Source organism: Dendrobates tinctorius, unplaced genomic scaffold (genome assembly GCF_039654945.1).
Source record: "Dendrobates tinctorius isolate UK_male_01 unplaced genomic scaffold, ASM3965494v1 ptg000032l, whole genome shotgun sequence".
Lineage (NCBI taxonomy): Eukaryota > Metazoa > Chordata > Amphibia > Anura > Dendrobatidae > Dendrobates > Dendrobates tinctorius.
Window position 1 is genome coordinate 38,142,304 of NW_027361700.1, and position 144,179 is coordinate 38,286,482.

General features: G+C 45.1%; 1 protein-coding gene across 1 annotated transcript; it reads right to left on the reverse strand.

The window, feature by feature from the left end:
- Nucleotides 1-10,822: 10,822 nt before the first annotated feature.
- PPP1R9B (protein phosphatase 1 regulatory subunit 9B) lies at nt 10,823-83,710 on the reverse strand. The gene is made up of 10 exons (XM_073572788.1): nt 82,270-83,710; nt 46,323-46,455; nt 26,579-26,699; nt 26,361-26,465; nt 20,346-20,481; nt 20,102-20,257; nt 19,958-20,011; nt 18,896-19,125; nt 18,620-18,716; nt 10,823-12,536 (listed from the first exon to the last, which is right to left on the reverse strand). The coding sequence occupies exons 1-10, from the start codon at nt 83,410-83,412 to the stop codon at nt 12,483-12,485; spliced, it is 2,229 nt and encodes a 742-aa protein (XP_073428889.1). The 5' UTR covers nt 83,413-83,710; the 3' UTR covers nt 10,823-12,482.
- Between the last annotated feature and the right edge of the window lie 60,469 nt (nt 83,711-144,179).

Consider the following 144,179-nt stretch of genomic DNA (forward strand, 5'->3'; position numbering starts at 1 on the left):
ACACAAAGTGATAGAAAACTGACCTAAGGGTCATAAAACCCTTTGGAAGACAAGTAATTATAAAGCACTTCTGTCCTGAGGGAGACTTACAAGGGAGTAAGCCAGCCCTTTATGTATTCTTGACCACTAGTAAAGTAGTGTTTATATTGGAAAATAAGTTACCAACCCAGCAAGTTCACACTGTCTGTAATATGGCCCTTTATTGCAAATAGTAGACCCAGGCTGACTACTTATGTTTTTGATACTGTTCCTTAAGGTCAAATGTAACATGTAAGGACTCTTAGCTTTGCGCCACATGGGCATAATTCTACTTATTTATTATTATTTATTTATTAATTTTGTTAGCTACTTCGATTCCGACTGTGATAGAGACAGAACTTGTGAGTATAGAGTAAATTGATGCACAACAATGGTGCCATATTTCCTGAGTTAGACAAATGAGTGGAAGAATGACCAACAGGGCAGATTCGGAATGTAACCTACACCGTGAATCTGCACTAAACTGCTGTTACTATTGGACTTACTGGAGTAAGTGCTTTGTGCCCTGGATATTGCAAGTGCTGGAATGACATTCAATTTTAAAGCATGATCTTGGGATTAACGCCTTGGATGGGAGACTGACCTGAGAGATTTACTATGTGAGCTTACTAAGTTGTACAAGTGTCTACTGTATTACAATGGTAACTTTTCCTGTTACTGTTGTGTAACTGCCAAGCTCTGTGCCACAATACTGTGTGTAACTGCAAAGCTTTGTGCCACAATATTGTGTGTAACTGCAAAGGTCTGTGCCACAATCCTGTGTGTAACTGTAATAACGTGCAGGAGGAATATATGTCACCACAGAGCAGGCAGACCAACAGTAAAAGGGGAGGTTTATTTACAGGAAGTAATACTGGTAAAGCATACAGTATAACAGAGAAAATGCTGTATAAGGTTATATCAGAAACTGGAAAAATATCAGAGATGCAAAACAACAGAAAGTTATTCTCTTATGGGAAAGAAACTTATCAGTTCCTGGAGGTCTTGATTGCAGAGATCTCTCTTCTCCCACGTAGGCACCGAGGCACAAGTGGTGCTTGTTGTCCTCTGTCTCTGGGGTCCTAGGAATAGTCCCACTGGCGTATGGGGGGTTAACGTGGGAGCCCAAGGGGTATGTGGATGGTGGTATCCCCCTGTACTCAAGGTCCTTCCCTCTGCTGCGGCAGCAGCATTCTCTCACCAGGGTCAGGGGCTCTGCCTGGGACAGTCTCTCTTGGCAGGTCAGTGTCACGTTATGGTATGTCCCTTGGTCACAGGGAAGTCTCTCAGGGTAAGGCAGGGTCTCACTGCAGGGGTGCGTCTTGTCAAGGCTCGCAGTCTGTCGGTGTGACAAAGTCTCTGCCAGGAGGGGAGCGACCAGCCCTCCAAGTGGTGCAGTGACAGGCTTCACGCACTCAGTCTCGTGCTCAGTGCTCACCGCCTGTGTCTGCGGTCCCTCAGTGTTCAGTCGCTGCACCCGTCTCGTCTCCTCTCCTGTGTCAGCGTCCTCTCTGCTCCCATCCCTGCGCTGCTCTGTTGAAAGCGCGCGCAATTCTCCCGCTCTCAGTCCTGCCCTCTTCCTGTTCCTGGTTCTAGTACAGTTCCCTAAAGCATCCCCCGGGGAACCTAATGCCCTGCTCGATGGTTCCGGGCACAGACCTAGGAAGGCAACTCCCCCTCGGCTCCTTTGGTGCTTCACCCCCTTACATTCCCCCTCTCTGTGAGCTCGCCATTCCACGGGCAAGAGTTTCTGGAGTTTTTGCTGACAATCGTCCAGACCTCGTACAATTTGCTGCCAGATGAATTCGTCCTGATTGTAGCGTCTGTGGGGCACACCTGCCGTTGATCGTTCAGAACGTCTCAGATCAGTGGAGGTTGTGGAATCAGCCACCGGAAAATTGGAAGTTGGAGCCTCATCAGTTACTTCCGTCATTTCAGGCACCAGGCCAGTTTCCGGATCTCCCTGAAGGAGTAGAGGGTCTCCGTCTTCTTTGTCCTCAGGAACGAACACGGGTTCAGCCACCGGGGGCGCCGGTACAGATGGCACCACTGGAGGATCTTTAGACAAACAGGGACGCAGCATATTACGATGTACAGTAATGTACGAATGGGGAGTTCTTCACCTGTTTCAGGCTGAACTTCGTAGACGGGTCCCCGCCTACCGAGCCATATACGGGCTCTTCTCCCACCGACACAATTTGCTGTTAGGGCGCTTCTCTCTGACTAAGAGTCGATCCCCTGGTCGTAGGGCTGTCCCCTTCTGGGGAGGGACCTGCGGGTGTTCCAATCCTCAGAGCCGGTTCTGCACTAACCGTTGAATGGTCCGTAGCCGGCGACGATGTTCTCGAACCCAGGAGTACACCCCCGTCCGCGGGTAGTCCTCCTCGGGCTCTAACGCCACTTCAGTCAGTCCCTTCCCAGGTCGGCCGAAGAACAGGGAATAGGGCATGAACCCTGTGGTACTGTGTTGATGGTTATTGTATGCCCACACCAATTCGGGGACGGACTCAGTCCAGCGTGCTTTCTGATCTTCTTCAAGTGTCCTCAGCATCTGGATCAGAGTGCGGTTGAATCTCTCACAAGCTCTGTTCCCCTGTGGATGGTAAGGGGTGGTCTGAGACTTATCGATTTTGTACAAGTGATGCAACTCCTCCATCACCTTTCCCAGGAAGCAGGCTCCTTGTTCCGAATAAATTCACTTGGGACACCCGTACACTTGAATGAAATGTTTACAGATAGCATAGGCCGCAGATTCGGCAATCTGGTCCCGAGTAGGTGTGACCACAGCCCTGGTGTGCTAGGCCAATCGTCAAGTAGTCTATGGCCAGTAACTCCATGGGTGCAGAGGACCTCACTGTTTCTGTAGGGGCTCGTTGTTTCGGCTGCTTAACTAGTTCACAATTTTGGCATTGCTGACATACTTTCTTCACGACGGTCCTCATGTGGGGATGATAGAACAACCGTTGCAGCCACTGAAATGTTTTTTTCGTCCCGAAGTGTGCTCCCTTCTCGTGTGCTTCCTTAGCCACCTGTTCTACCAGGGACAAGGGGATGATCGTTTGCCAAACGAAGCTCAGTTCAGATTGTAGGTACACTTTCCTGTACAAGATTCCATCCCGTAACTGTAGCCGCTCCCACTGGCGCAACTTTTTCAACATCTCAGGGGGCATGGCTGCCCGCTCACTCTGGCCGGGCATCTGTTCGGTTATGAGTCACCGCCTCAGCTGGGCTATCTCTCGATCTTCTTGCTGTATCCAGACCCACTCATCACGGGGTTGTTCCAACAAATTCTCGGGTGTACTTCCTTGAGCTGTCTCCCGCGTCGCTGCTACCGTCCTGGCAGTCCCTCCAAATTCTGGAACCTCTATAGCCTCCAACTCTTCATCCCGGCTGGGCACTGGCGGGCCGTAATCTACTCGAGAAAGGGGTATTCTCCACTCCTCTCCTGTAGCAGGCTCCTGTACCGGAATTTTGCCATTCGTGCTACCCAACGTTGTTCTAAGGCCCCTAGCTTTGCTGTTTCAAGGTGGGCCGACTGATTGTTATCCGTACGCACATGGACTTCCGAGCCGGCCAAATACTCTGCAAACTTTTCAGTCATCGCCCACACCAGCGCCAGCAACTCCAGCTTGAATGAGCTGTAATTTTCCGGATTTCTTTCTGAATCATGTAAGGAGCGACTGGCGTATGCGATGACACGCTCCTTCCAGTTCTGCATCTGTGAGAGTACTGCCCTGAGTCCTTGTAGACTTCCATCAGTGTGCAAGACGAACGGCTGCGTGAAATCAGCGTAGGCCAACACCGGGGCCTCAGTCAGAGCCTTCTTCAGGGCCTGGAATGCCTTCTCCTGTTGCTCTCCCCAGTGTACGCTCCTGTTCTTCGCACATGAGGGTACTCCTTTCAGCAATTCCAGGAGGGGGTTTGCGATGCAGGTAAAATCCTTCACAAAGTGCCGGAAGTATCCTGTGAGTCCCAGGAACGCTTGTACATCCTTCATGGTTTTTGGGGTCGGCTACTCCTGCACCGCAGCGATCTTCTCCTGTGAGGGCTTCACTCCCTCGGCGGAGACCACATGCCCCAGATAGTCAATTTGTGTTCGTAAGGGGTGGCACTTCTGGGGTTTCACCTTCAAACCAAATTTTTGTAGCCGACTCAGAACTTGCTCCAGTCTCCGGAGATGTTCTTCAACGGTGGGAGCAAAGATGATTATATCGTCCAAGTAAATCAGGGTGGCTTCAAAGTTCAGGTCCCCCAGACACCGCTCCATGAGACGCTGAAATGTTCCCGGGGCATTGGCCAGCCCGAAGGGCATGCGGTCGAACTCAAATAGTCCCATCGGTAGAATGAAGTCCGTCTTGGCTCGGTCTGTTCAGACATGGGTACTTGCCAGTACCCGCTGGCCTGGTCCAGTGTGGAAAAATATTGGGCGTTTCCCAGTGCTGACAGGGACTCCTCTATCCGTGGTAGTGGATATGAATCTCGCACAGTGCAAGCGTTGAGCCGACGGTAATCCACACAGAAGCGTAGAGTTTCATCTTTTTTCCGCACCAAGACGATGGGGGCAGCCCACGGGCTCTGGCTCTCACGGATAACTCCCTTCTTCAGCATCTGTGACAGCATTCCCTTAACCTCCTGATACCCCCACAAATGTATCTGGCGATATCTCTCCCGTATCGGTGCCGCGTCCCCAGTGGGTATCTCATGGGTAATGGCCGTCGTGCGCCCAAAATCATCGTCATCCTTTGCGAACACCTCCTGGTACTTCCCCAGCAAGGCCTCCACCTGGGGAACCTGATGAGAGGACATTTCTGAGAGTTCTGCCCGCATTTGCTCTAGTATCCGTCGGCCTTCTTGTAACACCCGGGGATCTGGGGCGACCTCCGCTTTCACCGTCACCAACCATGGGTCTTCCGTTTTTGCAGTCAACTGCACTGTTTCGGAGGGCACCAGCTCGTCTGGTACACCTAGAATGTGGGGCAATTCTGCTCTGGGAGCCAGGGTCACATCAGTTTCTCCAAAGTTCACACAGCGCACGAGGACGGTGCCGTTTCGCAAAATGGCGAGGGTCCGTGCGACTAGGATCCCTGACGGCAATTGGTCGGCTGGGCTAGGTTCCACCTGCACCTCCGCTCCTTCTACACTGTGTTCCAAATTATTATGCAAATTGGATTTAAATGTCATAAAGATGTAATTTTTTGTTTATCAAATAAACTCATAGATGGTATTGTGTATCAGGGCTCTTTGGATCACTGAAATCAATCTCAAATGCCTGTGATAATTAGTTTACCAGGTGAGCTCAATTAAAGGAAAGCTACTTAAGAATGATGTTCCACATTATTAAGCAGGGCACAGGTTTCAAAGAATTTAGGAAATAAAAAGGATCTCTCTGCTGCTGAAAAGCATCAAATAGTGCAATGCCTTGGTCAAGAGATGAAAACATTAGATATTTCCCAAAAACTTAAACGTGATCATTGTACTGTTAAGAGATTTGTGGTTGATTCTGAGCACAGACATGTTTGTGCTGATAAAGGTAGAATGCGTAAGGTTTCTGCCAGGCAAGTTCATTGGATTAAGAGAGTGGCTGCTAAAAAGCCATTACAAACCAGCAAACAGATATTTAAAGCTGCTGGTGCCTCTGGAGTCCCTCGAACCTCAAGGTGTAGGATCCTTCAAAGGCTTGCTGTGGTGCATAAATCTACTATTCGGCCACCCCTAAACAGTGTTCACAAGCAGAAATGGTTGCAGTGGGCCCAGACATATATGAAGACTAATTTTCAAACAGTCTTGTTTACTGATGAGTGTCGAGCAACCGAGTATGGTCCAGATGGATGGAGTAGTGGATGGTTGGTGGATGGCCACTATGTCCCAACAAGGCTGCGACGTCAGCAAGGAGGTGGAGGAGTCATGTTTTGGGCCGGAATCATGGGGAAACAGCTGGTAGGGCCCTTTATGGTTCCTGAAGTTGTGAAAATGACCTCTGCAAAGTATATAGAGTTTCTGACTGACAGCTGTCTTCCATGGTATAAAAAGCAGAAACGTGCCTTCAGGAGCAAAATCATCTTCATGCATGACAACGCACCATCTCATGCTGCAAAGAATACCTCTGAGTCATTGACTGCTATGGGCATAAAAGGAGATAAACTCATGGTGTGGCCACCATCTTCCCCTGACATCTACCCTATAGAGAGCCTTTGGAGTATCATCAAGCAAAAGATCTATGAGGGTGGGAGGCAGTTCACATCAAAACAGCAACTCTGGGAGGCTATTCTGACTTCATGCAAAGAAACACAAGCAGAAACTCTTCAAAAACTGACATGTTCAATGGATGCAAGAATCGTGAAGGTGATATCAAAGAAGGGTTCCTATGTTAACATGTAACTTGGCCTGTTAAGCTATTTAACTCCAAAATATCCTTTTTGTTCAGTGAATGTGACCACCTAATGCTGCAAATACCACAAATGAGCATTTTCAGTTCTTTAAAACATATCAAATGTTTAGAAATTCTACTGTGCCTAATAATTTGGAATAGTGGAATTTGAGTTTTTATTCATTTTGGAGATTATACTGTTATTATTGGGAGGTTTCTTCAACAAAATTTGATGTATACTCTAACCGTGGATGACTTTTATTAGACTGACTGTCATTTGTACCGACTATTTAGGAAAATCAGAGAAAAATATCATTTGCATAATAATTTGGAACACAGTGTAGTCGTACTCCTGCTCGCTCCGGCAGGGAAAGCACAGTCTGTCCAGGGGGTAGCACTCGGTTCACAGAAGCAGGGATGATGACTTTGCCTAGTTTTTTTCCGCCGCTGCAGATTTCCCGGACCCGTGCTGCCTGGATCAGTTGTTGAAAGACCTTCTTCTGTGGGGTCTGGTCACTCCACTGTCGTAAGAATTGATCTGGGGTCTCGTTGAGTAGTAGGCTTCCGAGGTCTTTAAGCACGTTCATGCCCAGGGTTGCAGTATGATCCCGAGCGGCTTCTCCATCTACCAATACTACTCCTTTTCTCCCCGCATCCTTTCCACAGACTTCTATGTTCAGCTACACCACCCCTGAGACCGGGATGGGTAGGTGATTGGCCACCGTAAGTTTAATGACTGGGCCCCACTCAGGCCGCAGCGCCTCTGTGAAGTGTCTATGAAAAATTTTTTCGGGCATCGTGGTCACTTGTGAACCGGTGTCTACCAGGCATCGCACAGCTCTCCCGTTGATTTCCGTCCAGACCCAGGGGCATATGGAAACAAGGCTGGTGGGACTATTTTCACTCCTCCTCTGTTCTTCTCGCTCCAGGCGGTGTCCCTCGCGCTCAGAGCCCCCTAGTTTAACGGGAGCCGCGGGGATGGTCGGCTCCGCTGGGGGCACCACCGGGCAATATGACCGGGCTCTCCACAAGTATAGCATGTGAGAGGGCATCTTCTCGGGGTAGCTGTAGCTTCTCTTCGGGGAACAGCTTCTCTTCCCCGCATCCGTGGTTCGGGCCCCTCTGCCTGGGTTCTCCTGGAAGTCGCCATTTCTTCTTGAAACTGACTGATCTCCATCCTCAGGTCTTCCACCCATCGGGGGACTTTGTCTTCAGTGCTAGTTGGCTCCCCGCTCCGCACCTTTCCCACCGAACCTGTCACATCCTGCTCTTGCTCGCGCGTGCGCGCCTCTCTACCTACTTCTGAAAAGGTCATGCCTGGCTTAATCCGCAGGCACTCTCGCATAGCCTGCTTCATCATTCCGTCACGTAACCCCGTCACCATCTGGTCTCTGAGCACCACGTCTACTGACCCTACACCTACCCCGTCCTTTCTTTTGATAGCAGTGTGAAGCTCTTGTAGGGTGTTCATAAACTGGGTCACGGTCTCCCCCTCTCTTTGCACCCGATGGAACAGTCGCATCCATAGTTTCCCTACGTCAGTGGGGTCCCCATGTGTCTCCTCTAGGATATGTAACACTTTCTGCAAAGTATTTCTTTCTAGGGGGGGTCTATGCATGACAGAGTCCCGTGCCTCCCCCTCTAGGGCCATCAAGGCTATTTCTGCCTCTAGTGCTGGTGCCAAGGGGTGCATCCGCAGTAACCCCTGAATTCTCTCTGTCCAGTTCCATAACATCACATTGTTCCCCATAAACCTCAGCAGATTATTCAACATGGCTCCCAAGGAGATGCTAGTTTTGGGGCCTTCCCTGACTGCTTGGTCTGCTCTGTCCGCGTTTTCGTGTGACATCCTGCCGACTACGCCAAGTGTAATAACGTGCAGCAGGATTATATGTCACCACGGAGCAGGCAGACCAACAGTAAAAGGGGAGGTTTATTTACAGGGAGTAATACTGGTAAAACATACAGTATAACAGAGAAAATGCTGTAAAAGGTTATATCAGAAACTGGAAAAATAACAGAGGTGCAAAACAGCAGAAAGTTACTAGTATGGGGAAGAAACTTATCAGTTCCTGGAGGTCTTGAGTGCAGAGATCACTCTTCTCCCACGTAGGCACCGAGGCACAAGCTGCACCCGTCTCCTCTCCTGTGTCAGCGTCCTCTCTGCTCCTGTCCCTGCGCTGCTCTGCTGAAAGCGCACACAATTCTCCTGCTCTCAGTCCTGCCCTCTTCCTGTTCCTGGTTCTAGTACAGTTCCCTAAAACATCCCCCGGGGAACCTAATGCCCTGCTTGATGGTTCTGGGCACGGAGCTAGGAAGGCAACTCCCCCTTGGCTCCTTCGGTGCTTTACCCCCTTACATAACCTTAAGCTCTGTGCCACAATCCTGTGTTACCAAAAAGCTCTGTGCCACAATAATGTGTGTAACTGCAAAGATCTGTGCCACAATACTGTGTGTAACCACAAAGCTCTGTGCCACAATACTGTGCATTACTGCAAAGGTCTGTGCCACAATCCTGTGTGTAGCCACAAAGCTTTGTGCCACAATACTGTGTGTAACCGCAAAGCTCTGTGCCACAATACTGTGTGTAACCGCAAAGATCTGTGCCACAATACTGTGTGTAACCACAAAGCTCTGTACCACAATACTGTGTAACTGCAAAGCTCTTTGCTGCAATATTGTGTGTAACTGCAAAGGTCAGTGCCACAATCCTGTGTGTAACCACAAAGCTCTGTGCCACAATCTTGTGTGTAACCACAAAGCTCTGTGCCACAGTACTGTGTGTAGCCTCCAAGCTTTGTGCCACAATACATTGTTGAATATTCAAGCTCTATGCCACTATAGTGTGTAGAACATCCAAACTGTATGCCACAATAGTGTGTGTAACTGGAAAGCTTTTTTGCCATAATACTGTGTGTTACCTCCAAACTCCATGCCACAATACTGTGTAACTGCAAAGCTTTGAGCCACAATACTGTGTGTAACAGTAAAGCTCTGTGCCTTCATACTGTGTGTAACCACAAAGCTCTCTGCCACAGTACTATGTGTAACCGCAAGCCTATGTGCCATAATACTGTATGTAACCCCCAAGTTTTGTGCCACAATATTGTGTGGAACCTCCAAGCTCTATGCCACTATAATGTGTGTAACTGAAAAGCTCTGTGCCACAATACTATGTGTAACCGCAGAGTTCTGAGACACAATACTATGTGTAACCGCAGAGCTCTGAGCCACGATACTGTGTGCAACCTGCCAAGAGCTATGCTACAATACTGTGCATAAGCTCTGTTCCATAATATTGTGTGTAACTCCAAGATCTGTGCCTCAATACTGTCAGTAACCACTAAGCTCTCTGCCACAATACTATGTTAATTGCCAAGCTCTGTGCTACACTACTGTGTCTGTAACCTCCAGGATCTGTGACACAATATTGTGTGTAACCATGAAACTGTGCCAAAATACTGTGTGTAACTGTCAAGCTCTGTGCCTCACCTCTAGTGTGTAACCACCAAGATCCTTGCCATAATAATTTGTGTAACCTCCAAGCATGTATCCTCACTGAGACGGTAACTACTATGTTAGTTACTTTATAAGGAGTGAAACCTGCTAAATATATGGAAGCTGCTGAAACCTGCTAACTCTATGGAATACCATCTTAAGGATCATACGTAACACTCCCAAAACTGACCCTCTTACCGTGGGTGTGTTTGAATTTCCCATGAGACCGCCTCTTCCTTTTGTTCATACTAGAAAGTTATTTTAAGTTTCTGGGATTCAATTCAAAATCTGTCTCTTGTCCCTATTTACCATGAGTGATCCATAATATCACTCTCACTATACGTGGCAGATGGGCCACTTTGGTTCCCAGGGCCCAGGTGCAACTGCTACCACGGTACCCCCTACAAGAACCATAGTCTACTGTTTATATTGTACTAGAAATAGGCCCAATGCTATCGCATCGGGAGTGCGGTGTTCCCCACGCAGGCATGGTAACAGCCGCGTGGTTACCGCGCATGCGCGGGTAGAGCGCACAGTTGTGGCTGTTACTGCGCATGCACTGCAATAGTGGTGACGTAATGTCACTTGCGCAGGTGCAGTTCTGCGCAAGTGACATACACGTCACCGCTATTCCCGTGCATGCGTAGTAACGACGCGGCTGCGTGGGAATAGCGGAGACGTATATATGTCACTTGCGCAGGCACAACTGACTGCCGCGGTGCCTTATGGGATTCGGGGACAGCGGTCAACTGGAGATTATATATATAGATGTCACTAAAACCAAAGGTGGCGGCAAAAGACAATCCATATTTTTTTAGCCCAAAATGGAAGCAGCCATCCTAAATTAGTATACGATGGTATAAAATAGCTGTGCGGCATAAGGGCAGAGTGAGGTTTAGTTTTTTTCTCCAAACCTTTATAAATAACAACAAAATGAGAATTATTTGAGACTGTTTAATGTCAAATTTCCTTTTTGTTTTGTTTTTTTAATCCGATCCATAATCCCCCAAACACTTCCATTTCCTTCGTCCCACAATGATTTCACTGTTGTATATACACATCCTTCCATTCTTGTATCAGGTACAGACCAATAAATAGACAGATAGTAATTTGGCACGGTATCACTCAACCTCCTTACTCACTCACTCCTCCTAGTGGCAGTCCTTCTCACCCCATGCATCCATTATTCAAAATATACAAATATCCCCTTCTCTACAAGGACAGTGCCAGTCTTAATGGCGAATGCCAACCCAATGCCATCAGACTCTTCCTTTTGAACGTTCTCATTGACTGTAACAGGAAGGGTTAACCAGTTACAAACATGGCTGCCGGCAGCTTCCTTGCCATGAAATAGTGGCTTTTCGTTACCAGAAGTGCATGTTATCTGCATGTGCCGTTACTGATTCGGTGATTCCCGGCAGAGATTGACTCACAGTTATAGAAAGCTATATACAGCTGGGATGTGACAAGCTGGCACGCCCGGGTATACACATGTACACTGCATATACATCTGTATGCACACACAACACGCATACACACCTCTCACTGTTACTCCTCTGTGCAATGCACAATCCAGTCGTGCACACACCTCCTGGCATGGGAATTGGGTGCCATTGAAAAATAAGAGTTTGTGGGTACTTCTTAGGAAATACATGTATAGATTGTAATATGCAAAAATCTAAGAAGTACGACCATAGGGCAAAGCAAGACTAATGCATTCATCCTGGCATACTGACCTTACCCCTTGCATACTATGCACACGCGAATTGGGTGCATGCTCTACCTCTTGGACGGTTAATCCGCTATCCAACATACGATCATCTATAAGTAGCTAATATCTGCAAAGTGAAAGATTCGTCCATTCGATGGGCTGAACCAACCTACTAAGAATGAAGTATGAGACCCCCTTAGATCTCATGCCTCCATGATATTAGTAGGTATGTTGGTTCTAACACAAAAATGGCATCTTACAAAGAGGATAGGAGTCACGCTTACACACACTTGCCTTAGTCACGCTTGGAAAGAGCGGTCAGGAGGTCACAGATTGTAACTAAAAGTTGGAGGGCGGGTAATGGCGTGTGGTACACACTGTTCTTGAGATACCAAGGGCAGGTAATAGACAGAGACCACCAGCACTAACACAGCACAGAGACACGCAAAATCCAGGTAGAGAGGCTGTAGTCACTGCTTAGGCCACTAGGGGGCCGAAGACCCCAGTCATTGCAATGCTCACATTAAGATATAGCCATTGGGTGCAACAAAATAAAATATCTTGCGAAGTTGCACAGCCCACATACTGTCACTTGAGGCCTGATGTCCACATAAATACATGGTCGATATGAAGACACAGGCCATGGCGCTGTAGTCACAACACATCCGGCTGGTATCCATTGTTGCCCAGTTATATATCAAGAAACAACGACAATCACTTGTCAACATCCCAGTGAAGAGTACTCCAATCCCCCCGGTTGGGGTTGTAGATAGAGATATGAGAAGGGGACAATTGGCTGTAGTTCTATCACTGGGGGTAGAAACTGCAGAAGTGGACAAGTGGCGGCCACTTCCTGCCCAACATTGCTCATCCTTCGTAATATCCAAACTAAGTAGGAGTGGAACACTGGAGGGTGGAAAGCTTCTTCTCTAATTCGGAGACCTGAGTTAAGAAAAAGGAGAGAAATTACTTGAGGCATTAAAGGGTTATTCTCAAGTTCTTTAATGGTTCAAAATTGCAAATTGGTTGTAAAAGAAGAAACTTTTGCAATTTACTTATTATTAAAAATTCTCTCTGTTCTGAAGAATTTAGAAATGTTACATTTTATTTCCTGCTGCAGTCTATCAGTGGTGGCCAGTCTCCTAGCAGAGGAGCATAGTCCTTAACGTGCACCGTTTTCGGGTGGATACTCAGACATAATAGACTGCGTCTGGGTGTCCATCTCCAGTAGGCATACACGGCTGAAAATGATGCATGGCAGCGCATGTTCACTTTGTCATTATAGTCTATGGCCCCGTCAGCATGCACCCGAATTTTGTGAAGGGTTCGGACATAAGCCTCAATAGAGCCACCGAAAGGGTCCCTGTGTGAAAGCACCCTAAGAAAATTTAAAAAAATGGTAGAGATGCAGGAAGATAACTAACCACTACGCTGAATATGACTTCTACCCAGCAGGGCTGTGGAGTCGGAGTCGTGGAGTCGGAGTCGGTGCTCATTTTGGTGGAGTCGGAGTCGGTATAAAATGGACCGACTCCGACTCCTAAAATGTATAAAAAATTGGGTACAATAGTTCAATGCAGAATGTGCTGAATATTTTTTCATAGGAATTTGGGAAAGTTATGAAATGTCCTATAAATGGCTGTTCTATTCCTGATCTAAGGCTACATTCACACACAGCGTTTTTCCTGCGTATTTTGAGGATACGTTTTTCAGCTGCAAAAGCAGACCAGCTTTTTAAAAAAACGCATCACCGCATTTTTGAGCTCATAGCTAATGTTTTCAATAGCAAAAGCAGATTAGAAAAACGCCACACAAACTGACATGCTCATTCTTTGTGAGGATCCATTTTTGAGCCCAAAAACGGATTCTCACAAAACAATGTGTCTGAATGTCATATCTTGAGACCCATTGACATTGCTGGGATGCCCAGAGTCACTGCATTTTACTGCAAAAAACGGATCTGCAAATACGCTGTGTGTGAAACATGGCTGTAGCCAGCGAGGGGCAGGGGGGGCCGCTGCCCCCCCTAGAAGCAGGGGCACGCACCTATCAAAACTCACTTGTATGCTGCAGTGCTCCCGTCCTGCACCGGCTCCAGACTGCAGGAGGCAATCTCCCCTCCTCTGTCCTGTCTTCTGCTGTCTTCACCAGAGAGAGGAGGGGGAGGGGTGCCTGCCCTGCACAGTGAAAGTACTACTGCTCATCGCTGTCACAGGAAGGTAACTAATGCTAATATTGTAGGGGATTATGTGCTCTCTGTAAAAGGAAGATCTTAAAAAGACTCTCAAAAGACGCTTCATGTTTCTTAAAATGGATGCCTGCACACGTCACAGAGTGGACTATTTTGCCATCAATGTTCGATATGTTTGTGACAACCAAGCAATTGTTACCAAGACATTGGCAGTAAAAGATACTAAAGCTCATCACAGCAGCCAGTTTCTCCAGGCCTTAGTGGAAAAAGTTCTGCAAGATTACGAACGCAAAAAAGAACAGATTCTTGCTATTGTAACGGACAATGCTTCAAGCATGATAAGTACAATTACACTGATGCATGAGTGTAATGAACAACAGCTAGAAGAAAATTTAGGATTCAGTGTGTTTGAGATGGAAGGTCACAGTGCTGTTCATGTAACTGAGGAACAAACAGATATTACTACAGAAGAACAGCAAAATTATACTGTAGAAATAGATGATCTTGTTGAAGCCGCTTCAAAACACTTTCCTATTCATCACATGCATTGTGTTGTACACACGCTGCAGCTGGCAATAAGAGATAGTCTGCAAGAGGGACATGCTGGAAATCTGATTGGAAAAGTGAGGAAATTGGTTATTGCCGCCAGAACCCCTAAAATTGATTCCATCTTGAAGAGACGTGCCGGGAAAGGGGCAATTGTGGATCAAGCCACTCGGTGGGGCAGCACTTATTTAATGATTGAGCGATTGCTTGAACTAAAACCGTTTCTTATAGATATGGCGAACTCTCAGGTAACCCTAAATGAAGGTCAATGGACACAGGTGGCTGAATTGAAGGAATTGCTTAACCACCCATTTACTGTGACTAAAAAATTACAAGCTGAGGATTTAACTCCTGGCATTTTCATAAGGGAGTTGAAGAACTTGCTATTTTGCCTGTCCCAATGAGGAGGTTTAATCGCAGATGGCATTTCTGCTTCAATGAAACGGAGAGAGACAGCTATTGAAAAATAAAATTTTTCTGGCAGCTGGTTATGTGGACCCAAGTCATTGTATACTGCTTGATGATCAACAGCTTACTAAAGGAAAAGAAGCTGTGACTGAGGTAGCAGTTAGGATGAGTGGCCTACAGGAGGACTGCCAGGCGCAAAAGGACTTTGGTCCTGACAGTGCTACTGCTGCCTTATCTTCATCCTCATAAGATGAGGAGTTTGACTTTGACAAGTATTTGGATGACATGGAGCAGGCAAAGCGTTGCCGCAAGGAAAAAGATTTCACTCCATCTCCTATAACAAGCAGATTGACCATATTTCAGCAAAATGTTTCACTTGCTCTCAAAGAAATAGAAAAATTCAACCGTTCATCAAAACTGACTGTGCATGAGGCAATTCCTTTATACCCGGAAATTGTTAGAGATGTTGCCCATGTGGTTACGGCTTTGCCTCCAACCCAAGTTACTGTAGAGAGGTTGTTCTCTAGCCTTAAAATTATTAGGTCAGATTTGAGGTCATCTATGAAGGAGGATCTGATGAAGGAAATTCTATTTCTTAGAACAAATTCATAGACTGCGCAAATGTTATTTAGTATGTTGTGTTTTTCATAGTGTTATATATATACCGTATATACTCGTGTATAAGGTGAGATTTTCAGCCCATTTTTTTGGGCTGAAAGTCCCCTTCTCGTCTTATACACGAGTCATATACCTGAGGGTCGGTGGGGGAGGGGGAGCGGGGGTGTGAGAGATAATACTGACCCCCCAACGCAGTTTCTGCAGCCCCCCCAGCTTCTCCACTGTCTCCCTTCCTGCCTTCAGCGGTCACGTGGTACCGCTCATCAAACTCATGAATATGCGCATATTCATTAGTATAATGAGCGGTATGGGTGAGTATAGCGATATTCACCTGTCCCCCGCTCCATCGCTGCTCACGTCTGCTACTTCCTGTGTCCGGGACGTTTAGCCAGCAGGGGGCACGGTGACGTGGTTAGTGCACACCGTGCCCTCTGCTGGCTGAACAGTCACTGACAGAGGATGCGCAGACAGTGGTGAGCAGCGATGGACCAAGGGAAAGGCGAATATCTCAGGTGCCGGGTCCTGAGCAGGAGAGGTGAGTATGGCATTTTTTTTGCAGCAGCAGCATATGGGGGAATATTCTATGGAGCAGCATATGGGGGCATATTCTATGGAGCAGCATATGGGGGGGCATATTCTATGGAGCAGCATATGGGGGCATATTCTATGGGGCAGCATATGGGTTCATATTCTATGGAGCAGCATATGGGGGGGCATATTCTATGGAGCAGCATATGGGGGCAGCATATGGGGGCATATTCTATGGAGCAGCATATGGGGGCATAATCTAGAGCATTTTATAGGGCATAATCTATGGAGCATCATTTGGGTCATAATCTATGCAGCATCTAATGGAGCATCTTATGGGGGCATAATCTATGGAGCATCTTATGGGGGAATAATCCATGGAGCATCTTATGGGGGAATAATCTATGGAGCATCTTATGGGGCATATTATTCTATGGAGCATCTTATGGGGGCATTATTAACCTTTGTGAAGCATTACATGGGGTGTATTTTGCATGGAGCATCTTATGGGGCCCATTATGAACTGTATGGAGCATTATATGGGGCTCCTGATTCAAATTGTTGGTAGTCTTCAGACTTCATAATGCCATGCACACGGTCAAGCAGTCCAGTGCCAGAGGCAGCAAAGCAACCCCAAAACATCAGGGAACCTCCACCATGTTTGACTGTAGGGACCGTGTTCTTTTCTTTGAATGCCTCTTTTTTTCTCCTGTAAACTCTATGTTGATGCCTTTGCCCAAAAAGCTCTACTTTTGTCTCATCTGACCAGAGAACATTCTTCCAAAACGTTTTAGGCTTTGTCAGGTAAGTTTTGGCAAACTCCAGCCTGGCTTTTTTATGCCTCGGGGTAAGAAGTGGGGTCTTCCTGGGTCTCCTACCATAAAGTCCCTTTTCATTCAGACGCTGACGGATAGTACGGGTTGACACTGTTGTACCCTCGGCCTGCAGGGCAGCTTGAACTTGTTTGGATGTTAGTCGAGGTTCTTTATCCAACATCCGCACAATCTTGCGTTGAAATCTCTTGTCAATTTTTCTTTTCCGTCCACATCTAGGGAGGTTAGCCACAGTGCCATGGGCTCTAAACTTCTTGATGACACCGCACGATAGACACAGGAACATTCAGGTCTTTGGAGATGGACCTGTAGCCTTGAGATTGCTCATGCTTCCTCACAATTTGGTTTCTCAAGTCCTCAGACAGTTCTTTGGTCTTCTTTCTTTTCTCCATGCTCAATGTGGTACACACAAGGACACAGGACAGAGGTTAAGTCAACTTTAATCCATGTCAACTGGCTGCAAGTGTGATTTAGTTATTGCCAACACCTGTTAGGTGCCACAGGTAAATTACAGGTGCTGTTAATTACACAAATTAGAGAAGCATCACATGATTTTTAGAACAGTGCCAATACTTTTGTCCACCCTCTTTTTTATGTTTGGTGTGGAATTATATCCAATTTGGCTTTAGGACAATTCTTTTTGTGTTTTTTCATTTAAGACAAATTAAATGAAGATAATAATACCAAAGAATTTGTGTTTGCAATCATTTTCAGGAAGAAACTGAGTATTATCTGACAGAATTGCAGGGGTGTCAATACTTTTGGCCACAACTGTATGTGGGAGTCGGAGTCGTGGAGTCGGTGTAAGGGAAATTGAGGAGTCGGAGTCGCAGGTTTGGCTTACTGACTCCACAGCCCTGCTACCCAGTATAACTATGCTTGATTTTGGAGAGGCCCCTTCCTTGCCTATTACTGTAACGCAGCAATATACCTAAAATGTGTTGCTGTATGTTGGTCAGGTCTTGGCTTGTAAATGTTCTGCTCTCGGGTACCTGCTGGCCAGGGCTACATGGTGACCGTCGCACAACACAAGATTGCATTAAATGGAAAAAAGAGAGGACCTATGTTAAAAAAGACTTTGCAATAGGACAAAAATTAACAAATAAAATATATTGAGTAGACAATATTATGGTATAAACATTGGTAAGTGACTAATTAACCCAGAGCAAATATAGCAGGGAACCCTGGATACGCTGCACACATGACGGGTAATACTTAAATTGTTACATTCTCCTTTTTGTACTTTCTACTTTCTTGTTGTTACAATGAGCTCCATTGGGTGGAATTAGTGGTCAGCATGTGTTCGTTTTCCAGACTACATATAGCATGCATTTCTGACTCTTGGGAACTATATGCATGCTAAGACCACTGGGAACCATAATTTGAAAGCCTAACCAAATTAATGATTTATATTACTTACAGTCTGGATATTTTGTCACTTTTATACCCTCTGTGTGCACGTGAACTACCATGTTCCTTGCTATATTTGCTTTGGGTTAATTAATCACTTACCAATGTTTATACTATAATATTGTCTACTCAATATATATTATTTGTTAATTTTTGTCCTATTGCAATTTCTGTCTTTTTTTAACTTTTTTTTTTCAATAAAATTTATACCTTTTTAAATAAGTAGCATAGACTCAGGTCCCCTCTTTTTTCCATTTAATTGATAGAGTCGTTGCTTTGCAATGCTATCTGCATATGGGGTGCAACTGTACAGTATGCACCATAATTATGAAAATTATGACTATTTGGAGATTATTTGTGCAATAAGATTGTATTAGTTGCATTACTACATAGTGGTAATGAATGCAGTGATTTCCAGCAGAAAGTCAGCCCCGCTAGATTTCTAGTGAACATGAGTAGGCTTTACAATAGATATAAATGTCAAGAAGAACCTTTTCCTGTAGTTTCTGGATCTCTGCCGCATGTGTAGTCTCCACTTCTTCCACTGTTTGCTTTTGCATCTCTTCTTTCTTTAAGAAGTCCAGTTCCCTTTAAGAGAAAAATAGGAGAAATATCTTCTGGTGATGTTCGTCTTTGCTCATATGTAGAGTCACGTTTCATTCAGAGATAAAACTTGAGGTTCATCTCAAAGATTATTTAGACTCAGAATACTAAAAGTTCAATCTAAGATTAGCTCAACCTAAATTAGCTGTGAAGACTTTGCTTACTTTTGCTGGTACTCCTTGATTAACCTTTTGGCTTTACTGTACTTGCGCTCTAGTCCCTGGTGTTGGGCTTGGGTCTCCTTAAGATGCTCGTCCACCGCCTGACACAAGCTCTGAGCCTCCATCCAGTAACCCTGTAGCTTTTCTACACGATCCCTGTTCTCCTGGACACTCTGTTGTAGCTGAACTTTCTCCATCCGCCAACGAGAACGTTCTTGTTCCAGTCCTGCCAACTACAGATAGGGAAACAAATATGTAAGAAATTATGCAAGCCTTCATGTGTAACCTGGCCTAAGACAACTCTATTTTTAAGAATTAGGGTATGTTTCCTTGTAGCGTATGTTTTCAGGATTTGCTGCAGATTGAACGCTGCGTACAGCCGCAGCGTTCAATCCACAGCGTCCAGATGTTACAGCATAGTGGAGGGGATTTTATGAAATCCAGTCTCCACTATGCATGCAGGGACGCCGGTGACACACCCGAAATTATGGACGTGCGGCGCGTCTTTCCAGACCACAGCATGTCTATTTATCTTGCGGAGACGCTCTGTCTCCGCAAGATAAATAACCCAGTCTATGGATAGGATTGCATGTGTTCAATGAACACATGCATTATCACTGCACGTACAACAGGGGGCAGCGATATGGGCGGAGTGGTGTTTCCGCTGCGTCCAAAGCGCTGCAAGTACGCAGCGTGGAAACATACCCTTAGTCTATCTTAGAGTGAATGGTCCAGATTCTCAATCCATTTGAGGGACTAGACCATGTAAAAGTGTCAATGTCACAGATGTAGTGCTTTTATGGGACAATTTTGGGAAGGGCCCTTACAACTTTCCTATGAGAGGGATCTCCACCTCAGTATGGGAGGGATGATAATATTAGCAAACAAGGTGAAGATTTGGATGGTGTGCCTTTGTTCTTAAATGGTCCTTAGAGTACAGTAAAGAATTAAAGGTCACCTGCTAGTTGACTGATGGATTCTAATGTTAGCATTAATGAGGGTGTCTTGGACTTCATCTCCTTAACCAATGAGTTGGTGGCCAACTAAGTAACACTTCTGTCTCACCTTCCTCTTGAGCTGTTGAATCTCGGCTTCTGTTACAGCATGCTTTATCTGCAACTGAATACAAAAAAGCCAAAGACATAACTCACTAGGAGAACAAGCACAGTAGATATAATGGGCATATTTGTATGACCTATGTGATTTTACCTCTTTGAATTTGTGCACTAGTTTCTCAGGATCCATCTCTACTGGAGACAAGGCATCTTCTCCTTCAGGTAGTTCAAAAACTTCGATTGCGAGATCACCTCCTGGAAACATTGGGCTCATGTCTTCATCTTCCTCATCTGTAGCATATTCTCCTGTCTAAAAAAGAAGGAAAGCAAATCAGTCCTAGGTAGTAGCAATCACTGATTGGCAATAGATAGTGATATGATCTGAGAGCTTCACTCACTTCCTCGTCATCCTCATTACACTGATTGTAACGTTGTTCCATGTTCTCCCTTTGCCATCTCTCTTGTTCCAGCGTCTGTTGAATGAGTTGGGCAACCTCACTCTGCTCCCCAGGTTTTTCCCGACCAATTAAGAACCTGAGGAAGACCAAGACCATGAGACACATATAGGAATAGTAATGATGAATTACCATAATAACCAAGTAGTATTAATTATTTTTATTAATTTGTAAAATGCAAAGTGAATGAACAAAATACAGATCTAATTCAAATCAATATTTGGTGTGACCGCCCTATGCCTTTGAAACCACATTCATTTTTCTAGGTACTTTTGCTCAGATTTTTTTAGGAACTCAGCAGGGGTTTTTCAAACATCTTTTAGAACTAACCACAGATCTTCTGTGGATGTAGGCCTAGGTAAATCTTTCTGTATCTTTCTGTAATCGCTTACAGACTGGATGATGTTTAGATCAGGGCTATAGGGGACCATATCACTTCCTTCTTGTTCTTATTTACGCTGACGATATCTCGTAATAATATTCGTTGTATGTTTGGGGTCATCGTTCTGCTGCATAATAAATTTGGAGCCAATCAGACACTTCACTGATGATATTGCATGATGTATCTACCTGTATTTCTCAGCATTGAGGACTGTAGATGCAGTGGTTCGCCAAGGAAACTTAGATGAGCAGATGAAAGACATATCATGCTTACTTCCGCGTGAAATCGAAAGATATCCAACAGTGCCGTTGATTCACAACTGGCAGCAACCAGTGGGATTCAGCTACACCCATTAACTTTTTGATGATGCCTGACCAGAAGTGATCTTCATGTTAGAATTGCAGTCAAAACTATTCCTTCAATATGAAAATAAGGCCAAGTGTTAGAATCTGCTCAGTTTGTGACTATCCGCCATTTTCTTGTAGTGTTCTGGCTGCTGGTCTTTTTCCCCTGGTGCTGGGTTTGCCTTTGATCAGGTGATTAATCTGCTCCTGTCTCCCATTCCTTGCTGGACAACAGTGGTAATCTGCTTGAAGTCTTGCTTGGAGCCTTGCTTTGCTTTCTGTGTGTTTAATTAGTGCAGTTCTGGGACCTCTGGCTCTGCTAGCCTTAGGCTATGTGCACACATAGCGGAACTCACTGCGAGAATTCCGGAATTCCATTCCGTGGGAAAATTGCATTTCAAATTCCCGTGATTTTCCCGTGGAAAAACTAGCGATTTGCAAGCGTAATTAGCTTGCAGAATGCTAGCGTTTCCCAAGTGATCTGTAGCATCGCTTGGAGAACTGATTGTTTGACGAACGTGACCAACCTGTCATAGTGTTTAACAAGTGTGACCAACTTTTTACTACTGATGCTGCCTATGCAGCATCAGTAGTAAAAGATAAAATGTAAAAAAGAATAAAAAAAATAAAAAATATTGCTATTCTCACCTTCCGGCGTCCCGCGCAGCCTTCCCGCCTCTCTCCACGCTCCTGGTCCCAGTAATCCTTTGCGCGAATGACCGCGAGAAGTCGTGCTCCCTCGAGATCGCGATGTCATCGCGGTCATTCTCGCAAAGAATTACTGGGACCGGGAGCGTGGAGAGAGGCGGGAAGGCTGCGCGGGACACCGGAAGGTGAGAATAACAATATTTTTTATTTTAATTCTATTTTTTACAGAGATATGGTACCCAAAGCCCGGAGGACAGTCTCCTCTCCTCCGGACCGTGGGTACCATCCGCAAATGTTCTGCTTACTTTTCGCATGGTGGGCACAGCCACACGCGGAAAGTAAGCAGAACAATGCATTCCTATGTGGGCGGAATCGCCGCGATTCCGCTAAATTAATGAGCATGCTGTTTTGTTTTTTTACCGCAAAGCGATTCCATCGCGCAAAAAACTGCAGCATTAGCACAGCATTGCGGAATCCCATAGGATTGCATGGGATGCTTATTTTTCACGTTTTCGCGGCAAAATCGAGCGTTTAAAACCACCGCGCGCCACTAAAACGCGAAAAAACCGCGACGTGTGAACTCAGCCCTAGTTTCTGATTTCAGTTTGTTTCTGCAGCCTTCTTTGAGTTTTCTGTTAGGGTGTGTGCACACGCTGCGGAATGCTCTGCGGACTAGTCCGCGCGGATTTAGTAAAATCCGCAGGTAAATCCGCAGGTCAGAAGACCAGCGGTTTATCTGCGGATTACCCTGCGGTTTTGCCCTGCGGTTTATCATCTCTACAATGGAGCAGATAGCAAACTGCAGCGGAATCCGCAGAAAGAATTGACATGTCATATCTTATTGCGGACTGAAAACCGCAGCAAAACCGCGCGGAAAAATCTGCACCGTCTGCACTGCGGTTTTCGTTTTCCATAGGTTATAATGCTACTGTACAACGCAGCAAAAACTGCTGCGGTTCTGCAGGGCCAAAACCGCTGCGGATCCACAGCAGAATCCGCAGCGTGTGTGCACACACCCTTAGGAGGTGACCTGTTTTTGTACCCAGTCCTTATCTCTTTCAGGGACCCCCTTTCCCCTATCTATAGGTCTTCGCTTGAGATTAGCCTAGGATCGTCGGTGGGTCTATTCACAAGGAATGGGTCGCCCACTCCATTGTAGGGCATCATCCTAGTCGCAGTGCAGGGTCAGTTTTTCCCCTCCTACCCTAATCCTGTGCTGCAGAACCGTAACACCAAGTAACTCAACTATGCACGAAACATAGGAACTGGGGTGCAGAAAACTGGCAGCAGTAGCAGCAGCTGCTCTGGACTGACAAGACAAAAATGCAAAATATATGGCTGTAACAGAAGACAGTTTGCAGAAGGACTGGAGAGTGGTACAATGAGTGTCTGCAGGCAACAGTGAAGCATGGATCCTTGCAGGTTTGGGGCTGCAATTGAACAAATGCGGGTGTCGATTTTGTCAGGATTAATGGTGTTCTCACTGCTGGGAAATACAGCAGATATTTATCCATCATACAATATCATCAGTGAGGTGTCTGACTCCAAACTTATTGTGCAGTAGGACAATGAGCCAAAACATACAGCAAATGTCATTAAGAACTATCTAGAGTAAGGAAGAGCAAAGAGTTGTTGAAGTGATGATATGGCCACCATAATGCCCTGATCTCAACATCATCAAGTCTGTTTAGGATTACATGAAGAGACAGAAGGATTTGCACATGTCTATATATACGCAGAAGATCTGTGCTGAGTTCTCCAAGATGTTTGGAAAACCTCCTTTAAAAACCTGTGTGCGAGTGTACAGTTGTGGCCAAAAGTATTGACACCCCTGCAATTTTGTCAGATAATACTCAGTTTCTTCCTGAAAATGATTGCAATCACAAATTCTTTGGTATTATTATCTTCATTTAATTTGTCTTAAATGAAAAAACAAAAAAAGAATGAAGCAAAAAGCAAAACATTTATCATTTCACACAACTCCAAAAATGGGCCAGACAAAAGTATTGGCACCCTCAGCCTAATACTTGGTTGCACAACCTTTAGCCAAAATAACTGCGACCAACCGCTTCCGGCAACCATCAATGAGTTTCTTACAATGCTCTGCTGGAATTTTAGACCATTCTTCTTTGGCAAACTGCTCCAGGTCCCTGATATTAGAAGGGTGCCTGTTATGAATGGGTCACCGAGGAGAAAAAAACAAAACAAGCTAAGTCACAGAAAACCAGAGAGGTTGGTAAATATGCAGATTGCAGATCCCTGATCCTAACCACACAACTAGCAGCAGCCGTGGAGCGTACCTACGATGGTCCTAGATGCTTCGTCACGGCCGGAGGACTAAATAAGCCTGAAGCAAGAAAAGGGGAAAACTAACTGCCCCAGAGCAGACCCCAAAGGAAAGACAGCCCCCACACATGTATTGATGGTGAAACAAGATGAAAGCACAAACACAGGCAGGAAAATAGGCTGAGCAAATGATGGGGCCCAAACTAACTAGAAAGGATAGGAAAGGAAAGACACTGTCTGCAATCTGCAAAAAACCCTACAAAAATAAAGTCCAACACTTCTGATAGCAAAATAAACCGTGAAGTCACTAGACTTCTCCCACTATATCAGCACTCTGAAATATTCTGAGACAGAGCAAAAAGAAGCCAATCTAATAAGGGACAAAAAGCAAATACAGATAAATAAGAGTGGAAATTTAGCGCAGCCCCTGCCGGGGCTGGCTGACCACACGAATAACTGAATAGACCAACAAAATCAAGTGTGAATATTAGCAGAAAAAAAACTTAGCTTTAGATGACTGGAACAGAGCTGAAAACCAAGACCTGACAAGCCAGAAGGAATCACCAGCACCAGAATAGAGTGTCGGCTGTCTTAAATCCAGTCTGAGATTCCTGAGGTCCAATCGTCAGCCTCATTATCAAGTGGCAGATCTCTACTGATTAAATCAGCCTCACTACCTCCTGTTACCATCAGAGGGAGCCTGGAAGGAGAACTCACAACTGGTGGACCAGAAAATGAACTCACAACAGGTGCCTTCTCCAAACTGCCATTTTTAGATCTCTCCACAGGTGTTCTATGGGATTCAGGTCTGGACTCATTGCTGGCCACCTTAGAAGTCTCCAGTGCTTTCTCTCAAACCATTTTCTAGTGCTTTTTGAAGTGTGTTTTGGGTCATTGTCCTGCTGGAAGACCCATGACCTCTGAGGGAGACCCAGCGTTCTCACACTGGGCCCTACATTATGCTGCAAAATTTGTTGGTAGTCTTCAGACTTCATAATACCATGCACACGGTCAAGCAGTCCAGTGCCAGAGGCAGCAAAGCAACCCCAAAACATCAGGGAACCTCCGCCATGTTTGACTGTAGGGACCGTGTTTTTTTCTTTGAATGCCTCTTTTTTCTCCTGTAAACTCTATGTTGATGCCTTTGCCCAAAAAGCTCTACTTTTGTCTCATCTGACCAGAGAACATTCTTCCAAAACGTTTTAGGCTTTTTCAGGTAAGTTTTGGCAAACTGCAGCCTGGCTTTTTTATGTCTCAGGGTAAAAAGTGGGGTCTTCCTGGGTCTCCTACCATACAGTCCCTTTTCATTCAGATGCCAACGGATAGTACGTGTTGACACTGTTGTACCCCCCGGACAGCAGGGCAGCTTGAACTTGTTTGGATGTTAGTCGAGGTTCTTTATCCAACATCCGCACAATCTTGCGTTGAAATCTCTTGTCAATTTTTCTTTTCCGTCCACATCTAGGGAGGTTAGCCACAGTGCCACGGGCTTTAAACTTCTTGATGAGACTGCGCATGGTAGACACAGGAACATTCAGGTCTTTGGAGATGGACTTGTAGCCTTGAGATTGCTCATGCTTCCTCACAATTTGGTTTCTCAAGTCCTCAGACAGTTCTTTAGTCTTCTTTCTTTTCTCCATGCTCAATGTGGTACACACAAGGACACAGGACAGAGGTTGAGTCAACTTTAATCCATGTCAGCTGGCTGCAAGTGTGATTTAGTTATTGCCAACACCTGTTAGGTGCCACAGGTAAGTTACAGGTGCTGTTAATTACACAAATTAGAGAAGCATCACATGATTTTTCGAACAGTGCCAATACTTTTGTCCACCCTCTTTTTTTATGTTTGGTGTGAAATTATATACAATTTGGCTTTAGGACAATTCTTTTTGTGTTTTTTCATTTAAGACAAATTAAATGAAGATAATAATACCAAAGAATTTGTGTTTGCAATAATTTTCAGGAAGAAACTGAGTATTATCTGGCAAAATTGCAGGGGTGTCAATACTTTTGGCCACAACTGTATATAGAAGAGTTATAGGAGAATTAATGGTTTGATACTATTTTGAAGGCAAAGAACGGTAACACCAAAGTTTTGATTTAGATTTATCTTTGATTCACTCACTTTGCATTTGAAAAATTGATAAAAAAAATCAACTATCAACCCTGCTATTTTTGCTGTTTTTGACAACATTCTTACTTTGCAGCAATTTTTTTTTTATTATTAATGGAATGGAGGTTGGTAGATGAGGCCTGAGATGCAAAGTTTGATTAGCACTGACACAGAGCATATCTTACCTCACACGTCCCTTGGTATTCCTCAGAACAGAAGCTGCAAAGGACTGTGTAACTCCAACTAAACTTGTCCCATCAACTTCTACTAAAAGGTCATTCACCTGGATCCTGTTGATGAAAATTTAGGGATTTTTTCATACAAAATGTCTCCTATCAACAAGAAAAATGGGCACATTACTTTCTAGATGACAGGACTATAGCAAGGAGATCCAAGACAATACCTTCCATCGCGGTGGGCTGCTCCGCCTTCAGTCACAGTCTTGACAAATATTCCAAGCTTTTCGAGACCCATGTCTGCTCCAGCCCCCATCCCAATAATACTGATTCCAAGACCCTCAGAGTCTGTAAAGGAAGATAAGACGAATAAGTTCAATGCAGCTACATCAGCACGACCAAGGGCTCCTTACCTAAAATTGAGCATTTCTATCCCTTTCAAATGTTTGGGCAGATCTGAGTGGAGCTTGCATAGTTTGGTGACATCAGATTACATAATGGATTTTACATTCATTCTACTAGGATCACCAAAGATTAGGCGATCACTGCACTTGGCAATCTCTGGTGCTCCCATATATGGTAGTGCAAATGATCAACCTCAGCTCCATTCAGACCGGACTCGACTTGGCCACGGTGGTCAGATCCCCAGCGATTTGAAAGTTGTTCCCTATCCCACGGATATAGGATAACTCTTAAACTTGAGAACACCCCTTTAATTCAGACATAAAATAGTTATTTCTTGTTATACTGTATTTAGTTCTTTCATTAGCAACTCATCTTCTGTCATCTCGATTACTGATTGCGCAAAGTGCAGCAGTTGAGTTGAGTTTGTCATCAGCTGCTGTGGTCTGCATAGGCAGCAACTGAGATGACAAAGTTCAGTTCATTATATTGAACAATGTAGTTTAAAAATTTTGTGCTACTATAGTATTTGGCGTCAGGGGCAACTATCCCTGTGGTCCCCCCCTCATACTATGCCACTGGTTCAAGCCAATAAAGATTGGTACAGTAGGTAAAAATGTTAGCTCAATACTCTCCTGTACAGATTTTGTACCTCGCTCATATTTAGATGGTAGTTAGGCATGTACCCCATAATTTACAGGCCCAATTTCAAAAGGTTTGAAGAAAAAAAAAAATCAAGACCAAAAGTTAAAGGTTGACTGTGGGTGAAGTACCGTAATTGGATGTTTGATTTACTTTAGTTCCTGATTGTCTTATTCATCTACTATATAATCTTCTAATTCTGTTTGTCTGTTTGTAATGGAAATCCCGCGTCGCTGATTGGTCGCGACCAATCAGTGACAGGTGCAGTCCGACCGCGAATTGTCGCGGAATTCGAACGACGCACGCCGCTGCTACCGTCGGTTGCCGCGGGTCATCTGCTGCACGGATTTGCCGCAATCAGCAATATTGGTGAGGAATTTAAAGGGGATCTGTCACCTCATTTTTACCCCATAAGCTGGGGCACCGCCATCAGGGGCTTATCTACAGCATTCTGTAATGCTGTAGATAAGCCCCCGATGAAACCTGAAAAATAAGAACAACATGTTAGATTATACTCACCGGGGGGCAGGGGCGGGTGCGGTGGGTGTCGCGGTCCGGCGCCTCCCATCTTCATACGATGATGTCCTCTTCCTTGCTTCTCCCTCGGCTCCTGCGCACGTGTACTTTATCTGCCCTGCTGAGGGCAGTGTAAAGAACTGCAGTACCGCAGACGCCGGGAAAGGTCAGAGAGGTTCAGCGCCTGCGCACTGCAGTACTCTGCTCTGCCCTCAACAGGGCAGATAAAGTACGCGTGCGAAGGAGCCGAGGGAGAAGCAAGGATGAGGACGTCATCGTATGAAGATGGGAGGCGCCGGACGGGATGGCGACACCCATTGGACCGGATCGAACGCCGGGGTGAGTATAATCTAACTATTTTTTCTTATCTTTCAGGTTACATCGGGGGCTTATGTACAGCATTACAGAATGCTGTAGATAAGCCCCTGATGGCTGTGGCTGCAGCTGGTAGGCCAAAAATGGGGTGACAGATCCCATTTAAATTCTGCGCCAATATCGCTGATTGCGGCAAATATTCTAGAATACCCGATGCGTTAGAATCGGGCCACCATCTAGTATATCTATAAATCCCTATAGATATCTTTGAACCAAAAACATACCGTAAGTAAGCAAACAGCACCCCCTAAATCTGCAGGTAATATGTTAGAGTTATAAAGTATATACACCATATATCTCCAGATATCCCCTTTACATGTTTCTATTTCTGTCCTGATGGGTTTTTTTATATATATCTAATCAGTATGTGTAGGTTAGTGCCGTAGGATAGGGAGAGGTGTCCACAGTCCCGTTCTCACTTTCCCCATGCAGCCCTCTTACTCATCCCTGGGAGCATCGTGTCACCGTCAGCACATGCTATCCGTTGTCTCAACGCCGACACATAATGGAGGTTTGCTCACATTCATTATAGCTCCGATTCATTGACTTTTAGTAGAAGGAATGATGCATATAGAAGAGAGTGACTAATCTTACAAGCTGCATGGCAGGTCTTGTGTCAGTTATTTAGGTGGTTCTCACCTTGGAGATATGGGAGATGACACACTGATCGTGGAGGCATCAATTGTTCTTGACTGACATTGAAAAATATTACATTCAGACTTTCCTTGATAAGGCTGGTAACAGGGAACAATAGATTGTACTCAGCTGCATAGCATGATTTTAGGTTTAAGGTGGCCACGCATATAAGATGGTTGTCAACTCAATGGGGTAATTTAAAGCTTGTGGGTCCCAATGTAAAATCTCCAATGCAGCCATCGATTATCATCGTTTTTTTACTAGTATTCAGGGGCAAAATGACCGCAGTTGCAGAAGCCACAACTGCACTAGGGTCCGCGTGGGTGGAAGCTCGCCAACGCCAGCAGAAACTTCAACTGGATGTGTGTCCTTGGACCCGTTGGGTCCGTGAGCAGCAATACAAACAGCCGGCCAATCAGAAGCCAGCAGCTGACACTAGTGTGCACGTGACTGGGGGCGAATGGCAGTGATGTCATGCGCTCTCGTCGTTGCATGCTGAAGTCAGCTGCCGGCTTCAGAAGAGGACGTTGCATGGTGGGGGAGCGGAGGAAAGTGATTCTTTTTTTAAATCAGTGAGCACACTGTGGGCATACTACTACATGGATGAGTACGGGCTGCGTACTATACTATATGGAGGACTATGGGCAGTGCATTATTTATTGAGGACTGGACTACTGAGGGTGCATTATATTAAGTGGAGGACTTTGGTGTGCATTATACTATATGAAATACTATGGGGTGCATTATACTATACAGTATGGAGGACTATGGGGATGCATTATACTATACAAAGGACTACGGAAGGTGCATTATACTGTATGGAGGACTATGGGGGTGCATTATACTATATGGAGGGCTATGGGGGTGCATTATATTTTAGAGAGGTCTATGGGCTGTGTGTAATACTATATGGAGGACTATGAAGAGTGCATTATACTTCCTCTATAGGGTACCATGACTTTTATATACGCCTCTGTTAAGTATATTGGTTTATTCTTTTCTATACATTAAAGAACAGCAGCAGAACAAGGGACATATGCCACATAGGGCACCGAATAAGGGACATATACCAGGATGGGGTATATATATCAGGCTGAGGCACAGAATAAGGGACATATACCAGGACAGGGGATACATATCAGGATGGGGCCCAGAACAAGGGACATATACCAGAATGGGGGATATATATACCAGGATGAGGACCAAACATACCAGGATGGAGCATAGAGTTTGCTAAAAAACACATGAAGGACTCCCAGACTATGAGAAATAAGATTCTCTGGTCTGATGAGATGAAGATAGAACTTTTTGGTGATAATTCTAAGCGGTATGTGTGGAGAAAACCAGGCACTGCTCATCAACTGCCAGTATAATCCCAAAAGTGAAACATGGTGGTGGCAGCATCATGCTATGGGGATGTTTTTCAGCTGCAGGGACAGGACGACTGGTTGCAATTGAAGGAAACATGAATGCGGACAAGTACAGAGATATCCTGGATGAAAACCTCTTCCACAGTGCTCTGGACCTCAGACTTGGCCGAAGGCTCACCTTCCAACAAGACACTGACCCTAAGCACACAGCTAAAATACCAAAGGAGTGGCTTCAGAACAACTCTGTGACCATTCTTGACTGGCCCAGCCAGAGCTCTGACGTAAACCCAGTTGAGCAACCTCAAGGAAATGAAGAGGATCTGTAAGGAAAAATGGTAGAGGATCCCCAAATCCACGTGTGAAAAACTTGTTGCATCATTCCCAAGAAGACTCATGGCTGTACTAGCTCAAAAGGGTGCTTCTACTAATTACTGAGCAAAGGGTCTGAATACTTATGACCATGTGATATTTCAGTTTTTCTTTTTTAATACATTTGCAAAAATTTCTACATTTCTGTTTTTTTTCTGTCAAGATGGGGTGCAGCGTGTACATTAATGAGAAAAAAAATGAACTTTTTTTAATTTACCAAATGGCTGCAATGAAACAAAGAGTGAAAAAAATTAAATGGGTCTGAATACTTTCTGTACCCACTGTGTGTGTGTATATATATATGTATATATATATATGATGTACAAGGTAATGTAAGGGTTTCCAGCCTCATACACCTTCAGCACCGTTCATCTCTGGAAAGAACGAAAGAGCAGACAAAATATAAGTGTCCTACAATATATAAAGATGGAATTGGGTAGCATGACCACCATGCTCCAGCTTTTGGCCACTTTACTTTAACAAATATTTTGCGGACATTTACTAATATACAACATATAAGTATTATTACCCAGGATTAGTGATGAGCGAGTGTGCTCGTTACTCGAGTTATCCGAGCATGCTCGAGTCTCATCCAAGTACTGATGGTGCTCGGATGCGATGCTCGGATCCCTGCCCCGCACATTGAGTGGCTTTAATACAGCCAATAAATATGGCTACAGCTTAAACGTGTACGGCAGGCAATCCCTGCATCTTTCTTTAAGCCACTCAACATGCGGGGCAAGGATTTGAGTATCGCACATCGCATCCGAGCACCAGCAATACTCGGTTGAGACTCGAGCATGCTCAGATAACTCAAGCAACGAGCACACTCGCTCATCACTAGTTGCTACCTCATAAGGGGGAACAATGTGAAACAATAAAAATATATATTATCACAACTATGCTTTTGGCTGCCTAACACCTTTCTTCGGCATACAACATAGTGATGGCTGTAGCACCGGCACGCAGGTGAGCAATGTCAGTGAGTCACTAGCACAGCCCACGGCTGTTATTCCCTGCATTCAGTTGTATTTATGCCTTTCAGACGTGAGTGTAAATGAAAATATGAATACTGGTAATGCATGGACATAGGACCACTAATGAGCTCCCTGTGAGGGTACAGTATGGGGGACAGTATGCAAAGACGGAAAAAGTATGAGAGCACAATGTGGAGAGGGCGCTTTGCAGACATAGTGTAAGGAGGGAGCACCGTATGAAGAGGATGAACAGTGTGGAGAGGGGGCAAAATGGCTGAGGGACACTGTGAAGGTTGGGACATTGTTGGGGAAACAGTTTAGAAATATTGACAGCGTGAGAGGAAATAGTGACAAGGAGACAGTGTATAATCCATAGTTCATAAGAGAGGACGGTGTGGTGCTTATAGTTCACAAGGGACGACAGTGTGTTGGCTATAACTCATAATAGCAGATAGTTTGTCTTTTATAGTTTACTAGCTGAAGAGTTTATAGTTAATAGTTTATAGTTAATAGTTTACTAGCTGAAGAGCCTGGCGCTGCCCAGGCATAGTAACTAACTACGGTTAGTTATAACAAATTATAATGATTATATCTATATATAAAGCGGCGTGTAGAGCCCCGCCCACTCCGCATAGCCACATTCACTATAATATCCCACATCATCCCGTCAGCCAGAGCTACCGGACTACTACCCATAATATTGTGGCGCCCCTGAGGCTCGGTCGCCACAGAGGTACTGCACCTTCTCCTAAGGTGTAGTGCCCCACCATCCAGGTAAGGTGGGAACTCCTTTCCACGCTCCAACAACCGCACCCCACACACACACAGGGTAGTTCTGCACAGCCACAAGCGGCTCTGTACTTAGAAAGTAGCACCTTTGGTGGTTTAGACTGGGAAGGTTTAGAATTATAGGTCAGTCCGTCTGGAGTCAGATAGAAGGTCGGCGGAGTAGTAGGACACTCCGGGAGGAGTGAGGATCCCTGGAAGAAGGGATGGAGGAAGGAGTGCTGCAGCTGCCTCAGTGACCTGAGCCAGCTGGCACAGGAAAGGAGAAAGACGTAGAACTGTAACCTAAGTTTCCATAAGAAAGAGTGAGGAAGTAACGAAGAAGTAGAGAACAGAGATGAGACGTGAGTTGGAAGAGGAACCCTGCCTATAGGTTCTCAGCGCAAGGCCGGGGCCCGATCCCCGAGGTTGTATGGACACTTATGGTTCTGCAGCAGACACCGGTGGAGTAGTTGGCTGTAAATGCACTACTCCCATCTAAGACTTGGGGCACAACAGCATCTGTATAGAGAGCTGGGACTCAGGAGAAGGGAGTCCCCGAAGCAGGCTACAGCTGTCTGCCATACGAGTAGAGAACACAGGAACATCTGTAAGGAGGAACTCCTGCGTAACTTAGTGCTAGGAGATCTTCACACTTAAAGGCGCAATAGAGGAGACGTTCAGAAAGGTACATGTTGGCGGAGTGTTGGAGAGGAGCTTTCCATCTTGCCTGGGGGTTGACTGAGTCCCTGACCCGGAGGACACAGCACGGAGGCAGGCACCTGTGTGCCCTACTGACTGTGAGTAAAGCGTTGGAACTACTGTGGTAGGGGGCCGGGCTAGGGGGGTGGACCACTGCTTACCAGACGAGGCAAAGACGAGACGGAGACAGCTTCCACTTGTAACAGTTCCGGATTTATTTTTCGTCCTGACGACCACCAAACACGCACCGCGGCTTCTTTACACCACTGTATCGCCAGGCCCGGGTACCTATTCTTCAGCTCCAGTCGCAGTAACGCACTTCGCGGATCTTTCACTGGTGGCTGTCCTAGACCAATCTACCCCCCAGTGCTTCACCTGCCCGAGGTCGTCTTCCAATCGGTACCCCCGGGGCCTCGTCTGTCTTGCGGTACGTCGAGTCAGGGTCTCCCCCTGGCTGCCTCTTCTCCTTGCCTGTCCTGCAGCCCGTCGGGTCAGGGCCACCCCCTGACTGTCTCTCCTTTGTACGTCCCCCTGGCCGAGCTCTTCTCACTTTCTCCGTCTTCTCCTGAGCTCCTCCCCTGGAGCCCTGCCTTCTTCTATTTATCCCCTCTCTCACAGGGGAATTTCCCACCCGGGCTCCTATCTCCCCGCCCCCCATGACTAAGCGGATTCCTAAGCCCTAAGCTGATGTTAAGTCCTGTACTACTCTCCCCTGCCATCTTGTGGTCATTTCACGGTACTGCACTCCCTTTTCTGTCTTTCCCTGCTGTTACCTTTCTAACCTGTCAATCTGTGTCACTAGTGCACAAACCGTCCCCTCCTTCTACCAGTCACGTCTGTCCGTCAAGTCACCTTCCCCCACCCTTTGTCCATTGTCGTCCCGACAATCGCACTCCCTACCTACGTCGTTCTGAAGCTTGTCCACAGTCTGTTGTCGGACCGGTCGTTGGGCCACACCCGCCACGGGGACCAAACTAAACCAGGAGCAGCATGCTCCGAGCAGCCTACTGCTACCCGCCAGCGCGCACGCCACGTGACAACTTCTTTCGGGTTGGCGAGGTCCACCCGGACTACTCTACGGCATGTACACCTCCCACTGCTCTCCCCTTCCACTACCTTCAACCATTTCTTCCTATTTGGGGTGTCTGTGGTGTCGGGGATCTGACTTGGGACCACTGTCTGGTTCGATATCTCTCATCTCCTCTTCCTTCATTAAAAGAGTCATGGTCGTCGTCTTCGTCACAACTACCTCGTACCCGGAACCTGTTACATACTTTTTTTTTTTTGTTAAACACACTACTTATTAAATCAACTTTAACATACCGTATATATGATTACCACTATTCTATTAACAATAGGAGTTACTCAACCGGAGTAACCCCCTTTTCTCTCTCTTTTTCCTTTTTCAAACACATTAACACATTTTTCTTTTCCACAACATTTCCCATACAGCTTTCCTAAAATAAAGACTCCCCCTCCCTTTAATGTTAATACTCCCTTTTTCGCATCCCCGCTATGTCAGGCAAAACCAAATTCAACAATTATAAAAAAACATTTTTCCTTTAACCTGGACGCAAACTGTCCTCGTGGTCTGCACAACGGTGCAGCGAAGTCCTGACAGTCCGGGCCACCTCCTGATAGCCGGTAGCAGGGGGCCCCACAGCCGTGGAGCTCCCGGGATGTCTCAACTGTTCCTGAGCCCCGACTGTTCTTTTTGCCCAGGGCTCAGGGGTCATCTCCCTCCTGAGAGATAAGTCAAAAGGGGTAGAAGGGGCCAAAAGTGGTTCCACGGCGCGCGTTCCGCGCCAGTTCTCCGCTTGGGAACCAGCAGCCCACCACCGGTGGTGGCGTGGACTCTCGGTCGATGTGGTGGCTTTGCGCCGTCCGGCCCCCAGCTCCTGCAGCTCCAACCGCAGGTGAGGGACCGGGGTCGTGGACCAATGAGAAGCGGAGCTGCGAAGCTGGGGCCTCCTAGCGTGGTTAGCAGACGGCTCCGCAGAGGCGGCAGAGCCCTATGACCCAGCCGAAGCCGCAATCCGGAGTGAGGCTGGAGCAGCCGCGGACCTGGATGGGCAGGCCGCAGCCGCGGTATGGAGTGCGGCAGAGGCGGCCGCTGACATCGGTGAGCAGGCCTCAGCTGGTACCATGAACGAGGCAGAGGCGGCTGCGGGTGCCGCTGGGTAGGCCGCGGCCGGTGCCGCAATCATACCAGAGGCGGCCACGGAGCAGGCCGCAACCGGAGCCAAGGATGGAGTAGCGGCGGCTGTCAGCAAGGAGGCTGCGGCGACAAACGGCCCAGCCTCCGCAGCGGACTGGAGCACGGTCGCGACAGCGGCAGGCCGAGACAGGTAGGCCGCTGCCGGGGGGTGAAGTGCGGCAGGGATGGCCGCTAGTCCGCTCCACGCCGGCGATGCGGGACAGGGCGCTGCCGGACGTTGCGGCTCGGGGTCATTGACGAGGGCGTTGGTCAGCCCTGCGGGCCGCAGAGTCTCCGGGAGCATGGAGTGGGGGAACGGGACCTGCCTGCGGGGCCGCCGGCCAAGCCGGGGGAACGCTCACCTGCCCCGGCCATCCCATAATTCTCCCAGGGATCGGTGTGGGGAGTCGCTGTTCTCCGCGGCTCCTCCGCAGCTCCCGGTCCCGTCATTGGAGGTCCGCTGCTGTTCTTCATCCCACCGTCTGGCAGGACCAGCCTCCAGGCCCGATAGCTCCGCAGAGGGGGTCGGTAACAGTTCCCCCAGCAGCAGCCCCGAGTAGTCCAATTCAGCGCCAACCTCCTCCTGCCCGGCGGTCACCAGCGCTGGAGAGGCACAGTGCCTTTTTCGGGTTTTCCTCTGGTGATCCCAAACGCAGCCCCAATTGGTATTCCACACGGGCTCCATCTTGCGAAGTTTCTTTCCCGGGCCGGATCCTCTGATGGCAGCGATGATCCGGAACAAAGTCTCCAATTTATAATCCACAGGTCAACGATTTGTAATCCACAGGTGTTTGTAATCCACAGGCACTTGTAATCCACAGAGGAACAGTCCAAGTCCTTCTAGGTTCTTCAAACGCAGGCCTGCCGCGGAAGGTGGCGTATTAGCGGCGGCGATCCTGCCGACTACGCCAAATGTGGTAGGGGCCCGGATTAGGGGGTGGTCCACTGCTTACCGCGACCAGATGACAGACACCAGACGGAGGCGGATTTTGGTTGCAGCAGGTCCGAGTTTATTGGCCGTCCTCCTGACGACCGTAGCCACACACCGCAGCTCCTTTAGAGCTCTCCGTATTCAGGCCCCGGTACCTTCACCTTCCTTCAGTCGTAGTGACGTTCCTCATGGATCTTTCGCTGGGGCTGCCCTAGGCCTATCTACCGCCAGCGCTTCACCAGTCCGAGGTCGTCGTTCAATTGGTACCCCCGGGGCCTCGTCTGTCCTGCGGTTCTTTGTGTCAGGGTCTCCCCCTGGCTGCCTCTTCTCCTTGCCTGTCCTGCAGTCCGTCGGGTCAGGGCCACCCCCCTGACTGTCTCTCCTTTGTACGTCCCCCTGGCCGAGCTCTTCTCACTTTCTCCGTCTTCTCCTGAGCTCCTCCTGGGACTAAACTCTCCTGGAGCCCTGCCTTCTTCTATTTATCCCCTCTCTCACAGGGGAATTTCCCACCCGGGCTCCTATCTCCCCGCCCCCCATGACTAAGCGGATTCCTAAGCCCTAAGCTGATGTTAAGTCCTGTACTACTTTCCCCTGCCATCTTGTGGTCATTTCACGGTACTGCACTCCCTTTTCTGTCTTTCCCTTTACCTTTGTAACCTGTCAATCTGTGTCACTAGTGCACAAACCGTCCCCTCCTTCTACCAGTCACGTCTGTCCGTCAAGTCACCTTCCCGACACTACAGACCCTGGTGTCCTCCATTCATTATCGCGCCTACACCCTCAGCACCACTACATCTGGGTACCAGCTCCTACACCGACCGCGCCTCTCCTTATCTATTAATACTACACCGCCCGGGGGCTACAGCTTCACCTGTGGGGAGCTACACCATCTATGCTGCAACACACCACCAGCCCCAGAGGATCTGCATGCAGCGTCGGCCTAACATCCCACTTGCCGAACACCACGGGTGGCGTCACGAACTATTACACTACAAACCGCAACCGCCATTGATTTGGGCGCCCAGGGCCACGGACCGGGTCACCGCTGCTGTGACACATCCCCCTGACACCGGCCCGGTACCGAGTACCCCACGGCCCTGGGAGGGCGACCCAATATCCTACATCATCCCGTCAGTCAGAGCCAATGGACTACTACTCCTAATATGCCACATCATCCCATCAGCCAGAGCCACCGAACTACTACCACTAATATCCCACATCATCCCGTCAGCCTGGAGTCAGAACCAGAGCACTGAGTGGAACGGTCCTAACTTCCATACTGGGGATCCCTTTAAGAGAGGCCTGGCATCAGAACCAGAGCGCTGAGTGAATTTGCCCTGACTTCCATACCAATGATCCCTTTAATAGAAGCCTGGGGTGAGAATCAGAGCACTGAGGGATTTACCCTAGCTTCCGTACCGGAGATCCCTTCAAGAGAGGCCTGGGGTCAGTAGCAAAACGCAGTGTGGATTTTCCCTCACTTCCGTACCAAGGATCCCTTTAAGAGGGGACTTGGGTCAGAACCAGAGCGCTGAGTGGATTTGCCCTAACTTCCATACCGGGGATCCCTTTAAGAGAGCCTGGGGTCAGAACCAGAGCGCTGAGTGGATTTGCCCTGACTTGCATACCAATGATCCCTTTAATAGAACTATGGAGTCAGAATCATTGCACCAAGGGATTTGCCCTAACTTCCATACAGGAGATCCCTTTAAGAGAGCCTGGGGTCAGTACCAGAGCATTTGAAGGCAATTGCCCTGACTTCCATACAGGAGATCCCTTTATGAGAGGCCTGGGGTCAGAATTAAAGCGCTGGATGGATTTGCCCTGACTTCTATACCGGAGATCCCTTTAAGAAGGGCCTGGGGTAAGTACCAAAGCGCAGAGTGGATTTGCCCTAAATTCCATACCAATGATCCTTTTAAGAGACCCAGAGGTCAGAACCACAGAGCTGAGTGGAACAGTCCTAACTTCCATACCAGGGATCCCTTTAAGAGGGACCTGGGGTCAAAACCAAAGCGCTGGATGGATTTGCTCTGACTTCCATACCAATGATCCCTTTAAGAGAGAAGATGTGCCTACGGGATGGAGGATGTGTGATGGGTATATGGGCACGGGAGGGGGGATTCATTTCTGTCATGTGCTCTCTGCTCCTTTCAGGGGGGCAGAAAATGGCTGGGAGCTTATGTTCCCTGGGATGCTAGATTTCTCCCACCATGTCAGTGTCTGCTGAGGTGTTGTCAAGTGGGAAAACTTGTGGTCATAGCAACCAATCACAGCTCAGCTTCTTTTGAACAGCTCTGGTTAAATGAAAGATGCTTCGTGATTGGTTGGTGATACACACACACACTTTCATTTTTATATATAGAGATAAGGGAGGAAGGTGTGCAGCCATTATTCTAGAGAAGAAAATGGTGTAAGTGTCATGTACCATAAGAGGGACAGTGTGTGGGTCATATTTTGTGCAGGGAGCACAGTTGAAGGGCGCTTACTTATTCAGAGGAACAAAAAGGGTGGATATTTTTATACAGGGGGCACTATAATAACTCTCATGTTTAAGAGCATCATGTTGGGGTGTGTTTCAGAGGCCGGCGAAACAAAAGTCTACAGAGACAAGTCGTGGGTGTGAAATCTCATCATGGCGTCAGGACTACATGGAGAAGAAATGGATGAGAATTACTCTAATCAGAAAAGATGTTACTTATAAGGTACCAGAATGTGAATATTTGAGATACTTACTGCATCTAATCAGTACTGTAGTTCCTTTATGGTCCATAGTGTGATGATGGCTGGTAGCAACAACTCCCAACATCTCCTTACATTTGTTAAAGACATACTGAGAGTTGTAGAGTAATTTGATTTGATTCAACTGCAGTGGCTCAGTGGTTACACTGCAGCCTTGCTGCTCTGGGGTCCTGGGTTCAAATCCCACCAAGGACAACATCTGCAAGGAGCTTGTATGTTCTCCCCGTAGGTTTCCTCAAGGTACTCCGGTTTCCTCCCACACTTCAAAGACATACTGATAGGAAATGTAGATTGTGAGCCCCATCAGGGACAGTGATGATGTCTGTAAAGTGCTGTGGAATTAATGGCGCTATATAAATGAGTAAAATAAATAAATAAACTGTATATGGCAGGGGTTGACCTGTCATTGCAATTGATCACTGTACTAAATGTTGTGCTTTTAGTCATGTACTAATGATGGTTGTGGCACTGTATTCAATTACTCATGGTGGTTTTGATGATGGGTACATGTACTGCTGATGGTTCTAGTGCTGTATTCATGTACTGAGGTTGTTTCTGGTGCTCCTTGCTTGCTACTACTCTTCTGTGTGTGGCTGCTCACATATAGCTAACCTGTCAGTCAAACATTTTTCTGTCCATATGATTGGGGTCCACACACAATGGTTGTGCACCCCTGCTCTAAGACATATGCTTTGAAAGTTTTAAAATGTAAAATGGAAAAATAGGCAAACTGCCATTAAATTATCTTATGCAAAAAAGTGGACTCTTTATTAGCCCATGTGGTAATGTTTCGGTTCCGTCATAAAATCTTTTATCTATATATCTGTCATCTAGAAACCAGAAAAATTGAAGGCAGCACTTCAGTAGAAAATATCAAATGTGGTTTCTTGGCCCATGTGCGACGTTTCGGTCCAGATGAAGACCTTTCTCAAGCAGGTCACTGAAATAATAATAGTTTCCACAATTGTGTGAGTTAATAAAAAATGTTCCTGTGCTGAGATAATCTTATAAATGTGACCCTGCTGTGTACTGTGTAATGTCTGTGTCTGACCATACAGGTACATGGTCTGATCATACCACAGCTCCTGGGCAGGGGAGGAAGCAAAAAGAGTATACTGACATTACAGCAAAATCAAAATAAGTGAAATGCTTTGTCTCACAAAAACATCAGCTGCGGTCCCATGCTGTAATGTCAGTATAGTCTTTTGCGTCCTCCCCAGCCCAGGTGCTGTGGTATGATCAGACCATGTACCTGTATGGTCAGACACAGACATTACACAGTACACAGCAGGGACACATTTATAGGATTATCTCAGCACAGGAACATTTTATTTATCCCATCCAATAGTGGAAATTATTATTATTCCAAGATCTATTGATTAAAATCAAATTTAAAATGAACTTTGTTAGTTCAAAAACCCCTGTAATATTAGATTTAGGGTCCCGTCAAAGAAGGTAAGCCTTGTCATGGCTGGTGGGCTCTCATGAAGTGGCCAATTTGTGTGCTAAGAAACTCAAAGTGTATTCTTTATAGCAGTAATACTGTCTAAATTTTATATATTTATTGTTTGCGTACATCTCAGCGCTTACAAAGTAATTCTTTTGTTTCTGCCTATAAAAATTCTCATTGCTCATTACGCACGCAGATCTTTGAGTTTATGAAGTGACTTCCTACATTCTCAGATACTCATAGCAGTGATGATTACTTTTGTTAACAATATACTTATCATTGACCTATGAAGAAGAGTTTTTCCATTAAAAGACAAGTAACTTATGGATGCAGATCTGTGTGAGCCTCAGTCTTCATTAAATATTAACATTTCTACAATTGTGTGTACATTAGGGCGCCTATAATGTAGAAAAGCTTTTTAAAGCAAGAGGCAAGTAAAGTGGTTTTATCTCTGAAGTAAACAGCGCACAGAAAAGTCTCTAAAACTGCACAAATGAATAAAAGAATGATAATTTCTATACATTTTCATGTAATTAACACATTAATCACCATAGCTCTCTGTGAGCTGGTGATGTAATGCTGGCATTGTGTATGCATGACCTCGGTTTTTGAGATTTAGAAGATGATTAGGGAAACACAGAAAAACATGGTCACCTTGATGGACTTAAAGGGTTTGTCCCACCTTCAGGAGTGCACTGCTCCCTTGCCTCCTGGCTTCCTGCTTGCCTGGGGAAGGAGCGCTCCTGATAATTCTCACCAGCGGCATTATTGTGCTTTTGGTCCAGAACTGTGCGCTCTCCAATGCTGCAAGCACAAGTAGCTTTTTCTCTACAGCATCGAAAGAGCAGAGTGGCACTAATTCTGGGTCTATCTTAGCAAAAGTCTTGTAAGAACTTCGCTTGTAACCTTGGAGACCGGCTACCACTGATAGACTTCAGAGGTGGCTAGTTAGCTAGACAATGAATAGTACAGTTTCCTGGCAAGGCTTCCTCTTAGCCGGAACTATGCAATAAGGGTAGCATGTGGCTCAGTGGTTAGGACTGGTGCTTTGCAGCGCTGGGGTCATAGATTCAAATCCCACCAAGAACAACATCTGCAAGGGATTAGTGTGTTCTCCCCGAGTTTGTGTGGGTTTCCTCCCACACTCCAAAGACATACTGATAGGGAATATAGATGGTAAGCACCAATGGGCAAAGTGATAGTAATTTTTGTAAAGCACTATGTAATATAATGGTGGTATATAGGCAAAGCATAATAATCTCCGATGCTACAAACAGAGGTAGCTTTTCCTCTGGAGCATCCCATTAGGGCAGAGGTGCTGAAGCTGGCTGGATCTAGCAACCTGGCCAGCTTCAGAGCTGCTCTATAGCAAAAATCTTGTAAGACCAGTGCTCCTTGTCTCCCTGCCTAGGATACCAGACACCGCTGATAGGGGACAACTGTGGCCAGTAACCTAGGTAAAGAGCAGCACACATTAGAATTAATAATCCCTCTGTTCTTGAGACCACGGAATATGTTATAAGAGGTCAATAACAAAGTTGCTTGATTTTACAAGCACTTTAAAATTTCACCCATTTTAGAAGTTGAGACAACCCCTGTAAGTGAGATCTCTTATGCCATAATGCAACAAAGATAACCAAGAAGCCACTGTGCCGCTAATACAACAAATAAGTAGGTTACCATAGGTTCCTGGGTCTCAATGCAAAATTTGTTACAGGGTTCTCCCACCTACCATATGTTATTAGTACTGGTGTCTTCTTGTGCAGCAGAGGCCCCTTGGACTCGTCAGTCGTCAGGCATTGATGTTAAGCTATGCACCTGCACTCAGCGACACTCAGAAATATTCAGGGAGCCCGTTCTGAATTATCACCAAATACGATGAGTAATACTCCAGTTACTACAGTGGTCCCTAACCAGTAGCTGACTTCCGCCTGTGTGGCTCATGATAAGAGATCAGAGTCTGGCGGATACCGACAACAGAGGGACAACTAGGTCTAAGCTGTATATCACTTCTTTCATGGCTCTCCATAAAACCCTTCACTAGTATGCAAATCCAAGGATAAGGGTGCTTACACATTGCGTTTAGGAACACGCTCGGTGGTCCCATCGGGGCGTACGTCCAAACTCGTCCTGTAGGTCTACCCACCTCCTGTAGGCGTACACTCCTAAAAATGATGCACGTCAGAGCGCTGCCGGCACCATTGTAGTCTAGGGTCCCGTTGGCGCGTATGTCCGAATCCCGTTTTGCAGGGGGATTCATACTTATGCCCAGACAGGGCTACTGAATGTGTCCCTAAACATAATGTGAAAGCATCCTAATAGTAAGTAGGTTGATTAATGCCCCCCCTCACTTGCAGGCAGGACACAACTTTGGTGGTAGTGATTTTCCCAATTCATTGTCTCATATTATACAACATCTAAAAGTCACCAATATGGGTGGTACAACATCTGTTTTCTTTCGTACTAAAATTGAATTATTTAACTTTTCTCAAACCTTAGTGGCTAGTTATACAATAAACATTTTCTTGGTAAACACATCTTCCATTTTGTTATGTTCATGCTATTCTTGGCTAAGTTAATCAGGGATGTGGCCAACTTTTTTTTTTTAGAGGGGAGTCTTAATTAAATTGTCTTAAGGCCCTTTTACATTTAGTGATGCACCAGCGATCCGACCAGCGATCCGACCCGGTCAGGATCGCTGGTGCATCGCTAAATGATCGCTAGTGAGCTGTCACACAGAAATATCTCACAGCGATGCAGCAGCGACGCAGCGCACGATACTCACCTTTCACACACAGCGATCCTGACGTCCTCCCGCCCGCCTCCACGCGTCGCTCGTCGTCACAGCAGGAAGCCCAGCAGGAAGCAGACGACGAGAATGGAGCCGCCCGATCTCGCGCGATCAGCGATGGACAGCGGGGGAGCGGTCGGAGGTAAGTATCACACATAGCGATATCGCTAGCAATATCGCTATAACGTCACTAAATCAGTGACGTTTTAGCGATATTGCTAGCGATATCGCTATGTGTAAAACCCCCTTTAGTTTCTCAAGGGTAATCTTTCAGTAAGATCAACCCCAAGGGCATGTAGGTTTTTGCAAGCTAATTCCTTCAGCACCTTAATATCTTTTATCTTTGCTGCATTCCTAATGAATCAGCATTTTAATGCAGATGCAAATGGGGTATTAAGTGTTCTGGGCATGACAAAGTGGTTCCAGAGCTTCTGAATCTTGAGGTTGTTTTCCAGCCCAGCACCAGCCTCTTTAACTTGATCCTTAGCTCACTGCCTGATTTCCTATCCTGGTACCTGATATAACAAAGGCCTCTTTCAGACGCCAGAGTTTCTGGTACGTGTGGCGACAGTTTTCACATATACCGGAGACACTTACATACGAAGACCCATTCAATGAATGGGTTTGTGCACATGTCAGTGTGTTTCCACTGACCATGTGTCAGTGGGTAAACCACGCTGAAATGTCCATGTTTTAACAGCAGTACAGGCCACAAAACGTCCCGCACACAAGCGCACGGATGTCACTGAGGCTGCGTTCCCAGCCTGGCCTCTAAACTGCAGTGACCTCAGTACCACGAGAAGAAGTCAGTGAGTTCACCGCAGTTCAGAAATTCTCACGGTGAACTGTAGTGAACTCACTGACTTTTTCTTATGGTGCTAAGGTCACCGCAGTTCATTGTCCCGGCTGGGAGTGCAGCCTCAGTGACCCACGGTAACTTCGATGATGTCACCACTGGTCACTGACGTTGCGCTTGCTTCCAGTGGTTCTCAGCCTGGACTGTCGCATCTTGGCATCTTCCAGGTTGAAAACTATTTATCGCAGACATAGAATCATAGAATCGTAGAGTTGGAAGGGACCTCCTGGGCCATCTGGTCCAACCCCCTGCTCAAAGCAGGATTCGCTAAATCATCCCAGTCAGATGTCTGTCCAGCCTCTGTTTGAAGACTTCCATTGAAGGAGAACTCACCACTTCTCGTGGCAGCCTGTTCCACTCATTGATCACTCTAACTGTCAAAAAGTTTTTTCTAATATCTAATCTGTGTCTCCTCCCATTCAGCTTCTAGTCTTTCCTTGTGCAAATGAGAATAAAGATGATCCTTCCACAAGGTGACAGCCCTTTAGATATTTGTAGACAGCTATTAAGTCTCCTCTCAGTCTTCTCTTTTGCAAGCTTAACATTCCCAAATCCTGCAACCTTTCCTCATAAGACAGGGTTTGCAGACCGGTCACCATTCTGGTCGCTCTTTTCAGAACTTGCTCCAGTTTGTTGATGTCTTTTTTAAAATGTGGTGCCCAAAACTGGACACAATATTCCAGATGAGGTCTGACCAAAGAGGAGTAGAGGGCAATAATGACTTCACATGATCTAGATTGTATGCTTCTGTTAATACATCCTAGAATTGCATTTGCCTTTTTTGCTGCTGCATCTCACTGTTGACTCATATTCAGTCTGTGATCTATTAGTATACCCAAGTCTTTTTCACATGTGCTGTTGCTTAGGCCTATTCCTCCCATTCTATATATGCTTTTTTCATTTTTACTGCGTAGGACAGAACGACCGACAGGTGAGGGATATTGTTGTTTTTTATTATTGTTTATTACAGGAGAATGAGGGCTTCGGTGGAATTAGGTGTTAGGTGAGTATAACAGTGTTTGTTATTTTTAAAAAAAAGAGGAAAAGTGTGTTTTGTTTTTTATTTTAAATAAAGGACTTTATTCTGGCTGTGTCTTTATTTACCATATAACTATAGGATTAGTAATGGATAGGCGTCTTATAGATGCCTCTTCATTACTAAGCCTTGGGCTTGATGTCACCGGAAAATACAAAGGGTGGCATCAATAGTGCAAATAAGAACCCCACTTGCCACCTCCACAGGGCAGGTGGGAAGACCCGGGCAAAGTGCTATCTAATAGATACGCTTTTCTGGGGTGGCTGCTGGCTGCTATTTTTAGGCTGGGGGAAACAATATCCATGGCCGCTTACCAGCCTGATAATACCAGCCCCCATCTGTCTGTAGGTCTTTCTGTCTGCTTTATCTTGGCTGGTTGTCAAAAATGGGGGGGACGCCACGTTTTTTTTTTTAATTATTTATTTAAATAAAAAATACGGTGTGGGAATACCTCTATTCTTGATAACCAGCCTTGTTAATGCTGACAGCTGAGGGTTGCAGTGTTGCCTGGCTGGTTATCAAAAATTACAGTGGAACCCCACATAATTTAAAAAAAAAATATATATATATATTTATAGCGCATGCGGGGGCTGATGAATACTCCCATCAGCTGCCACCTGCTCTTGCTGTTAACAGCTGAATACAACTCTCAACATTGCCCCTGCTAGCACTGATAGCAGGGGAGAATGATGAGAGCCGTTTTCAGCACAGTACTGCTGATTACCAGGCATCGGTATGTGTGATACTGATGTGGTACACGGTTGCCACACGTATGACACAAGTATTAAACACACGTACACACGGAAATCTCCAGTACTGGTTTTTCCTGTACCGGAAATATTAGGACATGTGAAAGAGCCCAAAGACAGTGAGCTACAAATCAAGCTAAAAAAAAAAGCTGCTGGTGCTAGGTGGGGAAATAACGTCAGGAGGCAGAGGCTCAGTAATTGCTCTGTCACTCACAGGGCATTTATCTCCTCATTTGCATATGAATTAAAATATTGATTTCTTTGGAGCGCAGCAACAGATAAAAGATATAAAGATTCTGATTGATTTAGCTTTTAAAGAACCGCATGCCCATATATGTGGTATGGGGTGTGTGATCTTACCGATAGATTCCCTTTAAAAGGTGTGAGATTGGGGTCACAACAACCGGCCTTAAAGGGAATATAGAATTTTTCTAAGTATTTCAACAGGTGTATTATTTTCCATACCTTTTTCCAGTTCCACAGGAAAGAGGTCCAGCCTCTCCACCCTTTTCTCAAGCTCATATTCCGCTGAGGCAGCCATAGGATCCACATCATCGTTACGACGATCATATTCTTCATTAGAGTATGTGCTAAACACCTATGGAAGTTAAGAAATGTTAGTTTCATGGAGGTTCATCTTACATGATCATTTACTATTTTATTGGAACATTTATTGATAAATACTGAGAATTCTCACGTAAGAAGTTGTAAATTCTGGTTGGTCGCACAATGGACTGATTATTGCATTATGTCATGTGTTATTTTCAGACTTCCCTAATTGCCTACGTCCCCTTGCGTTTTATAAATGTTTAGCAACCAATTGGTCATACCCCATGAAAATTACCAGTTGGCTTAAATTATTCAAATATAAATCTGGTCTTGTGAGATAAATCTGAGAAGACACATTTGTCATTGGGACATAAGCTGAAATGTAAAATTTCTTAGAATTAAATAGCAAAGTACCCCTTATTAGAAATTACCTATGCACCCATGAAGGTTACATTTCGGGAGGCCTGAAACTGCAAACTTTTAGCCAGGCTTAAAGGGGTTGTCTGGTCTAAAATGAAAAGTCTGTCATCACTGTGTAATGGCAGACTTTTGAGTCTCCCCAGCATATGCTTTGTGTGCTGTGAGGATTCACCGATTCCTAAGCCGGGAACGTCAGTGATGTATGTGATAGGCATACTCCAGGGCAGAAGCCGTCTAGTGGTGACATCCTCTATCCCTACAAGTTTAAGCAGAGAGGCCCATGTGTGTCGGTGCTGACCTCTCCTATGTCTGGCCGAAAGAGAATCAGGTGGGGCCTAGTCTGAGGGATTGGGGCCTCTACCTTTTGTAGGTCTTGACTTCTACATCCTGAGATTGTTATATTTTACTATTAGTAATTGCAGTGCAGCGGTAGCACCGTACACAGTGATGAGGCAATGACTCACAAAGTTCAGACAAAAGTCTCTTTAATATGTTAACTTCACACATAAAGGTTCCAGTCCACACAATTGCATATAACTTCAGTGCATATATCAGTGTTCAGTTCACACCAGTTCATAGCACTACATAGTGCACGGCTTTGTATCACAGTCCTTAAACATGCCGGACTTCACCTAGTCCAGTTTCCATGGGTGACTGCATGCCGTGCCAATGTCTCTCACTTACAGCCTCCTTTAGTCTCTACTCACGCTCACAGCCGTACATAGTACCTGATATCCTCCGGATCGCATCCGGGCACCATATCCATCTGTTTGCAGCCGTTACACACGCCAGTCTTTCTGCGGGCACAAGAACTGTATACCTCGGGTTCACCTCTGGGCACAAGACATCCACATCCGATACCAGTCACCATGGACGGCAGCACCACTGTGTACGCTGTGGGTTGCCAGGCCTCACTCTGGCCATAACACACCTGAGACTCCTCAGACTCACTCAGAACCTCGCTAACCCTTTCCTGCAGGGCTTTTATCACAGAAACTTGTGGCTTACAGCCACATGGAAAACCTGGGTCTGGAATTGAACAGACTGTAACACTATCCTAGCCTGTTTCAAACACAACATCCAGAGCAGGTTTTCCGTACCTCTGCCTTGAACACTAACATGTCCAAGACTAAGGCTAGTTTCACACTTGCTTTTTTTTGCAGCGCGTTTTTCCCGCAAAAAAACGCATTGAAAAAACGCATACATAAGCATACAACTGCTGCGTTTTTTTCAAGCATTTTTATGAGCATGCATGAAAAAAACGCAGCGTTTTTATGCGTTTGTATGCGTTTTTAGCGCGTTTTTACCGCGTTTGCGTTTTTTTCCAACATTTTTAGGTGGCCCCTCACACTACCCAAACCATGACTTTACTAACCCTAACCCTGACCCTAACCCTAACCCTAACCCTGACCCTAACCCTAACCCTAACCCTGACCCCAACCCTTAACCAAATCATACTTAACCCTAACCCAAACCCTAAACCCTAACTAACCCTAACCCTAACCCTAACCCTGACCCTAACCCTAACCCTGACCCTAACCCTGACCCTAACCCTAACCCTAACCCTAACCCTGACCCTAACCCTAACCCTAACCCTGACCCTAACCCTTAACAAAACCATACTTAACCCTAACCCTGACCCTGACCCTAACCCTAACCCTAACCCTAACCCTAACCCTGACCCTAACCCTAACCCTAACCCTAACCCTGACCCTAACCCTTAACAAAACCATACTTAACCCTAACCCTGACCCTGACCCTAACCCTAACCCTAACCCTAACCCTAACCCTGACCCTAACCCTAACCCTAACCCTGACCCTAACCCTAACCCTAACCCTAACCCTGACCCTAACCCTTAACAAAACCATACTTAACCCTAATCCTGACCCTAACCCTGACCCTAACCCTTAACCAAACCATACTAAACCCTAACCCTGACCCAAAACCCAACCCTAACCCTGACCCTAACCCTAACCCTAAACCCCCTTAACTAACCCTAACTCTAACTCAAACCCCTAAATTCCATGGTTAAAAAAAAAAAACGCATATGCAAAAAAACGCTTACATGAGCATGCCAGTGCGCACATATGCGCATCCATAGGCTATAATGGCCCTTTTTAGCGCAAAACGTGCGCATATGTGCGCATGCGCTTTTTTGCAGGGCCAAAAAATGCAACATGATGCGTCTGGAAAATCCAATCGCACACCCCAAAAAAACGCAGCGCATGAAAATCGCATACATGCGCTTACAAGCGCGCAAGTATGCGCACCCATGTTAAAGATAGGGGAAAAAACGCATGCGCAGGTTAGCGTTTTTTTCCAGCGCTAAAAAACGCAAATGTGAAACCAGCCTAACACTTACTTACTTTTATTATCAGTCTGCATTGCAGTCACAGCTATGCCCATGACTGCCATGCAAAACCTATGGCCTTCATACACCTCCGTGGATATCCTGGGGAGACTATACAGCGACCCCTACCTGTGACATCGGTCACTGCATCATCATTGCAATCCCAGCTACGCCTGTGACCACAATGCATTCCCATAGCCTCAATACGCCTCTGTGCGTATCCTGGGGAGAATACACAGTGTCCCCTAGCTGTAACAGGGGTCACTGCCTCACATAATGTAAAGGTTATATTTATTACCTTATTTAGGAACTATACCCAGTTTTTACCATGTTTGGGCACTACATAACTGCACCATTTATTATAGCACTAATGTTCATTCTGTGTCAGTAAGATGGGCCATAATATTTAAAGGAAACAGGTCACCATGAAAATGCAGTCCAACCTGTATGCAGCATATTATAGAGTAGAGGAAGCTGAGTTGACTAGCAAATAGTTTTGTAAGGAAAGATTCAGTATAACTTATTTTTTCAGCATTTAATCTTCTGCTCTTCTGGGATTTTCGGTGTAGTGGGTGGTCCTATCAATGACTGCTATTTTTGTATATACCCTTGAAATCTGTCAAACACTGATAGTCAGAAGCTATAGATAAATCTGCTCAGCGCCTGCTTCTCTATAACATGCTGCCTGCAGCTTAGAAAGCATATTCATGCTGACAGGTTCTCTTTAAGTACTTAAAGCAATTCCTTTTCCCATAAATGCAATTGAACTCTTTCCTGGAAGTAGAGAAAAATGTCACTTGAGACAATTATTAGAGGTACTTACCCGCTAAGTCAGGGGTGAGCAATTAATTTTCCCAAGGGGCTACATGAGTGACCATGTATGTAAATATCAAAAGACTGAACGTCACTTACAAACAAACTGTTTGGAAGTGTTGTTCGGTTTTTCACATATGAATGTATGCTATCAGCCCCAGAAAGGAAATACATTAGTTTAGGTTCACAGCAAAGAAGATTGCCTTGTGGCTGCAAGGCATATATGAATTGGCCAATTTATGCGCTAAGTATCTTCGATATTTCCTCTTTTCTAGAGCCCCAAACAAACTACAAAGTTCACACAAAGCCTTCCATCCATTATAATGTCCATGCTACGTTCACGCTTCGACTATTTAGTGTGAGCGTAGATCGTGGTCCTACTGTGCTGTGGACCGAGGAGAGCTTGGAATGGCGTGACTAAGTACCTTCCCAAGACTGACCCCGGATGCACGGCAACTGACTGTGATGTGATCCGAGGAGATCCCTGGAAAGCTTGACTAGGTGCTACACCAGGACTGATCTCGGTCACAGTGCAGCTGAGCCCTCAATGAGATATGAAGGTGCTGGCATACACAACTGCTATACAGGCAGGCCGGAGTACATGCCCGTTCAGACTGGACAGGCCGTAACAACTTCTGGAAGAACTGGGTCTCTGGCAAAGGGGTACTGGACCGCAAGTACAGACAGACAGGGATAGACAGGACAAAGTTCACATAGAACAAACTGGGTCAGGTAAGAATAAGTACACACAGTACAGACAGGACCAAGTTCACACAAGACCAATACATGGACAGGTAAACACAGGACAGCCAGAGCCAGACTCACACAAGATACTTACAATGAAGCAGCAAGAGTACACACAAACACTAAACTTGCACAAGCAGCTCACTGCATGATGGAGGATGGGAAGGCATGCAGGGATACGGGCAGTGGTGTTACAGTCCACACAAAACTCCCACAAAGTATACAGAATACATACAGAACAATGGGCTCCATATTTTGCTCCATATAATGGGCTCCATATATTGCTTCATACAGTGTAATGGGCCCTGTATAATGTTCCAAACAATAATGGGCTCCATATAATGCTCCAAACAGTATAATGGGCCCCATATGTTGTTCCATATAGTATATAATGGCCCCATATAATGCTCCATACAGTATAATGGGCCCCATATAATGCTCCATATAGTATTATCAACCCCATATAATGTTCCCTACAGTATAATGGGCCCCATATATTGCTCAATGCAGTATAATGGCCCCACCCATATAATGCGCCATATGGCATTCAATGGCCGCATAGATTGCTTCATACAGTATAATGACCTCTTAGAATGTTCCATACAGTATAATGACCCCATATATTGTTCCATAGAGTATAATAGGCCCTATATTATTCTCCATACAAAATAATGGGCCCCATATAATGCTCCATACAGTATAATGGGCCCCATATAATGCTTCTTACAGTATAATGGGCCCCATATAATGCTCCTCCATACAGTATAATGGCCCCATATAATGCTATACAGTTGTGCTCAAAAGTTTACATACCCCAGCAGAATTTTTGCTTTCTTAGCCTTTTTTCATAGAATGTAAATAACACCAAACCTTTTTCTCCACTCATGGTTAGTGGTTGGGTGAAGCCATTTATTGTCAAACTCCTGTGTTTTCTCTTTTTAAATCATTATGACAACCCAAAACATCCAAATGACCCTGATGAAAAGTTTGCATACCCCATTTCTTAATACCATGTATTGCCCCCTCTAACATCAATGACAGCTTGAAGTCTTTTGTGATAGTTGTGGATGAGGTTCTTTATTTTCTCAGACTGTAAAGCTGTCCACTCTTCTTGGCAAAAAGGCTCCACTTCCTGTAAATTCCTGGGCTGTCTAGCATGAACTGCACAATTGAGATTTCCCCAGAGTGGCTCAATGATATTGAGGTCAGGAGACTGAGATGGCCACTCCAGAACCTTCACTTTGTTCTGCTGTAGCCAATGACAGGTCAACTTGGCCTTAATTAAAATTCTGTGTCATAGAACATGTGCCCCCTCCACGTAGAGGCGGCAACCGTGTTCAACTCCTTAAGAAAAGAGAGGCCTTTTGGATACACGAACTTCATACTCTAGCACCTAAGGGCCTCAATAGGGATTATGATTTACTGTCCTTTATATAAGGGATCAGTGCATATATAGTCAAATAGTCCTGTGATTCAATAAACACATATATTTGGGAATATGTTCTGCCATTAAATCATGTCGTTTTTGCCTCTTTCTAACACGTTTTTTTGATTTTGCAGAGTCGTCAATTCTGAACTACACGCAAATGTCACCGATTGTCTCTGTTACTCCCTCGGACTTCCCCCTCCTGCCTCCTTCAAGCTTAAAAAATTTTTTTTCAAAAAATTTTTTTCAAAATTTTTTTTTCTACACACTATAGTTTCTTAGAAACTATTTTCTAATTTTTCTATTTGAACCTCTCTTGGTCTGGAATACCAATCGAGTCATTTTGAACCCACTCTTTTGTGGGACATCATGATACAAAAAACTCCTTTTCCACAGTGACTTGAGATATCTTGCTCAATTTGCATATTGTTTACATCTATATATCTAATTTTTTCCTTTTTTTAGATATAACCGCATTCATACACAACACCATATGCACACTCGCTAAAATTCTACTTTCTACAAACAATTGCTCTGCGCGTCAACACAGGAAGCACAATTGCCTGTGTAGGTCTGTAGAATGACGAGCATTTCAGCGCCACCCCTCATAACACGCCCCTTTACTTTACTAAGCCTATCAGCGTAACCAAATGGACGCATACGTCACTTCCGGTGACGCGGTCCAATCAATCTGACAATGTCCCACCCACCGTCTATTTAAAACCCACGGTGCACGCTATGGACACCCTGGCTACAAGCGGTGGATACCGCGTTCTTCCTGACACAACACGCCGCCACCCACCAACGGTAAGCCCACTCCTAACTGAACATACATATATATACTTGATTCTGTAGCGCTATTTAACCCCTCATATACTATACGTTTTGATTTAACAGTTACACCACATAGCGTGGTATGGGCTCCTTGGGGAATTGAAACCTACAGTTGATTCCCAAACCTGACATTAAGTGAGTGAATCTATTGATGCCTCTTTGTCAACTTTACCCCCCAATATTAAGTGAAATTTTCTTTCTTTTTATGATCTACAGACCCCTCACATATGATTCTGTACAGTATCTTCACAGATCATTTCAGTTACAAAATCACTATCGGTTAGTATCTATAATAATTTTTTTGTCATTTAATATATAAACATGTTACAGTTACAATTTTCTCTGTTTCAGTCACAATTTCTTTCTCTTTTAAGATATATGAGAATCATTCTCAATACGTATCAGACCATTCACACCACCATTTTAGTGGTACCTTACCATTAAGTGAGTAGTGACGGACCATTGATTCCAGCTACTAACCTAATATAATTATTATTATATTATATATACTACATATGTGCTCTTTTTTCTGTCACTTTAGACACATTGCAGACCTATTCAAGAGAGCAGTCTGGGTAGGTTATATACCTTCCCCTCCTTTATTTTATTTTTTCTCCCAAGAAATGTTTTTTCCTACCTCTCCCTACACCTCAACCCGTCCTGTCTATCACTAGTGCACTACTATGAATACATTGTATTATTCACTGTATGTTATCTTGATTATTTGTACACTATGTAGCCCTTGACTTGTACTGTACATTTGTATCTGATTTGCAGCCTACTGATGAAGGCTTATATGTGCAAGCCGAAACGTCTAAATTATTGAGACTGCAAATAAAAATCTTCACTTTGCAACAAGTTGAGTGCCAAAAATGTATTACATTATCTATACTGGTGTGGGAACCTTCTTTTGTGCACCAACGCAGTAGTGCCACGATATATTTGTTGGAATATGCAAGTACATCCCATGCACAGCTTCTGGGCTGATGATTGCAAATTTGTCTCCAGTATTTGCTGACAACGTGCTGCATTCATCTTTCCTTCAACTTTAACCAAGTTTCCAGCGCCTTTGTAAGCTCACACATCCCCAAAACATTAGCGATCCACCTCTGTGCTTTACAGTAGGTAGTTGTTCCTTTAATCATAAACCTTGTTGACCTCTCTCCAAATGTAATGTTTATGGTTGTGGCCAAAAAGTTGAATTTTGGTCTCATCACTCCAAATTACCTTGTTCCATAAGTTTCGAGGCTTGTCTCTGTGCTGTTTTGCGTATTGTAGGCAAGATACATTTGCACAGTAATGGCTTTTTTCTGGCAACTCGACCATGCAGCTGATTTTTATTCAAGTGCCTCCTTATTGTGCATCTTGAATTAGTCACACCGCTAGTTTTCAGAGAGTCCAGTATTTCATCTGATGTTATTTGTAGGTTTTTCTTTGCATCTTGAGAAATTTTCCTGGAAGTTGTGGGCAAAATTTTTGTTGGTCTACCTGACCGTGGTTTTGTTTTTACAGAACCCCTGATTTTCCGTTTGTTAATCACAGTTTGAACGTTGTTCACTGGCATTATCAATTCCTTGGATATCTTTTTGTATCCCTTCCCTGTTTTACACAGTTCAACTACCTTTTCCCGTAGATCCATTGACAATTATTTTGCTTTCCCCATGACTCAAAATCCAGAAACGTCACTGGCTGGATGAAAGATGCAAGAGTCTGTCTGGATCCCAGAAACTCACTCAGCTTTTATGCACACACACTAATTACAAGCAAACAGGTCACAGGTGAGAATGTTACCTTTAGTATCCATTCAACCTCATTTGTGTCAACTTCTGTGCATGCTATCAAGCCAAAATCACCAGGGTATGTGAACTTTCGATCAGGGTCATTTGGATGTTTTGGGTTGTTATTGTGATTCAAAAAGAGAAAACACATTGGTTTGTTTCACCCAACCACTAACCATGAGTGGACAAAAAGTTTTGGCGTTATCATTCATATTCTCTTAAAAAAGGCCAAGAAAGCAAAAATTCTGCCTGGGTATGTAAACTTTTGAACACAACTGTATAGTATTCAATGGCCCCATATATTACTTCATACAGTACAATGGCCCCATAAAATGCTCCATACAGTACAATGGCCCCATAAAATGCTCAATACAGTATAATGGCCCCATAAAATGCTCCATACAGTATAATGGCCCCATAAAATGCTCCATATAGTATAATGGCCCCATAAAATGCTCCATACAGTATAATGGCCCCATATAGTGGTCCCTACTGTATAATGGGCCCATAATAATGTCAGCAAGCATTTTTGCTGGTAATCATTTCATTCCACTCCTTTGCTATAATTCATCTGTTACATTGTTCTCAGTACTTACTGTTGTATATCCATGGGGGGATCACTGTAGATGTTATCATGGGAGAGGTGCTATAGCATAGAGATGGAATCAGGACTAGCATCTTTGATCATCTATTCCACACCGGGATGTGTTGAGCAGCTGCTGCTAATTTATAACAAACAGCTCCCACAATCCCTCTCTCTTGTCCCTATAATGGGGCCTATAAATTTAGCAACATTCTAAGGGGAGCACGCATGTGTGCGGTCGCACACATTTAGCTAAGCATCAAGGAAAAACAGTTATTCCATGGCAGTTAGTCAGGGCAGGAGTCAGGTAAATCATACTTTGTACTCCCTTTTATCCATGTGCTTTATTTCCATCCTCCTGTGTTCCCTTGCCATCCACATTCACCGCTCCACCCCTCCTCCATCATGACTCATACACATCAGCCCCTCTATACTTTCCTCTCCCATGTACAGCTCCCATGCACTCCTCACCTTCCTGAAAAACCTCAGCCCATCTTTCCCATACACATCGCAGAAAAAAACTTCTTACAATTCCAATAACTACTTGCTCTTTATCTTCCTGCTTCTATTGATTTTGGGGGAATTCTCCCCCAACTCCGGTTCACCATCCCCCAACCTCAACCCCTACCCTACCTCATATCGAAACCATACTAATCTTATTAATATTACTTGCACTCCCTCATCTCCCTCTTTCAATTGTGCCCTCTGGAATCCACGGTCTGTATGTAACAAGCTTCCTTTCCTGCACAATTACTTTCTGAATATCTCTCCGAATCTGTTGGCCCTCACCAGTAGCGTAGCTACTGGGGGGCAGAGGGGGCGGTGGCCCCAGGCCCTGCGCTCTGAGGGGGCCCACTGGAGCTACACTACTGTATCTGTATCGGCGTGCACAGCGCGCCTATACAGTTACATTCTGCGGCAGAGCAGGGAGAATCGATCTCCCTACTCTGCCGCCCGGCCGCTATGGGCCCCTGAGAAGGCGGTGGGGGGCCCACCTCACAGCCAGCAATGTTGTCCTGGGCTATTATGTGCGCACAGGACCTGTAATGAGGTCTCAGGATGGGCGGAGTCAGGGGTCACATGATCAGGGGCTTCAGTGGCTGCAGGACTCTGCTGTGCTGGTTGTCATGGTGCTGGATGAGGTGAAGTTTCTGTGTGGGGTCAGGAGAGGTTTACAGGGTGGATGTAGCAGAGCTGTGTGTGTATGAGGTGTACAGAGTGGAGCCGTGTGTGTAGAAGGTGTACGGAGCAGAGATATGCATGTATGAGGTGTACGGAGGAGCGGAGCCGCGTGTGTATGGGGTGAGCGGAGCCGTTTGTGTACAAGGTCTACCACCCTACCCGTGCCCTCCATTCTGCTGATGACCTGAGGTTAGCATCCTCAATAATCAGAACCTCCCACTCCCGTCTCCAAGACTTTACACGTGCTGCTCCAATTCTTTCGAATGCACTTCCCAGGTCAATACAATTAGTCCTCAATCCCTACAATTTTAAGCGTGCCCTGAAAACACATTTATTCAGACTGGCCTACCGCCTCAACACATTAACCTAACTATCCCTGTGTGGCACAGTCAAAAGTTTTACCATAACCAGGTTCCCCGCTTCATGTTCCCACATGCTTTATGCATCTACTAGCCCTTTGTGTCTGTACTGTTCCACACTTAACATTATGGCTGGTCCAAACAATCAGGGCAATTGTTACCACCCACCTTTCGTGTCAACCTTTTTTCCTCATAGATTGTAAGCTTGCGAGCAGGGCTCTCATTCCTCTTGGTATCTGTAATGATCTATGTGATTATTGTTATGCTGTAATGTCTATCGTCTGTACAAGTCCCCTCTGAAATGTAAAGTGCTGCGGAATATGTCGGCGCTATAGAAATAAAATTGTATTATTATTACAACGTGTACGGAGCGGAGTTGCGTGTGTACGGGTGTGCGGAGCGGAGCCGTGTGTGTACAAGGTGTACGGAGCAGAGCTAGGTGTGTACAAGGTGTACGGAGCGGAGCCGCATGTGTACAGCGTGTACAGAGCAGAGCCGCTTGTGTATGGGGTGTACGGAGCAGAGCCGCATGTGTACAAGGTGCACGGAGCAGAGCCGCGTGTGTACAATGTGTACGGAGCGGAGCCATGTGTGTATAGGGGGTATCAAGTGCAGTAATAGGGACACATGCGGCAGCAGCAGCTCAGCATTGGGGTATCAGGTGCAGTAATAGGGACACATATGACAGCAGCAGCTCAGCATTGGGGTATCAGGTACAGTAATAGGGACACATATGGCAGCAACGGCTCAGCATTGGGGTATCAGCAGGATGAGGGGTTTGTGCAGGTTGGGGATACATGGTGATGGGGCTGGAATATGAAGTGAAACGTGTCGTTGTTGTATTCTCTGTAGCAGAGTTGTGGCTGGAGGAGTTGTCATGTCGGTCTGGGCCAGATGGAAAAGACGTGAAAAGTGAACGATTCCATCAGAAAGATTGTTAGCGGTAAGACACCAACTATAACTGTGCAGCAATCACATATGTTTTGTAGGACTGGTATTTACCACTGACCATATGGCGGTAATATCAATATTGGTCTTTATATAGGGATTATTTTCAGTAACAGCGCAGTCATCTCCTAATCTACTATTAGGGTGCATCACCGAGTTGTAATCAAAGTTACCTAGTTAGGGGCACACTCAGAAGTTTCGCCCCCCCTGAACCAAAACCCTAGCTACGCCTCTGGCCCTCACTGAAACCTGGATCCAGGATTCTGACACTGTCTCCCCTGCTGTCATTTCCCATGGTGGCTTACACTTCTCCCATTCCCCAAGACCCACAAACAGACTTGGTGGTGGAGTCGGCATACTCCTGTCCCCACAATGCACTTTCCAGGTCATCCACCCAGTTCCATCACTCTCATTCCCTTCTTTTGAGGTCCACACTATCAGGCTCTTCCGTCCCTTCTCCCTCAGAGTAGCGGTCATATACCGGCCCCCAAGCTCACCCACACTCTTGCTTGACCACTTCTCAGCATGGTTGCTGCACTTCATGTCCTCTGAACTCCCAACCCTTATCCTGGGAGACTTCAACATCCCCATTAACAGCCCCACTTCCACATCTGCATCCCAGCTTCTATCACTAACCACTCCTCTCGGCCTCTCACAGCTCTCAACCTCTGAGACACACAAAGACGGTAACACCCTTGACTCCGACTACATGCACTACTGACCCCATTCCCTCACATCTCCTCCAGTCTCTCTCCAGTCATCACAACTCACCTAACTACAATCTTTAATCTCTCCCTCTCCTCGGGCATTTTCCCATCCTCCTTCAAACACTCTATCGTTACTACATTATTAAAGAAACCCGCTCTTGACCCATCCTGCACAAACAACTACAGACCATTCTCCAATCTCCCCTTCATCTATAAACTCTTGGAGCACCTAGTCTACTCCCACCTTACCAGTTACCTCTCCACTCACTCCCTCCTAGATCAAAGTCCAGCTTCCACCCCCTACATTCGACTGAAACTGAACTCATCAAAGTTACCAATGACCTTCTGACAGCAAAATGTAACTGTGAACACTCTCTGCTCATTCTTCTCTACCTTTCTGCAGCTTTCAACACTGTTGACCACCATCTCCTACTATCTAGGCTCCAGTCACTAGGCATTAAGGACACTGCTCTCTCCTGGTTCTCTTCCTATCTTTATGAGCGCTCCTTCAGTGTTTTGTTCGCTGGCTCCACTTCATCTCCTCTTCCTCTCACTGTCGGGGTACCTCAGGGCTCAGTCCTTGGCCCCCTTCTCTTCTCTCTCCACATGGCCCCAATTGGACAGACCATCAGCAGATTTGGCTTTCAGTACCATCTTTATGCTGATGACACCCAACTATACACATCCCTGACCTTACCCCCGCTGTACTACAGAATGCCAGTGACTGTCTGTCCGCATTCTCCAACATCATGTCCGCCCTCTATCTGGAACTCAACCTCTGCAAAACAGAACATCTTCTGCTCCCGCCATCTACTAACCTCCTTAAACGTGACATTTCCCTCTCCATGGATGGCACCATAATAACACCCCGGCAGCAGGCGCGCAGTCTGGGTATTATGTTTGACACCAATCTCTCCTTCACATCCCATATACAATCTCTTGCCCGCTCTTGCCGTTTACACCTAAAGAACATCTCTAAAATCCACCCTTTTCTCACCATGGAAACAACAAAAACCATTACTGTCGCCTTGATCCACTCCCACCTGGACTACTGCAACACTCTATTAATTGATCTCCCCGTTACTCGACTTTCCCCTTTCCAGTCCATACTTAATGCAGAAGCCAGGGTCATCCATCTGGTTAATCGGTACTCGGACGCCGTGTGCTCTTCGCCAGTTGTTACATTGGCTGCCCATTCATTATAGGATCCAATTCAAAGTACTTGTTCTCACCCACAAAGCTCTCCACAGTGCGGCACCCCCCTACATCTCCTCCTTCATTTCTGTCTAACCAACCGCTGTGCTCTGAAAACGACTTTCGACTAACCTCTGCACTAATCTGTACCTCCCACTCCCGACTCCAAGACTTCTCCCGCGCCGCACCAATCTTCTGGAATGCTCTACCCCAAGAAATTAGGACTATATACAATTTGCATAGTTTTAGGCGCTCCCTCAAAACACATTTGTTCAATGCGGCCTATCACGTTCACTAATCAAAGTCATTTTATGTGGAAGTGTGCATGTGTAGCCCATTCACTATCCCCATCTATACCCCACTCCTTCAAGATGGCTGGACCATCATTGTAAATACACACCTGTACTTTATATCTCCCACCACCTCATTGTAGATTGTAAGCTCTCACGAGCAGGGTTGTCTAATTTTGCCTTAATTATTGTATTGTTAACGTTGTTACTTATGACATGTGTTTTGAAACTGGCCCCATATATTGCTCCATACAGTATAATGGCCTCATATCTTGCTCCATACAGTATAATGGTCTCATAAAATGCTCCATACAGTATAATGGCCCCATATAGTACTCCCTACAGTATGATGGGCCCCATATAGTGCACCATACAGAAAAAAAATTCTCTCCTCTCCTTGTTTCCTGCAGTGCCGATCTCCTCAGCGTCTTCTGGCATTCTGCACTGCTGAGCAGAGAGCATGCTGTAATGATGTCGGAGCGCCCTCTGCCCTGACACATCACAGAGAGGCAGAAAGCGTTGAAAATACCGGGGCTGCAGGGAACGGAGAGAGGTGAGTATTGGAGGATGGCCGATGCCAGCACTGGCATCGGGCTCCCAACTCACAGGCTCCATGGCATACCAGTGTCCCCAATGATCAGTGGGCTACTCGTTTGTTTGGGGACATCATACTATGTTGGGGGCTGTGTGGGCACGATCAGCATCAACACCCGGGGACCTGGGCAAGTGAGTGGGCTACAACACTTGCCTAGAGCCCCGGGTGTTGATGCTGACCCTGTCCACACAGCCCCCCAACATAGTATGATGTCTCCACATAGTCCTCCACAGTATGATGTCCCCACACAGCCCCCTTTGCAGTACAATGTCCCTACACATACCCCAATTTTACACCTACACATTCCCCATCCAGTATGATATTGCCATTCAGCCCCTCATGCAGCATGCTGTTACCACTCAGCTCCTCATGCAGCATGATGTGCCACACAGCCCCCCATACATTATGTTTTCCCCATACCCACACATCCCCAACATGGTATGATGTCTCCCCATAGTCCACCACAGTATGATGTTCCTACACAGCCCCTCAAACAGTATGATGTCCCCACACAAACCATGGAGCAGTATGATATCCTCACAAAGCTGTCCACACAGTATGATGTCTCCGCTCAGCCCACCTCATAGTATGATGTCCGCACAAATCCCACCACGCAGCATTATCTCATCACACTCTTCCCCACACAGCCCCCCTGCAGTATAATACTCATGCATATCCCCCTCACACAGTAGGATATCCCCACACAGCCCCCTTTGCAGTACAATGTCCCTACACATACCCCAATTTTACACCTACACATTACCCATGCAGTATGATATTGTCATTCAGCCCCTCATGCAGCATGATGTTGCCACACAGCCCCTCATGCAGCATGATGTTGCCACACAGCCCCCATACAGTATGTTGTCCCCATACCCACACATCCCCAACGCAGTATGATGTCTCACCATAATCCCCCACAGTATGATGTCCCCACATAGCCCCTCAAACAGTATGATGATCCCACACTACCCCTCAAGCAGTATGATATACTCGCAAAGCTGCCCATACAGTATAATGTCCATACTTAGCCCACCACACAGCATTATCTCACCACGCAACCCCTCACACAATATGATGCCCCCACACAGCCCACATCATAGTATGATGACTTCACATACCCCACCACACAGCATTATCTCACCAGATACTCCCCACACAGCCCCCCATGCAGTATAGTACTCATGCACAGCCCCTCACACAATATGATGTCCCCACACAGCCCCCTTTGCAGTACAATGTCCCTACACATACCCTAATTTTACACCTACACATTCCCCATGCAGTATGTTATTGTCATTCAGCCCCTCATGCAGCATGTTGCCATACAGCCCCCATGCAGCATGATGTTGCCACACAGCCCCCCATACAGTATGATGTCTCCATACCCACAAATCCCCCAAAGCAGTATGATGTCCCCACATAGTCCCTCAGTGGGCATCATACAGTCTGATCAGAATGTTAAACTAAGAACCTCATGTTCAGTGACATAGATTTTTGACTAGCGGCATTAGATCATTGTATGATTTTTGGAGGTGCTGTCCACTCTTTTTCTCAGCATATAGTATAATACTCATGCACATCCCCTCACACAGTATGATGCCCCTACACACCCCAATTTTACACCTACACAATCCCCATGCAGTATGATATTGTCATTCAGCCCCTCATTGCAGCATGTTGCCACAAGCCTCTCATGCAGCATGATGTTGCCACACAGCCCCTCATACAGTATGTTGTCCCCATACCCACAAATCCCCCAACGCAGTTTGATGTCTCCACATAGTCCCCCACAGTATGATGTCCCCAAACAGCCCCTCAAACAGTATGATGTCTCCACACAACCCCTCAAGCAGTATGATATCCTCACAAAGCTGCCCACACAGTAGTATTTATGTACATTTAATCAAAGTATATTTATCAAAGTACCTGGCAGTTATACCATGGCAGTTAGACAGGGCAGGAGACAGATAAGATAATTAAACAAACCTATTCCCTGTACATTTGAATTACAACAAATATTTACCATATGCATTTGTATCATTTATATCCTGGCTGCTGCGTTCACTCCCATCCACCGTCATTGCATTAACTCTTTACACTCCATCCATATCGACCCCTCAGTTCTCTCCTCCCCTATGTATAGCACTCATGCTCTTTTTACATTGCTAAACAGCACAGATCCTGTCAGTCCTACCATCCAACACAAGAGATGCTCTCACAAATCACTTAGCCATATGCTTACTCTAGCTATCCTCCTCCTAATCGCAGGAGATATCTCTCCCAACCCGGGCCCCCCATGTTATAGTAAGTCAAACCGCTCAAATCTCATTATATTCTCTGCATACCTTCTGTCTCTTTTAATTGTGCCCTTTGGAATTGTCGCTCAGTATGTAATAAACTCTCCTTCGTGACTTCTTCCTTTCTGATTCTCTTAACCTTCTGGCTCTTACTGAAACCTGGATCCAGCAGTCAGACACGACTGCTACTGCTGCTCTTTCATATAGTGGACTACACTTCTCTCATATCTCAAGATCGGGCAACAGAGCAGGTGGAGGCGTTGGTCTGCTCCTATCACCCTTCTTTTGAGGTCTATGTTGTCAGACTCTACATCCCCTTTTCCATGCAAGTGGCCGTGGTGTATCGTCCTCCGGGCCCCCTCCATCAGTTCCTTGATTACTTTACCACCTGGCTCCCACATTTTCTCTCCTCATTTTCTCTCCTGTGACTTCCCCACCCTTATCATGGGTGATTTCAACATTCCCATTGCTTTTCTTTTCTCTCCATCTGCCACTCACCTTTTACCTCTAACCTCCTCTTTCGGCCTTTCGCAGCTTACTAACTCTCCTACGCATGAAGATGGAAACTCCCTCGATTTGGTCTTCTTCCGGCTTTGCTCAGTGGATGATTTCACAAACTCCCCTCTCCCGCTCTCTGACCACAACCTTCTTTCATTCTCCATCAAGAACTGTCATCCCACTCAGGTCACCCCCACTTTCCACACTTATAGAAATATACAGGCTATTAACACCCATATACTTATGAAGAATCATCAGTCATCATTGGCCCCATCTCCTCCCTCTCATGTCCTGATTCTGCACTGAAGCATCACAATGAAACACTGCAAAGTGCCCTGGATGAAACTGCACCTCTGATACATAGAACAACTCAGCACAGATGGCGACAACCCTGGCACACGCTGCAAACTGGTTTCCTACAGCGGTGCTCCAGGTGCGCAGAAAGTCGGTGGAGAAAATCCAATCTACCTGAAGATTTCAACCATTATAAGTTTATGCTTAAAACATACAACACTGCTCTTCACCTCTCCAAACAAACCTATTTCAACACTCTCATCACCTCACTATCCAATAACCCTAAACGTCTTTGACAATTTTCATTCCCTACTTAACCCAAGAGTGCAGGCCCCGACCATGGATCTCTGCGCTGATGATCTGGCAAATTATTTCAAAGAAAAAATTGACCATATCCGACAGAAAATGATCTCCCAGTCCCCTCATACCATGCACTGTCCTCCCTCCCCCAATGCATCTAGCTCACTCTCTGATTTTGAAACAGTCACAGAAAAAGAAGTAATCAGGCTCCTTGCATCTTCTCGCCCTACCACTTGCACCAGTGACCCCATTCCGTCACATCTCCTTCTGTCCCTTACACCTGTTGTCACCACTCACCTAACAAAAATATTCGGCCTCGCTCTCTCTTCCGGTATCTTTCTCTCCTCATTTAAGCATGCCATCATACATCCATTAATTAAAAAATCATCCATCGACCAAAACTGTGCCACTAACTGTAGATCTATAATCTTCCCTTCTTCTCCTAACTCCTGGAACGCCTGGTCCACTCCCGTTTTATCTGCTATTTCTCAGATAACTCTCTTCTCGATCCTCTACAATCCGGTTTACACTCTTTACACTCTACTGAAACAGCCCCCACTAAAGTCTGTAATGATCTACTAACAGCTAAATCTAATGGTCACTACTCCATGCTAATTCTCTTGGATCTCTCTGCAGCATTCGAAACTGTGAATAATCTGCTCCCATTCGCTTCTAAACTCCTGGAACAGCATTTCCACGCTGACCTTTACTTCCACTCTCATCTAACTTGCTCTTTGACAATCTACAATCTGGTTTCTGTCCCCATCATTCCACTGAGACAGTCCTGACTAAAATTACCAATGACTTACTTACAGCCAAAGCTAACAGACAATACTCTATGCTCTGCTTTCGACACAGATGACCACTGCCTCCTACTACAGATCCTCTCCTCCTTTGGTATCAAAGACCTCGCTCTATCCTGGATCTCCTCATACCTTTCCAACTGCACATTCAGCGTCTCCCACTCCCACACTACCTCCTCATCCCACCCTCTCTCTGTTGGAGTCCCCCCCAAGGCTCTGTTCTAGGACCCCTACTCTTCTCAATCTACACAATTGGCCTGGGGCAACTCATAAAGTCCCATGGATTCCAGTACCACCTTTATTCCGATGATACTCAGATCTACCTCTCTGGCCCAGACGTCACCTCTCTGCTGTCCAGAATCCTGGAGTGTCTATCAGCCATATCCTCCTTCTCCTCTCGCTTCCTCAAACTCAATGTAGACAAATCTGAACTGATCATCTTTCCCCCATCTCATAGATCTTCCTTACCCGACTTATCTATAACAATTGACGACATCACGCTTTCCCCTGTACCAGAGGTCTGCTGCCTCGAAGTAACCCTTGACTCTGCCCTGTCCTTCAAACCGCACATCCAAGCTCTCTCCACCTCCTGTCGCCTCCAGCTCAAAAATATTTTCAGAATCCATCCCTTCCTCAACCCTTATTCTACTAAAATGCTTGTACATAACCTCATCATCTGCCACCTCAACTATTGCAACATCCTTTTCTGTGGCCTCCCTGCTAACACCCTCGCGCCTCTCCAGTCCATCCTTACCTTTGCTGCCCAACTAATTCATCTCTCTCCTCGCTACTCCTCTGCAAATCTCTTCACTGGCTCCCATTCCCTCAGCGTATCCAATTCAAATTACTAATACTGACCTACAAGGCCATCTATAACCTGTCTCCCCCATATGTCTCTGAACTAATCTCCCGATACCTTCCCTCATGTAATCTCCGGTCCTCTCAAGACCTCCTTCTCCACACTTATTCGCTCCTCACCCAACCGCCTCCAAGACTTCTCCCGAATAGCCCCGATCCTTTGGAATTCTTTGCCCCAACACGTCCGACTATCAACCACAGTTGGATCCTTCAGATGGAACCTGAAAACCCATCTCTTCAGGAAAGCTTACAGCCTGCAATGATCCCCGCTGCCTCCTTACCACTACTGGAGCTAACGCCACACCATCACTGGAGCTGCTGCAACCCCCCCAACCTAGTGTCTCCTTCCCCAACATCCTGTAGAATGTAAGCCTGAAAGGGAAGGGTCCTCTCTCCCCTGTATATCAGTCTGTGATTTTTTGTTTACTGTAAGTGATATCTGTACTTTGTATGTTACCCCTTCTCATGTACAGCACCATGGAATCAATGGTGCTATATAAATAAATAATAATAATCAACTCCTCCTCACTATGATCCTCTGCATTGGCCTCAAGGACACCGTTCTCTCCTGGTTTTCTCTCTGACCGCTCCTTCACTGTATCTTTTGCTGGCTCCTCCTCCTCTCATCTTCCCCTTACTGTTGGGGTTCCTCAAGGATCGGTTCTAGGGCCCTTCCTCTTTTCTTTGTATACTGGCCCTTTTGGACAAACAATCAGTAGATTTGGTTTCCAGTACGATCTCTATGCTCATGACTGCCAATTATACACTTCTGTTATCATGCCTGCCTTTTTAGAGAACACCAGTGATTGTCTTACCGCTGTCTCTAACCTCATGTCCTCCCTCCATCTGATACTGAACCTGTCAAAAACTGAACTCCTTGTCTTTCCTCCCTCTACTAACCTACCTATGCCCGACATTGCCATTTCCGTGTGTGGTTCCACCATTACTCCACAGCAACACGCCCGCTGTCTTGGGGTCATACTTGATTTCGAGGTTTCATTCACCCCTCCACATCCGATCACTGGCAAGCTCTTGTTATCTGCATCTCAAAAGCATTTCTAGAATTCGACCCTTTCTTACCTTCGACTCTGCAAAAACTCTTACTGTTTCTTTTAGTCATTCTCGTCTGCACTATTGTAATGCTCTACTAATCGGTCCCTCTCTTACTAAACTCTCCCCTCTCCCCTCTCCAATCTGTCTTGAATACTGCAGCCAGGATCATATGCCTCACCAATCGATATACCGATGTCTCTACCTTGTGCCAGTTATTACACTGGTTACCCATCCACTCCAGGTTCCAGTACAAATTTATTATCCTCACCCACAAAGCACTCTATGGCTCAGCACCACCCTACGTCTCCTCCCTCATCTCAGCCTACCACCCTACCCATGCCCTCCGTTCTGCTAATGCCCTGAGGTTAACATCCTCAATAATCAGAACCTCCCACTCCCGTCTACAAGACTTTTCACGTGCTGCGCCAATTCTTTGGAATATACTACCAAGGTTAATACCAAGGTTAATATGATTAATCCCCAAGCCCCACAGTTTTAAGCGTGCCCTGAAAATGCATTTGTTCAGACTGGCCTACCGCCTTAACCTAACTATCCCTGTGTTGCCCATTCAAAATTTTTACCATAACCAGGTTCCTCGTATCATGTTCTCACATGCAATATGCATTTAATAGCCCTCTGTGTCTGTACTGTTACATACTTAGGTTGATAACCGGTTCATGCAGCACTACATGAACATCCGATTCTTACACTATGGCTGGTCCGAACAACGAAAGCAATTTTTAACATCCACCTTTTGTGTCTCCTCTTTTTTCCTCATAGATTGTAAGCTTGCGTGCAGGGCCCTCATTCCTCTTGGTATCTGTTTTGATGTGTTTATTGTTATGCTGTGATGTCTATTGTCTGTACAAGTTCCCTCTAAAATGTAAAGTGCTGCGGAATATGTTGGCGCTATAGAAATAAAATTATTATTATTATTATTATTATTAATGTCTCCGCTCAGCCCACCTAATAGTATGATGTCTGCACATAGCCCACCACGCAGAATTATCTCACCACGCAGCCCCTCACACAGTATGATGCCCCCACACAGCCGACCTCATAGTATGATGACCTCACATACCCCACCACACACCATTATCTCAACACATACTCCCCCACGCAGCTCCCAATGTAGTATAATACTCACTCAATGCCCCTCACACAGTATGATGTCCCCACACAGCCCCTTTTGCAGTGCAATGTCCCTACACATACCCCAATTTTACACCTACACATTCCTCATCCAGTAAGATATTGTCATTCATCCCCTCATGCAGCATGATGTTGCCACAGCCACATAGCCCCCCATACAGTATGTTGTCTCCACATATCCTTTCATGCAGTATGATGTTCCCACACCCACACATACCCTCATTCAGTATGATGTCCCCACGCAATATGAGTCCCCACTATTTCCCACAAGTATTGACAACTCACCTAACCCCGTTCTCCCACTGCTCCAGTCTATGCAGTGTATTGAGACTCCACACAGTTTGCTTGATGTAGTGAAGTCATTGTGCCTGCTGTGCTCTCAATCACAGTCTCAATGATTGAAAATCTAGCTGATGCCTCTTTTTTCCATCATTATCTTCACCAGTATCTGCTTCCGGAGGATGCAGATACCGGAGAAATTGAGATGCTGGGGCAGAGGACAGGACACCATTGGTCCAGCCATCGGGTCACATGTGGCACTTTGCCCAGGTCTGCTCTAAGTCAGTATTCTACCAGTCATCCAAGCCAGATACTCGTCTACTGTTAGCTGTTTTGGAGCACTTGCCCACATCATTGCAGGTTATTGTTGGGCTGGCTGAGTTAGGTTCCCTTGATGCTGCTTTGTTAGGGAACTAGCTCACCTAAAAGAGAATTTATCAGTAGGATCAACCCTCTTAAGTTGTCTATTAGGGCATGTAGGTCTTAGGAAGCTGAATAAAATTATACCTTGATATCTGCGATCCGATGTCTTATTCCAGAGAAATCCATGTATTTCTTCTATGTAAATAAGCTGATCATAACTATGTGTCGGACACTGATGTGGATAAGATTCTTCTTCTACAGCTTATTTAAAAAAAGAGGGAGTTTACAGTGTAAGACATGTAACCAACACAGAACAGTAGAACTGAACTTTGTCTCCTTAGAAACACATTTGCTGCAGCTCTTACAGCTCTGCAGATTGCATACTGACTGCCTGTGACATGGAAACTGAAACACTGAGAGGACATCTGCAGATGTCTCCGTTATAATTACACTCAGCTCTGCAATGAGATCACGGGAGAAGAGAGTGGCATAACACACTGGTGACTCTCTCCTTTCTTTATAGTAAGCTCTGGAGGAAGATTTTCATGCAGATCAGTGTCCAGCCTGTAGTCCTGAACAGCTCATTTACACATAAGAAATATGTGTTTATCTCTGGTATTAGACATTGGATCGCAGATATCAAGGTATCATTTTATTCAGCTTCCTATGTACAGCGTGCCAATATAGACAGCTTAGGAGGGTTGATCTTACAGTTGCCCTTTAAGGAGTTCAGCTGAGTAGGGGATCTTACTATCAATGTTTATATCTAAAACATGCATGTAAATTAGCTATCTTGTGGATGTTATTAGTGACACCTAGGTGAGGTTGCAACCCCTCAAGTCAGTGTCCACGACCATTAGAAGCATCTAAAGATCAGTGTCTTGCATGGCTAATATCTCTATTCATGTTGCAAGGTTCTTTAGAGGGTCACACATTGACTTACAGAGTATCTACTTATACTGCTTGCAACAAGCACTATAATTTTCTTCCCTTCTTACCAAGAATTAATTTGCATGCTTTTCCCATGGAGCAAATAAGACTCACAAGTTACAGTTGTGCTCAAAAGTTTACATACCCAGGCAGAATTTTTGCTTTCTTGGCCTTGAACGTTCCAACATGACAACGATCCAAAACACAAGGCCAAGTCGACCTGTCATTGGCTACAGCAGAACAAAGTGAAGGTTCTGGAGTGGCCATCTCAGGTTCCTGACTGCAATATCATTGAGCCACTCACCACTCCGGGGAGATCTCAAGCGCGGAGTTCATGCAAGAGAGCCCAGGAATTCACAGAAACTTGAGGCTTGCCAAGAAAAGAGGGCAGCTTTACCATCTGAGAAAATAAAGAACCTCATCCATAACTACCACAGAAGATTTCAAGCTGTCATTGATGTTAGAGGGGGCAATACACGGTATTAAGAAATGGGGTATGTGAACTTTTGATCAGGGTCATTTGGATGTTTTTGGTTCTGTAGGGATTCGACTCTCTCAGGAGCCACGGGAGTCAATCAGGAGGCACGTTCCTTTTAAAAGTTCACAGGGTTTATTGCTTCATAACCCATAAAGCAGCACATAACACAAGGAATAGCCTTTAACTCAGGCAAAAGCAAGCATAAGTGTCCATGATTTCAGGCTCAGTCCTGGAGCCTCAGCAAACACAGGAGGCTTATCCGTCCTCACATACAGCCATTATCCACAGGCCTCACCGGGTCAGCAGCCTCAGCACGTGGTCTTCAGTAAGGTAGCACACCTTCCTCCACATAGGCCTGCTGGGACCTTCCACATGGCTCAATCAGATCCATGCGATCTCTCTCATGTGACCTACTCTGGTTACCTTATATGGTCCGTAGCCATGCCCACCGGGTCACATGGCTATGATCTCATCACAGGTCCTACAAGCATTCATACACTCTATTAAGGCATTCTAGACACCGCCCCTAGGTGGGTTTGTAGGTAGCTCTTGCTGACACAGTGTAACAACAGCTCAGCAGTACCTCTGCTGATCAACACACATATTCAAGCTTCCATCCCAAGGCCACCTACCTTGGGATACATAACGGTCATTCAGCATCCTATACCCATTACCACAATGGATATGCCTGTAGGCCTATCCTGGGACACCCACACAGTGCCCCCTAGCGAACATAGTGGTCACTACACCACATACCTCCCCCCTCTGTTCAAACTTGTGGGATTGAACACATGACATCACCCAGGGATCTCGAGACCAGGCACCCATGTCACCTTGCCTTATAAGTGGAGAGGACCATCTCCGTCTGTTTCGGTAGTCATACTGCATCATATTTACGTTAGGCCTCCCCCGCCCCCAGCGGTATCTCGGCCTTGTGCTTTGACCTTCCCGTCAACGTCCGTCAGCGTGACCAGACACTCTTTAGTCTCCACCTGTCTGCAGTGTGCTCCGTCACCCGACCTTTCTCCCACTGGCCGGCTCTCCCGGTTCGTACGGTCATGAGTCCCACGTCCAGTTGGGCTAACTGGCTGGTCTGAGTCTGACCCTCTGTCGCTACGTCCACCACCGGGTCTCGTGCCTATGCTACTAAGATTAGAACTGCCACTTGCGGACTCTCGATGTTCTTGCCTTCGACTACCTGTCCTTTCATTATTTGGAAGATCCCTTCGGGTCCTTACACCTTGGGTTGGAGGTGGATGCTACCTGATGTTCTATATCTGCTTATTCATCTGCAGTCGATCCTGTCTTAGCTGCTCTATCTCCTTCAGGTACACTACCCAATATTCCAGGAGCATGCGAAGGTTCCCAATGGTTTCCATCGAGCCAACCACAATGACTGGAACCATGTCATCTTCAACAGCTACTTGGATTTCCTCAGCAGGTGGGATCCTCACTCTCTTCGCACTGGATCGATTTACCATCTCCTGCATCACCTTTCCAAGTCTGCCAACGACTTTCCCCACCAGATTTCTGGGTACCGGGATTATGTCTTCCACAAAGCCCAGCCGACTTTGAGCTTCCCTCGCAAGCTCCAGACATCAAGCAGTTTTCCTATTACGCACCACGAGCATCTGTTTTGTGCGGAGACATTGTAGGTGCATCTCCTTCAAGACAGCCACCCTTCTCTCTGTGTCTTCTGTTTTTGCCAGTATCACCAACTGGACTGTCTCTGGTGCCCAGTTCACACTATAGGCCTTTACTGCCTTTTTAAAGGTTTCATGCACACCCTCGCTGGCACATGCTTTTCGAACGTCTTCGGTACCTCCATCACGCATTTGAAGGTCGTGGACTTGCTCTCATCCTGGACAGACGGCTCTGGGTTCCCCACGGACACTTCCCTTAATACAGTTGTCCCGACCGGGGGAATATCTTGTTCAGCTCTTAGCTCCCCAACTTCACAAGACCTTATCTCTTCACGACCCTCTGCCAAGACGGGCACCGGCAGCTCCGTTCCACCACCAGTCGGACCCAGCCGCTGTACATCTCCGCCCAAGCTCTTCTCCCACAGAAGACCATTTACTACGCCTCTGAGTTCTTCCCTCTCTTCCCTAAGGGTCTTGTTCACATTTTGCCACGTTGACAGGTGACCTCTGAGCTCCAAGACTTCTTTCTCAAGCCCTTCCACCCTGTGCTCGGCCATTTGTCTCAGGACTCTTTCTCGTTCGAGATGTTCTTCCACTATCTCCTTTATTAACTGTATCTCATGATCTTGTTCTCTTTTGGCCAGCACGTGTCGCACCACTACCTCTTTAATTATATTGTCAAAGGGTACCATTGGGTCAGTCCCGTCAGTCTCATCTCCCAGCCCACCATCCGTCATATCACGAGACGTCAGGTCCATAAGTTGGGCAGATGTACCTTTTCTTCCGGTTGATTCTACCTCTGACCTGTCCACTTTAGGAGGCGCCACCGTCTCAAGTGTCCGCTGGCCCCACAGTCGAAACGTATTTATCGTCCGACCATATGTCATCAAACACGACAAAGTCTCGGCCCCTCTCAAAGGTATGCACTAAGTTTGGTGGCATACTACCACCTTGACACTTCCCCTTTGTCATCTCAATCATAACACTGTCCACCGTATAATTCACAATGACCCATGGTCGCAGCGAACCCTGACGTTTTTCTCGGTCAGAGATAAAACGAGAGGAGTTCCTGTCAGAGTCACCTGACACTTTGAGTCCAGCCTACCAGGGACTCCTTCCCGGTGCAGCATCATGGTACACACCTGTGGCCTGTCATTATCAGGAAAATACATGCCGCACTCCTCAAAATTCATACACACACACTGCAGTTCCCCAGACATACCCACTGAGGCAACCAGTGCAGCCATTTCCTGAACCACCCCAATTTGGGTCGCCGCCCCCTCCTGAGACTCCACCCCTTTTTGGGTTACCACCCCAATTTGGGTCACCGCCCCCCTCTGGGACTCCACCCCCTTTTGGGTTACCACCCCAATTTGGGTCACCTCCATGTTTTGGGACTCCACCCCCTTTTGGGCTACCACCCCGATTTGGGCCACCGCCCCTTTTGGGATTTCCCCATGTCCGTTATACAGGTCTTCTCAGATGACAGTTCACACCACACAGTTTATGTCCCTTACGATACCACACAAGTCCTTGTTGGCACCACCACAGCTCCTGCTGTCACCGATCTTTGACACCACCGGCTGCCGTTCACACACAGCTACTGGTGTCACCTTCGTAACCCCGCCGAGTTACAGGAAGCCGCTTAGAATCATAGAATCATAGAATCGTAGAGTTGGAAGAGACCTCCTGGGCCATCTGGTCCAACCCCCTGCTCAAAGCAGGATTCGCTAAATCATCCCAGTCAGATGTCTGTCCAGCCTCTGTTTGAAGACTTCCATTGAAGGAGAACTCACCACTTCTCGTGGCAGCCTGTTCCACTCATTGATCACTCTAACTGTCAAAAAGTTTTTTCTAATATCTAATCTGTGTCTCCTCCCATTCAGTTTCATCCCATTGCTTCTAGTCTTTCCTTGTGCAAATGAGAATAAAGTTGATCCTTCTACAATGTGACAGCCCTTTAGATATTTGTAGACAGCTATTAAGTCTCCTCTCAGTCTTCTCTTTTGCAAACTAAACATTCCCAAATCCTGCAACCTTTCCTCATAAGACAGGGTTTGCAGACCGGTCACCATTCTGGTCGCTCTTTTCTGAACTTGCTCCAGTTTGTTGATGTCTTTTTTAAAATGTGGTGCCCAAAACTGGACACAATATTCCAGATGAGGTCTGACCAAAGAGGAGTAGAGGGAAATAATGACTTCACGTGATCTAGACTGTATGCTTCTGTTAATACATCCTAGAATTGCATTTGCCTTTTTTGCTGCTGCATCACACTGTTGACTCATATTCAGTCTGTGATCTATTAGTATACCCAAGTCTTTTTCACATGTGCTGTCACTTAGCCCTATTCCTCCCATTCTATATATGCTTTTTTCATTTTTATTGCCCAGATGTAGTACTTTGCATTTCTCCCTGTTAAAAACCATTCTGTTAGTTGCTGCAAACTTCTCCAGTTTATTTAAATCTTTTTGAATCCTCTCTCTCTCTTCTCTAGTATTAGCTATCCCTCCTAGCTTTGTGTCATCAGCAAATTTAATCAGTTTACCCTCAATTCCTTCATCTAAATCGTTGATAAAGATGTTGAACAATACAGGGCCCAGGACAGAGCCCTGTGGTACCCCACTTGAGACATTCTTCCAACTGGATGTGCAGCCATTTACGACCACTCTTTGGGTCCGATCACTAAGCCAGTTATGAATCCACCTAACAGTTGCCTTGTCCATTCCATACTTAGTCATTTTTTCAATAAGGATTGTATGAGAGACTTTGTCAAATGCTTTGCTGAAGTCAAGATATACTATATCTACAGCATTTCCTTGATCCACCCAATCAGTGATACCGTCATAGAAGGAAATTAAGTTAGTCTGACATGACTTATTAGTTACAAACCCATGCTGACTCTGTTTGATCACTTCATTCTTATCCAGGTATTGACATACATGTTGTTTAATAATTTGTTCAAAGATCTTTCCTGGTATAGAAGTCAGACTCACCGGCCTATAGTTGCCTGGGTCCACCTTCTTCCCCTTTTTGAAGATAGGAACAACATTTGCTCTTCTCCAGTCTTCTGGCACTTCTCCTGTTCTCCAAGAATTTTCAAAGATTATGGAGAGGGGTTCAAAAATTTCTTCTGCTATCTCCTTCAGTACTCTGGGGTGTAATTCATCTGGACCTGGAGACTTGAATTCATTTAGGTTAGCTAAGTGTTTCCTCACTATCTTTCTGTTTATAGATATCCTGGATTCTTCTATTCCCTTAATAGGACAGTGAATAACAGTTGGTGTTACATTTCCTTTCTGAGAGAAAACAGATGCAAAATAGGAATTTAAAAGTTCAGCCTTCTCAGCATCCTGTCTTACCATTTCATCATTTTCATCCTGTAAAAATCCTATAGCATCTTTGACTTTTCTTTTACTTTTGACATATCCCCAAAATCCTTTATTATTGCTTTTGACATCTCTTGCAAGCCTCAATTCATTTTCAGCTTTAGCTAATCTGATTTGTGCCCTGCAGGTTCTGCAGACAGCATTATATTCTTCTTTAGATATGCCTCCCTCTTTCCATTTTATAAACATTTTTTTCTTCCTTTTTAGCATGTGCTTAAGTTCTGTGTTCACCCATCCTGGTTTCCTTAAATGCTTCCTATTCTTCCCTCTTTTCGGAATTGTTAACAACTGTGCTTTGAGAATTTCATTTTTCAAGATTTCCCATCCTTCCTGGACATTTTTGTCTTTAAGGATATCCAGCCATTGGATCCCTCCAATTATCTTTCTGAATCCCTTAAAATCTGCCTTTCTGAAATCTAACCTTGACGTCTGAGTCTTCACAGGTCTTCCGCCTCTAGTTATCCAAAATTCTAAAATAGCATGGTCGCTACCTCCTAGGGTTCCAGCCACTTTTACCTCCTCAACCATTTCCTCCCTGTTTATATGGATTAGATCCAAGGTAGCAGTTCCCCTTGTTTTCTCCCCTACCTTTTGGAAGATAAAGTTGTCAGCAAGAGAGGATAAGAATTTCCTTGACCTGTTAGTTTTGCCTGAGAGAGATTCCCAACAAATGTCTGGATAGTTGAAATCTCCCATAACAACTATGTCATATTTTTTGGAGAACTTGGCCATTTGATGCATAAAGAGTTCATCCATATCTTCAGCTTGCACAGGCGGCCTGTAGTAAATGCCTACAATGGTGTCCTTTCCATTGTTCTGTCCTTGTATTCTTACCCAAACAGTTTCCACAGAACTCCCAGTCTCTGAAGCTTCAATCTCTGTGCAGATATACGCGTTTCTAACATACAATGCAACACCCCCTCCTCGTTTATCAAGTCTGTTTCTTGCAAATAAGTTGTATCCTTCTAGTCTTGTATTCCAATCATGTGTATTGTCCCACCAAGTTTCAGTGATTCCAATGACATCATATTTCTTTTCCTGTGTTAGTAGTTCCAATTCTCCTTGTTTGTTGCCCATGCTTTGTGCATTAGTATAGAAACATTTTAGTTTGTGATTGGTTTCTCTTTCTCCAATATTTTTATTTATTAGATTCTTTCGTCTTTGTTCTTCCTTTCCACTTCTAATAGCAGAGTTCTCAATAGCATTTGTCAGGTGTATGGTTTTTTCTGGTCTTTTGCTTCCCTTCCCATGTTGTTCTAGTTTAAAGCTCTCCTTACAAGTGTAGCAAGGTGACTTCCAAATACATGCTTTCCAGTCTTCGTAAGGTGCACCCCATCTCTAGCAAGTAGTCCATCGTATAAGTAGTTCACTCCGTGATCCAGAAATCCAAATCGTTGCTGACGGCACCATCGACGTAGCCAGTTGTTCACCTGCAGAATCTTATTCCACCTCCTTGTTCCATGGCCATCCACTGGGAGGATGGAAGAGAAGACCACCTGCGCTCCCAGTTCTTTCACTTCCTTGCCTAAGTCTTCAAAGTCTCTGCAGATGGTTTCCAGGTCGTGTCTTGCGGTGTCATTTGTCCCCACATGTAGTAGCAGGAATGGGTAGTCATCTGTAGGTCTGAATAGTCCTGATATCCTGTCAGACACATCTTTAATTTTTGCACCTGGAAGACAGCACATTTCTCTTGAAGTTATATCCGGTCTGCAGATAGCGGCCTCTGTTCCTCTCAACAGGGAATCCCCCATGACCACCACTCTCCGTTTCTTCTTCACAACATTTTTCTTTCTCCATCCAGGAGGACTCTGAAGGCGTACAAGGTTGCTGTTTGTTGGCAAAGTCTTATCCTGATGTATTTCTTCATCGTTTTCCTGCGTGAGAGCCTGGTACTGGTTTCTGAGCAGTATGGGTGCTGACTGCCTCCTGATCCTCCTGCTTCTCTGGGTCACATGTCTCCATTCCTCTGTTTCTTCAGGTGCACTTCGAATTTCTTCTCTTTCTGTAACATGAAGAGATAATTCTGCTCTGTCCAAGAACTCTTCACCTTCCTTAATGATCTTCAACATAGCTAACCTCTCTTCGAGATTTTGCAACTTTTCCTCCAACAGGGACACAAGCTTGCATTTGTGGCATGTGAAGTTTGGCTTTTCCACTGGTAAATCTGTGAACATGTAGCAAGAAATGCAGCTCACCAAATGGCTCCTGGCCTCTTCCATCTTGAGATTTCTTAGAAACGATGAAAGATGAGCCGATTTCCTCTTTTCAGCTGCAACAGCCAAAACCCAGTGATCGTTGAGCTCGCGGAGACTCTTCACTTATCCCAGAAGGCACTGGGAATATGCAAATGATCTCCTCAAGACTCTTCCCCTGGTTTTCCGATTTCCTCTTTTCAGCTGCAACAGCCAAAACCCAGTGATCGTTGAGCTCGCGGAGACTCTTCACTTATCCCAGAAGGCACTGGGAATATGCAAATGATCTCCTCAAGACTCTTCCCCTGGTTTTCCGATTTCCTCTTTTCAGCTGCAACAGCCAAAACCCAGTGATCGTTGAGCTCGCGGAGACTCTTCACTTATCCCAGAAGGCACTGGGAATATGCAAATGATTTCCTCAAGACTCTTCCCCTGGTTTTCCGATTTCCTCTTTTCAGCTGCAACAGCCAAAACCCAGTGATCGTTGAGCTCGCGGAGACTCTTCACTTATCCCAGAAGGCACTGGGAATATGCAAATGATCTCCTCAAGACTCTTCCCCTGGTTTTCCGATTTCCTCTTTTCAGCTGCAACAGCCAAAACCCAGTGATCGTTGAGCTCGCGGAGACTCTTCACTTATCCCAGAAGGCACTGGGAATATGCAAATGATCTCCTCAAGACTCTTCCCCTGGCTTGTCCCCTTCGTAACCCTGCTGAGTTACAGCAAGCCGCTTGTCACCTTCTTGACTCCCATTGAGCCACCGCAGGCTGAGTTGAGAAAAGAAAAAAAAACACACCACACAAAACTCACGTGTCCTGTCTGTGTGCTATTCAGAACGTTCCGTCTCCGCCTAAGACCGTCCAACACAAAGGGCGCACCGGGTGCCTATTCAGGGAGCTGACCCTCCTCCCAGGGTTTCCCAACACACCGGTCTCACCAGGTCCAGGGACTCAGCGGGTGCTCTTCAGGACATCCATCTCCTTCTGAGACTGCCCAACACTCACGCCTCATCAGGTTCAAGGTCATACCACATGCTCTAGGGATAAGGGATCCGATTCTTCTCCCAGAACCTCCCAACACTGACCCTCCAGGACCTTGCTCACTGAACCCTCCAGATACACAGTCTTTCCCACTGACCCAGGTCAGCATACCACAGACTCCTGTCTGTTACCTGTTGGTGACGGCCACACAGGTTCCCGGACGCCTCTTCTCCTCAGAGGTATCCCACAGATATCAATACAGTCACTTTCTCTGACCCCGGTCAGTATTAGTCATGATTTTCCAGACCGTCTGTTCTCCTGGCTCAGAGCCGCCAGTACGGCATCATGTGCTTCTTGGAACCGCTGCCCACATTCTCCACCAATTGTAGGGATTCGACTCGCTCAGGAGCCACGGGAGTCAATCAGGAGGCACGTTCCTTTTAAAAGTTCACAGGGTTTATTGCTTCATAACCCATAAAGCAGCACATAACACAAGGAATAGCCTTTAGCTCAGGCGAAAGCAAGCATAAGTGTCTTTGATTTCAGGCTCAGTCCTGGAACCTCAGCAAACACAGGAGGCTTATCCGTCCTCACATACAGCCAATATCCACAGGCCTCACCGGGTCAGCAGCCTCAGCACGTGGTCTTCAGGAAGGTAGCACACCTTCCTCCACATAGGCCTGTTTGGACCTTCCACATGGCTCAATCAGATCCATGCGATCTCACTCTATTAAGGCGTTCTAGACACCGCCCCTAGGTGGGATTGTAGGTAGCTCTCGCTGACACAGTGTAACAACAGCACAGCAGTGCCTCTGCTGATCAAAACACATATTCAAGCTTCCATCCCAAGGCCACCTACCTTGGGATACATAACGGTCATTCAGCATCCTATACCCATTATCACAATGGATATGCCTGTTGGCCCATCCTGGGACACCCACACAGCACCCCTAGCGGACATAGTGGTCACTACACCACAGTTGTCATAACTTAAAAAGAGAAAACATAGTAGTTTGACAATAAATGGCTTCACCCAACCACTAACCATGAGTGGAGAAAAACTTTTGGTGTTATCATTCATATTCTCTGATAAAAGGCCAAGAAAGCAAAAATTCTGCAGGGGTATGTAAACTTTTGAGCACAACTGTATGTGATCTTCTTCTTAAGAGAGCCCTTAAGTCCTCCCTTAAATTACCATATATAGTAACAGGACCCCCAAAGTTTTCACAAACTTTGAACAGGTCTAGAGAATAATCTCCAAAATTTCTGATAACAGAAACTTCAATATTTAATCATTTATTTAGTTGACCACTATCTTCTGAAGTGTATGACCAGTTTTAATAAATGAATATACAGACAATACATTTTTATTCTCAAGCATATTCCTTCTTAAATAGGGTATTTTTTATTTCTATGGCAGAACATAATGTTCAGAAAAATGCCATAGCAAGATATATTTTTCTGTTAAGGAGTGGATTCAGCATATATGCAGAGAATAAAAGAATTGTCTCTTGATCATTCATAGTTGTCGGTCAATGTTGGCAGTAGTATAGCATAATACAATTGAATCATAATTATAGACATTCATTATGTCATATTGAGAGTGTAATTAGGGTTGGTCTGGACAAAGTGAGGATCAAAAGATTATGAAGGAACAATGAGGCTCAACCAGATCTGGATTGATGAACAGAGGACTACCCAGTTTCTTGGATTATTTGTTGACTTTCTTGTCTTTTTGGACTATATTGATAAAATGACCATTGGGTACTATAAACTAGAGGTTAAGATGAGCTTACTTGAGAACGAACCATCAGAATAGTTTTTGTCTGGTCGTCCAATATTATATCATTCATGACACATTAGAGAGCCACTGCCATCAGTCTGGGCTAATCTATTGGCCAATTGACTTCTGTGACTTCTCATGGCAGGAAAAGAAGAGCTCTTAAACTTAGCACCAACTTAGTTCTTATGAGGGCCATCAGTCAATATAGTAATTCTCCACTCAGGGATGATGAAAAGGTAGAATAGAAGGGGCATTGGGAATTTGAAAGTAAATCACTGGATATACGGAAAGGCCAGAAAAACCATATATTATTTTAACAATCTGAACTCCTCTCAGTGCTTCTCAGGACGTTATCCGACAGAAAGCTGTTCCTGGTTGAGTATCACTGTATCTCTGCAGAACTTTCAAGTAAATGATCTTAAACTTCTTTTCTACACTTACACACCTCCAGCAATGTACATGGTCTTTACCACAAAGCTATGGTTCCTCCCTTCATTCTTGCAGAAATTCATTAGATTGCATTGTGACCTGAAGACAACATCTTGAGAGCTTCCTAAAGGCCAAACAGCAATTCCCTACTAATCTTATAAGAAGATGCCGCTGACCAGCCTCGGGTCAATTTGCTGTATAGATTTGTGTAGGTCTTCTGCTTACTAAGCAACATCAGAATCAACATTAACCCAACCACAGCGGAGGAATTCTTTCTAGACATGAATCCTACAGGAGATTCCTCTGAGCACAAGAACTTTTCAGACAACCTGTCAATTACCAAAATATTATAGCAATCTACACATAACTGGCCATAGAGTAAAATTGCTCCCTTGATACCAAAATATACCGTAATATGAATATTAGTATGCCTTTATTTTAAATACCTGGTGTGTTACCAGGAGGGAGATTATGTGCTGTGAATATGCTACGGAGGTGTAGCAGAGCTGTGTTTGTTATATCTCATAGTGACGTCTTATTGTGTTTGCTGTGGTTTTACATTGGACTGAATTATCACATTCAGTGCTACCGTGAAGAATGAAATTCAGCTTGGCTACATCTGTCAGTCTGCAATTCTCAGAGGAGCACACTTTTTTTGCATAATCAAATAGCCCTTTTGCATGTGATCTGGTTATTGCTCTGTTGACATGTAAGCACTGCAGAAATGATGCCGCTGGCATTTAAAAAATATACTTCTTTGCCCCACATAAAGGATTGTTTAATAGCAGAAAACTCAGACACAATGACTGCAGACGTGTACATGTAGGTCTGCAGTTAACCCTTGGATCATGGAATTAAAAGTGCTTGTGTGACTGGAAGTGCCATAGATAACCCATGGAAAATGGCATTAACCATACTTGATGGAACCAGAGGTGCCATAGTTGCCCTCTGGATCATGGCATTACCCATGCTAGATGGAACTAAAGATGCCATACAGTAGTTAATCCCTAGATCATGGCATTAACCATACTTATTGGAACTATTAGTGCTATAGTTAACTCCTGGATCATGGCATTATCCATTCTTGGTAGAACTAGAGGTGCCATAGTTAACCCTGGGATCATGGCATTAACCATGCTTGGTGGAGCATGAGGTGCCATAGTTAACCATGCTTGGTGGAACTAGAGATGCCATAGTTAACTACTGGATCATGGCATTGGTGGAAGAAGAGGTGCCATAATTAGTTCCTGGATCATGATATTACTAGTGCTTGGTGAAACTATAGGGGCCACCATGTTCTCTAGTATGACAACATCTTCTCTGTATGATTGCTACCCATCAGGATAGACACTTGACACCAGCCACTTTACATGGTGGATATAGTAAGAAATGTTAGACTCCATCCAAGATGCTGTGTTAGTTAAGCTGGGTCAGCGTTCAGGAACCTCCACATATCTCAATAGCCCCAATAACAGGAAGCGTGGGGACTCCCTTCCCCCCACACACCCTGCCACTGTCCCCGCAGCAGGAAGTGTCATACAGACACACACACTTCCTCCATTCAAACAGCTGAATGTGTAGTACGGAGGAGAAACCCCTACCCTCTGAGAATATGATTCTGTGGACACAAATGCATATAGACAGACTAGCTAAGCCAATAACAATATACATAGTGCAGATGAAGAGCAGATACGAGCTGGTCTCTGTTGACCGTGGTATTATATCTTTACTGGTGTCATGGAAACTCTACATGCCTTAACATACATAGCACCATTCCTGGAATCTTTTGCAAAGGACTGTGGGAATGCATGGCCTTCTTTGGGCAATTGGAAATATGCACTGGTGTCCGTCACGTTAATGGCCTATATATTCAAATTACAAAGATAAGTATGTAGGGCTTAAAACCCTATTGGTCTTACCTTGATGGGTGCTGTGCTGAAGCGGATTTTTCGTGTAGGAGCTTGTTCTTCTTCTTCAGAGAGACCCTCTATTTCTTGACAACTGTTGATTGCTTCATAAAATCCATCCTCGTCTTCATCCAAACCACTTCCCCCTGAGTCCTCCCCTAGTCCACTATAGGCACTGAGTTCTATAACCTCTACCTCAGACCAGTCTTCCCTTTTGTAGTCTTCTTCTGCCACCTCCACTTCTTCCTCAAGTTCTGATTCCCGAGCTGTTACTCCTTTTGCTTCTGAGCCTCCATTTTCCATTGCAACATTGGTGATACCCTCGTCCTTTGATGCCTCTGTCTCCTTGACCACATCCGTTTCTGATTCTCCACTTTCTTCTACTTCCACTGGTTTGATTTTACATATCTCCTGGATTGAGTTTGGCTTCGGAACAGCATCCGCAACCTTTCCAACAGATTTTTTGTCTTCTGTGGCCTTAGCTGCTTCTGGTTGGAAAAGTCTTGTCCGCCGGCCAGTTGGACCTTTAACGGGAACCTTGTGAATGTTATTGCGGAGATCTGCATTCTCAAAAACTGCACTCAATTGGCTAACAGTGGGCGAGACGGCATCAGTGTCTAGTTTGTCAAGTGATTCTGTGCTCCCACCGAACCTCACTACAACATCCAGTTTCCTGTCTTGAAACCCACCTCTTTCCTTACGCAGAAAGATTCTGTTGGTGGTCTCCTTTTCTTGGAGGTTTCTCTCAAACACTCGGCGAGCTTCCTGTAGTTTGGAAGGCGGTCTATCCGCATTTGTATCGAAATGGCTTACCCGCTCCGATACGCTGGTCCCCAGCTTTAGTAGGGCGCTATGGTTGACATTTTCATTCAGGCTGCCGGCCCGCGGCAAAGTCAGTCGAGATGGCTTCTCCTTGGCCTTACCAATGTCATTCTCGCTACCTGCTGGACCTGTACCCATCTGCAGAAACATATTCTTGATACGGTGAACATTGGAACCATATTTGCACCTTGATTTGCGCGCTTCCTCAGACTCTGCTTCGGGTGCCCCATCTTTATTTCCCCGTAGCGTCTGCACCCCAACCTCATATGCATTTCTATGTGGAGAAGAACTCCTGGGCCCCCCACCTGGGGTCTTACCCTCCGTCTTCATCATTTTTGGGATGTAGGACGTGGGTACCCAGATCTCATAGTCCTCTTCTCTTCTCTCCTCCTCCTCCAACCTCCTCCTTTTTGTGTCTGTCACATCAAGCTGAGTAAAGCATCTTCTCTTCTATACAGCGGAGCAGTGGGATTATGCAGGGTAGCTATGAAGCGGAGCTATGAAAAACACAGTCACCCACCATATCACTGTAGCTGATGCATCCTGGCCTAAACTAGCATCACGAAAAGCAACATCCTCCTTCCTCCTTTCTCTCTGTAACCCCCCCTCCTCTCTGTGTATCACTCCCCCTCTCTTGCGCTCTCCCTTTTTTCCTGCCTTCTGCAATCTGAAGGGGTTCCTGCAGGGTCCTATAGAGAGGAGGATTACTAGATCTGAACAAAAACAGAAAGGGAGGAAGGGATTACAGAAAAAAAGAGTGATCCATCTGTCAAAATGTATTAAATGACTAAAGAAAGAAAATGAATAGTTGAAGGCGCGCAAGCATAGTTGTATGTATGCATATACACATACATTTACACATACATATATATGTGTACATATATATATACTTACACACACGTATATTTGTATGTATGCTGCCTTTTTTTTAAATATATACATAAAAAAATGCTATATATACACATATATATTTATATTTATACATTCAGTTCCTACTTCCTACTGTGGCAAAGCTAATGTTTATTTGGTCCTGCCAATAAAGCTTCTTTGAATTTGAATACATATCTATATCTATAGATATAGATACATACATACATATACTGTATATATTTATATATAAAGTAGCTGCACTCTCATTTCAAAGAGGTGAAAAATGGTATTTATTCCAAGCGCATGTACACAACGCTTTGACACTGTCAAAGAGCCTTTTTTAGACCTGAAACATTGTGTGTATATATATATATATATACAGTAAATATATAGTAGTCCTGTGGTACAGAGTCTGTGGCTTGTACCTACGTGCCCCTTATTTGATTTGTGCTGCTATATCTTTTTTGGAAGTATATATATGTACAGAATGTAAAAAAAAAAACTTCCTTCTCACCCCCCCTTTGGTCTTTGCTTGTTGTATGTATATATTTTTTTTTGGATATATATACACAGACAAACACACACTATACAGTATATATATACATGAGTATAGCTATAATAAACATACGTATATCTATATATAGAGAGAGAAGATATACAGGTAAGGCTCATGCTCTGTGTGTATACTAACTATATATACAGTATATGATCATGAATATATATAATATACTGTATATATATAATATATAAAGCTCAATGTGGGTGTGTGTGTATGTATGTATGTATGTATGTATGTGTGCATGTATGTATGTATGTATGTGTGTATGTCCGGGATTGGCATCCGCACTGTCGCAGCTACAGCCACAAAATTTGGCACAGTCACACATCTGGACCCCGAGAGTGTCCTAGGCTATGTTGTGAGGCAAAATTTTAACCCCGCGCGTTCCAATTCGCCAAACAATTTTGCCCCTATCTATATAATGGGGAAAAAGTGTGTGTATCAAGCCCCACCCTGCATTATGATGTCATAATGGTTGCCATGGCGACGCTGATGTCATCATAGGTTGCAAGCCCCGCCGCTCATTATGATGTCATAATGGTTGACTATGGGATGGAGGATGTGTGATGGGTTTATGGGCACTGGACAATGGGATGGAGGATATGTATGACGGGTATATGGGCACGGGACTATGGGATGGAGGATGTGTGATGGATATATGGGCACTGGACTATGGGATGGAGGATATGTATTACGGGTATATGGGCCTGGGACTATGGGATGGATGTTGTGTGATGGGTATATGGGCACTCGTCTATGGGATGGAGGATATGTATGATGGGTATATGGGCACTTGACTATGGGATGGAGGATATGTATGATGGGTATATGGGCACGGGACTATGGGATGAAGGATAATTATAATTTGCTATAACTATCCACAGTTAGTTACTATGCCCGGGCAGCGCTGGGCTCTCCAGCTAGTATATATATACATTTTATTCTGATACTGTTTTTGAATGGCACATAAGATTTGCAGACATGCCACTCATTTTATACATTCTGTATGTTGAAGGGTAAGAACCACAGTGGAATCTGCAGTTTAAATTCACGTTTTGTATCTGCGATGGTCAGTTTGTGGATTTTTTTCTACAGATTTTCTCATTTACAATGCTGCTAGTGTCTTATACAGTGAATTTTCCATTTGGAGGAAAAATGTATTGTCCCTCTTTGTGTGACGGCTGAGGTGAAGTTCTCACCTCGCATCATGCACATTACACCCTTAGTAACTGTTATTATTAGCGGCTGTAGTTATTGGTCATATTTTATGAGAACAGCCGCACATACAATACATATAATCACATGCAGAGGATAACCTAATAGCTGAGGTTGTATTATACATGTCTGTCTTGGCTGACTGCCCTAGGAGCGGTGGCGGACACAGAAATAAAAGGGTCCCTGGTCAAGAATACCGAGGATACCAAGCATCCTACTGATAAAAACACTGCTTTTCGCAAGGTTTTGGCAGTACAATACCATGGTGATCTACCAACTGTCCCTGAAATGGGACAGATGCCTTCGGTGTTGCGGGGAGTAATGGCATATTAGGTAGTACAAGTAATTACAATTGGTTGCTTATATTGGCTAAAATCCTAAAGGGGGTCTCTATTCACAAGACAAATGGCAAGTGTTCAGTTTCCCTGCAGCACCCCCCCAGGGAAAGTGATGCATTACATAGTTACCTTGAAATTAATGTACTCTGTGTGTAATATATGGACATTCTGGGTCATCCAGATTAAAAATACTCTTTGTAGCTCTTTTCTGGGTCATAAACGAACCCCTCTGTTAACAAAGGCTTCTTAAGGTCCTGTAATTACTAATTACAGCAATGACTGTAAGCTCTGCAGGACAGGCATGACCTTGTAGTATGTTTTATATGGACTTCAGATGTTGTCATAGTAACAGCATATAATATATTATCACGGGGAGGTTGGAGATTATGTTCACTCATAGATATTAGGATGACATTCTGGCACAGAGAGGTGACCTGGAAAAGACGATCATCTATTTTGCTTCATTGTGAGACAGCGGGAGCTCCATCATCAAGCATGGCATTCAGCGAAGGCGAGAGCATACCACTATATACAGATGTAGCAGAGCCGAGATTATGACCTGGCACATGAGTCGCGTTATGTATGATTTTACATAGGGCTGAAAAAATGTTCCACTTTTCAGTATACAATACAATTAGGCTAATGAATACATTATAAATCTAAATATATATATATATATATATATATATAGAATTGATGCAGTTTTATATATATATATATATATATATATACGGTATATTTCAGCATCATTTCTCCTATGTACACACAGTTCTAGAAAGTATTCTCAGTAGAGAGGTTGTTCCAAACATCACATATATTTACACACATATCTATATTATATATGTCAAAAATTCAAATATTAAGAGACCACTGCACAGTTTTATAAAAATCAGTTTCTCTACATGTCTGACAGCCATTCCATTCCAGTGTCAGTTGAATTCCAACCAGAGTACACCTCATTCTACTTAATGTGCTTCTGATTAGGTGATCACCTGAACCAAATCCTATTTAAGGAAGGAAAGTATGAAAATCCCTGCTGTGGTGTTCACAATCCTTTGGCAATAGGACAAGATGGATGGCAAAACAAGTGCTAGTCCCAAAAGTAATAGGAATGAAAAAATAACTTTTAACCATGCCAAAGGAGTTGAAAAGAAAAGTCTTGACTGAGGAAATCCTTAAAATTTCTAAAATGGCAGTCCATTACAACAAGGTCAAGCAGCAGACATTGGGGACAACAAAGCTACAGGCCGGCAGAGGGAGAAAATGACTCTCCACTGACCGGGATGACCATCATCTTATTTGAATGTCACTCAGCAACCGCAGGATGACATCAAGTGACCTACAAAAGGAAGCCATGAAACAAAGAAGAACTGCTTAAATTTTTGTACCAGGAGTGGCATATTGTCACCCAAAAGCAGTGTGAAAGACTGGTGGAAAGCATGCCAAGACGCATGAAATCTGTGATTAAAAATCATGGTTATTCCACATAATATTGATTTCTGAACTCTTGCAGAGTTAAAACATTAGTATTGTTGTTTCTAAATGATTATGAACTTGTTTTCTTAGCATTATTTGAGGTCTGCAAGCACTGCATTTTTTTGTTATTTTGACAATTTCTTATTTTCTGAAAATAAATCCAAAATTTATTGCTTGGAAATTCGAAGACATGTTGTCAGTAGTTTATAGAATAAAAGAGCAATTTACAATTTACTCAAAAATATATCTATAAAGAGAAAAATCAGACAAACTGAAAATAAGATAAAATAAATGAAGGTGGAGGAATGCAGAGCAAAAGTTATAATGTAAATACATAATAAGGAGAGATATCCCTATCTATGAATATAATAGTCCAAAAAGTGCAGAGTGCAAAAGTACAATTGTATAAATACAACAAATAAAGTGTCAGCGCACAATAAAAACATGCAGCTCACATTTCATAATAAAATAAAAAATATAGAGTTCAATTTATAATGAATGATGGAGTCCTAATAATAACCTAAAAGTATACGACATTCTACATCATTGTAAGGATAAGGAAAGGACTATAAAGCCATAGTATCAAAGTGTGCTGCTCATACTTCACCTCACCCTCCAATGCACGTTTCGCAATGCTTCCTCAGAGAGCAGATACTTATCAAATACAGGCAGATAATTGCAATCAGAGAGTACATTTATTTCACATTTATTCTGCAGCAGAACAACGACCTCAAACATACAGCCAATATCATTGAGAACTATCATCAGAGTTAAGGAAGAACAAGGAGTCCTGGAAGTGATAATATGGCCCACGCAGAGCCTTGATCTCAACAACATAGAGTCTATCTGAGATAAGATGAAGAGGCGGAAGGATTTGCACAAGCCTACAGCCACAGAAGATCTGTAGTAAGTTCTCCAAGATGTTTGGAACAACCTGCCTGCTGAGTTACTAAAAACCGAATAATAGTGTACCTAAAAGAACTGAGGCTTTTATGCTCATTTCAAGGCAAAGGGAGATCACTCCAAATATTGATTTGATGCAGATTTCTCTTTTGTTCATTCACTTTGTTATTTGACTTATGAAATTCAGGTCAGTATATGCAGACACCAAACATGTTTTGGTTATTTTTTTATTTAAGTGGTAAAAAAGAATTACAAAATTTGTAAGAATTTTTTTTTTGCTTATGTCTCCACTTTCTGAGGCCCAAAGCGTTTTCATTTTTCAGGATCTGGGGCCTGGGTGAGGGCTTATTTTTTGAGGCTTGAGCTGACGTTTTTAGTGATATCTTTTTCGGGTAGATATGATGTTTTGATTAACTGTTACTGCATCTTATTGAAATGTTTCAGCAGCCAAAAAAACCTTTTTCTGGAGGTTTGATTTTTTTTGTCTCGTTATGTTGTTTACCGATCAGATTAATTGTTTTTATATTTTGGTAGATCGGACATTTCTGTACATAGCGATACCAAATATGTGTATTTTTTATTTGTTTTATTTTCAATGGGGCAAAAGGGGGGTGATTTAAACTTTTGTGTTTTTAATTTTTTTTCATATTTTTAAAAACTTTTTATTATTTCACAATTTTCACTGACTTCAATAGTTCCCTTAGGAGACTTGAAGCGGCGATCGTCCAATCGCCTTTGCAGAAATCCTTTCCTATGAGATCGCCACGAGCCGCTGTTCACAGGAGATTCACAATGACAGGCACAGGGGTCTTCTGCAGACCCTCGCTGTCATGACAATCCATCAGAGACCCACAATCACATCACAGGAGCGCCGATGGGTGGGATTTGTGATGCTCTTCCGGGCCGTCGCATGTTAAATCCTGCTGTCAGTGATTTAACAGGTTAACAACCCATGCAACCTATTAAGCGATGTATCGCTAGATTCAGAGTCTCTCTCTACTTCATGCTCCTCTCAGTCGTGGTAGCACAGATATGCTGACATATTCCTATAAAGAGGCTTTCTATATTTATTTTTTGTTCTAAAGCTTTGTCTGTTTTAAAATAAGCCTCAGGCTAGGTTAACATTAATACAGTGCGTTTGGTCAGCACTACGTCGGGGTTTGTCAGAATTCTCGAAAAACTGTATTCTGCCAGGATCCCTGGCAGAGCCCTGAGGGAGCCATTCACTGTAATGAAACCGATGGAGCTCGTGTATACACTGTTTGGCCTCTATCGTGGTTTGCCACATTTTGTGTATGTTTGAAAAAGACGAATTTTACCAGGACGGATGCCAGACAGGGACCAGAGTGACCACGTTGGCTGCATTCATGTGAATGTGTCTCTACTGGGGTTCCCATCAGAATACAGATTTTTGGGGGATTCCAAGAGAAGCCCTAACATGATGCCGGCCAGAGAGCACTGTATTAATATGAACTTAGCATTACTTTGCTCCTGCCCAAATGCCTGCATCTCAATGATATCATGACATCAGCACTTTACCGCTGCAGCTAATCACTAGGCTCAGCGGTCTCATGCTGTCTGCAATGACATAATCGCTGAGTCCAGTGTTTGGCTGTAGTGGGCATTTGTAATAGTAAATGTGTATGACATAGGGTATTAGTGAACACTAAGTGTAAATGCCATCTCACAGCAACAAGCTGTATGCAGTCCTGCTCTTCCCCAGGACTGCAGAAAAATAGTGAGGTGAACTACAAGAGTTAGGGACCATCCCAATGTGGTGCACCGTGTCGCTTTATTGATTAAAATAGTGGTTACTGTTCTTTACATGTTCTATTACTATTTAGTTACTAGAGGGAATTTGCTCATTTTGTTTGTATCTTAGGTTTTGTCCGTTAAATGACTGCAGTGTGAATGTGTACCTACATATTGCACTTATACCAATATATACGCTGGCTTTTATGGTTTTGCAGTGGTCGTTCGCTGTAGTTGTACAAAAAAGGCTTGGGGGTGCTGGTAGAGAGGCAGTGCTGGTGCGGTAGGGGGGAAGCTAGTCACATTTTGAATGTTTTATAGAAACAAAGCCTTAGGACTGAACAAACTTAGACAAAGCCATTTTCTATTTAATGTATTGAGTACAGTGAGTTTACAAAGAGCGATTCTTGTTTTGGACTACCTACTCTATCCTTCATTACACGGAAAACCCCCTGACTTGAATGGACATTGTGTAATACTTAATTTCTCCTGTGGTGGCGCTGCAGGGAAATAAAACACTCACTACCGGGTGTTTCCATTGATTACAACTGGTTGCTGGGACGTCTCAACAGGGGATACATTGGCATCAGTCGTTTTTCATGGGATCCTTCTAACAAATAGGGTTTGTCAGAACAAAAGTACCCTAAACGTTTTTTAATATGTAGATGCAAAATCTGGAAGCTACAATGCTGTGTCTGATTTATGGCCTGACGATAATAGGGTCCGTCAGGTTGCATCTTTGTTTCTGTTATTTCAACAGCAAAATTAACACGGACTCCTGAGGCCAATGAAAACTGAGCTGAGTATTGGCGGGAGCCATCTGCTACGGGCACCTGAGAGGTTCACATTTCATAGGTGGACTGAAACTCACACAAAAATGGGAAGAGGATACGAAATACATGCAGCTGTTCTAGTTGTAATTGAGCCCACACCCCCAGTGCTGCCAGACAGAAGTGTTACCCACTGAGTCACCCTGGTGCCTATACGTATATAGAATTTCGGGTACTTTCTTAGTCTATGTGGCTAAAGGAGAAATGTGTTTTTCGCAAGATGTAGGCAGAATTGTACGTATTGATCCTTTCCCTTGGTGTGAGGAACATTGATCCACAGTTGTGAGGAACAGCAGCAAAACTTAGGCCCTGATTACTTAACCATTGCACTGCAGCTTTCAGCCTAGGCTTCCAGCTGCTGTCGAAGATCAGTTATGACTATGGTGAGAACGTTTTTGTGTCTGGGTTTGCATGTGGCTTGCAGTAAACTACATCTCCCACAATGCAGTGTATTTGGAGAACAGCTGGATTGGAGGAGATGAGGGTGGGGGGCTTGTGGTGACAGAAGGGAGGTTTAGGAGAGTGGGGGTGGAAGAGACAGCACAGGGTTGCATGGTAACAGTTTTGTAAGCAGAGCTGACAGCAGGATAATGAGGGCTGTGACATGTTTGAGAGCTGCACGCGCATGGCTTCGCTTTTTCCCCGAGTGCATGTGGTGCGCTCTGTTGTGTAGGTGGATGACAATTTGGCCTCCTTAAAAGGAAAAAAAAATAATGTTAATTTTAGATTTTGTTTTTTGTTAATTAGAAACAATGCTTCCTTTATAGGCTGCAAATGCAAATAAGTACATATAGGCAGCCATTTTAGGGTTTCCTCCTGTTATTTATATAGTGGAAACACATTTGCTCTTCTGTACACAGATGATAACCACCCACACCAGCTCAGGTTGGGCGCATAATAAGGCTGCGTTCAGACAGCCATATTTCAAGGTCTATATACAAACCACAATGCACAGGCTGACCGTGGCTCTCCCAACCGCAATTTACAGTCTCCCGGTCATATGTGAGGATAGTCCAGGCATTGTTGCCGTATGCAAACCATAAAAAACAAATGGCCATCTTAAACTGGCCTAATTCACCAGGATTAGGAATGATGCCAGATACCTAGGACCACTGATATAGGAGTAGGCTTCAAATCTGAGGGGGGACACAAGTCTTTCATACTCCATACTACCCAGGTGCCAATGACTGGGCATTTGTGGGAATTTGCATGCGTTCATTGAGTTCCACTAAGCGATCCTCTCAAGTTCTGCTGTCGTAGAGGCTAGGTCTTCCAATAGTGATTGTGGCTCTTACTCATGTTGATTTGCTGTCATTAACTAGCCAGCTCTGTTCGCCATCTCTCTCCACATGTATACCACCTGATTGGAAGGGTCTAACAGCCTGGCCGAATCACCAGCAGCGCCAACTGCATCTTCACAGTGGACCTCATGTGATACTGAGACGTACGCGCATACTAAATATTAAGCTGTGTTTTGTACAAGCTACACATACAGGTGCATCTCACAAGATTAAAATATCATCAAAAAGTTAATTTATTTCAGTTCTTCAATACAAAAAGTGAAACTCATATATTATATAGAGTCATTACAAACCGAGTGATCTATTTCAAGTGTTTATTGCTGTTAATGTTGATGATTATGGCTTACAGCCAATGGAAACCCAAAAGTCATTAGCTCAGTAAATTAGAAAACTTTATAACACCAGCTTGAAAAAATGATGTTAAAATCTGAAATGTTGGCCTACTAAAATGTATGTTCAGTAAATGTACTCAATACTTGGTTGGGGCTCCTTTGGCAATTACTGCGTCAATGCAGCGTGGCATGGAGGCCATCAGCCTATGGCACTGTTGAGGTGTTATGGAAATCCAGGTTGCTTTGATAGCAGCCTTCAGCTCGTCTGCATTGTTGGGTCTGCTGTCTCTCATCTTCCTCTTGACAATACCCCATAGATTCTATATGGGGTTAAGGTCAGGCGAGTTTGCTGGACAAACAAGCACAGTGATACTGTTGTTTGTAAGCCAGGTATTGGTACTTTTGGCAGTGTGGACAGGTGCCAAGTCTTGCTGGAGAATGAAATTTCCATCTCCAAAAAGTTTGTCGGCAGAGGGAAGCATGAAGTGCTCTAAAATTTCCTGGTAGACGGCTGCGCTGACTTTGGTCTTGATAAAACACAGTGGACCTACACCAGCAGATGACATGGCTCCCTAAACCATCACTGATTGTGGAAACTTCACACTAGACCTCAAGCAGCTTGGATTTTCTATCTCTCCACTCTTCCTCCAGACTCTGGGACCTTGATTTACAAGGTCTAGTGTGAAGTATCCACAATCAATGATGGTTTCGGGAACCATGTCATCTGCTGGTGTAACCTGGGCTTCCATGACACCTCTGCGGTGCCACAGCCTGATCACCTCCATGCCACGCCGAATTGATGCAGTAATTGATGAAAAAGGAGCCCCAACCAAGTATTCAGTGCATCTACTGAACATACATTTCAGTAGGCCAACATTTCGGAATATAATAACATTTTTTCAAGCTGGTGTTATAAAGTATTCTAATTTATTGAGATAATGACTTTTGGGTTTTAATTGACAAAAATAAACACTTGAAATAGATCACTCTGTTTGTAATGACTCTATATAATATATGAGTTTCACTTTATGTATTGAAGAACTGAAATAAATTAACTTTTGATGATATTCTAATTTTGTGAGATGCACCTGTATATGATGGTCGGGGGCAAACTTCGCAGAAATCTTGGACCCAAAACACACCCAAACATCAACAACTGTTTTGAGACCTTGTTTCTGTATATAATAGTTTTATAAAAGTGATGACTGTGTACTGTAATATGCCGTGACCCATATGTGAAATACCTGGAAAGATGGTCAGAAAACTGTAATAACATCCTAGTCATTATACACAAGCCATCTCATACTTTCTATTCTAATAAGATCCCATCACATGCTCTGTCTGTTCCGCTCGTCCCCCTCCCCATGTCCATCCTCCCTGTCTGTCAGGTCACATGCAGGTTAATGTCATTTTGCCTGGGGGGCATTGTGTCTGACAAGTGACTCTGTGCTTCCTCCACAACAGGGAGTGAGATGATGGTGATCAGTGGAAAGGAGGGGTGAAAGCAGAGGAAGGGTGGGGGCACGTCTATTGCCTGGTTGATAGCACATCTGTACTGGCAGAAAGATTTTAGGGAGGAGTGGGAGAAAGGTATCTTTATTAAATTATGGGTCAGCATTATAACATTATCCTACCCCATGGAAGTTAGTATACTCTATATATTTATGTCTTGTTGCTTCTATAGCACCAAGATATTCCACAGTGTTGTACGGAGATTGCCACCATTCAGTCTCTTCCTACAGATGTTGTGTGGCGTCCCTGAGGCTCAGTCGTCACAGAGGTACTGCACCTTCTCCTAAGGTGTAGTGCCCCACCAACTAAGTAAATTGGGAACTCCTTTCCACACTCCAACACTCGCATCCCACACAACAGGGTAGTTCAGCACAATCACATTGAGGGCTCTTTCTCCTCCTAGACATTAGGAGTGCCTCTGGTGGTTCCCTGCTTGGAACACTGGATGTGCTGGGAGGTGGGTGGAGTTGAGATCCATATAAAAGGCTGGGAAGGTTTAGAAATACAGATCAGTCTGGAGGTCAGTCTGACGGGAGGTCAGGCGGGAGAAGGACAGTCAGTCAGGAAAGTCTGAGGACGGGTCCGAGGAGAAGCAGTGCTGCAGCTGCCTCAGTGATCTGAGGCAACTGGCACGGGAAAGGAACAGAAGGAGAAGGACGTAGAACTGCAACCTAAGCTTCCATAAGAGAGAGAAAGAACAGTGCGGAACGAAGGAGTAGGAGAACAGAGTGGAGTTGTGGGTTGGAAGAGGAACCCTGCCTATAGGTTCTCAGCGCAAGGCTGGGGCCCGGTCTCCGAGGTTGTATGGACACTTATGGTTCTGCAGCAGACACTGGTGGAGTAATTGGCTGTAAATGCACTACTCCCATCTAAGACTTGGGGCACAACAGCAACCGAATAGAGAGCCAGGACTCCGGAGAAGGGAGTCCCCGAGAGAGGCTACAGCTGTCTGCCATACAAGTAGAGTTGTGTTGGAATAATGCATATTGATCTGTATGTATTGCAACAACTACTACGGTACTGTTTTATATATTGTGCATATTGTGAGATTGTTAACAAAGTTCAGTGACAAAAAAAACAAAAACAGACAGGATGCCCCCTCCTCTTCTCTTCCCTTCTTGCTGTTGTAATGCTCCCATGCTGCAAGCCACAGCAGATATCAGACTGATCACATTTCATGCTGTAAGCTGTTCAACCTGGATATGAATAAATCTACATTCTGTGTTGCTGACACTGGATGTTACGCTGATTAATCCGCTGCTAACAGGTTATGGGCCCAGAGTCCTAGAGTCCCAGATTCCCAGAGCACAGAGAAAAGAAAAGAAAGGAAGACAGCAAAGATGGCCACCAGCAGCAGCAACTCCATGAAGTTTACAGTACCAAGTCTCACTAACCGGAATTATCAATCCTGTAAATTCAAAGTGAAAATGCTGCTGATAAGAGAAGGTACGTGGAAATACACACAGGAGCCTAAACCTGACCCAGTATCACAGGCATGGATAGAGATGGATCAGAAAGCACAAAGTACCATATCACTCAGTATAGATGATGATCAGATTGTGCATGTGTGTAAAAGTGAAACTGCAAGAGAAATATGCGAGCAGCTGCAAAAGGTGCATGAGAGGATAAATTTAAGCAATAAACTTTATCTCATGAGAAAATTGTACCAGTCTAAACTACAGAATGGCCAGGATATGCAGGACTACATAACAAGCATTCTAGAGATTGTAGAACGCCTGAGAGGCATTGGGGAAGATTTGAAGGACTTTCATGTAGCCGCATTACTGCTTAGTGGTCTTCCAGAAAACTATGACACGCTTGTAACCGCACTAGATGCGCGCCCAGATGATGAGCTTACATTGGAGTATGTCAGAGGGAAGCTCATAGATGAATATAAGCGGAAAGCGGAAGGTGTAAACAGCAGGACATGCGATGCAGAATCTGCTTTACAGACACAAAATCTAAATGATAACAGAAAGCACCTAAAAGAAACACGTGAATGTTTTGTTTGCAAGAAATCAGGACATTTGAAAGCCGACTACAGAGTCTGGAAAGCTAGAATGAATCAGCTGAAAAAGCAAAGCAGTCTACAAAGGGTTAAAAGTGCTGTGTCTGCAGAAAATGATTCTGTGAATACTGAAACTGCATTTACTGTCAGTGTAAATACATAAAAGCATGCATGGTGTATAGACTCTGGAGCAACTAGTCACATGACTAATAACAGGGACTTCTTTTCTAAGGTTAACCAAAGTAAGTCAGAGAAAGTGATTATGGCTAATGGTCAGTACATGACTTCACAAGGTATAGGAGATGGTTATATTGATTATCAAATCTCACCAACACAAAGCAAGAAGATCCCAGTAAAAGATGTGCTCTATGTGCCTAGCCTGGAGAGTAATTTACTATCTGTGAAGAAACTCACAAAACAAGGAAATTAAGTTACATTTAAGCATGATAGCTGCATCATCTCAAAAGAGGGCCACACACTAGCAGAAGGAAAAATCACAAATGAACTTTACCAGCTTAAATGTAAAGAGTGTGTGTATACTGCTCAGGAAGAAAGGCACAATAACTGCATTCATGTATAGCATAGGCGCCTAGCACACAGAGACCCAGAAGCAATAAGGAAGTTAGTTCAAAAGCAACTAGCTGAGGACATTACAATTGATCTATGTAAGCAGATAATGAAATGTACTAGCTGCATCAAAGGGAAAATGTCTAGAAAAGCTTTTCCTAAGAGAAGTACTACAAGAACAGAAAAGACACTAGATTTAATACATACAGATGTCTGTGGTCCAATGAGCATTCAGACTCTTGGGAAGAAGAGATATTTTCTCACATTTATTGATGATCATTCAAGATATACACTCACTGGCCACTTTATTAGGTACACCATGCTAGTAAGGGGTTGGACCCCCTTTTGCCTTCAGAACTGCCTCAATTCTTCGTGGCAGAGATTCAACAAGGTGCTGGAAGCATTCCTCAGAGATTTTGGACCATATTGACATGATGGCATCACACAGTTGGCGCAGATTTGTCGGCTGCACATCCCTGATGCGAATCTCCCGTTCCACCACATCCCAAAGATGCTCTATTGGATTGAGATCTGGTGACTGAGGAGGCCATTTGAGTACAGTAAACTCATTGTCATGTTCAAGAAACCAATCTGAGATGATTCGAGCTTTATGACATGGCGCATTATCCTGCTGAAAGTAGCCATCAGATGTTGGGTACATTGTGGTCATAAAGGGATGGACATGGTCAGCAACAATACTCAGGTAGGCTGTGGCGTTGCAACGATGCTCAATTGGTACCAAGGGGCCCAAAGAGTGCCCAGAAAAAATTCCCCACACCATGACACCACCACCACCAGCCTGAACCGTTGATACAAGGCAGGATGGATCCATGCTTTCATGTTGTTTACGCCAAATTCTGACCCTACCATCCGAATGTCGCAGCAGAAATCGAGACTCATCAGACCAGGCAACGTTTTTCCAATCTTCTACTGTCCAATTTCGATGAGCTTGTGCAAATTGTAGCCTCAGTTTCCTGTTCTTAGCTGAGAGGAGTGGTACCCAGTGTGGTCTTCTGCTGCTGTAGCCCATCTGCCTCAAAGTTCGACGCACTGTGCGTTCAGAGATGCTCTTCTGCCTACCTTGGTTGTAACGGGTGGCAATTTGAGTCACTGTTGCCTTTCTATCAGCTCGAACCAGTCTGCCCATTCTCCTCTGACCTCTGGCATCAACATGGCATTTCCGGCCACAGAACTGCCGCTCACTGGATTTTTTTTCTTTTTCGGACCATTCTCTGTAAACCCTAGAGATGGTTGTGCGTGAAAATCCCAGTAGATCAGCAGTTTCTGAAATTCTCAGACCAGCCCTTCTGGCACCAACAATCATGCCACGTTCAAAGGCACTCAAATCACCTTTCTTCCCCATACTGATGCTCGGTTTGAACTGCAGGAGATTGTCTTGACCATGTCTACATGCCTAAATGCACTGAGTTGCCGCCATGTGATTGGCTGATTAGAAATTAAGTCTTAACACACAGTTGGACAGGTGTACCTAATAAAGTGGCCAGTGAGTGTACAGTTGTCCATCTGCTTCACAGCAAGAAAGAAGTTCCAGAGAAACTTGAAGTATATCTAGCTGAGGTATATAATAAATTTGGGAGAATGCCAAAGATTCTACGTGCAGATAATGGGACTGAATACACAAGTAATGAGACACAGCATTTTAAAGAAAAATGGAATCCTATTTCAGACCACTGTACCGTACAATCCTGAGCAAAATGGTGTCGCGGAAAGAAGGAACCAAACACTCTGTGAAAGTGGAAGAAGTATGTTGTTTGATGCAAATCTGCCCACAGCATATTGGGGTGAAGCAATCATGACAGCTTGCTATCTTCAGAACAGACTACCAGGTAAAGCTACAGAGAAAACTCCGTTTGAGCAATGGAACAGCAGAAAGCCAAAACTACATCATATAAGAATATTCGGAAGTAAAGCGCTTGTACATGTTTCCAAAGGAAGGCGAACTAAGTGGGAATCTCACGCTAAGGAAGGGATCCTGGTAGGCTACAGTGAAACCCAGAAAGGTTATAGGATTCTACACCCAAAAACAAACAAGGTCACAATAAGTAGAGATGTAGTGATTGATGAGAACTTTGTGTCCCCCAAGTTTTGTGACATCACGCCAGTAGTCCAGCTGAAGTCACAATTACAAGACAATAACAAGGAGGATGTAGAGGTCTGGCTGGATTCTTCAACCACTGAAGGAACAACAGAAAAATCAGGTGAATCTGAAATCAGGAGATCTTCAAGATCAAACAGAGGCGTACCAGCTAAACGTCTATCCTACATAGTCAAGACACTACCTGAATCAGAGCCGCAGTCATGGGATGAAATGCAAGAACTACCTGTCCATGAAAGAACAAAGTGGATCAATGCTGCTAATGAGGAAATCAAATCGCTTCATCAACTTCAAACTTGGAAACTCACCAAGCTGCCACAGGGCAAAAAGGCAATCAAGTGCAAGTGGGTCTTCAAAACCAAGTATGACTCTGAAGGTAAAGTCCACAGATTTAAAGCAAGGTTGGTGGCAAAAGGATATTCTCAAAAGTATGGCGAAGATTACGATGCTAGGTTTGCTCCAGTCGCTAAACAGACCACGTTCAGAGCTTTGTTAGCTGTAGCTGCTGTACAAAAGATGAATGTCAGACATTTGGATATAAAAACTGCCTTTTTAAATGGTGACATTGAGGAGGACTTATACATGACTCAACCTGAAAGTTATGTAAAAGGGGGTGAAGAGAATCTTGTTCGCAAACTACAAAAATCCCTTTATGGTCTTAAGCAATCAGCAAGAGCATGGAATACCAAGATGAATAAGGTCTTGTTGGAAGAAGGTATTAAATGAGGTCAATGGATCCATGCTTATACACAAAATATACAGATGGAAAGTGGATGTATATTCTCTTATATGTGGACGATGTGATTGTAGTTCATCAGGAAGACGCAGAAATTGGAAAAATGGCTGAAATTCTGAACCAGCATTTTGAAACTGATAAGATGGCAGCTGACATTATGACAAAGCCATTGCCACGAGCCAGGTTCCAAGACTTGAGGACCACACTGGGACTAAGAGGATAAGTAGTTGTTGAGTGGGGGTGTTGGAATAATGCATATTGAAGGGAGTCCCCGAGAGAGGCTACAGCTGTCTGCCATACAAGTAGAGTTGTGTTGGAATAATGCATATTGATCTGTATGTATTGCAACAACTACTACTGTACTGTTTTATATATTGTGCATATTGTGAGATTGTTAACAAAGTTCAGTGACAAAAAAAAACCAGACAGGATGCCCCCTCCTTCTCTTCCCTTCTTGTTGTTGTAATGCTCCCAGATACCAGTCTGATCACATTTCATGCTGTAAGCTGTTCAACCTGGATATGAATAAATCTACATTCTGTGTTGCTGACTCTGGATGTTACGCTGATTAATCCACTGCTAACAAGTTGTTAGGAACATCTGACAGGAGGAACTCCAGAGTACCACGGTACTGGAGCTCTTCACACCTTAAGGCGCAATAGAGGAGTCGTTCAGGAGAGGTACATGTTGGTGGAGTGTTGGAGAGGAGAATCCTGACTTGCCCGGGAGGTTGATTGAGTCTCTGCCCCGGAGGACACGGCATGGAGGCAGGCACCAGTGTGTACCACGGACTGTGAGTAAAGCTTTGGAACTGCAAGCCCTGATGTCTTCCATTCATTTGTGCGCTAACACCGTCAGCACCGCTACATCTGGTTACCAGCATTCCTCACACCGCCTGCGCCTATTCTCATCTATTGCCACTACACTGCCCTGGGGTTACAGCTTCACCTGTGGGGAGCTACACCATCTATGCTGCAACACACCATTAGCCCCAGAGGATCTGCACGCAGTTTTGGCTTAACATCTTGCTTGCCAAACACCACAGGTGGCGTCACGAACTATCACATAATCTATATCACAAACTACCATTGATTTGGGCGCCCAGGGCCACGGACCGGGTCACAGCTGCCGTGACACATCCCACTGACACCGGCCCGGTACTGAGTACCCCACATCCCTGGGAGGGCGACCCAGTTGCGCTTGGCAGGTTCAAAGCCAGAAGCCCAATGACCGCAGTGCTAAACATTGACTTACTCGGCCGTGCCGCCTCAAACACTGAGGCCATTTCACCAAGGTGAATTATGACACCTCATAATGTCACAGTTTTTTTTTCAGAACTTATAGTGGAGCCAAACATTTGTGGTATTTACATCAGTCCCAGACAGCTAGGCCTAAGTGGGTAAATTCATCAAAATTTATGCCACTTAGGTGCTGTAAATTACGCCACATCTACGTGTTTTCAGTATGTGTGGTATCCGTTTTTTTTTTCCATAGGTACCACATGTACCCTTTATATTGAATGCGGCTATGCCCATGTCTGTGTTTTTACATGTACTGTGTGTCTGTGCAAAACACACGGAGACATGTCCGTTTTTTCTGGCAGCATGCATGACAAGGGTCAATACAAGTCTATGGGTCCATGAAAAATACGTGCAACAAACTGATGGCATGTATGTGGTGTATGTGCTTAACCCATTTACAACCTTAGGTGTATCCATACGTCCATGTCGCCTGGTACTTAACAACCTTGGACATATGGATATGTCATGGTGATTTTGTGCACTCCTGCATTGCTATGCCTTATACAGTGGGTATGGAAAGTATTCAGACCCCTTTAAATTTTTCACTCTTTGTTTCATTGCAGCCATTTGGTAGATTAAAAAAATTCATTTTTGTTCTCATTAATGTACAGTCTGCACCCCATCTTAACTAAAAAAAAAAGCAGAAATGTAGACATTTTTGCAAATTTATTAAAAAAGAAAAACTGAAATATCACATGGTCATAAGTATTTAGACCCTTTGCTCAGGCATTCATATTTAGGTCACATGATGTCCATTTCCTTGTGATCCTCATTGAGATGGTTCTCCTCCATTATTGGAGTCCAGCTGTGTTCAATTAAACTGATAGGACTTGATATGTAAAGGCACACACCTGTCTATATAAGACCTCACAGCTCACAGTGCATGTCAGACCAAATGAGAATCATGAGGTCAATGGAACTGGCCAAGGAGCTCAGAGACAGAATTGTGGCTAGGAACCAATGGTCAATGGATCTGGCCAAGGTTACAAAAGAATTTCTGCAGTACTCAAGGTTCCTAAGAGCACAGTGGCCTCCATAATCCTTAAATGGAAGAAGTTTGGGACCACCAGAAGTCTTCCTAGACCTGTCCATCCAGCCAAACTGAGCAATCGTGGGAGAAGAGACTTGGTGAGAGAGGTAAAGAAGAACCCCAAGATCACTGTGGCTGAGCTCCTCAGATGCAGTAGGGAGATGGGAGAAAGTTCCACAAAGTCAACTATCACTGTAGCCCTCCATCAGTTGGGCCTTTATGGCAGAGTGGCTCTAAGGAAGCTTCTCCTCAGTGCCAGACTTATGAAAGCCCGCATAGAGTTTGCTAAAAAACACATGAAGGACTCCCGGGCTATGAGAAGTAAGATTCTCTGTTCTGATGAGATGAAGATAGAACTTTTTGGTGATAATCCTAAGCGGTATGTGTGAAGAAAACCAGGCACTGCTCATCACCTGCCCAATACAATCCCAACAGTGTAACATGGGGGTGGCAGCATCATGCTATGGGCGTGTTTTTCAGCTACATGGACAGGACAACTGGTTGCAATTGAAGGAAACATGAATGTCACCAAGTACAGAGATATCCTGGATGAAAACCTCTTCCAGAGTGCTCTGGACCTCAGACTTGGCCGAAGTTCACCTTCCAACAAGACAATGACCTTAAGCACACAGCTAAAATAACAAAGGAGTGGCTTCAGAACAACTGTGTGACCATTCTTGACTGGCCCAGCCAGAACCCTGACCTAAACCCAATTTAATATCTCTGGAGAGACCTGAAAATGGCTGTCCACCAACGTTCAACATCCAACGTTTCGGAACTAGAGAGGGGCTGCAAGGAAGAATGGAAGAGGATCCCCAAATCCAGGTGTGAAAAACTTGTTGCATAATTCCAAAGAAGACTCATGGCTGTACTACCTCAAAAGGGTGCTTCTACTCAATACTGAGCAAAGGGTCTGAAAATTTATGGCCATGTGATATTTCAGTTTTTCTTTTTTAATAAATTTGCAAAATTTCTACATTTCTGTTTTTTTTTCAGCGTGTACATTAATGAGAAAAAAAATGAACTTTTTTGAATTTACTAAATGGCTGCAATGAAACAAAGAGTGAAAAAATTAAAGGGGTCACGTGGTACCGCTCATTAAAGTCATGAATATGTGCATATTCATTACTTTAATGATTGGTACAACGTGACCGCTGAACCCTGGAAGAGCTGGGGCGCCGAGACCATGGAAGAAGCAGGGGCTGCAGAGACCGTGCGCCAGGAGGGGGTGAGTATGACGGGGGGAGATGGGGAGCAGTGCAATATTCACCTATCCCTGTTCCACCGCTGTGCGCCGCTCTGTCCTCCACATTCTCTGACTGTGACGTTCAGGTCAGAGGGCGCTATGACGTAAACAGTGCGCGACCTTTGCTGAACGTCACTGCAGATATCCGGAAGACAGAGCGGCACGTGGTGGAGGAACGTGGATAGGTGAATATAGCCTTTGCTGGGGGCCTGAGCCAGCAGTGACACCAGCACCTGGCCTGCATAGCGCGCCGGTATATCCCCGTCTGCTCAGGACACCGGCATCTGGCTCCCAGATACGAGAGGTATGTCATTTTTTTTTTTAATTGCAGCAGCAGCGGCAACAGCAATTCATGGGCCGTATTTATCTATGGAGCATCTTCTTGGCCACCAGTAACCCTTGTGCAGCTTTTTATGGGGGGTATTTATCTATGGAGCATCTTTTTGGACCTCCATTAATCCTTGTGCGCAGCACCACCCTTGGCTTATACTCGAGTCAATAAGTTTTCCCACTTTTTTGTGGCAAAATTAGGGTGGTCTGCTTATACTCGACTCGGCTTGTACTCGAGTATATACGGTGTATATATAGTATCTATAAATAAAAATTATTTTGAAAAAAAATCCAGCTATAAAACAACACATATTTGGTATTGCCAGGTCCGGAATGACCCAAACTATAAAACTGTCCCACTTACACCAGAAAAAAAAAAAAAAGAGGCAAAAACGATGCTTTATCATCAAACTGCCAAGCAAGAAATGGAATAAAACATGATTATGATCAAAAAAACGAATATAAATAAAAATGGGATAAATTGAATAAATGGGAAATGTTTGCAGTTTATACCTTGTGGGAATAAAAGGACAAGAAATAGGGAAACCCAATGTGGCTAAACAAAGAAGTAAGAGGGGCAATTAACAGCAAAAAGAAAGCATTTAAACTACTAAATCAGGATAGCACCATAGAAGCTCTAAAAAACTATACGGAGAAAAATACTTTAATTAAAAAACTAATTAAAGCTGCCAAAAAGGAAACAGGGAACCACATTGCTAAGGAGAGTAAAACTAATCCCAAACTGTTCTTCAACTATATCAATAGTAAAAGAATCAAAAGCGAAAATGTAGGCCCCTTATAAAATTGTGAGGAAAGAATGGTTGTACATGATGAGGAAGAAGCTAATATATTAAACATTCATTCCAAAAAAAAGGCAGCACTCCATAGTAACTTTTTTCAAAGTGGTAGGTGAGTTTTATTCAGTCCACATATCAAGGCAACGTTTCGGCTATAGAGTGCTGCCTTTTTTTTGGAATGAATATTGAAATTGTGGCTGAAAATAGGACTTTCTGCCAGGAGCCGTGCACCCGAAGCTAAGTACTGTGCTGTTTCCTTTTTTCTATAATATATTAAACACCTTCTTCTCCATGGTCTTCACGGTGGAAAATGAAATGCTAGGTGAAATGCCAAGAGGCAAAGAAAACCCAAGAAGAGGTGCGAAACCGGCTAAATAAGATTAAAATAGATAAATCTCCGGGTCCAGATGTCATATACCCACGAGTACTAAGAGAACTAAGTAATATAATAGACAAACCATTATTTCTTATTTTTAGGGCTCTATAGTGACGGGGTCTGTTCCACAGCACTGGTGCATAGCAAATATAGTACCAATATTCAAAAAGGGCTCTAAAAGTGAACCTGGAAGTCTAACCTCTATTGTTGGTAAAATATTTGAAGGGTTTCTGAGGGATGTTATTCTGGATTATCTCAATGAGAATAACTGTTTAACTCCATATCAGCATGGGTTTATGAGGAATCGCTCCTGTTAAACCAATCTAATCAGTTTTTATGAAGATGTAAGCTACAGACTGGACCAAGGAGAGTCATTCGACGCAGTATATCTTGAATTTTCCAAAGCGTTTATCAGCTTACTCAGAAGAAATTACACAACAAAATTTTGAGATCCATTTTCTCCTGCTGTCTTTGTGAAAAAAAAAAATTGGGGCTAAAGTAACATTTTTGTGGCAAAAATTATATTTTTTTATTTTCACAGCTCTACATTGTAACCTTCTGTGAAGCACATGGGAGTTCAAGGTGCCCCACACATCTAGATATATTCCTTGAGGATCTAGCTTCCAAAATGGTGTCACTTGTGGAGGTTTTCCACTATTTAGGCACATCAGTAGTTCTCGAAACGAGACATGACACCGGCAGACCATTCCATCAAAGTCTGCATTCCAAAATGGTCACTCCTTTTCTGAGTCCTGACGTGAGCCCAAACAGTAGTCTAGCCCCATATATGGAGTATCTGAGCACTCAGGAGTTATTGCACAACAAATTTTGGGGTTGATTTTCTCCTGCTATCTTTGTGACAATAAAAAAGGGGCTAAAGTAAAATTTCTGTGACATAAAGTTAAATGTTCATTAAACTTTAAATGTTCATGTTCGTCGCCGCAGCTGCATGTGTCGCGGCTGTGTGACAGTCACAACACATGCATAGAGAGTCTATTTGTTGGGCTCTCATTATAGTGAGTGCCCCTCTTGGAGCTCTCATTATAGTGAGTGCCCCTCTCGGGGCTTTCATCTCTGAATCACGCTGTTACACCCGGTCCCCGTCCTGGCGCTGCGCCCAGGTCTGCCGCTGTTACACCTGGCCCCCGTCCAGGTGCTGCGTCCAGGCCTGCCGCTGCTCTCCGTTCTGGGCACTCACCTCGAGCCTCTCATGCTGCTGCTCAGCATTCTGTCCTCCCTCCTGCCTCCTCCTCCTGGCGTCCTGTGAGGAGATCTGTAACTAAGGCTATTAGGGCACGCCCGCCCGCTCTCTTGCCTTCTTAAAGGGGCGGCGTGCATTATTCAATAAATGCAATCAACCAATGGCAGCGCACTGGCTGCTATTTCTGGCCTCTCCTCCATAGGGAGAGCGCCGGAGCAATGAGTATCTATCATTGCTACATCCGGTTCTCATGCTAACCTGTCTGCACTGCATCTGCAGTCTCTGTGCATTGTCTAATGCTCTCTTTTTCCACAGCATATCAGTATCCTGTGTTACCTGGTTATCTCAGCAACCATCTGGGCCTACGCCATCCCATTCCGCCTACAGCCATCCGAGTCCAAGGACTGTGTGAAGGTCACTGGAACCGACTCCTTACCAACTAACCGGATCCAGGACCCAGCGCATTACGGACTCTGCTGTAACTTTTGTTATCCCTTTTGGTCCCGCTGGGACAGCTGCCACATGTTCGGGGTCTAACTGGAGGTAGCACCTGTGTCCTCCGGGTATTCCATTCTGGCCCTGCCTGAGGGGCTTTACTACGGGTGCCCGGGGCTCACTAGTCACGCCCCCGTCGGAGTCCCCCGGACCGTGGTCCCGAGGTTCCACTTAAAAAATAAAAACGAATGTGAACTTCACCATCTCTGCCTCCGCTTCCATTCATTACAGATTGCTCCAGCCATGGAGTCCGCTGGACCCCAGAGGCCTCCGACGTTGGAGTTGTGCCAAGAGGTAACCCGTTTAAGAGATCAACAGGATAAGATCACGACGTATCTACGTAACCTGTCCACCCACATGGATTCTCTGCAGAACCCGGCTGCTCCTGATTCACCTAGCAACACCCAGGTACCTGCTGTCATGACAAGCAAGGGCCCCCGCCTGGCGGCTCCTACCCGCTTCCATGGTGATCCCACTCAGTGTTGGGGTTTTCTCAATCAGTGTACCCTACACTTCGAAATATTGGGGCATATGTTTGCTTCTGACCGTGCCAAAGTGGACTTCATTATGTCACATCTAGCAGGAGTGGCTCTTGCCTGGCTGAATCCGTTATGGGAGAGAGGAGATCCGCTGGTTAATGATCTTCAATCTTTCCTAGAAACTTTTCGCAGGACCTTTGATGAACCTGGCCGGGTCACGTCGACCGCTTCTGCCCTGCTTCGCTTACGCCAAGGAACCCTCACGGTGGCTCAGTATGCTGTTCAGTTCCGCACACTCTCGTCTGAGTTATCCTGGAACAATGAGGCCTTGCTGGCTACCTTCTGGGAGGGCCTATCTGGAAAAACTAAGGATGAGCTGGCGGGACGGGACAGGCCTACCATCTTGGATGACCTGATTTCCTTGGCGACCCGGATTGATCTGTGTTTTCAGGAGCGTTCCATGGAGATTAAGTGTGACAGGAGGTCCTACCACCTGGACTCCAATTCTTCCAAGAGGTCTACCTCATCCTCTTCTCCCGAAGCTATGGAGGTAGATCGAGTAAGTCTGGCCAGCCGCTGCCAGGAGGCGCGTCGCAAAAACGGAAGCTGTCTGTACTGTGGTAGTTCCGAACACCTGATCCGCTCCTATCCAAAGAAGTCGGAAAACTCCTGTGCCTAGGCTCGGTAGGAGAGGCCACCCTAGGTAGAGAACGTTCCTCTCCTTTGTTGCAGATCTCAGTCTCCGTGACCTGCGGAGCAATAAAATTTTCTGGACTCTGTCTGTTGGACTCCAGAGCCGCCGGAAGCTTTATCCAACAGACTCTTATGGATCGCTACCACTTACCAGTTCAGGCTCTTCCCAACCCGTTGCGGGTAGCTGTTGTCGATGGCCAGCCTCTGACCGAACCCGTCCAGTTCCAGACTGAGCCAGTGGAACTCCGGGTAGGTCTTATGCATTCTTAAAGAATCCGTTTTTATGTGTACCCTGGTTTGTCTCACCCCTTGCTTCTAGGTTTGCCTTGGTTTCAGAAACATGAACCTGTCTTTAATTGGAGAACAGGTGAAATTCTACGTTGGGGAGATTCCTGCTCGGACCGTTGTTTAACCTGGATTGAACCAGCTTCACCCCCGGTCCAACCTGCTACCCTGCCTGGATTACCATCCACTTACTGGTCCTTCTCGGATGTCTTTGGGAAAAAGGAGACTGAAAAACTTCCTCCCCACAGGTCGTATGACCGTCCAATAGACCTTCTTCCTGGAACATCTTCTCCCCGTGGGAGAGTTTACCCTCTTTCCCAGTCAGAGACTCAGGCTATGTCGAACTACATCCAGGAGAACTTGGCCAGAGGGTTTATCCAAAAATCATCGTCACCGGCAGGAGCAGGCTTCTTCTTCATGAAGAAAAAGGATGGATCCCTGCAGCCCTGTATCGACTACCGAGGACTGAACCAGATCACGGTAAAAACAGGTACCCTTTGCCTCTAATTTCAGAACTGTTTGACCGTCTCCGAGGGGCCAAGATCTTCACCAAACTGGATCTCAGAGGGGCTTACAATTTGATCCGAATCAGAGATGGAGACGAATGGAAAACAGCCTTCAACACTCGTGATGGCCACTACGAGTACCTGGTAATGCCGTTTGGTCTAAGCAATGCTCCCGCTCTTTTCCAAGAGTTCGTCAATGACATTTTCAGGGATCTGCTTTACACCTGTGTTGTTGTCTAGCTAGACGACATTCTGATTTTTTCTACTGACTTGGTCTCGCATCGCAGACAAGTGCGCCTGGTCTTACAGAGGCTCAGGGAGAACAGACTGTACGCCAAGTTTGAAAAGTGCCTCTTTGAACAATCCTCGTTGCCTTTCCTCGGTTACATTGTTTCCTCCACAGGATTAAAAATGGATCCAAAGAAGTTATCGGCTGTACTCAAGTGGCCTCGTCCGTCTGGGTTGAAGGCCATACAGCGATTCCTGGGCTTCACTAACTACTACCGGCAATTCATTCCTAACTTCTCCACCCGAGTGGCGCCCATTTCAGCTCTAACCCGGAAAGGTGCAAATCCGAAGGCTTGGTCTCCTGAGGCTGAGGAGGCCTTTGTTTCTCTCAAAAAGGCCTTTGCTGTTGCACCTGTTCTTCATCATCCTAACTCCAATGAACAATTTTTTCTTGAGGTCGATGCCTCTTCAGTAGGTGCGGGAGCTGTACTCACCCAGAAATCATCCTCCGGGCGAATGCATTCCTGTGGTATTTTTTCCAAGGTTTTTTCTTCCGCAGAGAGGAATTATTCTGTTGGAGATCGGGAAATGTTGGCTATCAAATTGGCTCTGCAGGAGTGGAGGCATCTTCTAGAAGGAGCTCTTCATCAGGTAGTTGTATACACCGATCACAAAAACCTTGCTTACCTCCAAACTGCACAAATGCTGAATCCTTTGTTTTTTGCTCGTTTTAGCTTTGTTCTTCATTTTCGCCCAGCTGACAAAAATGTCAAAGCAGACACACTTTCCAGAGCCTTTCTACCTCCTGATCAAGAAGAAGAACCGCAGCACATCATTGAACCCTCAAGGTTAGTCGCGGTCGCTTCTACTGATCTTGCCCGGCTGCATCATGGGAAGACTTTCGTGTAAGCTTCTGAGCATACTCATGTCCTTCAGTGGGGTCACTCGTCCAAGTTGGCTGGTCACGCCGGCCAGAGAAAGACTCTGCAACTCATCTCCTGGTACTACTGGTGGCCTGCCATGGCTAAGGACATTCTGGAATACGTCACAGCCTGTCGTTCCTGTGCTCGTAACAAGATGGCCAAGCATCTACCCGCAGGTAGGCTTCAACCTCTTCCAATTCCGTCTGCCCACTGGCAGCATATCGCGATGGACTTCATCACAGATCTCCCGATCTCATTTGGCTGTTCTGTGGTGTGGGTAGTGGTGGATCGCTTCTCTAAAATGGCTCACCTCGTTCCACTACCCGGTCTTCCAACTGCTCCTGAGTTGGCGGACCTGATCATCAGGCACATCTTCCGTCTCCATGGTTTCCCTCTCCACATCGTGTCCGACAGAGGAGTCCAATTCACCTCAATATTCTGGAGAGCAGTTTGTAAACTGGATTTTTCCTCAGCGTACCATCCCCAGTCCAATGGACAAGTGGAGAGGACAAATCAAATCCTGGCTGGATTCCTGCGTCACTTTGTCAACGCCCATCATGACGACTGGGTAGACTTACTGTCCTGGGCCGAATTTTCTTACAACAATCAAGTAAGTGAATCTTCTGGAAAGTCTCCCTTTCAGATTGTCTTCGGATTGCAACCCGGAATACCTCTTCCCATCTCCAGATCATCTGGCGTTCCAGCTGCCGATACTTTCTCCGAAGATTTTTCTAAGGTCTGGAGGGATACCAAAACTGCTCTGGAGAAAGCCTCCCAGCGTATGAAAAGGCATGCAGACAAGAGACGTTTGGATGCGTCTATCTTTCGTCCCGGAGACAAGGTATGGCTCTCTTCTAAATACATCCGGTAAAAGATGCCATCCTACAAATTGGGTCCCCGATTCATCGGACCATTTGAGATCTTGAGACAGATCAATCCAGTCTCATACAAGCTGAAGTTCCCCACTTCCCTAAGTGTGCCTAACTCCTTTCATGTTTCTCTCCTCAAACCAGTAGTTTTGAGTCCCTTCTTTAAGGATTCGGGTACCACTCCTGACCCTGTCTCGGAGGATGATGTTTTTGAGGTAAAACATATCCTGGCCGTAAAAAAAGTAAGGGGTAAGACCTACTACCTGGTGGACTGGAAGGATTTTGGTCCTGAGGAGATATCTTGGGAGCCTAGAGAGAACATCCAGGCTCCTCTTCTCCTTAAACGTTTCTACGCAGGCTTGAAGAAGAGGGGGTGTAAAGAGGGGGATACTGTTACACCCAGTTCCTGTCCTGGCGCTGCGCCCAGGACTGCCGCTGTTACACCTGGCCCCCGTCCAGGTGCTGCGTCCAGACCTGCCGCTGCTCTCCGTTCTGGGCACTCATCTCGAGCCTCTCATGCTGCTGCTCAGCATTCTGTCCTCTCTCCTGCCTCCTCCTGGCATCCTGTGAGATCTGTAACTAAGGCTATTAGGGCAGCCCGCCCGCTCTCTTGCCTTCTTAAAGGGGCGGCGTGCATTATTCAAAAAATGCAATCAACCAATGGCAGTGCACTGGCTGCAATTTCTGGCCTCTCCTCCATAGGGAGAGCGCCGGAGAAACGAGTATCTATCATTGCTACATCCGGTTCTCATGCTAACCTGTCTGCACTGCATCTGCAGTCTCTGTGCATTGTCTAATGCTCTCTGTTTCCACAGCATATCAGTATCCTGTGTTACCTAGTTATATCAGCAACCATCTGGGTCTACGCCATCCCGTTCCGCCTACAGCCATTCGAGTCCAAGGACTATGTGAAGGTCACTGGAACCAACTCCTTACCAACTAACCGGATCCAGGACCCAGCGCATTACGGACTCTGCTGTAACTTTTGTTATCCCTTTTGGTCCCGCTGGGACAGCTGCCACGTGTTCGGGGTCTAACTGGAGGTAGCACCTGTGTTCTCCGGGTATTCCATTCTGGCCCTGCCTGAGGGGCTTTACTACGGGTGCCCGGGGCTCACTAGTCACGCCCCCTTCGGAGCCCCCGGACCGTGGTCCCGAGGTTCCACTTAAAAAATAAAAACGAATGTGAACTTCACCATCTCTGCCTCCGCTTCCATTCATTACACACGAAACTCAGAGATTTAGATGTAAACCCCAATGTAAGTTATCTGATCATCCCTAGTTATAAACTTTTGTGAAGCACCTGGAGGTTCAAAGTGCTCACCACACATCTAGATAAGTTTCCTGAGTGGTTTAGTTTCCACTGTTTCGGCACATTAGGAGCTCTCAAAATGTGACATGACGTCCGCTAATTATTCCAGCAAATTTTGAAAAAAGTCAAAACAAGTGGTGTGCCTTCCCATCCAAGCCCTGTTGTGCGCCCAGACAGTAGTTTTCCCCCACATATGGGGTAATGGCATAATCGAAAGAATTTGCTCAACAAGTTGTATCGTGCAATTTCTCCAGCTACCTTTGTGAAAATGCAAAATTTGGGGCTAAAAAACAATTTTGTGGCGAAAATGTTTTGTTATTTTCACGGCTCAACGTTACAAACGTCTGTGAAGTACCTGGGATTTCAAGATGCTCACCACACTTCCAGATAAGTTCTCTGAACTGTCTAGTTTCCAAATTGGTGTCACTTGTGGGAGGTTTCCATTATTTAGGCACATCAGGGGCTCTCCAAGCGCAAAATGGCGTCCGCTAATTATTCCAGCAAATTTTACAATCAAAAGTCAAATGGTGCTCCTTCCCTTCTGAGCCCTGACTTGTGCCCAAACAGTGGTTTTCCCCCCACATGTGAGATATCATCATGCTATGGAGAAATTGCACAACAAATTTTGGGGTCCATTTTTTCCTGTTACCCTTGCGAAAATAAAAAAAAATTGGGCCTAAAGTAAAATTTTTGTGACATAAAGTTAAATGTTCATTTTTTTCTTCCACATTCCAAAAATTCCTGTGAAACACCTGAAGGTTTCATAAACTTCTTGAATGTGGTTTTGATCAACTTGAGAGGTGCCATTTTTAGAATGGTGTCACTTCTGGGTATTTTCTGGCATATAGGCCTCTCAAAGTGACTTCAAATGTGATGTGGTCCTTAAAAAATTGGTTATGCAAATTTTGTCGGAAAAATTAGAAATCGCTGGTCAACTTTTTAACCCTTATAACTTCCCAATAAAAAAGTTACATTTCAAAAATTGTACTGAAGTAAAGTTGACATGTGGGAATATTATTTACTAACTATTTTGTGTGGTATAACTCTTTGATTTAAGGTCACAATAATGAATAGTTTGAAAATTGCTAAATTTCCCAAATTTTTGCCAAATTTCTATTTTTTTCAGAAATAAACCCAAGTCACATTGAAGAAATGTTACCACTATCATTAAGTACAATATGTGTTGGAAAAAACATTGTCAGAATAAGTGGGATCTGTTGAAGCATTCCAGAGTTATGGCCACATAAAGTGACAGTGGTCACAATTGTAAAATTTGGCCTGGGCATGAAGGCGCAAACAGCCTTGGGGTGGTAAAGGGGTTAACATTGCAAGTATACAGTAGGAGAAGCTTTGTCATTTTATTCTTTATTTATGCATACCTGAAAAACATGGATGGTACCGATTTTACACAGATGTGTGAAGGAGGCCTGCAGTTCACTAATCTTAATGAATCATGGCTACAGAACCAGAGATGAACCTGGGTCAAAACTGGGAGTCCTGACTGCTAGACCATATGGAAAAACTTGTTGTCTTATATAACAAAGTATCACTCCAGATTAAACTGGTGTTATGGAAAATGTAAATTAAAAATCTCTTAATAACTTAGCAAAAAAATATTAAAGGGATTTTCAGACAGAGTTAATTTTAAAGTTGATTTTAAATAAAACATCTTGGAATAATAACAATTGGGTTATCTGTGAAATAAATGAAAGGTGCTGTTTTAAATGCGCTAAGAGCTTGAGTCGACTGTAAAAATGTTAGCAGCGGATTAATCAGCGTAACATCCAGAGTCAGCAACACAGAATGTAGCTTTATTCATATCCAGGTTGAACAGCTTACAGCATGAAATGTGATCAGTCTGGTATCTGCTGTGGCTTGCAGCATGGGAGCATTACAACAACAAGAAGGGAAGAGAAGGAGGGGGCATCCTGTCTTTTTTTTTTTTGTCACTGAACTTTGTTAACAATCTCACAATATGCACAATATATAAAACAGTACAGTAGTAGTTGTTGCAATACATACAGATCAATATGCATTATTCTAACACCCCCACTCAACAACTACTTATCCTCTTAGTCCCAGTGTGGTCCTCAATTCTTGGAACCTGGCTCGTGGCAATGGCTTTGTCATAATGTCAGCTGCCATCTTATCAGTTTCACAATAGATGAACTGAATTATGCCATGATCTATCAAATCACGTAAATGATGATGTCTGATGTCAATGTGCTTGGTTCTAGCACTGATCTTTTCACTGTATGCAAGTTTAATGCATCCTTGGTTGTCCTCATAAATCACCGTCGGCTGAGCTGATGGTGTGCCAAGATCATCCATCAATTGTCTTAGCCAAATGACCTCCTGGCTTGCATAGGCTGCGGACACATACTCCGCTTCTGTAGATGACAAGGAAACAGACACTTGTTTCCTACTAGACCAGGAGATTAAACTTTCTCCAACTTTAAACAAGTATCCGCTTGTGGATTTACGATCATGCGAATCACCAGCCCAATCTGCATGTACATAGCCGGTGAGTTCTAGATCTCCCGTTGCAGACAGCTTTAAATTTACATCTTGCGTTTCTTTTAAATATCGGAGAAGTCTCTTAACAGCATTCCAGTTTCTTTGGCGTGGTTTTTCCACATATCTGCAAAGGATTGTTGTTGTGATATCCGGTCGAGTCATAGTTGATATGTATAGAAGTGCCCCCACTGCCTGACGATATTTTTCACTGTTTGGCAACAGGTCATCTTCTCCTTCCAGCTTCAGGTAGGATGGTTCCATTGGGGTTGATATACTTTTGGCTTCTGACATTCCAAACTGATTCAGAATCGAATTAATTTTTGCACTTTGGTTTAGAAGAAAACTTCCATCTTCCTCTCTCTGGATTTGGATTCCTAGATAATATGTCACATTTCCAAGGTCTTTCGTTTCAAAATGCTGGTTCCGAATTTCAGCCATTTTTCCAATTTCTGCGTCTTCCTGATGAACTACATTCACATCGTCCACATATAAGAGAATATACATCCACTTTCCATCTGTATATTTTGTGTATAATCATGGATCCGCTTGACCTCTTTTAAAACCTTCTTCCAACACCTTATTCATCTTGGTATTCCATGCTCTTGCATGCTCTCATGGATTTTTGTAGTTTGCAAACAAGATTCTCTTCACCCCCTTTTACATAACCTTCAGGTTGAGTCATGTATAAGTCCTCCTCAATGTCACCATTTAAAAAGGCAGTTTTTATATCCAAATGTCTGACATTCATCTTTTGTACAGCAGCTACAGCTAACAAAGCTCTGAACGTGGTCTGTTTAGCAACTGGAGCAAACGTAGCATCGTAATCTTCGCCATACTTTTGAGAATATCCTTTTGCCACCAACCTTGCTTTAAATCTGTGGACTTTAACTTCAGAGTCATAGTTGGTTTTGAAGACCCACTTGCACTTGATTGCCTTTTTTCCCTGTGGCAGCTTGGTGAGTTTCCAAGCGAAGCGATTTGATTTCCTCATTAGCAGCATTGATCCACTTTGTTCTTTCATGGACAGGTAGTTCTTGCATTTCATCCCATGACTGTGGCTCTGATTCAGGTAGTGTCTTGACTAAGTAGGATAGATGTTTAGCTGGTACGCCTCTGTTTGATCTTGAAGATCTCCTGATTTCAGATTCACCTGATTTTTCTGTTGTTCCTTCAGTGGTTGAAGAATCCAGCCAGACCTCTACATCCTCCTTGTTATTGTCTTGTAATTGTGACTTCAGCTGGACTACTGGCGTGATGTCACAAAACTTGGGGGACATAAAGTTCTCATCAATCACTACATCTCTACTTATTGTGACCTTGTTTGTTTCTGGGTGTAGAATCCTATAATCTTTCTGGGTTTCACTGTAGCCTACCAGGATCCCATCTATAGCGTGAGATTCCCACTTAGTTCGCCTTTCTTTGGGAACATGTACAAGCGCTTTACTTCTGAATATTCTTATATGATGTAGTTTTGGCTTTCTGCTGTTCCATTGCTCAAACGGAGTTTTCTCTGTAGCTTTACCTGGTAGTCTGTTCTGAAGATAGCAAGCTGTCATGATTGCTTCACCCCAATATGCTGTAGGCAGATTTGCATCAAACAACATACTTCTTCCACTTTCACAGAGTGTTTGGTTCCTTCTTTCCGCGACACCATTTTGCTCAGGATTGTACGGTACAGTGGTCTGAAATAGGATTCCATTTTTCTTTAAAATGCTCTGTGTCTCATTACTTGTGTATTCAGTCCCATTATCTGCACGTAGAATCTTTGGCATTCTCCCAAATTTATTATATACCTCAGCTAGATATACTTCAAGTTTCTCTGGAACTTCTTTCTTGCTGTGAAGCAGATGGACAACTGTATATCTTGAATGATCATCAATAAATGTGAGAAAATATCTCTTCTTCCCAGGAGTCTGAGTGCTCATTGGACCACAGACATCTGTATGTATTAAATCTAGTGTCTTTTCTGTTCTTGTAGTACATCTCTTAGGAAAAGCTTTTCTAGACATTTTCCCTTTGATGCAGCTAGTACATTTCATTATCTGGTTACATAGATCAATTGTAATGTCCTCAGCTAGTTGCTTTTGAACTAGCTTCCTTATTGCTTCTGGGTCTCTGTGTGCTAGGCGCCTATGCCATACATGAATGCAGTTATTGTGCCTTTCTTCCTGAGCAGTATACACACACTCTTTGCATTTAAGCTGGTAAAGTTGATTTTTCCTTCTGCTAGTGTGTGGCCCTCTTTTGAGATGATGCAGCTATCATGCCTAAATGTAACTTCATTTCCTTGTTTTGTGAGTTTCTTCACAGATAGTAAATTACTCTCAAGACTAGGCACATAGAGCACATCTTTTACTGGGATCTTCTTGCTTTGTGTTGGTGAGATTTGATAATCAATATAACCATCTCCTATACCTTGTGAAGTCATGTACTGACCATTAGCCATAATCACTTTCTCTGGCTTACTTTGGTTAAGCTTAGAAAAGAAGTCCCTGTTATTAGTCATGTGACTAGTTGCTCCAGAATCTATACACCATGCATGCTTTGATGTATTTACACTGACAGTAAATGCAGTTTCAGTATTCACAGAATCATTTTCTGCAGACACAGCACTTTTAACCCTTTGAAGACTGCTTTGCTTTTTCAGCTGATTCATTCTAGCTTTCCAGACTCTGCAGTCGGCTTTCAAATGTCCTGATTTCTTGCAAACAAAACATTCACGTGTTTCTTTTAGGTGCTTTCTGTTATCATTTAGATTTTGTGTCTGTAAAGCAGATTCTGCATCGCATGTCCTGCTGTTTACACCTTCCGCTTTCCGCTTATATTCATCTATGAGCTTCCCTCTAACATACTCCAATGTAAGCTCATCATCTGGGCGCGCATCTAGTGCGGTTACAAGCGTGTCATAGTTTTCTGGAAGACCACTAAGCAGTAATGCAGCTACATGAAAGTCCTTCAAATCTTCCCCAATGCCTCTCAGGCGTTCTACAATCTCTAGAATGCTTGTTATGTAGTCCTGCATGTCCTGGCCATTCTGTAGTTTAGACTGGTAAAATTTTCTCATGAGATAAAGTTTATTGCTTAAATTTATCCTCTCATGCACCTTTTGCAACTGCTCCCATATTTCTCTTGCAGTTTCACTTTTACACACATGCACAATCTGATCATTGGTACTGTAAACTTCATGGAGTTGCTGCTGCTGGTGGCCATCTTTGCTGTCTTCCTTTCTTTTCTTTTCTCTGTGCTCTGGGGATCTGGGACTCTAGGACTCTGGCCCATAACCTGTTAGCAGCGGATTAATCAGCGTAACATCCAGAGTCAGCAACACAGAATGTAGATTTATTCATATCCAGGTTGAACAGCTTACAGCATGAAATGTGATCAGTCTGATATCTGCTGTGGTTTTCAGCATGGGAACATTACAACAGCAAGAAGGGAAGAGAAGAGGAGGGGGCATCCTGTCTGTTTTTGTTTTTTTTTGTCACTGAACTTTGTTAACAATCTCACAATATGCACAATATATAAAACAGTACCGTAGTAGTTGTTGCAATACATACAGATCAATATGCATTATTCCAACAAAAAATAAAGACGGGTGCTGTCTGTTGGTTTGACAGCACTCGTCCCCATGTTATTCTCAGGGGTGTGCACATGACCGATTTTTTTCCTCGCATAACTTGCATCTGATTATCGGATGTCACTCAGCCAGTCATGTCTATGGGTGAGTTGGAAATAGCAGGCTACACTAGGATGAAATCTGATTTTCACAGACTTTCAGAATTGAGAACATAGAGTATTTTTTTTCTTTTTCAACACTAGAGAAAATCAGATCACACGCCGATCAAACTCTGCTGAGAGTTTGATCAAAGTGTGATTAGGGTAACAGATCTGATTTTCTTGGATGCGAGAAAATATCATCTTGTAACTCCAGCCTAATAGATGGGGATCCTGAAAAAATAACCTTCCACTAAATTCCCTGAAATTTTTCATGAAAATGTGTTTTCCAAGCTAGAGAACCTTTTTAGAAAGTTAAACTATTTGACTAATTGCTAATGGAAACAAGGCCAAGTGTTCTGTTCTGACAGACTTTTCTCAATATACTTGAGGGGGCACAGTTTAATATCATGATTCATTCCTTCAGGCCCAGCACAGTTGGGTAGATTTGTGAAAATTGGTGCTGATTTTTTGAAAGTGTCTAAAAGAAACAACTTTGCTACTCTCCCAAAGTAAACTATCTCGGTGCAAATGTACTTTTATCAGAACAGTTTAAAAGATGAAAACTGAGCTGGAATTTTTTTTTGGAGTGGGGATGGGGTGGTCAATAGTTTTTGTACATTAGGTTTGATCAGTATAACATTAAAGCAGGTGTTCACTATTTAGACCTTTGTGGCTCGCGATGACCTTTTCTCCATCCCCCTGTCAATGGTTGCACTTCGCTGGCCCTTTAATTTCTCCTTGCATTGTGAGTACGTTCACCATGGAACACGTTGAAAGATTATGTCCTGAAGCTGGCCAGTGTCAGTGTCTAGATGTATTATGTGGCAGAATTAGCATGCGATGAACTCCCGTCACACATATGAAGACATTAGAGACCGTGATGTACATGCTCCAGCCACACCGGATGTACATGCTCCAGCACCACTTTCTACTGTGATGTACATGTGTAAGGAGGAGAACCGGGCCGTGGTTACCTGTCCTGTGCTGGGTCTGGAACTGTCAGGGCTGTCTACCCTGTTGTCGGGGGGAAGGAGTAAGAGACTGGACAGACATTGGCACTCGGAAGCAGGGGGCTTGGCTAAGCGGGGACAGCACGTGGAAGCAGTCAGTCTTGGCAGGAGCAGGCAGCGTGCAGCACAGAGAGTGGTGTGCTCCATCCCTTGAGCAAACTGCATTGGCCCGTGTCCTGGTACTCCAGCCATCACAAGCAGGGATTACAGAGGGAGAAGTGCAGCGTGCCCGGTAACTGGCAGAGAGCGGGGTGTCGTGCGTGTCGCGACCGTGAGTACAGCGCACGTGCCACAGAGAGAGAACCGGGTGCTGGATAAATGTCTGCAGCCCACCTTACCGGCATATCCCTGCCTTCCCACGGTGGACCCTGATAGTGCTGCGGCCTTGTTTGTTCCGGCCGCATATGCTCATAGACTAGGGGCTCAGTGGACGGTGCCGTAGATCGACCGCTGCCGCCAGAAGACAGACCGCCGTTGCCAACAGAATCTCCTTGGACCAACACAGCTCCAGCTGTTGGTCTGAAGAACTCCTGACAGGATAAGTGCACCAAAGAACTGCTGCCACTTTGTTTATTAACTCTTCATATCCTTTGCAATTGGACTTCTGCTCTCCCATTTAACCCCTTCATCTCCCTGCGATGAGTTAAGGCCCTGTTAAATTAAAACTGTTAAGTTTGTTAACCCTTGCTTTGCCTTCTGTCTGTCACTGCATCCCGCAACCTGCTTTCACAAGCTCCAGCCCCAATTTCTCCTGTGATGTATATACTCCAGCCTCAGCGTCTCTTATGTGCTGTATATGATGTAGCAACAACGCCTCCTATTTGATGCATATGCTGCATCTCCAGCATCAGCTGTTCTCTGTTAGCAACTCACATCTCGTATATAATCCTGTCCCTGATTAGCACTCATTGCCAGAGATAGCTTATGCTACATGGTTAGAGATGGTGGTTTGTAGTTGTTGTTTGAGAAGGCGTTTGGTTGATTTACCTAAGGGGCCTGTCACACTAAGCGATATCGCTAGCAATATCGCTATAACGTCACTGTTTTTTGTGACGTTATAGCGATATTGCTAGCGATATCGCTATGTCTGATACTTACCTCCGACCGTTCCCCTGCTGGTTATCGCTGATCACACGAGAACGTCCTGGACTGTTTCTCGTCGTCAGTTTCCTGCTGGGCTTCCTGAGGCGCCGACGAGCGACGCGTGGACGCGGGCGGCAGGACGTCACGATCGCCTCATGTGACAGTTAAGTAACGACCCCCGACCGCTGCGATGTCGCTGGTGAGATCTGCCTGTGTGGCAGCGCACTAGCGACCACTTAGCGATGCACCAGCGATCCTGACCGCGTCATATCGCTGGTCGGGATCGCTGGTGCATCGCTAAGTGTGACAGTACCTTTAGACTGTTGCTAGATTTTGGGTTTGTGCTAATTCCCCTCCTTCTCCTACTTTGGTTTTACCCCATCCTCCACTCCTCGGTGTTTACCTCAGTTGTTTGTGTGAGTATATTTGAATGATTGGTATTTTCCTTTATCCCTGTTTGTATTACCTTGTTTGTCTGGTTGGTGTGCAGTACTACTCCCCTCTTCCCTGGGTGGGGAAGGGTACACACTGAGGGCGGATTCAAGAGCTAAGGCAAGGTATGTGGCCCTGGAGTCTTCACCATCAGAAGTAATCTGGGAAACAGGGCGAGCTAGGGCACCCCTAGCGTTCGGGACAGGGATAAAGCCCTTGGTTCCGGGATACCCGACAACAGAGTCGTAACAGTATGGAGCTGGAACAACGAGGCTCCGTATACTGTGCAATGGCCATTCTCAGATACTGTAGCTCACTTCTTGTTCATTTCATCTAGCTTCTTCTGCCACTTTAATGAGCTGGATAGTGAGGCTACTTGGTGTTGAAACCCTGTCAACCTCAAATCATGAGGATGGCTTATTAGTGCCTAAATAGGGGACAGCCCCTTTATTCTATATGTATAATGTGAAGCATCTGGGGCCGAATGCAAAATCTCTAACAGGACACCCCATATACCACGTGACCTCTATAAACCTGTTGTCTACTTTTGGAGCAGAGGGGAAGCGGAACTCGCTTAGGTGTAAGGCAGCCAGGGTGGTAGTCGTGGCAATGGGCTGTAGTGTTCCTACAACCTGGCGCCCCACAGATGAAATATAATGTCCCTTCTGCTATATGTGCAGCGTGCGCAATTGTATACTCAAATTTACTGTCAGAGTCCCTTCGGCTTCTGTCACTCCGGCTCCATATCCACGAGCTCCACAAACCATTCCAGTGACAATGTCTTTTCTCAACAGTTCAACATTACTTAGCAGTAGGGTATCCATCATAAAGGCAGCACAGTGTGTACAGAGTGACATTTCTTAAACTTTCCCTGCATTCCCAGCAACCTCTGTTCCTTCTGGCAATCCCTGCCTCACTTCTGGCAATCCCTGCCTCTCCTGGCAATCCCTGCCTCGCTTCTGGCAATCCCTGCCTCGCTTCTGGCAATCCCGACCTCGCTGGACAATCTCTGTCCCGTCCGTGCCTTTAGGCCTACCAGCTTTTTGCCATTTCCCTGGTCCGGCGTCGAATTAAAGGGTAACAGGCTTGCTGTCTCAGCTTCACCTAGTCCCTGCCATAAGCTTTGGATACTCCTCGGAACAGTTCTGTTTAAGCTGGTGACCGCCTGCATGACACTCAGCCTGGGGTCCATTCTTGCCTTAGCAGCTTCACCCCCATGGCTGTCAGACTCTCTCTACTCAGTGCTGCATCTGCTCTGCCCACTAACCAGGAAGTGCCTACCAATATCCCACTGCTCTATGCTGCACTCATCTGTAACCCCTCCCAACTGGAAAACCCCTAATGCTGGCTAAACCTAGGCTAATACTCTTATTCCCTATCTTTTGTATGCCCCCTCTCTTCTAATCCCACTATTGTCCTATACTACCTTCTATTCTATCCCTAATTCTGTAAATAACATTAATACTTATACACGCTCTGAAACCACACACATAAAATGTGAACAATGTCCAAAGACAGGGAGGCATATGACGGTCTCCTTCACCTCCTTGCATAGGCACCAATAACCAGGTATGACAGCTACCTCTGTGCCGCCTATAACGACACCCTGCAGGGAAACAACGTACGCATGAAGCCAGCCATGCCATCCCTGTGACCACGATGTGACATTCTGCTTTTATTGTTGCAGCAGCTGCTGGCATGTGTCATTGCTTTCTCAGCTACTCCTCCACCTTCCCTACATATACGTAATGTCACTGGCTTGCTGTATTGGAAAATTGTTTCTAATTCTTCTGATAGCTCCTTGATGCATGGGATGAGTTTTTACTTGTATTTGTCTTCTGCTTGTCAGAATTTTGAAGGAAATGTGCATTAGTATATTTTTTTTCCAAGTCAAGGCTGCCACATTAGACACAAATAGATTTTTCCATATTTTTTAGCTACAAGGGCTTTTCTGGGATTATAAAAAATGCTTTTTTCCTCCAAAAACATCGTCACTTTTAGGTCACATTTGGTATTTCAGATTAGCTCCACTGAAATAAATAGACCTGTGCTTTATCATGACGTATATAAGGGTTGGTCAAAATATGGGGTTACCATATTTTAATGGCTGAGGGCGCTGGGCTTCTTAGAGTGCAAGACTCTTGAATAGAGATGAGCGAACCCAAATGTAAGTTCAAGTTTCGTACCGGTCATTTAGCGTCCAATGCTAAACTCTGAACACTAAAGTTCAAGTCAGGTACCAGAACCTGAACTTCCATGAGTTCTTTCATTCCTACTCTTGAAATGTTCATAGGACTGGACACTGAGCATTCCAGATGTCTGGCCCTAAAGACCAACTGGGAAATAACTAAGAATGGCAACCAAGTTCCTTCACTATATTGTTTGATGATTGTTAGCCATTAACCCTGTGCTGAAGAGCATACATGGGAACCATTTCAGGTGTTCTTTGCCCGCTCACAGACAGGGACAACAGGGCAGTCAGCTGAAGCACCCATAGTTGCTATGTTGGTAATCCTGTGAAGCCCAACCACAGACTGGGCTTGATAAGTGATCATAATTTTTGTTATATACTGCAATGTTGTAGTATTTCAGTATAAAGAACAATCGATCAAATGCTCACATATTCCATGGGGAGGAAAAATATTATAAAAAAAAATGTTTTTAAAGATATTTATAAAAAAAACATAAAATTTCGAACCCCTCCCCTTTTTCCCCTTTAAAAATAGAAATATTAACATAAATTAATAAACATTAATTATCACCACATACACATGTTTGATACATCACAATTTATCATTTTGTTTAACTTGTACAGTGAAATGAGTGCAGCAAAAAAAAAACTTAAAAATGCTGTATGAACCCCAAAATGGTAGCAATAAAAAAGTCAGTTCACCATACAAAAAAAAACAAGTCCTCGCCCAGCTCCATTTATACATTTTTTCACTACTTAAATAACAAAAAACCTATACAAGTTTTTGTCACAATTGTGCTGAAGAATCATGTCACCAGGTCATTTTAACCACAAAATAAAAATAATACAGAAAAAATGGTATAATTGTGCTTTTTCACAATTTCACTGTATTTGGTATTTTTTCCCCATTTTTTCACTACATTATAAGGTTAATTGAGTGGCGTCCTTCAAAAGTACGTTTCGTCCTGCAAAAAAATAAAAATGCTCTTATGGTTATGTTGGAAGAAAAAGAAAAAACAGTTGACTCTTGGAGTAAGGGGAGGAAAAACAAATGCACATGACTGATCTGAAGTGTACAAGGGCTGAATGCAGCATTGTATACCCATATGCAGGGGTTTCTGAGCACCATGTTTCCGGCTAGATCCCATGCATACCCTAATAGTGAGTCAGCCTTGCAGTCAGCTACATATATCTCACTTTCTTTTAGAGCATGTGATGGTGCAGCGCCCAAAACAACTAACACTTTGCTGACCATTAATTTGGAACTTACACACGATGCGGATTTGTTGCTTTTCTGCAGCGTTTTTTTCTGCGTGGAAATGCACCAAAAACGCAAAGGATTACTAAAGCAAGGTTAATCAATGAGAATCTAGAATTGTGCACATGATGCGGAAATTTTCCTCCTTATTCGCAGCGTTTTATTTTCCGCAGCATGTCAATTCTTTTTGCGAATCTGCAGCGTTTTTCACCCATTCACTTCCACTGAGACACTCAAATCTGCAGCAAAAACGTAGGTGTAAAAAGGTTTGCGGATTTGCTGTGGGTTTACTGCGGATTTAGTGCGGATTTGGTGCCAAAAACACAGCAGATTTCTTAAAGGACATGATGTCAGAAGGAGGAAGAGTGTGTGGGCAGAGAATCTAGAATATAGCCTATCTTGGTTGAAGCACATCAACAATGGAGGTTGGACTTGAAAATGGCATCATTTTTTTTATAATAATAGATCTTTATTTAGCTAACAAATCTGCAAACCATTCCACATACAAATCCGCATGTAAATCCGCATCAAAAACGCATGAAATCCGCACAAAAAAAACGCACGGAATTTCAACTGAGTTTTCTGCCAAGAGATGCAGAAACCGCACAGAAATTTCCGCAAGCAAAGTATTATTATTATACATTTTTATAGCACCATTTATTCTATGGCGCTTTACAAATCCACAACGTGCACACATAGCCTAATCATCTTAGTCGCAGTGATAACTTAGTTGCTTGCTCTAACTTCCTGCTTTGTCTGTGCTAAAGCATATTCAAAGTTTAGAAGCAAAGCTGCAGTGTAAAGCATGGTTTACAGACACAATTGATACAGTAGATGTTTTTTAGACTAGGCACAGAAAATAAATTACTATATATACTTGAGTTTAAGCAGACTCGAGTATAAGCCGATGCACCTAATTTTACCACAAAAGCCGGGTATGCATTGTCCCCTCATCCCCATCCTGGTCTGCACGGCCTTCTCATCCCCATCCTGGTCTGCATGGCCTCCTCATCCCCATCCTGGTTGGCATGGCCCCCTCAACCCTTTCCTGGTCTGCATGGCCTCTTCATCCCCATCCTGGTCTGCACGGCCCACTCATCCCCATCCTGGTCTATATGGCCCTCTCATCCCCATCCTGGTCTGCATGGCACCCTCATCCCCATCCTGGACTGCATGGCACCCTCATCCCCATCCTGGTCTGCATGGCTCCTCATCCCTATACTGATATGCATAGTTACTCATCCCCATCCTCGTCTGCATTGTCCCCTCATCCCCATCCTGGTCTGCCCGGCCTCCTCATCCCCATCCTGGTCTGCACGACCCCCTCATTCCCATCCTGGTCTGCACGGCCTCCTCATCCCCATCTTGGTCTACATGGCACCATCATCGCCATCCTCGTCTGCATGGCTCCTCATCCCTATCCTGGCATTCATGGTTACTCATCCCCATCCTGGTCTGCATGGCCTCCTCATCCCCATCCTGGTCTGCATGGCCTCCTCATCCCTATCCTGGACTGCACGGCCTCCTCATCCCCATCCTGGTCTGCATGGCTCCTCATCCCTATACTGATATGCATAGTTACTCATCCCCATCCTCGTCTGCATTGTCCCCTCATCCCCATCCTGGTCTGCATGGCCCCCTCATCCCCATCCTGGTCTGCACGGCCTCCTCATCCCTGTCCTCGTCTGCATGGCCTCCTCATCCCCATCCTGGTCTACATGGCACCTTCATCCACATCATGGTCTGCATGGCTCTGTGGCACCCCTGAGGGTCTAGTCGCCACAGAGGTACTGCACCTCACCCAGAGGTGTGGTATCCCACAACCAGGTAAGGTGGAGACACCCGACCAGACTCCAACACCCACATCCCACACACACCAGTAGTGCAGCAGAGCACCCTTTATGGCCCCAGCTTGGAACATGAAGAGTGCTGGGAGGTGGGCGGAGCATAGCTTAGAGCAGGAGAAGGAGAGAAAGTAAGATTAGATTCCCTCTGAGGGAGGGAAGGAGAAGGACGTGTCTGCAGCAGCTCTACAGATTAGAGGCTGCTGGACAGATTGGACTATAGAAAGCTCCCCAAAGGAAAGATGGTTCTTCTGGGACACAGCTGGAGCATACTCCCCATGGGTCCCTTCTCCACGCTGACTACAGTTCAGGTGGAGGGAGAAACTGGTCGCAAAGGAAACGGCCCCTAGCCTAGCTAGCGTACCTCAGGGCATATTGTGTGGAGACGGACAAGAAAGGTACATACTGACAGGGAGAGCTGGAAGGATGTACTTCATCTTATCTGGAAGTTGTCTGGACCCCTCACCTGGAGAACGCAGCACTGAAGCGGGCATCTGTATCGCGAACAGAATTGTGAGTAAAGCCCTTGGAATTACATGCAATTGTGTCATCTACCTTCTTTCTGCGCCTCTCACCCAGCACTGCTACATCCTCCACTCCGCACTACCTCACCATCTACAAACTCATCTCCACTGCCCTGGGACTACAGCTCCGCCTGTGGGGAGCTTCACCAACTCTGCTGCATCATAATATCTGTCCCAGAGAAGCAACACTGCTGCGCTGGTCACTCTGACCAGAAACCACAGGTGGCGTCACAAATTCCTACATATAAACTTTATTCCCATTAATTCCACCCATTTCACATGACCGCCTGGGGCCACGGACCGGGTCACAGCCACTGTGACACTTCCCTTTTAGACGACCGGCCCAGTACCAAGTACCCCACGGCCCCTAGGGCGCGTCAGCTCCTCATCCCTATCCTGGTATGCATAGCTCTTTATCCCCATCCTGGTCTGCATGGCTCCTCATCCCTATCCTGGTATACATGGTTACTCATCCACACCCTGTTCTGCATGGCCTCCTCATCTCCATCCTGGTCTGCATGGCCTCCTCATCCCTATCCTAGTCTGCATGGCCACCTCATCCCCATCATGGTATGCATGGTTCCTCATCCCTATCCAGTATTCTGGTATGCATGGCATTTCATTCCTATCCTTGTATACATGGCTCTTCATTCCTATCCTGGTATGCATGGTTCCTCATCCCTATCCTTGTATGCATGACTCTTCATCCCTATCCTGGTCTGCATGACTTTTCATCCCTATCCTGGTCTGCATGACTTTTCATCCCTATGCTGGGATGCATGGCCTCCTCATCTCTATCCTGATATGCATGGCCACCTCATCCCTATCCTGGTATGAATGGCTCCTCATCCCTATCTTGGTATGCATGGCTCTTCATCCCTAGCCTGGTTGCATGGCCCCCCATCAGAAAAACATTAAAAAAACATCCTATTTACTGTCCCTTTGCTCCCTCACAGCATTGTCATGTTCCGGTGCCAGCACCTGCGGCGGCCGGGCAATCCCATGTGCTCGCTACTTAAGGGAATGAATATTCACTGCCTTCCACGCCTATGGGAGTGGAGAGAAGTGAATACTCATTTCTCTTAAGTAGCGGGCAGACGTGATCGCCTGGCCGCTGCTGGAAGCCGGCTGCTGCGCTGACACGGTGTACGCTATCAGAGAAATGAATATTCAATGCCAGCACAGTGAATATTCATTTCTCTTAAGCTGCAGCAGCCGGCTGCTTCCTCCTGTGACCCTCTGCTCAGCCGCTGCCGTTCTCCCTCCGTCTTCTGGGATCGTCACTCGGGTAAAAGCTAAGGGGGTCTTTTTCAGCAAAAAAAATGTGCTGAAAAACTCGGCTTATACTCGAGTATATACGGTATATACTCATGGAGTAGAGATAAAGGAAATAAATAGCAATTAGGCTTTACCTTAAAGAGGTTGTATAAGTTTGGAATGCTCATTTTCAAATAGTCTCTTAGGGAATTCTGACTTAGGGCTCATGCAGATGTTGGTGCAACACGGTTCGAGCATGTGTAAGGTGCCCGAGTGCAATAGCGGTAGATGAGCTGCTCTACTATGTCAAGGCCTCCATCTTCATGATCTGCTGCACATAACTCAGGGGACACCCAGTTCGTTTCAACACACAGACGTTTACTGTAAAGTTCAGGTTCCTTAGATTGCAGCACACAGTACCGGGTACAACACTTCATATTTCCTTTTTCCTTAACATAGAACATTTTTAGCATTACTATTCGTTCCTCCTGGACTAAACCTATGTTTACTCATTCTGTTAGCTCCAGGGATTTCCCATCCAATCCCACAGTACATCTGGAATCCGTTACCTACTCTTCACGAAGTTCACATCCATCTACCTCTCCTCTGTATGCCAGAGGATAAGGCACACTTCGTAACACCTGTATCGAGCCTTGAGCTCTGGATGTTGCAGGAATGTCCGCAAGGGATTCCAGTAAGGTCTCCCACTGCCCCGACTGATAGATTCTTGCTTCCACTGTCAGCCCACTGCAAATTGAACTTGGTTTGGTTAACAAACTTTACTATCTGACTGCCTATCAGGAAGCAGTCCCTTTTTTGCTGAGGCCTACCACTTCCACTGTGGGCTATTCCCAAACTTTAACTATGTCTGTCTCTATGTCTGTAGCTGACAGCTCTCCTTCATATTTATTATGTGTTACATTTACATACATTAAACATATTACAACACCTATAATGCTTACCATAATCTATATTATCCTATGGTCACTACTTTATGCCCTAAAGCCTAACCTATGTCTTACGCTATACTTTATGCCTTACCATATCACAGTCTACCTCACAATACACACTAAAACCCACAGGACATAGTTCACACTTCACATGACACAATATATACAAACGCATAATATCATTTACATAAAGTGATTGTTGTCTTCAGGGGCAGGAATGTGACAGTACCAATCTTAAGGCCCTTTTACATTTAGCGATGCACCAGCGATCCGATCAGCGATCCGACCCGGTCAGGATCGCTGGTGCATCGTTAAATGATCGCTAGTGAGCTGTCACACAGGCAGACCTCACAGCGATGCAGCAGCGACGCAGCGCACGATACTCACCTTTCACACACAGCGATCCTGACGTCCTCCCGCCCGCCTCCACGCGTCGCTTGTCGTCACAGCAGGAAGCCCCAGCAGGAAGCTGACGACGAGAAATGGAGCCGCCCGATCTCGCGCGATCAGCGACGGACAGCGGGGGAGCCAGTCGGAGGTAAGTATCACACATAGCGATATCGCTAGCAATATCGCTGCTGCGTCACAAAACCAGTGACGTTTTAGCGATATTGCTAGCGATATCGCTATGTGTAAAACCCCCTTTAGACATGAACCACAATGCAAAAGAATGGTTACGAGTCTCCCAACTCAAGTGTGAGAGCTTCATATATTTCTATGAGTTTGTCAAACTAGAATCGGAAGACAAACGGCCAGTCTGTGCATTGCAGGTCGTGCTCGTACTGTGCTACATGGAGTGGACATTTACCAGAATGGAGAGAATGATGTTAGGCATGTTTTGACGTCCCCTTTCTCAAGGTCAAAAAATGTTATATTTTTTCTTTACCTTGAGAAAGGCGCCTTTACGCATTGATACCAGTAAAATCCTTTTCTGAAGCTCCAACTCCAAGGCTCCTCATTTCCCGCAGCACAGCCTACGTAACATGATTCTCTCCATTCTGGTTACTATATATCTGGAAGATATCTCCTCCCATGGGGCAACAGCAGATATTCACGCTTACCAGGTGTTTTGCCTTCACACAACACCACCAGGTGAGCGCAACCACCCGCTCAGTAGTGTTCTTTTTAAATGGTAGTGCCCTATTGTGTGCACTTTTGCCCCTTTCTAGAGTTCTTAAAGAGGCCCTGTCACAAGGTCAAAAGTGTCCAGATTTTCTCCCTATTTTATTCTGGATGTAATACATTTTTTTTAAACCAGAGATCTGGGCCTTTTTATTTGGAGCTACCTTTTCTGGTCCTTACAACGGGGTTTGGCTCAAAGAATTCCTTAGGGGCGCGTCTTTAGACTACTCTGCATTATTTCCCGACTTCTCCCTGCACCTCTTTAGACAGGTCTCTCCCATATGAGTATGTAAAAAAGAGAGACCTGTCAATCAATTAGAGGAGGTGGCTGTGGCATAGTTGGAGTAGACTCATATCTCCTTATGGTCCTCAGCCATCTCTTCTAATCATGTTTTTACTTAAACGCTGGGGCGTTTCAGAGTAAAGTATATCTTGAAGCCAAGGTCTGATTCATGCTGTTTGGGCAACATAAGGTTCCCTTTTATATCTGAACTAATTAGTAACCCAGGGTGTCCAGCAGCTACATGTTCCCTTCTCCTCTCTGCATGTTGGCTCTTCTCTGTTCAGGCGTGCCATATGCAGTATCTTAAGGTTGGGTGGGTTGGAAGAAAAAAATCCTGAAATTACATTGTCCTTCTGTAGCCTGTGTATGATGGTCTAATCTTCTATGCTGACAACAACCAATGTTGGCAACTTGGCTTGTTTCCGGCTGTGTCCTCACTTAGCCTGCTTTAAATTTTAAGTCCATATCATTATCTGGGTGAAAAAGATGAAGAATTAAAGGTTAACTAAGACACTTACAGTAACAAATTTTAGCCAACTTCTGCCCCATAGTGACCTAAGCGTCAAACCCCCGGTACATTGTACACCATTGCTGCAAGCTGCTGACATATCCTTAAAGGCATCCACTGATGCAAGTATTTGGAGGTTTACTTAAAGGGGTTATCAAGCATGGACAACTCTTGTCAAAAGGACAGTATATGAAGCTTTATTATCTGGAGAGGGAAACCTCTGTGAAGAGTGTCTCATAGTGATCATTACAAAGATGGGTATTCATTTAAACTGGCATCATTTATCTGGCAACTGAGCCAATATGCCCTTGGGTAAGGGTTACCTATGCATAAACTTCCATACTAATGACCCTAGGGACTTGTTTATTTAGGATTGAGCCCTAAACACCCCCCTCTTTCCATCTGTCATGCACAGTGTAGGAAAGACTAAGTGCAACACGAAGGGATAAGTGTTATGAATGGGTCACCGAGGAGGATAGCAGGCCCAGGCTAAGCCACAGAAAACCAGAGAGGTTGGTAACTAACCGGATGCAGACCCCTGATCCTATCCACACAACTAGCAGTAGCCGTGGAGCGTACCTACGATGATCCTAGACGCCTCGGCACAGCCGGAGAGTTAACTAAGCCTAAAGCAAGAAAGGGGAAATCTAAACTGCCCCGGAGCAGACCCCAAAGGAATAGATAGCCCCCAAACATATATTGTCGGTGAGACAAGAGGAAAACACAAACACAGGCAGAAAAATAGACTGAGCAAACGATGGGGCCCAAACTGACTAGACAGGACAGGAAAGGAAAGACACTGGCTGCAATCACGCAAAAAACCCTGCAAAAGTCCAACACGTCTGATGCACAAAAAAACACTAAAGTCGCACGACTTCGCCCCCACTATATCAGCACTCTGGTATATTCTGAAAGCAAAGCAAAAAGAGACCAATATAACAGGGGACAAAACAAAATGGCACAAGCAGTAACATATGGGCGGTGATTCAGCACAGCCCCAGCCGGAGCTGGCTGACCCGCACAAAGCAGAGATAGATAAAACCAGATCAAATGCAAACAGAGTAGCAAATGAACCACTGAGCTGAACATGCAGGGACTTAGCAGGAGACATCAGACCTCAGGAGGCACAGGAAGAAAATCACCAGCAGGGATAGAGGGAGTCGGCTGTCTTAAATCCCAATCTGAAACCCCAGATCTCCAATCGTCTTCCTCATTATCAGGTGGCAAGCCTCTGTCAATCAGATCAGCTCCACTACCTCCAGTAACCACCAGAGGGAGCCCAGAAAGAGAACTCGCAACCCCTCTGTCAATCTGACCAGCTCCACTACCTTCAGTAAACACCAGAGGGAAACCAGAGAGAGAATTCACAACAGATAAGGGGAAGGCAACCCAACACTACGGAAGGGGGAGTAGAGAACCCTAGGCAGATCTAACATCACCCTGTCTGCCCTAAGTGTTCCTATATAGGTTCCGCACCTGTCGCCGAGCAGGATACCTAGTTCCTGCCTGACCCTGGCGATAAGCCCTGCACTGGGAAGGACAGGATGAGCACTAGTCAATCCACACTACCACTAAAGACAGATGAGATACACAAACAAGGGGAACACTTATCTGGAGTAGACTCAGAGAGAAACACAGACATCCTCCAAGCACCAAAGAGGAAGATAGCCGACTGCTATAGCTCCAAGCCTCAACAGGGAAATGGAAATGGAAATATCACCGACAAATCCCTGCAGCAAGCTGGGAGTTATAAACACCACAGTCCAGGCGTGTCAACTAGAGCTGGGGGAGGTTGCCACTGGGTCCTAAGGTCAGAAGGACTAGGAAGGAGTCTGCAAAGCCAACCACTGAGACATTCTGCAGTGAGATGAAGAACAACGGTATGCAGCCTCTGATCACACCCGTGACACCATCCCCATTGACACTCTGTTAGATCTTATAGTTGGAATACCCCTTTAAAGTGATAAAGTGATTGTCGAGAATAAGAAAAACATGATTTTTTTTTTTAAATTAGTGCCATCACACTTATCTTTAGAATGTGTCTGGTTTTGCAACTGATGCTATTAAATTGAATGACACTTAGCTGAAATATGTGGGCAGGATTGGTGCTGTCAGACCTTTTAAAAAAATGGATAAATCCATTGAGAAAAGAACTGTTAAGTATTGGAGGGATGTAATATTTAAAGGGGTTGTTTTCAAATAAAGATATTTTGAATCACTCTCTTAGGAATTCCATCAATTAGTCAAAGTAGGTACAAAAAATATCCGATTTTATCTAGAGGGCCCAGAATGTTCATTTTGAGTAGCTGGCCACGGGCTAAAAACTATTGGACTAGTGGACGTAGAGTGGAGTCCATGGCTCTATATTCCAGCACGGAGCACCCGTTATGTGGATCCTATTGTGCCAGACATGAGATTGATAACAGTAAAGGTAAAGCAATTATTCCATTACTTTCATCAGTGACTCACGGGCCTCAATTAAGCCATTGTTCTCCTGGTCACTAGTCCAACTGTGTGGACTAGTAACCAGGAGAACAAGTCAAGTTCCCCTGTAGAGTGCAGGACACCCTATGATTGTTTGACATACGACCAGTTTATTGGCACTCTAGTTAGTGTGTAAACTAATGTTTTTCCCCCGTTTTTCTTGGTGAGGATATCCTCTTTTTTGAGTGCGTTTTTTGAGGTCAGGCACAGACATGCCACTGTCCATGTGTCACCAGCGATTCTGTCTCTCCTCCCCTTCCAGCTGGCATTGTCACTCTTCTAATATCCGTCCCCTCCACTGTCAGAGCAGATATGGCATCTTGGAGTGTGGCTCGTCTGACAGGCATGTCCTCGCTGTGTTGTGTGTTGTGTGTGTGGTGTATTTTACCTTTTTGGGTTTTACTTTCCATTTTCTACTTAGATCAAGTTTCCTTTGATTTTCCTATCACCTGCTATCCCTATTATCCCCTATTGCAACTCGATTTATCCCGATGCCTACTGCTTTTCTTCTTTCTTCCTGGTATAACCCTCAGTCTCAGATGTGACAGCTCCACTCTATATATATATATCTGCGGGATATAAATAAATTGTCTCATGTGTGGGTGAAACCAAGTATTTATAAGTGTCCTAAGGAGCTGATTTACGGACCAGCTTCATTATAAATCTGCGCAGTCCATTGAGCAGCAAATCATGCATCTAATAACCGGAAAGAGCAATATATCAGTGTATATACCATGTACTCCTATCTATCTATCTATCTATCTATCTATCTATCTGTCTGTCTGTCTGTCTGTCTGTCTGTCTGTCTGTCTGTCTATCTACTGCATATATCTCTCTCATATCTATCTATCTATCTATCTATCTATCTATCTATCTATATGTCTGTCTGTCTATCTACTGTATATCTCTCTCTCTCATATCTATCTATCTATCTATCTATCTATCTATCTATCTATCTATCTATCTACAGTTGTGGCCAAAAGTATTGACACCCCTGCAATTCTGTCAGATAATACTCAGTTTCTTCCTGAAAATGATTGCAAACACAAATTCTTTGGTATTATTATCTTCATTTAATTTGTCTTAAATGAAAAAACACAAAAGAGAATGAAGCAAAAAGCAAAACATTGATCATTTCACACAAAACTCCAAAAATGGGCCAGACAAAAGTAGTGGCACCCTCAGCCTAATACTTGGTTGAACAACCTTTAGCCAAAATAACTGCGACCAACCGCTTCCGGTAACCATCAATGAGTTTCTTACAATGCTCTGCTGGAATTTTAGACCATTTTTCTTTGGCAAACTACTCCAGGTCCCTGATATTTGAAGGGTGCCTTCTCCAAACTGCCATTTTTAGATCTCTCCACAGGTGTTCTATGGGATTCAGGTCTGGACTCATTGCTGGCCACCTTAGAAGTCTCCAGTGCTTTCTCTCAAACCATTTTCTAGTGCTTTTTGAAGTGTGTTTTGGGTCATTGGCCTGCTGGAAGACCCATGACCTCTGAGGGAGACCCAGCTTTCTCACACTGGGCCCTACATTATGCTGCAAAATTTGTTGGTAGTCTTCTGACTTCATAATGCCATGCACACGGTCAAGCAGTCCAGTGCCAGAGGCAGCAAAGCAACCCCAAAACATCAGGGAACCTCCACCATGTTTGACAGTAGGGACCGTGTTCTTTTCTTTGAATGCCTCTTTTTTTCTCCTGTAAGCTCTATGTTGATGCCTTTGCCCAAAAAGCTCTACATTTGTCTCATCTTACCAGAGAACATTCTTCCAAAACATTTTAGGCTTTTTCAGGTAAGTTTTGGCAAACTCCAGCCTGGCTTTTTTATGTCTCGGGGTAAGAAGTGGGGTCTTCCTGGGTCTCCTACCATACAGTCCCTTTTCATTCAGATGCCGACGGATAGTATGGATTGACACTGTTGTACCCTCGGACTGCAGGGCAGCTTGAACTTGTTTGGATGTTAGTCGAGGTTCTTTATCCAACATCTGCACAATCTTACGTTGAAATCTCTTGTCAATTTTTCTTTTCCGTCCACATCTAGGGAGGTTAACCACAGTGCCATGGGCTTTAAACTTCTTGATGACACTGCGCACAGTAGACACAGGAACATTCAGGTCTTTGGAGATGGACTTGTAGCCTTGAGATTGCTCATGCTTCCTCACAATTTGGTTTCTCAAGTCCTCAGACAGTTCTTTGGTCTTCTTTCTTTTCTCCATGCTCAATGTGGTACACACAAGGACACAGGACAGAGGTTGAGTCAACTTTAATCCATGTCAACTGGCTGCAAGTGTGATTTAGTTATTGCCAACACCTGTTAGGTGCCACAGGTAAGTTATAGGTGCTGTTAATTACACAAATTAGAGAAGCATCACATGATTTTTCGAACAGTGTCAATACTTTTGTCCACCCTCTTTTTTATGTTTGGTGTGGAATTATATCCAATTTGGCTTTAGGACAATTCTTTTTGTGTTTTTTCATTTAAGACAAATTAAATGAAGATAATAATACCAAAGAATTTGTGTTTGCAATCATTTTCAGGAAGAAACTGAGTATTATCTGACAGAATTGCAGGGGTGTCAATACTTTTGGCCACAACTCTATCTATCTATCTATCTATCTATCTATCTATCTATCTATCTATCTATCTATCTATCTATCTATCTATCTGTCTGTCTGTCTGTCTATCTATCTACTGTATTTATCTCTCTCATATCTATCTATTATCTATCTATCTACTGTATATATCTCTCTCATACAGTATCTATCTATCTATCTATCTATCTATATCTGTCTATCTATTTAGTCTTTTTTTTTCTTTTTTCTCTATATTTCCATTCATCTTTTATCTTTCTGTCTGTCTTTCTATTTATAACTGCAAATTAGAGGGCCCCTCTTTTACCCTAAAAACAGCTTTCTAGTGCTTATCTTAAGGCTATGTGCACATGTTGTGGATTTTTAGCGTTTTTTCGCATCGAAAACGTTGCGTAAGCACAAAAAATCCACAAACCATTGAATTCAATGGCATTCTGCACATGCTGTGCTAATGCTGTGTATTTTCCTGCGGTGGAATCGCATCGTGGAAAAATACGCAGCATGCTCATTCTTTGGGTGGAATCGCGGGGATTCCGCACACATTGGAATGCATTGTTCCGCTTACTGTCTGCATGTTGCTATGCCCACCATGCGCAAAGTAATCGGAAAATGTGCAGATGGTACCCAGGGTCTGGAGGAGAGGAGATTCTCCTCCAGGCTCTGGGTACCATATCCCTGTAAAAAAAAGAATTAAAATAAAAAATCGTGATATTCTCACCTTCCGGCGTCCCATGCAGCGTCCCCAGGCCTCAGTGATGCTCCCGACAAGTCCCGTTCCCAGTGATGCCTTGCGACAATGACCTGTGATGACGTAGAGGTCTCGCGAGATGCTACGTCATCTGGGGTAATTGTCGCAAGGCATCGCTGGGAACGGAACTTGTCGGGAGTATCACTGAGGCCTGGGGACGCTGTGTGGGACGCCGGAAGGTGAGAATATCACAATTTTTTATTTTTTTTATTATTTTTAACGTTATATCTTTTACTACTGATGCTGCATAGGCAGCTTCATAGTAAAAAGTTGGTCACACTTGTCAAACACTATGACAAGTGTGACCAACCTGTCAATCAGTTTTCCAAGCGATGCTACAGATCGCTTGTAAAACGCTAGTTTTTCACAGGATTTCCGCATGCAGATTTCCTGCAAATTTCCTGTGGCAGTGAGTTTCGGAATTGCACATAGCCTAAATGTAAGCAAATGAGCTAAATAATTTATTAGCTAACAAACTGATGGCTTGTTACAAAGTCTTAAAGGGAATCTTTCACTAGGTTTTTGCTAACTCATCTGAGAGCAGCATGATGTAGGAAAAGAGACCCTGATTCCAGCACTGTAGCTCTTAGTTTACTGGGTGCAGCAGTTGTGATACAGAGTTCTTAGATTTAGCATGCAGCAGAGCTCAGAAAGCTGACCACACCCACACCAGGCTCTCTATGTACAAAGTCTATTGACAATGAGATGCTCATCACAGGAGGGACTGTGACGAGATGGATGGGAGAGACTGGGAACTGTGAACAAACACCGCCATCCACTGGACCAAAGTAGCTCCCCACTTCCCATTGGTCAGCCCAGATTACGACGATCAGAGCGAACGACGACTGGAGTGCCTCCCACTCATTATGAGCAAGATCAATTTATTTGACAACAAATCATCCAAGAAGTTAAAAAATGTGGACTCTTGGTGAAAGAGCTCTTACCTGTGGAATGGCGAGCTAAAGGAGAGTGGGGGTGTAAGAAGGAAGACCGGGCTGTGGGTGCTGACAGAGCATCGGGTCCGGAACTGCTGGGGCCGGACCTCCTGTTGTAGGGGGAAAGGAAATTGAGGACAGAGGAGACTCATGACCTGCAGAGAGGGTGAGTCAGGGGAGTATAAGGAGGTTTGCGCGGGAAAAGAGAGAGCTTTCCCACCGGAGGGCTGAGTGAGAGAGGACCTGCGCCGCGAGCAGCGATAGGCCACGCGGCAGTGATAAGGGTCGGGTGCAGTAAGGACCCAGGGAGCGTCGCCGAGCGTATAGGTCAGAGCATGCCGAGCGGGAGTTTGTTCAGAAAGGCTCACAGCCGCAGAGCGCAGATCCAGGACTTGCGCAGTAAAGCCTCACAAGTACCAGCAGGCCTGCAGGGAGACATGCGCCAGGCAGAGCGTTGCAGTGCAGATATCCATGTGACGGCGGCTGCTCAGAGGCACATACGCTGATTGGAATATTGCGGAGAGCTCTTCTTTTCAGCTCCGCAGTTAGATGGACTAGGGGCTCAGGGGGCAAAACTGGTGACCGCCCGCTGCTGCCAGAAGTGAGACCGTGTGTTGGGCGAGGACGCCTGAAGACGCTGCACCGGCCTCCGCAGGTATCTCATCACCTGTTAGACCTCCTGAGAGTAACGGACAGCGGAGCTACGATAAGTTAAACCTGTATAGTTGAATAGCAGTTATACTGTTTACCCTGCATCCCCTATTTCCCTGTTATCTCCCTGCCAGGAGTTTATTACTGTTAAATAAGTAAATAATAGTTAACCCTCTGTGTCACTGCATCCAAGTACCTGTGTTACAGGGGCATGGTTGGACAACTTGGCACAAGGCAGCTAGTCCCATCAATGATAATATCCTGGTGATAAAACCTTCACTGTAAGTAAACAACAGCACACAGCTTGATAAGTGATACATTATTGAATTCAGTGTTTTTACCCCTACCTTATTCTGTCTTCAAGTTACATAGCAAAAACCTGCTGACAGATTCTTAGACATCCTCTTGGACATTTTGGGCGTTTAACCCCTGTGATGCCACTGTCAATAGTGACAGCTACACCGATGGACATCGCAGAGGGAGGGAGCTCCCTCTCTGCTCCCATCGGCACAATGCAATTGCGATCGCGTTGTGCTGATGGTCTCCATGGTGACCTGTAAGCTCATACTCAGAACATGGGCTGACACGCCTTCTACCTGCCTGCGATGCATAGATCTAATGCCCTATAGAGTTGAGCGAAACGGGTCGAACAATTTCAAAAGTCGCCGACTTTTGGCAAAGTCGGGTTTCACGAAACGAAACCCGACCCTAGGATGAGGTCGGCCACGAGGTCGGCGACTTACGCGCCAAAGTCGCGTTTCAAAAGTTTGTTTAGCGCTCTTTTTCAGCCAATCAGGATCCACGGACACTGTGGGCAACGTGATGACATAGGCAGGGGTCGCCACCATTTTTCAGAAGGGCATGCAAGTGATTGGCTTGCTTTGGTGGGCGTCACAGGGGTTATAAAAGGGCGTGCACGCCGACCGCCATCTTACTTCTGCTGATCTTAGCATAGGGAGAGGTTGCTGATTCTGTAGGGAGAGCGTTAGGCAGGGAAGAAGACAAAAAAACTGCTTCTGCTGCTAGCGATTTTGCCTGTGCAACACACCAGTCACTGTGTGTGCAATGCAAGGGGAGGCTATATTGTGGTGGATCAGCGGTGTTGGTTGTTAGGCTGCCTTCTAAAGCTTCCTGACAGCTGCATTGCTGTTTCCCCACTGCTCTGCAAACTGCTTTTTTAAAAGCAATCCCAATTTTTTTTTTGTCCTGCTAAGGTACTGAGCGTGCATTTATTCACACCATACAGCGGTGTACGCTCCTCACACAGTACCGTGTAACGGCTGTTATCACAGTCACAGTGAAGCTATCTGTGTGTCACTGTGGAAGGATAAGTGGAGGACTTGTTCCGTTCTTACAGACCTACACTCTAGGGAGATTCCTATTCTGCCCAATTCTACAATTCACTTTTTTCACACCTGTGCCATCGAGCCTGTGACATAGCGCTCTGATATTCAGTGGGCCTCACACAATCCAAAAGTGTCCAGTGTCCACAAGTGTCTGCAGAAATTCAAAATCTCCCTTATCCTGTAGTCACTTTTTTCACACCTGCTGCATCGAGCCTGTGACATAGCGCTCTGATATTCATTGGGCCTCACACAATCCAAAAGTGTCCAGTGTCTGCAGAAATTCAAAATCTCCCTTATCCTGTAGTCACTTTTTTCACACCTGCTGCATCGAGCCTGTGACATAGTGCTCTGATATTCATTGGGCCTCACACAATCCAAAAGTGTCCAGTGTCCACAAGTGTCTGCAGAAATTCAAAATCTCCCTTATCCTGTAGTCACTTTTTTCACACCTGTGCCATCGAGCCTGTGACATAGCACTGTGATATTCAGTGGGCCTCACACAATCCAAAAGTGTCCAGTGTCCACAAGTGTCTGCAGAAATTCAAAATCTCCCTTATCCTGTAGTCACTTTTTTCACACCTGTGCCATCGAGCCTGTGACATAGCGCTGTGATATTCAGTGGGCCTCACACAATCCAAGTGTCCAGTGTCCACAAGTGTCTGCAGAAATTTAAAATCTCCCTTATCCTGTAGTCACTTTTTTCACACCTGTGCCATCGAGCCTGTGACATAGCGCTGTGATATTCAGTGGGCCTCACACAATCCAAGTGTCCAGTGTCCACAAGTGTCTGCAGAAATTCAAAATCTCCCAGAAATTCAAAATCTCCCTTATCCTGTAGTCACTTTTTTCACACCTGTGCCATCGAGCCTGTGACATAGCACTGTGATATTCAGTGGGCCTCACACAATCCAAGTGTCCAGTGTCCACAAGTGTCTGCAGAAATTCAAAATCTCCCAGAAATTCAAAATCTCCCTTATCCTGTAGTCACTTTTTTCACACCTGTGCCATCGAGCCTGTGACATAGCACTGTGATATTCAGTGGGCCTCACACAATCCAAGTGTCCAGTGTCCACAAGTGTCTGCAGAAATTCAAAATCTCCCAGAAATTCAAAATCTCCCTTATCCTGTAGTCACTTTTTTCACACCTGTGCCATCGAGCCTGTGACATAGCACTGTGATATTCAGTGGGCCTCACACAATCCAAGTGTCCAGTGTCCACAAGTGTCTGCAGAAATTCAAAATCTCCCAGAAATTCAAAATCTCCCTTATCCTGTAGTCACTTTTTTCACACCTGTGCCATCGAGCCTGTGACATAGCACTGTGATATTCAGTGGGCCTCACACAATCCAAGTGTCCAGTGTCCACAAGTGTCTGCAGAAATTCAAAATCTCCCAGAAATTCAAAATCTCCCTTATCCTGTAGTCACTTTTTTCACACCTGTGCCATCGAGCCTGTGACATAGCACTGTGATATTCAGTGGGCCTCACACAATCCAAGTGTCCAGTGTCCACAAGTGTCTGCAGAAATTCAAAATCTCCCAGAAATTCAAAATCTCCCTTATCCTGTAGTCACTTTTTTCACACCTGTGCCATCGAGCCTGTGACATAGCACTGTGATATTCAGTGGGCCTCACACAATCCAAATGTCCAGTGTCCACAAGTGTCTGCAGAAAATCTAAATCTCCCCTATAGACACCTTGTACCTTGTTTTACATTACTATATAGTTTGTAGGATTTTGTCTACATTTCTACCAAAAATGAGGAAGGCTGGTGGAAGAGGCCGTGGAATTGGGCGGGGGTTGGCAGCTGGTAATGATGGTGTTGGTGGTGGATCTGATGGTAGTGGCAAAAGCAAAATAGGACCGAATGCAGGAGGTGTTGAGCCTGCGTCATCGTCTGGCTCCATAAGGCTTCGAAGGCTTAGTTTTCTAGGAGTTGGCAAACCGCTTTTAACGCCAGAGCCTCAGGAAAAAGTTTTGTCTTACATTGCTGACTCAGCCTCCAGCTCTATCGCCTCCTCTTCTTCAGTTGTAAAAAGTAAAAGCACTGAGTCGTCATTGGAGGCTCATGTTCATGAACCACACCTTTCCTTGTGTCCTTCACCCCAACCAAGATTGAAGGATGACGCAGGCCATACTACTGATTACTCCATGGAGCTGTTTTCACATACCATGCCTGGATTATCAAGTGAAATGGTGAATTACCCAGGCCAAGATGAATCTGACATGGAGTGCACTGATGCACAGCCGCTGATAGATGATTCTGCTGGTACATTCACTCAGAGCACTACATTGTCCTCGCAGTGTACAGAGCCAGATTCTGACCCTGATGAGACTCAGGTGCCCCTTCCCGCACACTATACCACCATACACGGTGACACAGAGGAAGGTGCACATGACATTGAAGAGGAGGTGATGGATGACCCAGTTGTTGACCCAGATTGGCATCCATTGGGGGAAGAGGGTGCTGCTTCCAATAGCTCAGATGAGGAGCATCCACAGCAGACATCAACATCGCAACAGCTGTTATCTGGCAGGCCCGGAGCACTCCAAAGACAGGTTCCAAAAATCAAAAGAGTTGCTGGACAGCTTGTCCAGAGGGTCAAAACATCACAGCGTGCTAGGCCGCAAAATGTCTGCCAAAGTAGGAAGAGTGCAGTGTGGCACTTTTTTGAACAAAATCCTCATGATCAGGCCAAGGTTATCTGTAAGAAGTGCGCAAAGACCTTTAGCCGAGGGAAAAATCTGAAAAATTTGAATACCAGTTACATGCTTAGACATTTAACCAGCATGCACTTGCAAGCGTGGACACAACACCAAACCTCAAGTGCCACATGTGCAACTGATCACAAAGAAGGTAGTCAGCAACGCTACATTGTTTCCCCCACTGTAAGCCCACCGGTTAGCACAGCAGCAAATGTTGAGGTGTCGTTGCAAGGCCACAGCAGTCAGGGAATCCCACTGTTATATCAACGAAATACTGAATCTAGGCCATCAGAAAGAACACCAACTCCATCACCATCATCAACCCTCTCTCAGTCCGCCCTGTCCACCGCTACTTCCACCATATGCAGCTCTCAAGTCCAGCTCACCCTCCCAGACACTATGAGTAGGTCAAGAAAGTACTCAGTCTCTCATCCGCGTACACTGGGTTTGAACGCCCACATTGCCAAACTAATCTCGTTTGAGATGATGCCCTATCGGTTGGTGGAAAGCGCAGCTTTCCGCGAATTCATGGCCTATGCAGTACCACGCTATGACCTACCCAGTCGCCACTTCTTCTCTAGCAAAGCCATCCCAGCCCTCCACCATCATGTGAAAGACCGCATTGTCCATGCACTCAAGCAGTCAGTGAGTGGAAAGGTGCACCTCACAACTGATGCATGGTCCAGTCGGCATGGCCAGGGCCGTTACGTGTCCATCACTGCGCACTGGGTTAATGTGGTGGATGCAGGGTCCACAGGGGACAGCGGTGGTGGGACAGTGCTGCCTAGCCCACGGTATAGGAAACAGTTGGCTGTAGGCGTTCCACCCTCCTCCTCCTCCAGAAGCGAAAGCTCGTCCACAGAGCGCAGTCGTACGAGCACTCCATCTGCAGCTGCCATTGTTGCACACGAGGTGTCCCCCTATCGAGCAGCTAGTGGAAAGCGTCAGCAGGCTGTGTTGCAGATGATGTGTTTGGGCGACAGACACACCGCCGAGGTGCTGGCCGAGTACTTGAAGCGACAAACTGAGTCATGGCTGGGCAGTGTACATCTTGAGGCAGGCAAGGTAGTTAGTGATAACGGCCGTAATTTTGTGGCAGCCATAGCCCTTTCAAAACTCAGCCACATACCTTGCATGGCTCACACCTTGAACCTGGTGGTGCAGTGCTTCCTCAAAAATTGATATGTATACCGTGGCACAGCTGAAATGGTGCACAAAAAAGGTTCCCACACCAGAGAATATATAAAATAAATTTTTGGCACTCAACTTGAAATGATTGGTAGAATTTTATTCGCAGTCATAATAGACGTTTCGGTCAATTCGTTCTGACCTTTCTTTAGCAGTCGGTATATTGAGAAAGGTCAGAATGAATTGACCGAAACGTCTATTATGACTGCGAATAAAATTCTACCAATCATTTCAAGTTGAGTGCCAAAAATTTATTTTATATACTTCCTCAAAAATTATCCGGAGTTAACAGCCCTGCTCCAGAAGGTGCGAAGACTGTGCGCGCACATGCGCCGGTCGCCTGTACACTCCGTTCGTATGCAGAAGCTGCAGCGATTGTTCCACCTTCCCAACCACCGCCTCATTATCGACATTGCAACAAGGTGGAACTCCACCCTGCACATGGTGGTGCGGCTGTGCGAGCAGAGGCAGGCCATAATGCATTTGTGGGAGGATACACGGCCAGGCACTTTGAGAGCAGACATGGAGTTGACAGGTGTGCAGTGGTCGAAGCTGAAAGACCTCTGTAAAGACCTTCAGTGTTTTGAGGAATGCACACGGCTGGTAAGCGCAGACGACGCCATCCTAAGCATGAGCATCCCACTTATGCGTCTGCTCATGCAAACTTTGACGCACCTTAAGGAGCAAGCGTCTGCAGCCAATGTTGACGAGGAGGAAGAGGTGGAGGGAATCCTTGATGACATTCAGCCATTGTCTGCTCAGGGACCTCTCCTGGACGAGTTGGAGGAAGAAGAGGAGGAGGAGGATGATGATGGGGATGATTACTTAGGGGAGGAGGATGCATCTCATGGGGCAAGTGAAAATGTTGGCGTGGCAAGGTCTGGTACAGGGTTTGTGCGTGACTGGAGGGATGTGGATTTGCCAGAAAGTGCTCCTCCAACCAGCACTCGCAGTGCATCATTGACACCGGGAACATTGGCCCACATGTCAAATTATGCCTTGCGGATCCTAAAAAGGGACCCCCGCATTGCCAAAATGATGAACGTTGACGACTACTGGTTGGCCAGCATCCTGGATCCACGCTATAAAGGCAAATTACAAAACATCATGCCACAGGAGAACCTTGACCTAATATTGGCTAATAAACAAGCAACTCTGGTAAATCG

Bases quoted from the DNA above. Each gene is read 5' to 3' on its own strand.
- PPP1R9B (XM_073572788.1), bottom strand. From the start codon at position 83,412: ATGATGAAGACGGAGGGTAAGACCCCAGGTGGGGGGCCCAGGAGTTCT. The intron at 20,012-20,101 runs GTAAAATCACAT...TTTTGTATTCAG, and splicing joins TAGTGCACAAATTCAAAGAG to TTGCAGATAAAGCATGCTGT. The intron at 12,537-18,619 runs GTTCTTCTTGAC...TTCTTAACTCAG, and splicing joins TCCAGAAACTACAGGAAAAG to GTCTCCGAATTAGAGAAGAA.